Source organism: Hemiscyllium ocellatum, chromosome 39 (genome assembly GCF_020745735.1).
Source record: "Hemiscyllium ocellatum isolate sHemOce1 chromosome 39, sHemOce1.pat.X.cur, whole genome shotgun sequence".
Lineage (NCBI taxonomy): Eukaryota > Metazoa > Chordata > Chondrichthyes > Orectolobiformes > Hemiscylliidae > Hemiscyllium > Hemiscyllium ocellatum.
The window spans coordinates 11,779,431-11,901,326 of NC_083439.1; the positions used below are offsets into that span (position 1 = coordinate 11,779,431).

Genomic DNA, 121,896 nt, shown 5'->3' on the forward strand with positions numbered 1-121,896 from the left:
CATTCAAGGATGTAGGAGTACAGGTTATGCTGCAGCTATACAAAATCCTGGTTAGACTCCACTTGAGATGAGACCTGGGCACCACACTTTAGGAAGGATATATTGGCCTTGGAAAGAGTATAATATTGGTTTACGAGAATAATACCTGGACTTCAGGGGTAAGTTATGAGGAGAGACTGTACAAATTAGGTCTGTTTTCTTTAGTATTTAGAAGATTAAGGGGGTAATCTGATCGAAGTGTCCGAGGAAAAGAGGGGGTAGATGAAGAGAAACTATTTCCATTGGTTGGGGATTCAAGAACTAAGAGACATAGCCTGAGAATTAGGCCAGACTATTTAAGAGAGACATTAGGAAGCATTTCTACACACTAAGGGTGGTAAAAGTTTGGAAACCTCTTACACAAGCAGATACCAGATGGGTTGCTAGCTTTAAATGTAAAGTAGATAAATTATTATTGAGCAAAGGTATTAAGGGATAGGAGAAAGTGAGGACTGCAGATGCTGGAGATCAGAGCTGAAAATGTGTTGCTGGAAAAGCCCAGCAGGTCAGGCAGCATCCAAGGAACAGGAAATTCGATGTTTTGGGCATAAGCCCTTCATCAGGAATGAGGAAAGTGTGCCAAGCAGGCTAAGATAAAAGGTAGGGAGTAGGGACTTGGGGGAGGGGCGATGGAGATGTGGTAGGTGGAAGGAGGTCAAGGTGAAGGTGATAGGCCGGAGTGGGGTGGGGGCGGAGAGGTCGGGAAGAAGATTGCAGGTTAGGAAGGCGGTGCTGAGTTTGAGGGAATCGAATGAGACAAGTTGGGGGGAGGGGAAATGAGGAAACTGGAGAAATCTGAGTTCATCCCTTGTGGTTGGAGGGTTCCCAGGCGGAAGATGAGGCGCTATTAAGGGATAGGGCCAAATCCTGATATGGAGTTAGACCACAGTTCAGTCATTGTCTCATTGAATAATGGAATACATTCAAGAGGCTGAATAGCCTACTCCTGTCCCTATTTTCCTGTGTACCTCAGTTATAACTCCACTCCTCTGGTTCAGTAAGTTTTAGGATTGACCACCTTTTCTAGAGCCCTTAAGCTTGGCGTACACGAAGGTGCTATCCCAACGCAGAGTTGTGTTGCTGAGGATTTAAGATGTTTGGATGCTAAAATAAAGCCTTTATTGTTGATGAGCTAATTGAGTTTTCCATTTCTTAAAGTAATATTATAGGAGAGCAAGAAGTTTTTCTGATGTCAACATCCCTCACTCAACCATACCCACAATTCTCTCACTGCCGTTGCTGAGGCCTTGCTGCATTCTAAGGTGTGTTCTCAATAAATCATTATTCAAAGAAGCTCCAAATAATTCATTACTGTGCATTAATTATTTTTGCAATGTTTCTGAAGAATGACAAGATGCTTCTAAATTCTTTCTTTCGACTTGATGAATTTTTGCATATATCTGGCTAAACTCGATGAAATTTTACATATATCTGGCTAAACTCAAGGCCAAAGCACCAAGGTAAATGATAGCGAAGGCCATATTTTCCAAGCACTGCTGCTGGCCTATTTGAACTAAGTGGATTGCCCGCCAATAATTGGAACAACCCAGAATTAATGTAAGGCTGAGTGTATAAACTCTTTTGGATGATGGCCTCAACGACCATCTGGGAGAAGTGTGCGTCACACTACGTGTCTGTGCTGGAACTAGTTCCTGCTGCTCATGGTAGAACAGGGGTTGTATTTAACAGTAACACCACAGCATACTCATTTTTGGAGAAGAGTTTTGGTTTTCCAGTAATTCTATTGACAGAAAGCTCTTTGTATAATGTTCCATTCGGGAATGTACAAAAATGTTAACATTATCAAATGGGATTTATTTCACGTATTCAATGATGAATCCTTGTGTGTTGCAACATTTTAAGGAAATATTCTAGTTAATGAGTGCCTTGTCACAAGAAGTGGTGCATCAATTTTTCAGCCAGTCAATGCTATCTGATGCTTATATGAGCATATGCACATGGAAACATAAGGAGCAGGTGCAGGCCACTCTACCCCCCGAGCTAATTCTGCCATTCAGTAAGATCACTGCTGATATGATCGTCACCTCAATTCAGTGTATCTGCTTACCCCTGGTAACCTTTCATACCCCTGCTCGCAAGAATCCATCTACTACCACTTTCCAAATATTCAAGGACTCTTTCCACACCATCTCCAGAACAGTGCTCTAAAGGCTCACAACCCTCTGAGAGAAAATAATGTCTCTCTTCTGTTTAAATCAGCAACTCCTGAATTCTAAACAGTGGTCCTAGTTCTAGACTCTCCCATAAGTGGAAACATTCTCTCTCCTTATTCCGACAGGACCCCTCACAAGCTTGAATGTTTCAAGCAAGTCACCTCCTACTCTTCTCAACATCAGCATAGCCTGTCCAATATTTCTTCATAACACAACCCACCCAATCCAGGTCTTAGTCTAGCTCTTCACTGAATTACTTTGAAATCGTATACATCGTTAAATAAGGTGAGCAATACTGTGCCCAATACTGTAGAGGTATTCTCCACTATAACCATTAGGAACTAACCAGTGGCTTTTTTGCTCAGCTGGCCATGGACAGACTATTTGATAATGTAGAGAGACACTAAACCTATTCCTGCCTTTAGGCCTATACCAAAGGATGGCAAGCCTGGTGATTTTGTTTCCCCCAACCAGTAATGTAATAGGATAATTATATTTCCTTCTGAGGATGCTATTGCCAACAATAGCAAAAAGAGTAAAGAGATTATGTGCAAGATTGGGCAGTGTGTCTGCTGCTGAGCCGTCAAGTGAGCTTTTGTAAAAGGGATGACAGCTCTCCTCCATTTCATACTGCGATTGTTGATTGCCTCCCTATATCTATTAACTACTCGAAAGCAGAAGGACTCCAGGTCACTCAGTCATGTAAAAGTGCTGATTGATTTATATTGTGGCCTTATATCCACAAGCATCTGGACTGCCACAATCCAAACTTATTTTGTTTACAGCCTTCAAACCATCAGAGAGGAGGAGTGGGGAGACCTTCGTGAAAGTTGCTTGCAATGGGATCAAATCCCGGAATTAAAGTGAAAGCAATCCTTGTTTTTAAAGCGCACAGTGACACCATTTATTGGGATCATGCAAGTATCAAAATGGGAATTTGAAAACAAAATTAGGATAACAAACATGAAACACATTCTGTACACTCTGGCCTTGAGGAGAGAAACTGCAGTTAAAATGCGTCCTGTGAGTCAGGCTTGAACCTACATTTAATCTCTCCTAAAGGGGCTGGTGACAATGCATGGGTACCTGTTCACCTTCCAGTACCACACCAATGTAACTGTTCCTGTTGTGTGAATTTGAACAATGAATATCAGATGGTTGTCTCATCATGAGATATAAGAGGGGAAAGATATATAAAAGGTGTAAGGGGTAACTTTTTCACACAAAGGGTGGTACGTGTATGGAATGACTGCCAGAGGAAGTGGTGGAGGCTGGTACAATTGCAACATTTAAGAGGCATTTGGATGGGTATATGAACAGGAAGGGTTTAGAGGGATATAGGCCGGGAGCTGGCAGGTGGGACTAGATTGGGTTGGGATATCTGGTCGGCATGGACAGGTTGGACCGAAGGGTCTGTTTCCATGTTGTTCATCTCTATGATTCTATGACTCTATGAGGGAAGCTACACTGGACGATGAGGTTCCACAACAGACCACTGCACTATACTTGGAAACCCCAATTAATGCTCCTGCCTTCAGCCCAGCTGGAGGCCTAGAAAGTTCCAGACGAAATTGTGACACTTCATTATACCCCAGTTGATTTTAGAAGTTAGAATACTTAATGATTTAATGCTTTCAGGTACTGCACACAGAATGATGCCTTAATTAAATATCCAAATTATCTTGCACTGCAGCAATGTTAACTGGATTTGGTTCCAGTTACTCAATCCTTCTGTGTGAGTTTGATGCGCAAGACTTTTGCTATATTAGCTGTGATATTTTCAGAATTAATGTTCTCAAATAACATAAATTGGAGCCCAAGCAGAGATAGTGTATTTCACCAGAAAAAGATTATTTAAATAAAGATTTATATCATTGCGTAAAATTTCCAGTCCAGAATTTTTTTCTTTTTTGTTGGAATTTGCTCTTGAGGGATTTATAGATTTATGCATTTACTACTGTTTCAAACCAAATCCTTCCCTAATTCTCCCAGGACTGTTGAGAAGTAATAGCAATAAGGCTGAATGTGTTCACTGTTATAATTCCTTTCCAAACTGACTTTGTGGTTGAAAATAAGTTAATCTCCTTCATTACAGCTGAGTCAAAATCTATGAACTCCAGTTGGACGTTCACTACATGGACTGCAGAGATTCATGAAGATGGCTCACCTTTTCAAGGGCAATAAGAGATGGGCATTAAATGCCTTCAGTGCCACCCTTGGTGAATGAATAAAAGAAGTATTAATTTTGCGCTTCTCAAGCTGTGAAGTTATTGGTGCTGGGCTGTTGTGCTTTGTGTGTTCTAGCAGTGAGTGCACGTCAAAACTAATTGGTTTGTAAAAATGTTACCATTCTTGTTCGTCCGAGTGGAATTGTCATTTCACGTTGAATTAGGGGACAGTTTTGTGGCATAGGCCTTTGCTTAGCAACTGAGATTTCCAGATACATTGTGGACACAATCCTTTGCTTTCATTTTGGACAGTTTTGATGTACACATCAACATTAGATCACTATTATTACTGCGTAGTGGCTGTCCCCTAATATTAGTGCAGAAACCTAATGTCAGCACATCCTAAAATACCATGACTCCTTAAAACGTTATAAATGACTAACTGTAGAATCTGATTTGAATTCCACTGGTCAATTTAAATGATGCTGAAGGTAAGACAGATGAAAATAATTGAAATTTTCAGTTATGTATTGCTCTTTTGTTAATGTGGGGGTGACCTGTGCACTCAGATTGAGTCTTTTTTCCTGACTCCAACACATTGTCTCCTGACATGCAATGATCTTGAGCAACAACTTGCATTCATATAGCACCATTCATATCCTCATGTCTTGCTATGGTGCTTCCCATCCAACATAATTCTGTTGAAGTAAACACTTGTGAATCAACAACAAATTATTTTACAGTCCCTTCAACATAACAAGTTGGGGCATTTTATTACACAAGCATTACAAAATATGACCTCACCTAATATTTAGTAAGGTGACCAAAAGCTTGATAAGAAGGTAGGCATCTGAAGTGTCTTCCTGGAAGAAGGTTAGAGAGAGACAGAGAGAGAGAGAGAGAGAGAGAGAGAAGTGGAAAGGTGTAAATAACAAAGGAAATCTTGCAGCCAATTTGTACACGGCAAGTTCCTACAGTGAGATGAGGAACTGATAGCATAGTTCTTTTTTAAGTAACAATGACAAATATTGTCAGAAAACTGATGACTGAACTCCTTGCTCTTCTCTAACATTGTCCGAGAGTTCTTGTACTTGCTGATGGGAAAGATGAAGCTATAGCTTGATGTCTCACATGAAGATGGTACCACCAACAGTGCAGCATTCCCTGAGCCCTGTACTGAAGTGTCAACCTAGATTGTGTGCTTGAGACTCTGGAGGTGAGAATTAAATCTCCCATTTTCCCATTTGAGGTAACAATGCTATCCAGAGAGCTGCAGCCGATACCTAATTCTTCAATAGCTGTGCTGAATATGTTTAAACTGCAAACAGCAACTCGATGACTGAAAAGCAGGGCTTTACAAGCTGAAGATAACTGATAAACCAATCTCCAAGTGCCTCTTGCCATTAATGACCATCCAATATTAACATTGGATTAGGCCATTCAGCCCTTCAAGCCAGCTTCATCATTCAATATGATGATGGTTGATTATCCAGTTTAGGATCCTGTTCCCACTTTCTCTCTCTATCCTTTGATCCCTTGAGCACTAAGATATTGCTAGTGATTATTTGGAAATAAACTTCCTGCAATCTCTTCCAGAAGTAATTAGATCGTGATTAGAAGCAAAATAGAGCTAATTTTACCTGTTCATAACTGGTGGACACTCTCGTAAAGTATAGCATTCCTAATTCTCTCTTGTTTGAGATCAGCTAACTCAGTACCAACAAAGGAATGACCCAAAACATTTTCTTCAAGGGTTTTGCTTCTAACCTTTGTTGTCAATACCAATTTCCAGAACTCCTCAGGATGTGGGACATTAGAATGTGAAGAACAAAGGTTTGGAAAAGAAGGCATATAATAAAAAGGGTTTTGAAGAGCAGTCATTTGAAAGAATTAAAATACTGTAATAAACTTGATTTCCTTTGACATCTGCCCACACAGCACAACAAAAGGGATACTGTAGGTTTATAAATAGCCCCGTTATAATCTGCTGTTTCTTTTGGAGCTTGTCTGATGTATCAGCTTTGCTATCCAGGATCTGCAGTTTCCAGCGATATAACAAATTAAATTAATTCTGCAATCGGCAGCAGCAGAGTGAGTGAAAGAAAAAGCTGCCCTAATTATTGATCTGGCTATCACCTCACAGTTTACATTTACGATACGTGTCTAAGGCAAATCCCTCTGTATCACAGAAAGAAAGTTTCATAACATCAAGCCAAAGAGTTTGGCCTTTGATCCACTGCTGCCAAACCTACCTTCCCTCATTGTTTTCTATCTCGGTATTGCTATTCAATTCATGGTTCCTCTTTTTATTTTGGAGCTGTTCAATTCATCTTATGTCTTTCCATAGTTTTGTTTAGAACAGCCTTGAGTAATAGGCACCTTTTGCACCTAATCATTGACATATTTGAATTCCTAACCACAATGCTGAATTGGTCAATACCACCTCGGCCGGTCTAGTGCACATCTCCACTGGGCACTGGGAAGATCTGGCACAGGCTGCCCTATGGAAATAGATTTAAACAGGAGCAAATGTCACCTTACAAGACTCAATGTCTGGAGAAACTCTGGCTTCCAGTCATGAAGGGAAGCAAAGATGGAAATTACACCAAGTTTTTACCAAATGTCCTCTTAAAATTGCTGATATTAATTCTTAATTTGCCTTTCACTAGTTTCTATCTCTACCTCCTTGTCCTTGTGTCATCACTGACTTTGAAGTTGTTTCCTTGATATATTTCTTTAGATCATTTTGTTTTCTGTTTCTATGAAGTTCCCTTCAACAAATGAGTTGCACTCTGCTGATCAGACGCACGAATATTGTACCTTCTGGTATTGAATACTGGTAGCTTTTGCTACCCAGGTTTCAGACTGTCATCGCTCATGGTTTTTATATTTCTATACCAATGTCACGGAGCAATATTTGAAGACTTGGTTTTCGCTGGCACCCAACACAATGCCATTACTATATGAAGATACCATTTTGCTGGTTGGGTCTTTTTGGGCTCATATTTAATCTTTAATGCTTAGTCACAATAAATGGCTTTGTCACTGTTTTGATGGGTTTTTCATTCACAATATTCATTTGAATAAGAATGGATATTCAGCAATGACAGAGCTGACCATCTTGAACCAAGCACCAGCAAAATATTCAAACGATTGTCATTTTAGAGTTTCACTTTCATTCCCACACCTGAACATCTGTTCCAGTTTTATTTTTCCTTCAGTAAGGAATTAAAATATAAACAAGCAAGCACTGTAAAAAGAACAAATTAACCTCTGACTATACAATGACCTGTTTTATACTGTGACCAGACTCCAAATTGTTATCAATTCTTTCCAACCCTCTATAGATTGAGGGCAGGCAGAAACATAGAAATAAAGGAAATAGGAGCAGGAGGAAGCCATTTGGCCCTTCAAACCAGATCTGCCATTTGTTATGGTCATGGTTGGTCATATAGCTCAATAAGCCTGTTCCTGTTATTCCCCCATATCCTTTGATTCCTTTATCCCCAAGTGCTGTATCCAACTTCAAATTTAAATCATACAATAGAGTCACAGCGCTGTACAGAATGGAAACTTTGGTCCAAACCTCGGTCCAAACAAGAACTTCGGTCCAAACAGATATCCTAAATAAATCTAGTCCCATTTGCCAGCATTTGGCCCATATCCATCTAAACCCTTCCTAATCATGTACCCTTTAAATGATGTAATATTTTGACCTTGACTGGTTTCTGTGGTAGTTGAATTCTACCAGTTCACCATTCTCTGAGTGAAGAAATTTCTCCTCATCTCATTACTAAATGGATTACCCCGTATCCTTAAACAGTGAGCCCTGGTTCTGGATTCCCCACCATCAAGAACATCCTCCTCTCTCTATTCCTCATAGAGACATAGAGATGTGCAGCATAGAAACAGACCCTTCCGTCCAACTCATCCATGCCAACCAGATATCCCAAACCAATCTAGTCCCACCTGCCAGCACTCGGCCCAAATCTCTCCAAATCCTTTCTATTCATATAACCATCCAAATGCCTCTTAAATGTTGCAATTGAATCAGCCTCCACCACTTCCTCTGGCAGCTCATTCCATTACATATTCCACCCGTGTGAAAAAGTTGCCCCATATCTTTTATATCTTTTCCCTCTCAACATAAACCTATGCCCTCTAGTTCTGGACTCCCCAACGCCAGGGAAAAGACTTTGCCTATTTACCTGATCCATGCCCCTCATGATTTTATAAACCTCTATCAGGTCACTCCTCAGCCTCTGACGCTCCAGGGAAAACAGCCCCAGCCTGTTCAGCCTCTCCCTATAGCTCAAATCATCCAACCCTGGCAACATCCTTGTAAATCTTTCCTGAACCCTTTCAAGTTTCACAACATCTTTCCGATAGGAAGGAGACCAGAATTGCATGCAATATTCCAACAGTGGCCTAACCAATTCCTATACAGCCACAACATGACCTTCCAACTCCTGTACTCAATACTCTGACCAATAAAGGATTCCTGTTGGAATTTTGTGGGTTTCTAAGATATCTTTTATCATTCCTTCAAAATCCAGTGAATATAATCCTAACCAATTCCACCTCTCCTCTCAAGTCATCCCTATCATCCAGGATCAGTCTGGTAAACCTTCACTGCATTCCATCTACAGCAAGAATAGATGGAATATTGCTCAGATAAGGAGACTGAAACTGCACAGACCATATTCCAGGTGTGGTCTCAACAAGGCTCTGTGTACTTGCAGCAAGATGTTCCTGCTCCTATACTTGAATTCTCAAGCTCCAGGAAAGAAATAATGTATTCCTGTTTGAATGTTCTCATATTCTCGACTCTGCAGACTCACTGCTGGCCCCTCCCTGAGGTGTTTGGAGTTGGAACTGATATCAGTTCAAATGCACAAGGTGGAAGGAGATCCCAAAATAATTTGGCTCCACAAGAGAAAAATGAAGCGAACTGTGCAGCTCTCATGATGAGATAGTCTGCCACCACTCACTGTCTAGATAATGGCCATTAACTAGCCTGTACTATGTCATTGTTCCTCCACTCTGTTGTCTGTTATACCAGTGTTCAGCTTCCAGTCAGCCGAATCCTCCAACTCGAAAATTCAGCTCACCTTCATAATCCACATGAAATGACCTTTGCTTCATTCAGTCTCCTGACACCCATTCTGTAAGTCCTGACATGTACAATTAACTTCCTTTACTTTTTAGCTCTCTTTCAATATAAACTAACCAATTCAATCGCGTTACTTGCGAGCTCCTTTCATCCCATCTCACACCTGTTTCCTACAGCCAAGCTCCTTACTTCTTCCAGCTTTTATCTTGCACCTTCTGCTTTCTGGAACTAGTCCCTTCTTGCCATTCTGATATGTCACCTATTTCTACCATTGGTTCCTACTAATAGCTCTTGGGCACTCTCCAACAAAACTTTCTTCCTTCTATCCATCTAAGTGCAAGCATTTTATTTCTCATCAAAATGTGTTGGGGACCCTGCCCCAGTTTGCAACCCTGTGATTATTCAATGTCAATAATCCAAGCTCCCAGAGCTGACCTTCATTTATCTCTACTTTCCATCTGGCTTTTCTTTCATTCAAAGGTCCATAAACCATTACCTGGCTTCCCAGAAGAACGCCTTCAATTTTGTCATATTCTATTCATTGCAGACTGTACCTTCATCTTTGAGGTTTTTAATACTTTTTAAAATGATGATCTCTTAAAACTTCTCCTTGTTGATGTGACTAACTTCCTCTCCGATGACCTCCTGAACTTGAATAAGATTGTAACATTACTATATTCAGGTTGCATGAAGAATGGCCACTGGGGGAAATTAGCAGTGGCCAAAGGAATGGCACTCGGGTATGAAACGTCGAATTCTCTATTCCTGAGATGCTGCCTAACCTGCTGTGCTTTGACCAGCAACACATTTGCAGCTGTGATCTCCAGCATCTGCAGACCTCATTTTTTACTATGAATTAACATTGTCAGGAGTGTAAAGGAGAAATGAAGAGAACCGTTTGCTTTAGGGAATTAGGTGGGGCTCATTCTTCCTAGAACACAGGGAGTCAAATTTGTTTCGGTCATTGGTAGAAAATGGACAACTGGGATTGGGCCATCCATTACACAACTGATCCCACATAGTTTAACAGTAGGTATTCTTCTGGAAGTGATTGAAGTGTCTTTCTAAGCAATGGTGCACCATCTAATGCTCAACATCTGATTGGAGATGGGGCAACTGGGTAACCTCGAAGTTAAAAAGCAGAGAAAACATGAAGACTTGCTTTCAGCATTTTGAAGGATCAAGATTTGAGGAGGGATTTGAAATTATCGACAGCAGCAAAGATCAATATTAATACCCATTGAGTTTATTGATAAATCCTGAACACAATGGGAAAACTGAATAACTCATGGGGTCATCAGATTCATTAGTTACATAGGTTAATGTCACTCTATGGATGTTTTTCGCTTCTCGACTAATCAGTGGGCATATTACATTCCACAGTTAATGAGTCAAATGGAATATGTAACTGACAGGGCTGTTTCACCTTCAAAGGTGGAGAGGAATTTCAGGTGGCACGTTTGGAAAAAGTCATGCATCTGAGCTAAATATATAATTGGACACATTGGTATTAATGAAAGTAATAGTGGTACAGACTGACTAGGAGCTGGAGCCCTGCTTTTATAAATTGTAGCTCTATGCTTCATGGGTTTAGAACATTACATGTCAATATGAGTGATGACTTCAAGCAAGAAATTTCAGCATAAAAGCAAAAAAAAATTCACCTTCAGGCTTCACCCTCACAATGTTATATTCCTCATCCTTGAAAGTTCTTCCTCACTCCCACTCCCCCCAGTGATCCTATTTTCCTTCCTGCCATTATCTTCTTTCACTTCCTTTCCCTTGCTCACTTTCTACCGCCCTTGTTGTCTTAACATCTCACTTTCAACCCTACTTAGTCAGAGCTAATGACCCAGGATGTTTGCTGCCACTTGCTTTGAGGAACTACGGACACTTCCTATAATTTGCAGTGGTTCCAATTTTCTATTTCAAAGATTAAACAGCTGACATGCTAAGTAATTGCTTTCTAATGACCACTAAATCAGCTGCTGAATTTCTTCCTGGCCTGTAATTATAATGAATTATTGTACTTTCCCCTCGCCCGCTCCTAAACAATGAATCCTGTTGTGAAACCATCAATGAATGTGGTTTAGTTCCTTCAGTTGAGTGGGGGTGTTGAAGAAAGAGGAAGATCATTTCAAATACAATTGTAGTTAAGGTCATAGGCTGCCTGATTCAATATGTAATGATAGTGGGCGTTAGGACAGTCTCCTCCCTGCATTCAGAAGTCCACCCTGTCCTGGTAGCTGCCTCCAGCTACTCCATCCCTTCACCACCTTGTGTTCAGTTTGCTCCACCTCCAGTTTAGTGACAGCTGTCAACCCCTGGACCACAGCCTGAGACCTCCAGAGGCGGATCCACAAATTTGGTTGTATCCCAGCACTAGGGAGATACCCACAAGCTGGCAGGAGGAGCTGTGCATCAACTCTCGAGCTCTCCTCATTCTGTGGCTATTGACCTGGCTTGGAGAAGTCTGCGCTAGCTCTGTCTCTCTCTGCTCCTCTCAAGGATCCTGTCTATCAGGGCAAGGATAATTGACCAAGGCAACAGCAACAGGACAAGCAAAAGAAAACATACCAACACACAAAGGAAGAAGGAACGTGAAAAGAAACACCAGCATTGAAGATTTCACCCGAAGCGAGATTTTCCTGCAAGGTGTATGGTACATTCCACATTCCGAACAATTGCACTGAATTGTACAAGGTAATTAGCTTGTGAGAGAAAGAGAGGGTTTTCTTTAAAAAGAACAAGGCATTTCCCAGTGTCTGGGGAACTGCACAGATTTTGTGAAGCAGCAGCTAGCTCATGTGTTGGCTGCTGCCGAGAACATTGAATGTGTTTCCAATTCAAATATCAAGAGGAGAAAAGGTAGTAAAGATTTTTGTGCTTGAGAAAAGCAGATTAAAGCAGCTCTAAGTGATGCTGAATATTGTGCAGCACCTCGTAAAGAAAGCTAGATTTTACTGTTCTTTGGCTGTGGAAAACCTGAACTCCCAGTGGGTGACTAACTGCAGAATGTTTCAGGGCTACAGTGGGGCAGTTGCTAAATTAGATAGCTCAGGGAGGTTCATTTCTTTTTAAGATGCACATTTTAACGTTTGTAATGCGGTGGAGATAATGGGACATCACTTGACTGGTTTGATTATGTTTATTTGATAATGTTGGCTGATGAGTGGAATCTGAGTTTCTAAAGTAAACGATGATGTTTGCTGTTCTGTAGGTAGAGACTTGAAAGTCCGCATTTAGACAGATGTTCAAATATTGGAGATGAACCCAGTACAGTGTGTAGCTGTTTGATACGTCAATGTTATAATTTTAGCTTGAATTTCTCCGAATTAACATGAAACAGATGAAAAGAGGAGTGATCTTATTTAAAGTTGAACCGATAGATAAATGTACAACACTTACCTCCGGCGTCTAATCATTGCTAACGTCTTAACTATTTCTTAAAGCTGAAGGATTTCACTATTTCCTTAACGATTATTCTCTGATTTTTAAAATGAGAGGGGAAAGTGTGACTTGTTCAGTTCTCCAGCTGAATGATAATTTCTTAACTGCTCCTGAGGATATTACTTACCCGTTTGTCCCTCGACTACACAGCAGTTAGTGTGAACGACACAGCCGCCAGATGACGCCAGCTTTCCCTCTATAAACACTGGCTTCTATATGTAGCTGCAACAAGTCTCGGAGCAAGCAACAAAAGCAGTTTTCATGAAGCCAGGAAGGCGAACGTCAAGAAAAAGACGACTGTATGTTTAAAAAAAAACCCAACGCTGCCTCCAATGCAGAAACGGAAACCTAAAGTTTACTTTCTTTTTTGCAAAATATAGTCACTCCGTTTTTTTTAAAAAAACGCACCCCTTGCTACATAGTCTGTGTCTCTTTGCAAACTAACATTGACGCACCTAAAGGAACTTTTTGTTGGTTGAATAACTGGCCACATAGAAAGATGTCAGTCATGAATTTCCAACGTTGGAGCGCTGAGCATGTCCAGGTCACAGTAATGCAAATAAAATTAACCATGTGAAATTCACAGCATTTCATAACCGTCAAAAATAGTTGTGCTCTTGTGGAATTGGATGATACATATATTTAAAATGTGCTCACACTTTAACCTGGCAAGCAAGTAAGATCTTTTCTTGTCCCACCTCAGCACTTTGTTTTTGACCCTCTAGTTTTCAACCATGTTTTACCCCTTTTGAAGTGGGAGTGTCCCACACTGGCTCAGAGCTCAGAGCGTATCATTCCTCCTCCTGTAGCCAGTGGTTAGTCAGCACAGTGTGTCGGCTAGAATAAGCACAAGGGAATGCTCCAGTTTAGCTAGCCTGGCAGCATCCACAGGTAGCAGAGTTGGCGTTTTGAGTCTGCTATGACTCTACGTCCAAATAAGGTGTCGGTTCGGTTTTTCAAATACTTTATTACAGCCGAGTCTGACCGTGTTCCTGTCACTTGGACAGCGATCAGGAACACGCCCAACCACCGGCCACTCTTTCTTTATGAACACTGAATAACTTCTTTGAGGAGATTGGTACCCTGCCGGAGACCAGTGAACTCAATACTGTACACACCAATAAAGGTACCTGTGATCTCCTATCTGTCTGACTCAACCTCACAGAAAATATACCATCTGATACTCAATACAGTACTGCATTGAAGTGTCAGTTTAGATTAGATTACTTACAGTGTGGAAACAGGCCCTTCGGCCCAACAAGTCCACACCGACCCGCCGAAGCGCAACCCACCCATACCCCTACATTTACCCCTTACCTAACACTACGGGCAATTTAGCTTGGCCAATTCACCTGACCCGCACATCTTTGTGACTGTGGGAGGAAACCGGAGCACCCAGAGGAAACCCACGCAGACACGGGGAGAACGTGCAAACTCCACACAGTCAGTCGCCTGAGTCGGGAATTGAACCCGGGTCTACAGGCGCTGTGAGGCAGCAGTGCTAACCACTGTGCCACCGTGCCGCCCACCAGTCTTGGGCTTACTTTCTCAAGTTTATGGAATATATCTCCAAACTACAATCTTCCAACTCCCAGCCAAGAGCACCACATTGTGCAACTACAGCATCTACATTTCTCAAGGGTTTATTTTGCTGCCATTCCTAGCTTCATTATAATTACTTTAATCAGTCTGCTTGGACATGTTATGGCCCACTTCAGAGGCAGGTAGGACTCGAGGTCCCTGGCCCTGAGGTAGGTTCACCAATACTGCACCAGACGCCCTCCTGACCTCTTTATGGATGTTTTTATTCAACTTGTTGAGTGTTGTTATGACCAACATCTGGGGCTAATTTGAGATTTGAACCTAGACCTTCTGACCTGGAAGTAGGGACACTGTTACTACACAGCAAGGCACTCCCTAGAGCTTTACCATTTTAGTCCAACCGATAAATTGTCGAAAGGCAGGGTGAGATTGACTGACCTGAATATAAAGGTAAGCCTTTGTCCAAGCATGGCATTGAGGAATCTCAGTAAAACTGAGGTCAATTAGAAGTTGGGGCTGAACTCTTCACAAGATTGCTAATGAATCACTGGACAAGTCGTAAATTGCGCTTTCAACCATCATAGCCTTAGGCATAAAATTATTGTTTCAATAGGTAGAAGGTGTTGAAGATATCTCTGTTTCTAATTAACTGGTTTCAATCCAAAAAAAATCTTCCATTGTGGATCTGAGTAAATTATTTGTGAATATATTCTAACAGCAGTGATACATTGCCAGGGTTCAACTCCCCCTGGCACTTTAGTTTGTACTGTATATTTACTTAACAATGATTAAAGATCCAGTAAAACAAGCCACAAAAATTCCATTTAAATATTTTAATCAATGTGCTACCAAAGGATATGTGAGTTTTAGTTGCTTCAAATGTCATTACTATTTGTTTCCATATATCCTTGGCATAGCATTGGTTAAATTGTTTTCAAGGATTTATTTAATTGTTTTTGCAATTGAAAGGATGAGTATTCTCCATCAACTCCCTCCCATTTCTTGACAATTTTGTGGAAATATAATATGCCACAAAAGAAATCATTCCACAATGTATCATCATTGTGTTGGAGTGCCACAACACTACAAACCACAACAACATAAGGACAGAATGTCAACATTGGCCAATAAAAAAAAATTAAAGTGCTTGAAAATCATGTTACATTATGGAAGCAATGTCTAGGTACTCTACCTAAGTTAACAGTGTAGAGCCAATTCTCATCAGTAGATGAGATTTGATTTGATTATTTTTAAATTATAATTAATGAGAATTTATGTAATCACCTTGTGACTAAACCAGTTGCTCTAGCAATGGCTCCTAACTGGTTGTCAAGTTCAGATTTACCCTCACAAATAGCTGCTGTAATTAGTTGTAATTACATTAATAACCAAACCAATACCAATGCTCAATTCTGTTCTTCAGATCACAGTGCACTGAAGCTGATGATCTTGTTGTGAAAAATGGGAATTGGATCACACATCTAAAAGACTGTGCAACATTGTGTGGGATTGACAACCATCCCAGATTGTTCCTCAGAGATCTAAAGACTGATAACCATTGGACACTGCTTTGAACAACCCAAAAACTTTGCAAAAATTTGTGGATTCTTTAACCTTTTTAAAAATTAGATACATAATCTTTAGAAGTGGGGTAAAATGGCTATGCAACTTGTCTGGGCTGGTGGTAAGCAGGAAACTAAGTGGTTGAAGATCCAGAGATTTCCAGGGACATGTTAAGTTGGACTCTGCTGGGCACTGACCTTACACTTTTGAATATCTTTTCAAAACTTTCATACAGAGCAGACACATTATGAAAAAAGAGCATTAGATTGTTGAGTGATGCCAGACAATACCAAGAAGTTACATTTTTATCGTACTTTGAACATTGTTAGAAGTCCTAAAGCTGTTATTAGAACCATGATCAATTAAACAGTGATGCCAAGACACAGGTAGTAGATATTAGAACAGATGATCAGAAATTTAGTCAAAGAATTAGGTTTTATAAAGTATATTATGGAAAATAGTGGTGGTCAAACTCAGCAAATCTGACAGTAGCTGTGCAGAAAGAAACAAAGTTGACAAGTTGAATATGACTGCTTCGTAGTTGAAGAAGAAGAGACATACTTGACTCAAAGCATTACTTTTATTTCCCTCTCTTGCTGAGGCCTGCAGTGTTTCACCACGTTCTGCTTTCACATCTCTGTCTTTGATTAGGTTTTCTAATGTGTCTTAAAGCAGCAAAGAACAATGACGTGAAGTAGGAAGGAAATGCCAGAGTCAGACCCTAGTCAGCTGGAAGCGTGGCTGCCAATCAGAATGTGTTGCATTCTGGATCACTATTTTCTGGAAATTCTTATTATTGTCCTTTCCAAGCTGTTAGCCCATCACTTCTTCAATGGTGCCATAATTTATTATTCCTTCCTCTCTCCTTTCCTGACTCTTGCTGGGCAACTATTCCATGTAGATCACACTCTCCGAGGATTCCTAACATGAGAGCTGCAACAGAGAGAGGTGATGGGGAAATAAACTGGGGAAGGCATCATAGGTGTGCTGAGTCTTATCCTCACCCATTATACACACAGCAGGAAGGGTCTTGTGGTGATATCCCAAGCACTGGGCCAGGAAATCCAGGATTACGTACCACCTTCCTTGGATGCGTATCATTCTGTCTGAACAGGTTGATCAAAACAACTACACATCCAGCTGTAGCTCCTTTGATCATGGTCACGTTGGAAAGCCTTGCAGTATTTTTCTAAACCCCCCTCCCACCCTCTTATTTCCTTTCACAGCTTAATACCCAAAGTATGCAACCACTCACATTTATATAAAGCCTTGAACATGTTAAACATCCAAAGTCACCCTGCTGTCTTTTCAGGTAGTTTCAATTCATTCTACACAAAACGTGAGTCAAGCCTGGGCCAGTCGTGTCCTGTTCAGTTCTACACTATTTAATGCAATAATTATGTGGGTAGATCATCAGGGACCTTTCTCTCATTGGATCTTGTGATTTGATGCATAACCAAATAATTCTAGGAGTCATTTCCTGGAATTACATAGGACTCAAATAGAATGATTTCTTTTGATATTGTAATCTAAGAACTTAGAACGTCTGATGAATGTTGAAATCAAAGAGAGAAAATGGATAGGAATGCAAAAAAATCATTGACATTATATCTGCTGTCAATTTTAACCCAACCTCCCACTTGATATTCAGAATGGTTAACGCAGATGTGCCAGCAGCAGATGTCATTCTCTTGATTTTACGTTCCCTCCCAAGTTACGTTTTACCCCTTTTGCATCTTACAATAGAATTACAGGATAAAGTGACAGCAGGAATGTCATCTGACCTAGAATACATCGTGTATGAGGCAAGAAGCAAACCTCATTACCCCATTGTGATCGTAATGGATTGCCCTAATTTTGGCTGGTCAATGACACTTGGCCACAGATTTTGCTTGTCGGTTTTCTCTCAAAGGTTTTTATTTTCTCTTATTTTTTCTAAAATTGAAAACAAAGACCATAATTATTGTAATCTTCTATCTTTGTTGAAAGTGCTCTCAAGCCATCTATCGTACCTTCTTTTAACTCATTCCTTAGTAATGTTTCCAAATTGTGTAATACCTTACCTCCTCGGTCTTGTCTTCTAGCTATACAAGTTAAAAATCAGACAGGGGGTTCACGTAATCAATATCTTTTGATTAAACTTGCCTATTCTCCTGTCCTTTTGAATCTCTGTCAATGTTTACTCTATGACAGTTGGCCATTCACTCAGTCCAACTTGGATAAAAAAAGAATCTCTGGACTTATCAATGTTGTGTAAGATTGATTATGAAAGCAATTTGATACAATAAATGTTGCCAAGAGATATGCATTGTCCTTCCACATCAGTATTTGTGTGTGATGTTAATGCTACGGATGGAGGCATTTATCACTCAGTTGTGAGTGAGCCCACTGCACAGATGATGTTGTGTATGTTGTCATTGGTGTTGTAGGCATTATTGTAATGTTGATTGATCCCTTTGGCAACCTTTATTTATTTTAAAACCATACTTTATTCACAAAAGTATCTTTATATACATACATAGTCCCTAAAGCTGTTCGGTCCTGTGCAAGAACATATTAAAAAACAAACCTAATAGATAGATTAGATTAGATTCCATTCCCTACAGTGTGGAAACAGGCCCTTCGGCCTAACAAGTCCACATCGACCCTCCAAAGACTAACTCACCCAGACCCATTCCCCTCCCCTATATTTACTGTTGACTAATGCGCCTAACACTATGGGCAATTTAGCACGGCCAATTCATATCTTTGGATTATGGGAGGAAAACTGAGCAGCCAGAGAAAACCCACACAGACATGGGGAGAATGTACAAACTCCACACAAACAGTCATCTGCGGAGGGAAATGAACACAGGTCCCTGGTGCTGTGAGGCAGTAGTGCTAACCACTGAGCCACCATGCCGCATGGAGCTTGACTCCATCCAGCAAACAAACCAAAGGCATTTCTTACTTGTTCAAGACTATATTTACATATATTTGAGGATCCGATAACTGAATAGACCCCCATTTAACTACGGTAGGAGGACGTTAGACGGTGGTCTTTCCCCACTGTGCCTTGGCGGCAGCTGCTCTAAGCTTTAGTGTGTCCCTCAGCACATAGTCCTGGACCTTGGAATGGGCCAGTCTGCAACACTCAGTCAGGATCAACTGCTTGCTCTGGAAGACCAACAAGTTTCAGGCAGATCAAAGAGTTGATGAGACCAAAGAGTTCCTCCAGGTGCAGTCGATGTTTGTCTCGTTGTGCGACCCGGTCAACAGACCGTAGAGCACAGAGTCCCACGTCACGGAGCTGCTCGGGATGAACCTCAACAAAAACCATTGCATCTCTCTCCAAAATTCCTTTGCAAAGGCACATTCCAGCAGGAGATGTATGACAGTCTTTACCCACCGGCTGCCAATTCGAGGGCAGCGTGCGGTGGCACAGACTGACCGAGTGTACATGAAGGATATCACAGGTAGTGCCCTTCTCACTACCAGCCAAGTGACGCCTTGGTGCTTGTTGAAAAGTTCTGGTGATGAGGCATTCTGCTAAATGACTTTGACAACCCGATAGGATCCATCCTCTCCACAGGGTTTTGAGGATGCTATGTGCTGACCACTTCCTAATGGACCTGCACTGAAAGGTGTTTTTCTTTGTAAGTTTCTCCATGAAGGACAGGTGATACAGAACAGTCTGACTATTCGAGACATTCCACGGCAGCGAGGCCAGGCCCATCCTTCTCAACACCGGGGACAGGTGGAACCTCAATGCAAGTGTTTGCGAACCATGAGTCTGCGTACAGCTTGATGCAGCCACACACCAAGGTGGCTATCAGGATGAGTACGGTGTTGGATACACTCTTCCCCCTTTATCCAGAGATTTGTACATGGTGCCCCTGCAGACATGGTCCATCTTAGACTTCCAGATGAAGTGGAAGATGGCTCAGGTGACTGCAACAGTACAGGTTCGGGGAATGGGCCAAGCATTTTCTTTCAAATTTTCCAGGAAGATCATCTGAAAGAATCTGAGGAGAATGTTGTTAATCTGTGCTCCAGTATTGACTTTCAGCTTCAGAAATGTGCTCATTTCTTATCCACTTGCTGATTTGAATGGTTATTTATTTATTATCTTTGGAAATTGTCATATCCAACCACTTGATGTAAGTGTATGGTTCCTATGTCTATTATGTTCTCAAATGTGTCATGATCTTCCAAGGTGTATGTGTTCTGGTTTCTTTTCCTCCTCATTCACTCCGTTGATTGACCTCTGATAACTCCTTTACCATCTTCTTTCTTTGTTTTGCACAACTTTTTCCATAAATTCTGTGATTTGTTGAATGTGTACAGCATTTCCTTCTAGCTGTGAACTCACAGTCATCTACACTACCAGCACATCTTTCTCACTATCTGGTGTGTATGCTTTGTGTTGTTTAAACAGTGTCATAGAGTCATTGTGATTTACAGCATGGAAACACACTTCGGTCCAACTCATCCATGCCAACCAAATTCCTAAATTAATCTAGTCACATTTACCAGCATTTGGCATATCCTTCTAACTCTTCCTATTCATATACCCATCCAGATGCTTTTAAATGTTGTAATTGTAAAAGCCTCCACCACTTCCTCTGGGAGCTCATTCCATACATGCACTACCCCCTACGTGAAAAAGTTATCCTTTAGGTCCCTTTTAAATCTTTCTCTCCTGACTTCAAACCTATGCCCTCTAGTTTTAGAGTCCCTTACCTGGGGGAAAGACCTTGTCTATTCACCCTATCCATGCACCTCATGATTTTATAAACTTCTATAAGGTCACCCCTCCAACTCCAATGCTCCTGGGAAAATAACCCCAGCTTATTGAGCATCTCTGTATAGTTCAAATCGTCCTACCCTAGCTACATCTTGTAAATCTATCAGTTCTGTTGCCTTTCTCTTGACCTTAATTGAAGGTTAATCATTTGGGTAGCCATGATCTTCATCAGTCTGCATTTGGGCTCACGTGCTCTGACAATATCTAAAGGTTGTCATGTCGTGGGCCTCTACTTTGCAATTTAATCTTTGTATTCCATTGTGTGCAGAACCCCAAATGATCTGATCGATCAGTCCTTCATCTATTTCTTTGAATTTATCTTTTCTGCTTGCAGTTATCAATCATTTAAGAAGTTATCAATAGGTTCATCTAGTTCTGGCTTCAAGCTTTGAAATTCACCAGTGGATCCAATGATTTGACAATGGCGAGAGACGTGTGCTGAATTTTTCAAGTTATTTTATCTCAGTTTTTACTCATTTCTCTTCCAAGAATTAAACAATTATAAATCTTTCCCTTCTGGCCACAAAAGAATGCAACTGACCTTTCCCTCTTTGCAAGTGCCATTTTGTTTATGTGCAATTTACTACTTGTTCTTCCTCCGTGATTTATTAATTTTCGTTTCCTTTCAATCTAGTTCAGCTTGAAATCTATTTATAATATTGATACCTGCTGCCACCACTAGACCTCAGAAGTTCAAAATTATAACATTTTTAAACTCAATATGGAGTTTCAAGTGTATTCCATTCAGCTTTTCATGTGACTGATGGATTGATGCATTGTTGCTTGGCACCCCTCTGCAATGGGACAGTAAATGTGTCACCATGGATGGACATTCTCACAATAACCAGTTCCAACTTCCTTACAAATAACACACTATGACAGGTAACCAAAACGTGTGTGCTGGAAAAGCACAGTCAGTCAGGCAGCATCCAAGAAGCAGGAGAGTTGACCTTTTAGGCATAAATTCTTCATCTTTCCTGATGAAGAGCTTATGCTTGAAACGTCAACTCTCCTGTTCCTCAGATGCTGTGCTTTTCCAGCGCCACACATTTTGACTCTGATTCCAGCATCTGCAGTCCTCACGTTCTCCTAATATGACAGGTAGTGTCATTGCTAATCTACCAGGCCAGAGAATATTCAACAGATTCTGATATAAAACCAGACAGACAAAATTTTTGCAGAATATAGTGGGACAGCGCCCTGTGTGTACAAAAGACTAGTTTTATCCTTGCATGATGGTGGCATTGACCAGATGTGCACTATTGTCCTGCAATGCCAAGGCTCCTGAGCTGTAGTTTAGTACTTAACATCCAATCTGCAAAGTTTCTTGATCAAGCAGGAATTGTACCCCTGAATTACAGATGATATATTAAAGCAATGGATAATTTAAATGCTGCTTCATTTTTGCATCCAGATAATACGTTGCCCAATATTAAACAGCAGATTACCAGCTTAAGGAGCAATGTCCCAGAAAGCCACTTAACGTGCACATACATCTTTCATCCACCCTGTGGATGCTACATTTCAGATTTCAAACATGATAACTTGGACCAATTCAAACCAACTTTAAATAGGGGAAGCCAGTTAATGAATGAGTGCTGTTGGGTTAGCTGGGAGCCAAATATGACCAGTTACCTAAACCTAATCCCTTCCTCACTCTGCTGGAATGATAGCTTTAAAGGGAAGAAGTGGATCAGGTAGCCATCCTTTTTAATAGTTAATCGTCACAAATATATTCTCAACACTATGTAATAAGTAATTGCTGTCATGGGAAATAAGCTAATAGCGACATTGATGAATAAAGAATATTACCTAGGAAGGATAAAATTTCTTTTTGTCAATGCATTTAATTATAATATAAATCAGGATGGGAGAACCTCCATTCAGTTAGTTTAGCGAAATCGTTCCCTGTCAAAGTTTGATATGATGTTGTAATTCCCAAGAGCAAACCCAGCCGTGTTTCACTGGAATATGTGTGAGATTGTTCTGTATTGTTAAAAAATGTTTGTACATAATGATTCCCAATCTTATTTTTCTTGTTAACAGTAGAATTACAGTACAGATCATGGATGGTTGGTTCCAATGATTGCGGGACTAATTTGAACTGCAGATGTATCAGGATTAATTAAATATTATGGCACAGATGGATAGACACTCCACAGCACTAATAAAATGTCCTGCCTTATGGGGAACTGAGCTATTTGATCTACAGAGCGCCAATTCAATCCTTTATCAATGCTGAGTTAATTGATCTTAGATGGGGCAGCATCAAGGACAGCAGAATAGACCTAATCAAATCAAGGATAAGGAGTGGAATGATCAGTTCCTAGGATTCTGTTTCGAATCTGTGTGATCTGCAGGAAAGTGAGCAACATGAGGACAACAGAGGACAGCGGGTTCAATTTTGGTTATATGATGTGCCTCACAGGTAAAAATGCACACTAACTAGATTCTATGCATGATCTGTTAAATTTAAAACTGAAAAATTTAAAATGGTGATTTCTTAAAGGTTATAATATGGTTCTAAGTGGCTTTTGAGGTCCATTACCTTTGAAGATTTTACATGAAACATTTTTGTTTGAATGCAATTTGTGGGAAAGTATAACTATCAAGGTGAAAGTGATATGTGACTGCTTTCCCAAACAGAGTTTTCAGAAAGGTGCCATCCTTTTAGGAGATAGCTTGAGCAATGCCTAGAGTCCAGTGGTAACACATTTGACTTTGAGTAAGCCTGTAGACTGATATTTCATTGCAGTAGTGCTGTAGTGACTGTGAAAGAGAAACTAATTGCAGGGCCTATCTTCTTACTTTCGGTGCGTCCAGCTCACGTTAAGATGCCCCGGCTATATTTTCATGCAGTCGCCATATGAATGGATCGTTTCCTTTCGAGTTTTACTGTCGCTCGTCGACGCATGGATCCCCCTATCTAGCTAACCACAGCCAGGTTAAAATAATGTGGACCAGAATATCAACAAGGTGAGGAATGAGCTGAATTTTTCAACCGTTTGATTACGTTACCACTCATCATCTGTCATGTGTCGCATGCACTTTAATTCTTAACACCATGATTACCCACCACCAATTGCTATCTGACTTAAAATACTCTAATTTTTATTAATAAAATGTTAAAATTTTAAAAATCCTCGTTAAAATCAATACTATTTAAAATTAACCTAAACCCTTATTTAAAAACAATTAAAATTAAAAAGTTCTTAAATTATGTCAACTGGAGAATCCTAAGAGTCCATAAAAATCCTTAAAAGTTCGAGAGTCGAAGATAAAACAAGGTTTGCGATGTTCTGAGCAAAAGATTTAAATTTCTCAATCCCGAAGTCTTTCATTAGTTTATTGTTCTTTTGGAACTATTTTCCTCGGGATCCCATCACAAAACCATACAAGGATATTTTTGTTCCTTTTATAAGGTCCAATATTTCCTTTTCCAGATGTTTATATTTGGTTTTCTTTTCTTCCCAGGCCTGTTCGAGTGAGTTAATTTGTAGGTCTGTTCTAAATGTTACATCAATCACGATAATCTGATTTTCCTTTTTAAAAGTTAAGTCCGGTATCCATAATTTCTCGGTATTATCTTTAATACGTGATTCCATGTATATTATCCATCCTTTTTTCTTAATAAACTTTGTTAGTTCTTCCATTACCCTATGGTGTCTTTTTATCCTCATACTTTTAACATAGGGACACCATCCTGAGATATGCGCAATTGTTTCAGAATTATCATTACATCTCTGACAACTCTTGATATTAAACAGCTTTCCATACGCTAGCGACGCCCGTGTTGGATATAGGTTCATTCGTAATAAGATCGAATTTATTACTTTGGACATCTTCATGTGTTGTATTTTTGTCAACCAGTTATTAGAGATATTATCATTCTTAAAATAATGGGTACCAGCCCCTTGACAGGGCAAGGCCATCCATCTCTGAAGTTCCATAGATCTCTAGTTAGCATAGTTCTTATTGCTAAATTCTTCTATTCCATCACTCTCTTCCTCAATAATATCAGATTCTCCCAATTGTCAATTTATATTTGGATTCCAGATATTTTCTAATATTTTCAATTTGCTGAGCTTGTGCATTTTCGTGACGAGACTACCGCCTGCGAATGAAAACGAGGCATCCTCAGATTTGTACAGCATTTCGTATTTCCTCAAAATCACATTTGGAATAAATGTTGACAATCTATTCACCGCAAGGCCGCCATCCTGGGACTTTGTATATAATAGCCCATCCGTGATGGATTGTGGGAGATGTAATATTTCTTTGATTGCATTTTTAATTATGTTATCCAGTTTATTGAGATAGTTTAATGATACCTCTGATAAAATTAAATAATAATATAATCTAGGGATAAAATAAATTTTTAAAAGTTCCAATTTCTGAACAGGTTTTAAAAGGGATCTTTTAAGATTTTCAATCCATAGACCTAGTTGGTTTTCCCAATCCGATAGGCTTACAGCAATCCATGGGTCTACCTTTGCTCCTAAATATTTATCAGTATTTCCTGGATCTATGAATTGTATATTACCCTCGTTAAACTCCCAATTTGCCTTATCATTTTATATAAACATTTTGTTTTTATAAGTAAAGTAATACCCTTCTGTTTTCTTATATTGACCTCCATCCCTGTATTATTACAAAATTTCTCAACCAGTTTAAATTGTATGCTTATAGGATTGGCTAATCATAGGATTGGCTAATTAAAGCTATATCATCAGCAAATGCTCAAGTTGCACAATGATAGCTCTCTTTATCTTGACCTAAAAATAATCCTCTTTTTCTTTCTTCGATAGTGCTTATAAGGGGTCCATAACTATATTAAAAAGAATTGGTGATAACGCATCACCTTGTTTGACCCCTCTTAAAATTTTAATCTTATCAGTTTTACAACTAAAATCTTCAATCTGAGTAAAATTATTTTCATACAAATTTGTAATTAATTTAATAAATGTTGGGGGGAGCTGAATTCTTTTAAGGGCACTTATTATTAATTTATGTCCTACAGTATCAAAGGCTTTCTCCAGGTCTACGAATACCACTACTAAATCAATTTTATTCTTCTTGGCTCCATTTAAGATATTCTCCAGGATTTTAATATTTTCTTCACATCCTGCCACACCTGCCATAAAAGCTTTTAGCCTCTTATTTAAGTTTATAATTCTACTTAATCTATTGGCTATAATTTTTGTAAACAGCCGCATATTTGGACCTATTGTGATTGGTCTCCAGTTATTAATATCATTTAATCCGTCCTCATCACATACTTTGGGAATCAGCACTGTTATACTTATTTTAACTTTATCCGGGATTTTACCTGTTTTTACCCAAATGGTATATATTCCAGGAATTGTCATATTATCTTTGTTAAATATACTAATTATTTCTTTCAGCATCATCCGATCTGGTCCCGTCGCGGTTTTAACATCCATCGCCTTCACAGCCTGATTTACGTCTTCTACCATTATAGGACCAGTCAGTATGTCACATATTGATCCCTCAATCTGACCTTTGTATTTAACAAAACCCCTTAGATTACTTTTATCATTGGAATTAGATAGTCTCTCTTTAAAATATTCATCTAATTCCTCTTTGCTAAGCGGACATTCACACTTCGCCAGAGCCCCCATCAGGGTTCGAGCTAAATATTGCCTTTTAGTTTTATATAAAACCTGTACTTCTTTGAACTTTCCTTTTTTTCTACTGGATCTTCTCTTAGCGTTATTTACCTTCTTATTACCCTCTTGTCTACTATCCTTCTGCTTAATACCTACTTGATTTTCATATTTCAATTTCTTTGACTTATTATTCTCATTATTATTCTCTAATTTACCGACTATCATATCCATAATACTATCGTAGTCCTTCAGTATACCTTTACTCTTACTTATTTTATCCTCAATTATCTCTACTAATTCTGTAAGTGAGCTATCTTTATATCCTACACTCCCATTAATATTACTATTACCTTGATGACTATGCTCACCAGCTCCTATCTCCTCTATTACAGTATCTATATCCAGGTCACTTCTCTCACTTTCACTTTTATTATTATTACAAGATTTCGCTGCTCGTTGGATGCTGCCTGAACTGCTGTGCTCTTCCAGCACCACTGATCCAGAATCTGGTTTCCAGCATCTGCAATCATTGTTTTTACCTTATTATTACAAAGGACCACTTCCTGACTTAAGCCTGCAACTTTATCGCGACTTTTACTATGTTTATTTAACAATCTCCTTTTATCGGAAATCTGTTTTGCTGTTTTAGTTCCCAATTTTTCCGCAATAGGTTTATTGATATTTTTACAACCTCTAAATTCTAATTCTACTTGTTGCAATATTTTAATTTCAGAATTAGACCATATACCTCTTTTACCTTTCTCTCCTTTTTCCAAGTTATCTTTATTCTCTTTTTTCCTCTTATCGTTTCTCAGATTGGGTGCCTCTCGTTTTCCCAATCCTCTAGCTGTTGTAAATTTCAATGGGCACATTTCACATTGGTATGATTTCTCGTCTTCCCTCTCTTTAGTACTGCACTTAGAATAGTGACATGCGACTGCGTGATAGTTACCTCTCCAGCCACACTTGCTACATTTAATTCTTACCGCTTTAATTCCTTCACATAATTTTAAATGTTTCCTAAACAATCCCATAGTATTATAAATATTGTTACAAAATTTACACATAAAATTGTCTAACGGGTATTCTATTATTATCTCTAATTTTTCTTCCTCATTAATAACCGGATAAATAATCCTACTCTCACTCCTTTCCTTGTTGCTCTCTAGTTCTCCAATTTGACTAAAATCAAATGGCCATTTAAAATTTGAATTAAAAATTGTCTAGCTGTTAAATGAACCAGACTCTAGAGGGGCCTTCCCTAAGAGTCCTTCCATTCGAATTTGGTCCTGATTACTCTGGACTTTTTTATTGGCTTCCTCGTGCCTGCCAGAGGGCAGCCATGCTGGAGTAACTCTTAGGGTCTCTTCCCTTTGTGTTGAAATGGATTGTCTCGTCCATGTTTGGCTAACACACTGAGCACACGGTGCTGCCAATAACAACCGTGCGGAGCAGTTATTTTCCCGGTCTCCCACCCAACCGGAAATTTTGGAGTTAGACATAATCGCCACTGCCAAAACTAGGTTTCTATCATTGACCGAATGGTCACCAGCCGTCTCGTATCTTTTCTCTGGTTGTTATTAGCCGACCTGATCTGAGTAATGCTCTTACAACAGAAGGAAATGGGAAGAACTGTCAGTGGCATACAGCATATGTTAAATCCAAAGGTATAACCTTACAAATAACACAATATGACAGGTAACCAAAGCGTGTGGTGCTGGAAAAGCAGTAAGGTGTTTGACAAGGTTCCTCATGCAATACTGGTTAGCAAGATTAAATCATATAGAATACAGGGAGAACCAGCCATTTGGATACAGAACTAGCTCAAAGGTAGAAGACAGAAGGTGATGGTAGAGGGTTGTTTTCAGACTGGAAGCCTGTGACCAGTGGTGTGCCACAAGGATCAAGTGCTGGGTCTGCTGCTTTTTGTCATTTATATAAATGATTTGGATGTGAACCCATAGGAGATATAATTAGTAAGTTTGCAGATGACACCAAAATTGGAGGTGTAATGGACAGTGAAGAAGGTTACCTCAGAATACAATGGGATCTTGATTAGATGGGCCACTGGCCCAGGGAGTGACAGGTGTAATTTAATTTAGATAAATGTGAGGTGCTGCATTTTGGAAAGGCAAATCAGGGCTGGACTTATACACTTCATGGTAATGTCTTGGGGAGTGTTTCTGAACAAATGAGACCTTGGAGTGCAGTTCACATTTCCTTGAATATGGAGTCACAGGTAGGTAGGATAGTGAAATAGGCATTGGGTCAGTTTCCCTTTATTGGTCAATGCATTGAGTACAGGAGTTGGAAGGTCATGTTGCGGCTGTACAGGACATTGGTTAGGCCACTTTCGGAGTACTGCATGCAATCCTGGTCTCCCTGCTATCGGAAGGATGTAATGGATGGAACAAATGGCCTGTTTCTGTTCTGGAATCAATATAAATTTTACCAACTCTCTCCAAGTTCCCCTCTCAGCCACTCACCATCTCCGTCCCAACAAGCCAGAGATAATGGGACACTGTTTATTTTCGTTTTAAAGTCAGTTATTTTTATTGACTGGACCTAGTCATCCTTCATGCACTTAAAGTCAACCCAAACTTTGCTGCCCATGTCTAATTCACAACAGGGCATTCACTGGGGCCAGGTACAGAAGACATGAACTCCGGTGCTGTTGCAAGCCCAAGCCCCCATTCTCACCCCCTGACCCCAACCCAAGCACATTAGCTCTGTCCCTGACCTGAGCACAATTGTCCCCCCGCCCCAACCCCCCAGCACCCAAATTATTGGGTGTTGGAGTACGCCTCAGTCCAAGCCCTACCATTCACCCCTCTTCCCAGTGCACTTGCTCCCGTTTATGTAATACCTTGATTTAAACTTCTTAACCATAGTTTTTAAATCCCTCTATGGCCTTGCCCCTCTCATTCTTTGTCCTACCACCCTCCAAACTATCACCAGTCCTCCAATTCTGATGTCTCAGGCAATCCCAATTTTAATTATCTTTTATATTGGCTCATGTACTTTCCACTGTAAGGGCACTAAGCTGTGAAATTGTCTTGCTAAACTTCTCCAGATTTCGGTCTCTGTCACTTCATTTAAAATGCTCTTTTAAGAATGACCCACTCAACTGACATTTTCATCACTTGCCCAAACACCACCTGAAGTGTTCCATTCACCAAGATTTCTTATACAGCACCTGCCTTATCTTTCCATACCCTTCCTACTCATGACCAGTGTTGTCTGGAAACACATGGGTAGCAGATATATGGAAGCCTCCAGGTTCCCCTCTCAGCCACTCACCATCGTGGTTTGGAATGATATCACTATTTCTTCACTGTCGCTATGTCAGAATTCTAGAACTCCCTCTCTAACGGCGTTAAGGAACTGTCTACGCAAAGGGACTGCAGCGATTCAACCTGACAACTCACCACCAACTTCTCAAGAGCAACTAGAAATGGGCAATAAATACTGACCCAGCCAGTGATGTCCAAATCCCCTGAATTAGTGAGTGAAAATAAATCTATCTGAAGCATTAATTCAGTCACTGTAAAGCATCTCAGAAGATTGCACTTTGTTAAAGGTTTAGAATGCAGATTCTTATTATTATCTTAACAGCAACTTCAGCTAACATTGGAAGAGTGCCACCTACTGTATCATTTACTCGTTTTCCTTTCTTGGTCCCATTCTGATGGTTGTTGAGAGATCAGCTTTCCTTTGGCTTTATTCTAGTGACGAACAAACCAGGTGTGCTCATTGAGAACGCACAGCGAAAATCTAATTTAAATTTCCTTTTGATAAGCATTTACTTGCACACTGTTAGCATTATATTGATTCCAGAACAGAAACAGGCCACTTGTTCCATCCATTACATCCTTCCGATAGCAGGGAGACCAGGATTGCATGCAGTACTCCGAAAGTGACCTAACCAATGTCCTGTACAGCCACAACATGGCCTTCCAACTCCTGTACTCAATGCATTGACCAATAAAGGGAAACTGACCCAATGCCTATTTCACTATCCTACCTACCTGTGACTCCATATTCAAGGAAATGTGAACTGCACTCCAAGGTCTCTTTGTTCAGAAACACTCCCCAAGACATTACCATGAAGTGTATAAGTCCAGCCCTGATTTGCCTTTCCAAAATGCAGCACCTCACATTTATCTAAATTAAATTACACCTGTCACTCCCTGGGCCAATGGCCCATCTGATCAAAATCCCCTTGTAGTCTGAGGTAACCTTCTTCACTATCCATTACACCTCCAATTTTGGTGTCATCTGCAAACTTACTAATTATATCTCCTATGTTCACATCCAAATCATTTGTATAAATGACAAAAAGTAGCAGACCCAGCACCGATCCTTGTGGCACACCACTGGTCACAGGCTTCCAGTCTGAAAACAACCCTCTACCATCACCTTTTGTCTTCTACCTTTGAGCTAGTTCTGTATCCAAATGGCTAGTTCTCCCTGTATTCTATATGATCTAATCTTGCTAACCAGTATTGCATGAGGAACCTTGTCAAACACCTTACTGAAGTCCATATAGATCACATCTACTGCTCTGTCCAAATCAATCCTCTTTGTTATTTCTTCAAACGACTCAATCAAGTTAATGAGACTCGATTTTCCATGCACAAGGCCATGTTGACTATCCCATCTTGCCTTTTCAAATAAATCCCTCAGGATTTCCTCCAACGACTTGCCCATCACCGATGTCAGGCTCATCGGTCTGTAGTTCCCTAGCTTTTCCTTACCACTGTTCTTAAATAGTGACACTATGTCAGCCAACCTCCAGTCTTGCAGCACCTCACCTGTGACTATCGATGATGCAAATATCTCAGTAAGTGGCCCAGCAATCACTTCCCTCGCTTCCCACAGAGTTCTAGTGCACACCTGATCAGGTCCCAGGCATCTATCCACCTTTGTGCATTTTAAGATAGCCAGCACAACCTCCTCTGTAATACGGCCATTTTTCAAGATGCCACAATCTATTTCCCCACATTCTATATCTTCCATGTCCTTCTCCATAGTAAATACTGATGCAAATATTTGTTTAGTACCTCCCCTATCTCCTGCAGTTCCACACATGAGTGGCCTTGCTGATCCTTAAGGGGGCCTATTCTCTCCCCAGTTACATTTTTGTCCTCCATGTATTTGTAGAATCCCTTTGGATTCTCCTTAACCCTATTTGTCAATGCTATCTCATGCCCCCTTTTTGCCCTCCTGATTTCCCTCTTAAGTATACCTCTATTTCCTTGATAATCTTCTCGGGAATCATTTGACCTCTGCTCTCTATATCTGACTTATGCTTCCTTCTTATTCTTTTCCAAAACTTCAATTTTTCCAAACAATATCCCTGTTCTGATGGTGTCCCCAGTTGAACGTAGAAACTAGGATCAGGATCAGGCCATTTGGCCCATTGAGCCCAATTTCTCCAGTCATCCAGCATTCCCTGCAACTACCAACATTTCCCTTCACCCTAACAGGAACATACTGTCTCTGGACTCTCATTATCTCATCTTTGAAGGCTTCTGATTTCCAGCCATCCCGTAACCTGTGAACATCCACCCCCAACCAACTTTTGACTGTTCTTGCCCAATACCATCAAAATTGGCCTTCCTCAATTTAGAACTTTAACTTTTAGATCCAGTATATCTTTTTCCATAACAATTTTAAAATTAATAGCATTATGGCCACTGGTACCAAAGTGCTTCCCCACTGACACTTCAGTCACCTGTTCTACCTTATTCCCCAACAGTAAGTCAAGTTTTGTACTAGTCTACATCCACATACTGAATCGGAAAATTTTCTTGTACACACTTAACACATTCCGCTCCATCCAAACCCTTAACACAATGGCAGTCCCAATCTATTTGATGCTATCTTAATCATTTCAGGTGCTTCTGCACAAATTTGTTCATTTACATGATTTATTTAAAAAGTACGCAGTCTTCATTAAAGTCATTTTGATTTCAGAAAATGTCTTTTCTCGATTTCTGAGCCATTATGAGTTGAAATTTCAGCTTATTCTGTACCTACTGCAGATTAGAATGACTATAGTGTGACGTGAGTGATGAGCAACAGCTTGTGGGAAAATGTAAATGTAGAGACGCTATGAAGATGTGAGAGAGTTTAGTTACAAGTAACTGTGGAAATTTAATTTGACAGCGCGGATAGGTATAACGCAGTAGATGGAAATCCGCAAGAATCCATGTTTTCAAATTTAAGGAATAAACTAAATTACGAATAATAGATAATTAGCCAGCTGTCAAAAACCTTCCTGGAATTATCTGAGGAGTTTAATGAAGAACAGTACTCTGGTGGTATTCACATTTTGAGTTCAATATAATTTCTCTTCAAAACTGAAAATCACCAATGTGCCCAGTCATCTCTCCAATCGTTGTTTCTGCAGCTAGCCCTATTGAGATAAAGGATCAACCGTGATCATGTCAAATGTTAATGGGCCAGATGGCCTTATCCTAATCCTAGTTTCTATGTTCGACTGGGGACACCATCCGAACAGGGATATTGTTTGGGTACAGGTAAATAAATTGTATGGCCTTTGCCACCATTTGCATTCAGATCTGTTCTGAAGAAAAGTTACATTGGATACATGAATTCTCTGTCTCTCTCTCTCTCTCTCTTTCTATCTCTCGCTCTCTGTCGCTCTCTCTCTCTATACAGATGCTGCCAGACCTGCTGAGTTTCTTCAGCAGTTTCTGTGTTTGTTTCTGAACTCCAATTTTCATTGTATTTTAGATTCTTTTAGCACTCAGATATACTGACTAAGAAAAGAAATGTCAGTTCTTACTTTGGAGTGGAGAAACAAAAGGACACCAGCAGCTGAAACATTAACACAAAGTGTTTGTCACTAGTTCCTGTCCTACGTCCGCAGGATACAAACTAAAATTGGGTATTAAGAGGATGTGGTGCAAACAGGTAATAAAGAGACAAATTGTTCCATTATAACATCTGCCCAACCTACACTGTCTACATCATAGAGTTGGAACATGTTCCTTATAAATTACCAGTACAGAATTTTGTCGGAACTGCACATAAGCTCTAATTCACCAGAAATAAATGGAGTAAATTTCCAATGCATTTTCCCTTGTTACAGTGTTTGTCTGAGGAAATTGCCACAGCTTTCTTGGAGCTTCTTTTGAAAAGAACCCTTTTTGTAGTTCAATATTTTAGTTGAAGAATCAGTATGTCCGACAATGCAGTCCTCCTTCATCACTGCACATGAGCATCCATTGAGTCTATGCACTGAACTCATATGTTGGATTGAAGCCTTTGTACTCAGCAAGACCGTGACCAGTTTCTTTGGAAAATACTCCCCTTCTCTCAAAGTCTTTCATTCCTTTAATATTATTCTGGGCATCTTTAAATTCACACAACACCAGGTTATAGTCCAATAGGTGTAGTTGGAGTTACAAGCTTTTGGAGTGCTGCTCTTTCGCCAGGTAGATAAACCTGTTGGACTATAATGTTGTGTGACTTTTAACTTTGTCCACCCCAGTCCAACACCGGCACCTCCACATTCTGGGCACGAGAAGTTAAAGCGCAGCTCAATTTGCCCTCTTGAGCGAATACTTAACATCCCACGCTGCTATTTGAAAAAGAGCAGTGAGGATCTCCCCACTCCTTAACCAACAATCATCATCACAAAATCTGATTATCAGATTATTGTCCCATTGTTGTTTGTGGGAGTTTGATGGGTGAAATGTTGCTGCTGTATTTCTTACATTACAACAGGGCTGCACTTCTAAGGTGCTTTCTTGAATGTCAAGAATTTTGGAATGTTCTGATGTCTTCCCGGCACTACATAAATGCAGATTATTTTCTTCTAATGGCATGGATGGCATAACATGGAGTGTGTAAAACAATGGAATCTATTGTTCCTCTGAGCCTCGGCCTTTTTTATTTTTTCAATCCTAAAAATTTGCCCTGTGAGTATTCACCTTGTTTTTAATCGTTTTCTAGCATTAATGAAACTTGTTTAAAATGTCAGATACAATCCCATTGGAACTATGTGGCTATTAATCTTCATCATACATGATTTGCGCTCACCAGAATCACTGATAGTATCAAAATGAGGTGACTCTCGCACGGGATTAGGCCATTTGGCCCCTTAACCCTGCTGTACCATTCAATAGGATCATAGCTGGTCCTTTCATGAATTCAGCTCCACTCACCTGCCCATTCGCCATAATCCTTCATTCCTTTACTGTTCAAACATCTATTTATCTTTGGCTTAAAAACATTCAATGTGGTCATCTCAACTGCTTCACTGGTCAGGGAATTCCACAGATTCATAAGCTTTTGAGTGAAGGAGTTCCTCACCCCTAAATCTACTCCCCCTTATTTTGAGACAATGCCCTCTAGCTCTACTTTCAGTCAATGGTGGAAACAACCTCCCTGCTTCTATCTTATTTATTCCCTTTATATTTTTATGTCTTTTTTAAAGATTCCACCCCTCCCCCCTCCAATTCAGGAGAAGATGAAGGGAAAATGAGAGAAAGAAATTTTGGATGGGAGTTCATGTTGCAGCTATATGGGACATTGGTTGGACCACTTTTGGAATATTGCATGCAATTCTGGTCTCCTTCCAATTAGAAGGATGCTATGAAACTTGAAAGGGTTCAGAAAATATTTACAAGGATGTTGCCAGGGTTGGAGGATTTGAATTATAGGGAGAGGCTGAATAAGCTGGAGCTGTTTTCCCAGGAGTTCAGAGGCTGAGGGGTAACCTTATAGAAGTTTACAAAATCATGATGGGCATTTGTGGGATAAACAGATAGCATCTTTTCTCTGGGGTGGTGGAGTCCAGAACTACAGGGCAGAGGTTCAGGGTGAGAGGGACTTAAGGGACAACGTTTTTATGCAGAGACTGGTGTGTGTGAATGGAATGAGCTGCCAGAGAAAGTGGTGGAGGCTAGTACAATTACAGCACTTAAAGGCATCTGGATGAGTACATGAATAGGAAGGCTTTAGAGGGATATGGGCCAAGTGATGAAAAATGGGACTAGATTAGGTAAGGATATCTGGACGAGTTGACCGAATGGTCTGTTTCCATGCTGGATATCTCTATGATTCAATGTCTGTAGCTGGTTAAAAAAAATGCTGAAATGGCCATGAGAATATGGCATTATTTACAGAGCTGTCTAATTTATTTCTTGATGAATTCTCCAAATATATGGATTGACACAAATAATACAGAAGTATGCGATGTAAATAATATAAAAAGTTTGAAATACACAGCAGGGCCGACAGAATCCACGGAGGGAGCAACTTTTTCATGTTGAAGGTCAATTGACCTGATACAATAACTCGGTTTCTCAGTATCTGTCCAGATGCTGCACAACTTGCTGTGTATTTCCAACTTTTTCTGTTTTTATTTCAGATTTCCAGTCACAGTGTTTTGTTCTCGTACAGCCAAGTCGCAGTCTAGTGCATAAATTTAAATGGTCAACACGATTTTAATGAAATAACTTTGAATTATATGCAGTAGGATATGTATATAATGCACTCAGCGGATTTCCATGACCTTCCTATGAAAACCAGGTAAAATCAAATTGCCTGCACACAAGCAATGATGGTGTAGTATAAACTTGAGGCATTTACAGCTTTTGGACATAGACTCATAGAGATGTACAAATTGGAAACAGACCCTTCAGTCCAACTCATCCATGCCGACCAGATATCTGAAATTAATCTCATTTGCTGGTACTTGACCTGTTTCTTTCTAAACCCTTCATAGAACATAGAACAATACAGAGCAGAACAGGCCCTTCAGCCCACGATGTTGCGCCAACCTGTATGAACTAATGTAAGCCATTCCCCACCTCACCCCCCTTCACTATTATATCATCATCCATGTGCTTAACCAAGGATTGTTTAAATCTCCCTAATGTGGCTGAGTTAACTACATTGGCAGGGCATGCCCTGCCACTCTGAGTAAAGAACTTGCCTCTGACATCTGTCTTAAATCTATCACCACTTGATTTGTAGTTATGCCCCCTCGTACAAGCTGACGTCCCCATCCTTGGAAAAAGACTTTCACTGCCTGTCCTGTCTAATCCTCCGATCATCTTGATTTTATTCCTATTCATATACCCATCCAGATGCCTTTGTAAAGTTCCATTCAATCATGGTGGTGTATAGCTACAGATATGATGTGTGACTGGTGCCTTTGCAGTACCTAACACACTGAGAAAATGTTATATTTTGTTTTAAATTATACTACTTATTATAAATTTTATTGTGAAGAAACGTAGCTGAAAGTGCTTTAATATCTGCTATTGGATGAATGAATGTGCTGAAGCATAAATATATTAATTTAAATTTGTCTGTCTTCTGGTCTGTCAATAACATTGAAGCCCCTTCAGATAAATGGGATAATATGGCACTATCATCAAACTGTGGAACTCTCTTTGTAACTGTTTTATTAGTTATCTATTGCACAGCCTACTATCAAGGATGGTCATGGAGCAAATTGTCCATTAATGTTCATTTTAATTGGGGGTGCATTCAGGGAGGATTGCCATTTTATCAGATGCCAAACGATGTAGGATTACTTCATGGAGTGGCTGTGCCACCCATTATTATAGTCTGTAAGATTTTGTCATGTCAAGACAACATTTATAGCTTGTGAAAGGAGTGAACTTAAAATGTAACCACATGTGGCATTAGGTTGTCAAGGAACTAGCAGACAATTACAGGAGGCTACGAATAAACATGGCGCTTTTATGAGAGAAGCGCAAGTTATTTGTCACCTTTTTTAGTTCAGTGTTATAATGGAGGGTCTGCAACTGCAAAACTCAGAGCCATTCATTATTCCTTTCAGATCAATGTGGATATCACATTGATGTCAGCAGGCAAGGGTACAGAGAGAAAAAAAGAGGAGGTGAAATTGGGGGCCAGAAGTTTGTTTCAGTCTGTGGACCAGAAAGGATGACACCAGTGTATCCAACTAGATTGTAATGGTTAGGACATTTAACATAGAAATGAATTAGTTAAGTGTAAAAAGTTACAGTAATGTCTTTTTAAGCCAAAGAATAAAGTGCAAAGGAAAATTATTGAAACTGATATTATGGATTCAGGAAACAATTAGGAAGTTTCCTGAGAACAGAATGTAGGAATGAGGAGAAGCTGTTTCGAGTATGGGTTATGTTTAAAATGTGAAGAGATGTGATTTATCTAATAAAAAGGAGATTACTTCTTAAGAGTTAACTGAGGTTTCCTGTTTGTAAAATTAGCATTTGTTAATAAAATTGTTAAAAATGATCAGCAAATCAAAGTGATTCCTGGGCACAGATTTCAAACTCTAGCTGGATGCTGCGATTGCGGTGATTTTGTAATCGACGTTTGGGTGGAATGTCTGAAACCCTTTTCCTGCTGCCCCAATGGCGGCAGATCTGTGGGAGCTCATTGGGATTACACCAGTTATCTTGGGAAATCAGGAAAACCCAATTGGAATTCCAAGTGAACAAGATATTTTTGGCTTGCTTATTATGACTGATATGCGAAGGTCAGTATCCTATATCACACAATGATTCTTCTTAAGGGTTAACACCAAGTATGAATTGAGTGCATTCTGCTAAGGTTACTTAAGGTATATATTGTTCTAAAAAGTGAAGTCTGGACAGAACGTTTGCTGAACAAAAGCCTTTTTACAATCAGTAGCTGAAAACTCATTTTTCTTGTGACCTTGGTTGAATGTTTTTCTATTTCATTTGATTGAAAACAACCACATCTCTAACCTGTGGCTTTACTCAATAGAGGAACATAAGAAACAGGAGCAGGAAAACATCATAAGGTTGATCAAGTCTGCCACCCCATCCCACTCTCCCACCCTATTCCTGTCTCCCTTGATTCCTTAGTGTAGTGGTCAGGCAGGTGGGCCTCATAGAATATGAGATCCCTGATTGGGGCTGTTAACCCGGGTCCAATGAGGGAGCCTGGCTGACAGATATAAACAGGAGTGTAAGAGGTTATGTTCACTCTAGGAACTGGCTTTGAGCTAGCTGGGTCAGTGTCAAGTACTATGCACGTGTAAATAAAGGGTGATTTGGTGACAAGATACCAACCTTTGTGAGTTATTTCAGTTAGTGCCCAAAAATCTATTCATCCCAGTCCTGAATGTACTCATTGGCTGGACATCCATAATTCTTGGAGAGGGGGGCAGATTTCCAAAGCGTCTCAAACCCCAGAAAGGAGATATTCCTTATCATCTTTGTCCTGAATGGTAAAACCTTCACCCTTACCCCTGGTTCTAGACTCTCCAGCCAGGGAAAATAGCAGCTTGATATAAACCCATCGTTAAAAAAAATATCTGTTTCAATTAGCTCACCTCTCCCTTTTCTCAAGTTCAGAAAGAGTAGACCCATTCTATTCCTTCTTGTAGGAGAGCCTCTCATCCCAGGAATTAATCTGGTTAACTGGAATTGCATTAGCAGGTAATTTTAAATATCCATTTACAAATTAATTCTCAGGTTGTAGACTTTGCAAGAGTGAGCCAGGAACCTCTCAGTGTTAAGTAAGAGAAAGATCAATGAACTAGCTGGACTTTTACAAACAGTTGATAATGTTATAGCCACGTTCACCAATACAAGCCTCAAAGTTTTCAAACTTCTAGCCTGATGATTGAACTCATATGTTCTTTAGCGATTTTAGTTACCATAACATTGTTGTTCCAATGCAGAATGGACCAAGGAGACAAAGAGGAGTGTTTCTTTCCCCGTTGTAGTTGTTCTGTTCAGTACATTAAGTCATTTGAGGTTTCCGGTGAATTATTACGTACCATCAAAGTAAAGAATATGGCTAATTATCATATGTGACAATGTTGGTGGGAGATTTAACCATGGAGCGTAATAATCAAGCCTGGTCATGTCTTGAACACCCTTGCCTTCCAGGAGGTTCTGAATAATAAGGAGCAGGAGTAGGAATCGGGACTTACTTTTCAGCCCCATGTCCCCTCAAACCCAGGGATAACTGGGTACAATGTATTTCAACTGCAGTTGTGTAACACTTAATTCAACGGGTGGGTCTGTGTGCGTGTTCATGTCCATGTGCGTCTGTCCACATATGTGTCCATCTGTGTGCCTGTGTCTGTGTGTGTCTTTACATGTGTGTCTGTCCGTGTATGTGTGCGTGTGTGTGTCCATGTATGTTTGTGTCTGTCTGTTTGTGTTCGTGTGTGTCCTTGTTGTATGTCCATGTGTGTGTGCGTGTGTCTGTGTCTGTGTGTCAGTATCAGAACCATCCATCCTTCCATTCACCAGGAATCAAGTAGAAAGAAGAGAAACCCCAGACTTAATAAGAATAGAAGTAGACAGTGACCACAATCACGATTAGAGTGGTGCTGGAAAAGCACAGCAGGTCAGCCAATATCCAAGGAGCAGGAAAATCGACGTTTCGGGCAGGAGCCTTTCACCAGGAAAATCAGCATAGACCTGCAGAAAAGGAATTTTAACATGCAGGTTATTTGATTCATTTTTAGGCCATTGTTGGTAAGACCAGCCTTTATGAACCATCTCTTTTAAATATACAGCTGGTTAGGCTAATTCAGAAGGTAGTTAAGAATGAGCAGACAAATTGTTTGGACCTGGAGTCACATATAGGCCAGTCAAGGTAAGGATGGCAGATTTCCCCACCTAAGGGCATTGGTGAACCAGAGAGATATTTTTACAACAAATCACTAGTTACAAAGTCACCATTACTGATAATAGCTTTTTGTCCCATGTTTATTTAATTAATCAAGATAAATTCCCAAGCAGCAGTGGTGGGATTTCAACTTCAGTCTCTGGATCATTAATTCTGGCCTTAGGGTTATTAATCATTCGCATAACAACTATGCTACTGTCCCCTTAATAAATGAACACTGGTGAGTAACCCTGTGATATGAAGGTTTGCATTTGTGTAGCGCTTTATCTCGTTGTCCCAAAGTGCTTAATGGGCACTGAATAACCCTGAACTAAAACAGCTCTTTATTGTGTTATAGTCAAAAAGGGCAGTCAGTTCGTGTTTGTGAAAGGTCCAAACAGGAGTGAAACTGTCAATCAACAGTTAAGAACAGAACATTCCTTGAATATTTCTCAATATCCCCAAATGTTAATGGAGTAGTGATAAAAATCTGGAGAAAATGTCAAGACACCAATTAAAATGATTATTCCTTATCCTCACCATGAAAAAAAGTTATAGCACTAACAAATTACATTTATATTGTGCCTTAATTTATTTAGCTTCATTGAAGCATTATAAAATAAAATATTACATCAAGTTACATAAGGAGATATTAGATCCAAGGACCAAAGGGTTGGTTTTAAGGAATGCATTACAAAGTGAAAATGAGTGAAGACACAGAGAGGAATTGGGAGGAAGCTCCATGCATGAGGGTCAAAGTGACTGAAGTTATAGCTACCAATAGCACAGCTATTCATGGGTTTTTATAACAATTTATGACAAAGGACAAGCAGGGTAAGAGCTAGCCATTAGTTGGTGTACTGTCAGGAAACTGTACCACTCAAGTAACATCTTCTGTATATGTGATGGCAGAAGTGTAAGGTGTTGAATTCTTATGGGTTCAGGCTTATAGCTCTTCCTTGCCATAGTTTGGATGGTAGGTCCCAAGCCCTTCATTTGAACAAACAAAGGACCAGTCTTTCCTCTGACTGCCATTAAGAGCTGATCATATTCGATGTGTGCAGGCAGACTGTGAAAGCCACTCTGGGCTCCTCCAGTTTAGAGTACAGACATGCTCCAATACACTGGGTAATTGTCTCATGGATAATTAGGGCATGGATTTTGGAAATTAATATTTGAAATAAAAGTGGAAATTTAAATCACAAACCTTCAGGCTTCAGTGACATAGGAGTCTGTCTGTCCAGTCATCCCCAGAGAACAATGTATTTCCATGAACTCTTGGCAGAATGTTACATTCTTGGATTCACAAGAGGTTTTGAATAAACTAAAATATAAATAGTTCATACGTTTAGGAGCAAAACCCATTCAACCTCTGAACTACTCTCTATTATGCCGTCTGAGGGGCAAAAACTAATTTTTTGTCGAAACAGATAAAGCTCCAAATACTCAGCAGTTCTGTGGGAAGAGAAACAGAGTTCATGTCTTGTGTTAAATATGAATCATATTCAACTTGAAATGTTAACTCTGCGTCTTTCTCTCCATAGATGCTACCAGAGCTGCTGAGTATTTTCAGCATTTTCAGATTTCCAGTATCCGCAGTATTTTGCTTTTAATTCTTGTGGAACCTGGCTTCTTTACTGCCCCTTCTGGTTGAAGTGGATAACTGCATCCCTGGATACCAGATAGGGTTAGTTTCAGTTTCTGGTTCTCTTTGGTACCATCTTCCTCAAAAGCAAAAGATAGTCGTTTTGTAGAAGATTTCATAGTTACAACACAGTGGCTCAGCAGTCAGCACTGCTACCTCACAGTGCCAGGGACCTGGGTTCAATTCCAGTCTTGGCTGGCTGTGCGGAGTTTGCACATCCTCCTTGTGTCTGTATGGATTTCCACCAGGTGCTGTGGTTTCCTCCCACAGAATTCAGAATGCCTTGTAGTGTCCAGGGAGGTGAAGGTCAGGTGGATTAGCTAAGGTAAATGTGAGGTTACAGTGCTGGAGTGGGTCCAGGCAGGATAGTCTTTGGAGGTTCAATGCAGACTTGATGGGCCAAATGACCTCTTTCTACACTGTAGGAATTCTATTATGTTGCCCCAGGGGTCTGTGTGTGTGTGTGTGTGTGTGTGGGGGGGGGGGGGGGGGGGGGGGCAGGGGGAGGAATTGGCAGTATTGTGGAACATGTTACTTCTTTCATTGACCACGTATCAAAGCTGACAGACTCGTGCATCTGTTCTCTCTGTCTGTTGTTTCTTCTTCAATGAAATTTCTTGGATCTAGAATCGAAGGAGGGATGGCTACAGAATAGAAGTCATAACCTCTGCCAAAGATTTCAAATGGGATACATCCTACCGATCTCGGCCATGTAAATATTTCTGAATGGCTCTCATTGTTTCTTTTATACCTATACCCCCCTGATTACCCACAGCCCTTTTTCACACTCAGTCTCCTTTTACGTGGAAATCTCTCCTAGTCTCTCTCTCCCATTGTTTCTGTATTTCTTTTATATTCTCTGCAGACCCCTCTCCGATTCCCATTTCGGTATATTTCAACATTCTGGAAGTTCAATCCTTGGCCATAAGGGGAAAGGCTCACAATCATGAACTGCTGATGACTGTAGGTGGGGCTTCAATACCTGAAGTATAACGAGTAGCCATTCCCACAGTATTGTGATGCATAATGATCCTGTGTAATAGGTAGCCTTGTGCTGTATCCAATCATGGTGCACCAATCAAATGCAAGCAGTCATTTATCATGCTCCTAAATACAATTGAATTATAGTGTCAATTTCATAACCAGAAAGGAGCATAAATGTCCGTGTTCTAACATTTGTAGGGCTAGGAGGATTTTCTAGCAAGTCCAAAGTGGAAACAAAATCCCCTATTGTGCTCTCTGTCCTAGAACATTCCGTTTTCTTTGCAAGAGGTATCTCAGATAAACAGTTTCCCCAGAGATGGCCCAGGAGAAATATTCCAGCATTTTCAGTCCCTTGGCTACAAAATGCCAAATTCTATTGTCTGTTGGTTTGTGTCTTACTTTCAAATGTTGTTAATTTTTGTAGTGGAATCTTTACACAAGGTGTGGAGGCAATCTGGAACACCTTAAAAACATTGCAGATGTCAACTCAGTTAAAGTTTCCAAGACCATGAATTGATATCCTAAAGAGAAAATCTAGTAAAAAAAAGCTAGCGATACTTGGAAATGAATTTACTGGTCATACTGGAGTATACAAGACATGTTGAACCAGTATCTTTTTACAGAGTTTTCCTGATGAGAAGTTTTTTTTTGTTCACGATGGAAAGTATAGCTTTCTAAGCTTGGATGGTTAAATAAAGTTGAGACTATCTCTGAAAACGCTGGAGAAAATGCTAGAGAAACTCAGCTGGTCTGATATGAGTTACACTGGATTCGAAACATTAACTCTGTTTCTCTCTGTACTGATGCTGCCAGACCTGCTGAATCTCTCCAGCATTCTCTGTGTTTGTTTCAGATTTGTGGCATCTGCAGTATTTTATTTTCATGTGAGACTAACTCTGAACTAATTGGATGGTGGAATAGGATTAAGGAGATCCTGTTCCTGTCTTCCTAAATACAAGTTTTGCTATATGAATCCAAGTATGGCCAATTGTAGACATTAATTAGTGTTACTATAGCCATGGTTCCATTCTATTTATTTTTAATTCTTTCCCAGCCTCTGTATATCAATAATAAGTCCTAATTTGTCTTGTGAAGGAGAGTGGGGAAGGGTGTTAAGACATTTTCTTAAATCGCTGTAGTCCACATGGTGTAGGTACATGTTCGTGTACACACACACACAGAGGAGTGAGTTGCAGGCTTTTGACTCAGTGTCAGTGAAGGAACAGCAATACAGTTCCCAGCCAGGGTAGTGATCGACTCCGAGGGGAACCTGCAGGTCGTGGTGTTCTCTTGTATTTGCTTTTTTAAAGTGATGAGGACATCACAGGCTCGACAGCATTTACTGCCCAATGTTAATTGCCCAGACGGCAGTTAAGAGTCAACCACATTGCTGTGGGTCTGGAATCACATTTAGGATAGACCAGTTAATTTCCTTCTCTAAAGGGCATTAGTGATCCAGGTGGGTTTTACCCAACAAACAACAATGGATTCATGGTTATCTTTTAATTCCAGATTTTTTTTCTCTTATTAAAATTAAATTTCACCATCGGCCATGGCAGGACTTGGACCCAGGTCCCTAGGACACTATCTGGGTCTCTGGATTAACAGTCTAGTAATAATACTACTAGGCCATCGCCTCCCTCAGTTGCTGCTATTGTCCTTCCTCAAGGTAGAGCTTATGGTATCATCTTCATTTAATGATTGTTGCAAGAAAATCAATGGGAGAGTTTCATCCTGTAAGATCTGAAAATGTAATCAAATAAAGGATAAATCTGTTTGATAGTTCAAGGGTAAGTATTGCGGAAGTTCAAATGGTGTTGTAAGATCACAGGCAAATTAAGTGATGATGCTTTTCATTGCGTTCAATCAGTCATAATTATGTGGGATGCCAGGGCAGACCTCAATTGCCTGAATCGAACTCATAGAACATAGAATATAGAACAGTATAGCATAGTGCAGCATGGTACAGGTCCTTCGGCCCTCGATGTTCTGTCAACCTTTTATCTTACTCTAGGAGGTGAGAAACCAGGTGAAAACAAGTGAGCTGGTGTGGAAAACAAATCTGGCAATTTCCTCTCTGAGGCATCAAGCTGATCAAAACTACTCCAGGAGCTCAGTCTGGCCAGGAATTCAATCCAGTATCTACCTTTTGTAAATGCTGAGGAGTGATCCAGTCTGGAGCAAGCCTGACTTGCATTTAAAGGAATTTAGTAATGGGAGACTGTGTATGTGGAATTTGCACATTCTCCCCATGTCTGCATGGGTTTCCTCTAGGTACCCTGGTTTCCCCCGATGGTCCAAAGATGTGCAGGTTATGTGGATTGACCATTCTACATTGCCCATATGGATTGGCCATGCTAAATTGCCCATAGAGTTCAGGGATGTGCAGGCTAGTTGGATTAGCCATAGGATATGCAGGGTTACAGGGATAGAGTAGGGGGGTTGAGTATAGATGGGATGCTCTTCAGAGTATCAATGTGGATTCAATGGACTCAAATAGCCTGTTTCTACACTGCAGGGATTCTATGATTCTATGAAATGCCACCTACTGCATAAGACAGCATTTTCTTTCCACCCAGAAATGTTATGGTCTTTCGATGGGAAAAATGTCTCCTGGCAAAGACTCAGATTCAACTCCTGAATTGGTTACTGTCGGTCACTGTCTAACTTGGGCAGCTAATAATTTGCCTCAGTGTCCTTTGGGGAAGTGAGGAGCCTGTGGCAGGGCTAGGGGGAATAAAATGCTTCCAGTAATCCTACCCAGGATTCCCAGTCAGAGTCACCTGCTGGAGAGTACGGATGATTGCCGGACCCAACATTGGAAAAGTAGACTTCCTCAGTTGAATAGACTGTGGACAGTTGCCCATGAAGACACTTTGTTTGGGCAGGGAGTCACTGGAGCTATGCCTTGGAAGAAGCAGAAGACATGGGGAGAAAATTGGCTGCAAGTAAAAGAAAGAATGAGGGGGACTTTACATGCTCTGCATTAGGAAGATGAGGCATCAGTGAGTCAGTGTTAGATTTGACAAGGTTGAATGAACGATACTGTTTCCTTATTCCCTGTTAAATGCCATCCATTTACCATTAAACTCTTATTTTATGCTCCTGGCAGGAGCTTTGAACAATAAACAAATTGCATAAAGGGCCAGTATTTAGAATGAGGCAAAAACTGAATAAGGAGTCAGTGGAACTTTTCACCTAAAACAGCTGGAAAAACACACAGTACACAGAAGTATTTATTTCGATTTGAGCTGTGCCAAATTTTCCCTTGATCAACCCTGAGACTCCATTCCTGCCTTGCTGCACCGAGTCTCTAATTCAGGGCACCAAAGAGCGGAAATGGCACTGACAGTAGCTCCATCAAATATTTATTTTACAATCAGCACTGTCTAACTCATACGGCTTGGGCTCTGTATGTAAGGATTTCTTATGTGGATGTCAGATTCTAAAGAAAGTTGCAAGTTCACTTTAGGCAACTTTTCCTCTTCATTGGCGATAATGCATGTAGGTTTTTTTTAGTCCTTATAAGACCTATGAAGACTGCAATGCTCCAATTTTTATGAATCATTGGTGGGTTCGGTTTATCCTTGGATGAGTTGGTGGTGCAATGACAAAGTCACTTGAGAGAGGTCAAGGCTAATGTTTTGTGATCGTAGGTTGAAATCCTAATGCACGTTTTTAAAAAGTATTCATCCATGGGAGGTCTCTGGCTCGTCCTCCATTTATTGCCCATCCCTAATTGCCCAGAGATAGTTCTGGAATCACATGTAGACCAGACTGAGTATGGATGAAAGACTTCCTTCCCTAAAGGACATTAGTGAACCAGAAGGGTTTTTTCTGGCAATTAACAATGGTTTCATGGTCATCATTAGACCCTTAACCCTTAACTCCAAATCCTTCATTGAATTCATATTCTATCATCTGCTAAGGTGGGATTTGAACCAAGGTCTCTAGAACACTGTCGTCATACCACTAGGCCATTGTCTCCCCCAGTAGGATTCAAATTTAACTACCAAACCTGGAATTGAAGATTAATCTCAGTCTTGGAGATTAGTTCCACAACTATCATTAATTGTTGTAAAACCCATCTGGGTCACTAATGTCACCTTCGGAATGGATATCTGGTGTCCCTACCTGGTTTGGCTTACACATGATTCTAGGCCCACCACAATGCAGTTCACCCTTAGCTGTTATCAGTTCAGAGGAAATCAGGGATGGACAACAAATGATGTTACTGCCAGAATGACCACATCCCATGAAAGAAAAAAGAAAGTGTCATAAAGAATATTTTTCTTTGAAACTTTGTAGCCAATGAGACAGTTGCATGATCCATTCCTATCTACAGGATGTCAGCTATAGCACTCTCATCTCTGAGTCAGAAGATTATGGGTTCAAATCCCACTCCAGAGTCTTGGGTACCACATCCACGCTGACACTGCAATGCTGTATGCCAGAGGAGACTTTAAGCTGAAGTTCTCTCTAGACCTAAAGGATCCAGTCCCACAATTTCCATTAAGATCTGGCAAGATCTCCCTGGTGTCTTGGCCAATGTTTGCCTCTCAACCAGCACCACTAAACCCTGATTATCTCCTCAATCCCATTTCTGGGAACTTGCTGCATGCAAGTTGATTGCCGTCTTTCCAACTTTCAAATAATGATAATGATTGAAACCACCTTATTGGCTCCAACAACCTGGGAATTATGCCTCATGATTACAAGTCTTTTCAATATGCACCTGGGTTTCATTGAACAAGATGGATCCAGGATCACTCCTAATTCAGTGTTGAGATGATTGGTTTTGCTCAATGTGGCATTGCGAATGTTGTAATTGACCCTATTAACATAAGAAATAGGGACAGGAATGGGCCATTTGACCCCTCAGCCCTGTTCCGTTTTTCAATAAGATGATGGCTGATTATTTTTTTGCGGACTCAGCTCCACTTACCCACCCACTCACTGGTTTGCAGCACTGCCTCACAGCACAAGGGACCCAGGTTTGATTCTACCCTTGTTCAACTGCCTGTGTGGACTTTGAACATTCATGGTTGGCACGGTGGCTCAGTGGTTAGCGCTGCAACCTCACAGTGCCAGGAACCCAGGTTCAATTCCCACCTTGGGTGGCTGTCTGTGTGGAATTTGCACCTTCTCCCCGTGTCTGTGCGGGTTTGCTCTGGTTTCCTCCCACAATCTAAAGGTGTGCAGGTCAGGTGAATTGGATATGCTAACTAGCCTGTAGTGTGAGGTGCATTACTAAATGTAGGATGGAGGGGAGGGTTGGTGTGGACTTGTTGGGCCGAAGGGCTGCTTCCATACAGTCCGGAATCTAATCTAAACCCTTTAGTGTTCAAATTTCTATCCGTTTTCGCCTCAAAAACATTCAACGAGGCAGCCGCAACTGGGCAGGGAATTCCACAGATTCACAACCCTTTGGGTGAAGAAGTTCTTCCTCAACTCAGTCCAAAATCTGCTCCCCCTTATTTTGAGGCCATGCCCCCGAGTTCTAGTTTCACCTGTCACGAAGAACAAACTCCCTGCTTCTACCTTATCTGTTCCCTTCATAATTTTACAAAGATCCTCCCTTATTCTTCTAAATTCCAATGAGTACAGTCCAAGTCTACTTGATTTCTTCTCATAAGGAAAAATGCTTCAGGTTAGGTAAAAGGAAAGACGTCTTGCATGTGTGCATCATTTTTACATGTTCAGGAAACCTCAAAGTGTTTTACAGCTAATGAAATGTTTTTTTGAAGACTAGTCACTCCTGTAATTCAGGAAATAAGGAAGCCGCAAACTTCCATAAACAGGATTTTGATCATTTCCAGATAATCATGTTGATTAAGGGACAGACATTGGTTTGGATACCTGGGATAACCCACTGTTTTTCTCCAAAATAATGCCATGGGGTCTTTTACATCCATCACATGGAACCTTGGTTTGACATCTCATCTTAAAAGGTGGCATGGTGGCTCAGTGGTCAGCCCTGCTGCCTCACAGCAGCAGGGACTCAGGTTCAATTCCATCCTCAGGCGACTGTCCGTGTGGAGTTTGCATGGGTTTCTTCTGGATGCTCCGGTTTCCTCTCACAGTCTAAAGATGTGGAGGTTGGTTGGATTGGTCATGGTAAATTGCCCATAGTGTCCAGGGATGTGTAGCTAGATTAGCTATGTTGTTATAAGGATAGAGTAGGGAGTTGCGTCTGGGTGGCTTACTTTTCGGAGGGTCAGTGTGGACTTGCTGAGCTGAATGGTCTGTTTCCACACCCTAGGGATTCTATGGTTCCATGAAAAGAGGGCAACTCTGTTAATGCAGCATTGCATTGGAGTGTTAGGTTTGCATTCAAGCTCTGGAGAGGGACTTTATCTGAGAACTATAAAATGTTCAGAGGCAAGACTGCTGCAAAAAAGCCATGGTTGGCATAAGTAACATAAAAAATCAGCCTGGAATCTCATTCCTGATCATAAACCAGGTGACTCCAGGCTGGAGCACACATGTATCTGAAAGCTGAGTGAAAATTTATTTGGGCTCAGCTGGTAACCTCACACTTGGTTGAAGAACCTGTTCATTGAGTGTTGGCAAATTATCTTTGGACTGAATTCAAATCTACCCTGCAATCAACTTCCTCATAAGTAGAAGCTCAAAATACAGTGATATGTAGTTAGAATTTTTTTTTATTAATTCATAGGATGTGAGTGACACTGGCTGGCCAGCATTTACTGTCCATACCTAGCTGCCCTTGAGAAGATGGTGGTGAGCTGCCTTCTTGAATCACTGCAATCTCGGTGCCGTGGGTAGAATCAAAGTGCCATTAGGGAGGGTGTTCCACAACTTCGACCCAGTGATACCAGAGAGACAATAATATATTTCCAAATCAGGATGTTGAGTGACTTGAAAGGAACTTGCCAGTGCTGGATCTGTGCTGAAAATGTGTTGCTGGAAAAGCGCAGCAGGTCAGGCAGCATCCAAGGATCAGGAAATTCGATGTTTCGGGCATAGGCCCTTCATCAGGACTGAGGAAAGTGTGTCCAGCAGGCTAAGATAAAAGGTAGGGAGGAGGGACTTGGGGGAGGGGCGATGGAGATGAGATAGGTGGAAGGAGGTCAAGGTGAGGGTGATAGGCCGGAGTGGGGTGGGGGCGGAGAGGTCAGGAAGAAGATTGCAGGTTAGGAAGGCGGTGCTGAGTTTGAGGGATTCGACTGAGACGAGGTGGGGAGAGGGGAAATGAGGAAACTGGAGAAATCTGAGTTCATCCCTTGTGGTTGGAGGGTTCCCAGGCGGAAGATGAGGCGCTCTTCCTCCAACTGTCGCGTTGTTATGGGCTGGCGATGGAGGAATCCAAGGACCTGCATGTCCTTGGTGGAGTGGGAGGGGGAGTTAAAGTGTTGAGCCACGGGGTGGTTGGGTTGGTTGGTCCAGTGCCCCAGAGGTGTTCTCTGAAACGTTCCGCAAGTAGGCGACCTGTCTCCCCAATATAGAGGAGGCCACATCGGGTGCAGCAGATGCAATAGATGATGTGTGTGGAGGTGCAGGTGAATTTGTGGTGGATATGGAAGGATCCCTTGGGGCCTTGGAGAGAAGTAAGGGAGGAGGTGTGGGCGCAAGTTTTGCATTTCTTGCGGTTGCAGGAGAAGGTGCCGGGAGTGGAGGTTGGGTTGGTGGGGGGTGTGGACCTGACGAGGGAGTCACAGAGGGAGTGGTCTTTTTGGAACGCTGATAGGGGAGGGGAGGGAAATATATCCCTGATGGTGGGGTCCGTTTGGAGGTGGCGGGAATGACGGCGGATGATACGCTCTATATGGAGGTTGGTGGGGTGGTAGGTGAGAACCAGTGGGGTTCTGTCCTGGTGGTGGTTGGAGGGGCGGGGCTCAAGGGCGGAGGAGCGGGAAGTGGAGGAGATGCGGTGGACGACATCATCGATCACATCTGGGGGGAATCTGCAGTCCTTGAAGAAGGAGGCCATCTAGGCTGTACGGTATTGGAACTGGTCCTCCTGGGAGCAGATGCGGCGGAGACGAAGGAATTGGGAATATGGGATGGCGTTTTTACAGGGGGGCAGGGTGGGAGGAGGTGTAGTATAGGTAGCTGTGGGAGTCAGTCGGTTTATAGTAGATGTCTGTGTTGATTCAGTCGCCCGAGGTAGAAATGGAAAGGTCTAGGAAGGGGAGGGAAGAGTCTGAGATGGTCCAGGTGAATTTGAGGTCGGGGTGGAAGGTGTTGGTAAAGTGGATGAAATGTTCAACCTCCTCGTGGGAGCACGAGGCAGCGCCGATAGAGTCATCGATGTAGCGGAGGAAAAGGTGGGGTGTGGTGCCAGTGTAGTTGCGGAAGATGGACTGTTCCGCATATCCTACGAAGAGACAGGCATAGTTGGGGCCCATGCGGGTGCCCATGGCAACTCCTTTAGTTTGGAGGAAGTGGGAGGATTGGAAAGAGAAGTTGTTCAGGGTGAGGACCAGTTCAGTCAGTTGAAGGAGGGTGTCAGTGGAAGGGTACTGGTTGGTACGGCGGGAAAGGAAGAAGCGCAGGGCTTTGAGTTCTTCGTGTTGGGGGATGGAGGTGTACAGGGACTGGATATCCATCGTGAAGATAAGGCGTTGGGGACCGGGGAAGCAAAAATCATGGAGGAGGTGGAGGGCATGGGTGGTGTCCCGAACGTAGGTGGGGAGTTCTTGGACTAAGGGGGACAGGACCGTGTCAAGGTATGCGGAGTTGAGTTCGGTGGGGCAGGAGCAGGCTGAGACAATGGGTCGGCCGGGGCAGTCAGGTTTGTGGATTTTGTGTCTGCTACCCTTTTCCTTTCAGTTGGTGGTGGTTGTAGGTTTAGAGGAGCCTTGATGAATTTTTATAGGACATCCTACAGAAAACAGCAGTATGTACTGAGCATTGCTGGTGGATGGAGTGGATGTGGTGCCAGTCAAGCAGGCTGCTTTGGCCTGGTGTTGTCAAGCTTCTCGAGTGTTGTTGGAACTGCATTCATCCAGACAGCTGGCAAGTATTCTGTCACATCTCCTGACTTGTGCCAGCATTGACATTCTGAGCTCACTTGATTGTTAATACCAGGGCAATAGCATTCCAATTCGTACCTAACTAATTTCTGCACACCTTCCAGAAGGAAACACTGGAAATAGAGAGGAATAAGAAAGCTGGCTGTTACTTTCCTTTCAGTGATTTTGCCAGCTGAGGTCACCTCACTCAGCACAAAGTGAGAAATGAACCAGGTCATTCAGTGGCACACCAGTAGTGACAATACCAAATGAGTGCCAATGATAACTCTATCTCCAGTTCTTTCAGCTCCAACTACTGCAGTTAATGAGGTGACTCCAAAACAAATAGCGAGTCATAGAATCATAGAGATATACAACATGGAAACAGACCCTTCATTCCAACTCGTCCATGCTGATCAGACATCCTGAATTAATCTAGCTCCATTTTCTAGCTTTTGACCCACATCTCTATAAACCCTTCCTATTCATATACCCATCCAGATGCCTTTCAAATGTTGTATTTCTACCAGCCTCCATCACTTTCTTTGGGAGTTCATTCCATACACACACTACCCTCAGGATGATAGAGTTGCCCCTTAGGTCCCTTTTAAAACTTTCCCCTCTCACCTCAAACCTATGCCCTCTATTTATGGTCTCCCCTACCCAAGTGAAAAGACCTTAACTATTCACCCTATCCATGCTCCTCATGATTTTATAAACCTCTATAAAGTCACCCCTCAGCCTCTGACGCTCCAGAGAAATCAGCCCCAGTCTATTTAGCCTCTCCCTCTTGCTCAAACTCTCCAACCCTGGCAACATCCTTGTAAATCTTTTCTGAACCCTTTCAACTTTAACAACATCTTTCCTATAGCAGGGAGACCAGAATTGAATGCAGTATTCCAAAAGTGGCTTAACAATAATATCCTGTACAGCTGCAATGTGACCTCCCAACTTGTATACTCAACGCACTGACCAGTAAAGGCAAGCGTGGCAAACGCCATCTTCACTATCCTGTCTATCTACAGGGAACTACACTTTCAAGGAACTATGAACCAGCATCCAAGGTCCCTTTGTTCGGAAATACTCACCAGGTCCTTACCATTAAACGTAAAAGTCCTGCCTTGATTTGCCTTTCCAAAATATATCACCTCACATTATAGATTAAACTCTACCTCCCACTTCTCGGCCTATCAGCCTATCCAATCAAGGTCCCATTGTACTCTGAGGTAACTGTCTTCACTGTAAACTATACTTCAAATTTTTTGTGTCATCTGCAAATTTACTGACCACACTTCACATATTCCAGAGATTTTAGAGAGCTTTTTTTCAATAATATCCAAAATATACTTTACTCATTTAAAAAACTCTTATGTACATACAAAGTCACTAGACTGGCTTAGTTTTGTACAGTCTTAGCATACTGAGGACAAATAAATATTGAAGTTTGACTCTCCCAGCCGTTCCAACAACCCGAAAGCTTTTCTTACTTATGCAACATTTTATTTACATACATTTGAGGCACCGGGAGGTTCCAATAACTGAACAAATCCCCATTGTATTTTGGCGGAAATGCCTTAGATGGTGGTCTTTCACCACTGTGCCTTGGCAATAGCTGCTCCAAGCTTTAGTGTGTCCCTCAGCACGTACCCCTGGACCTTGGTGTGTGCCAGTCTGCAACATCCGGTCGGGGGTCTCCTCCTTGCCTCTGGAAGACCAACAAGTTTTGGGCAAACCAAAGCATCTTTCACTGAGTTGATGGTCCTCTCGGTGCAGTTGATGTTTGTCTCGGTCTTGGGAACAGCCCGTAGAGCATAGAGTTCCACGTCACCGAGCTGCGCGGGATGAACCTCGATAAAAACTAGTCTCTACCCACCAGCTGCCACTTCGAGACCAGCATACGGTGGGACAGACTGACCAGGATCTCCAAGGTAGTGCCCTCCTGAGCCAGCAGCCAAGGTCAGTTCAAAATGGTCGCAGCTGCTCATGCTTCTGTCCACTGATGGCGGATCTGAGCGGAGAGTGGCGACATAATCAATGTACAGGGAGGCTTTGACCTGCAGGTCTCCGCTGCCTGAAATAGTCACCCCTCTCAGGCTCATCCTTCCTGATGGACACATCAAAAGGCTCTATACAACACACAAACAAGACAGGAAGGAGAGGGCAGCCCTACCTGACTCCAGATCTGATTGGGAAGCTTTCTGACTCCCACACATTGATTAAGACTGAACTACTGATGGTGGTGTAGAGCAGTCAGACGTAATTGCAGAAGAGTTTTTAATGTCAAGAGTATACTTTATTCATAAAAATATCTTTACATACATGCATAAAGCAGTTCAGCTCTGTACAGTAGCATGTGAAGAAACAAACATTGGAGTTTGACTTTACCCAGCAACTAAACTAAAGAGTTCTCTCTCATGCAAGATTATATTTACATACATTTGAGGCACCAGGAGGGTACAATAATTGTGGAAGATTTTAGGGAGCCTATGCTACACTCAGGGCCACAAAAGGAATTCCAATTTTTGTTTTACAAATGTACTTGCATATGACAAGGTTTCTAGTAGAAAGTGAGGTCTGCAGATGCTGGAGATCAGAGCTGAAAATGTGTTGCTGGAAAAGCGCAGCAGGTCAGGCAGCATCCAAGGAGCAGGAGAGTCAACTAAAATTCTAGTTTTATGATTGTCTGTTCACTGAGAGATGAAGGGCTCATGCCTGGAACGTCGACTCTCCTGCTCCTTGGATGCTGCCTGACCTGCTGCGCTTTTCCAGCAACACATTTTCAGCTATGACAAGGTTTCAACTGGTTTGTGGCCAGTCAGTCAAGGTAATTGAGTTTTAAATTGTTTCTGAGTTCATTTAGGAGCCAGTGTTGATATTCACCAGCTTGGTTCTCTGGTCCCCAAATACTGAATATTGAACAGACCATGAAATGTGTGATTCCCAGCAATGTAAACTGAAGCAACAGGCTAAATACCCCAAGGGGTCAAACCAATAATGTTTCAAGGTTTCCCATAAAATGATATCTAAAGACTGTGATGACAATTCAGTGTTATTTTGCTAGGCATGGACATCATAGTAAATCAACAACAAATTTTCATTTATTTGGTACCTTATATAATGATTTCCCAAGGCAGAAGGTTTAATCCGACAAACAACTGGCACTGAGCCACATAAAGAGATATTCGGTCAAATGACCCAAAAATGGAGAGGTCAAGAGAATGAATTCCACAGACCAGAGTCTTGTCAGCTGTCCTGTCTCGAGTTTGATGACTGGGGTCTGGGTATCAAAGGCACATGGAATCACCTGATGGGCAAACCTTTCCAGGTGGATGTAAGAGAGCCCATGACACTATTTTGAAGAACAGGAAACTTTTCCCCAGTTACCTGGTCAACATTGCTGCCAATGGTGGACTGATGAAAATAAGGGATGCACAAGAGGTCAAAATTGAAGGAGCAGAGAGATTCCATAATGTTGCATAGCTGGAGGAGATTACATTGATAGGGAGGAGGAATACCAAGAAGGAATTTGAAAACAAGGATGGTAATTCGAAAGTTGAGACATTGGCTCCAGATCTAACAATGTAGGTCAGCAAGGATAGACATGCTGAGTGAATTAGACTTGATTCAAGATATGATAGAGTCAACACAACAATCTTGAATTGCAATATAACTAATATATTGTAAGATTCTATCAATGAAATTCTAGTTTTATGATTGTCTGTTCACTGAGAGATGACAAAATATCATCAGACCAACTCTCCATCTGAATTCTAACCAGTTCACTTCCTGTCTCGAGTTTGATGACTGGGGTCTGGGTATCAAAGGCACATGGAATCACCTGATGGGCAAACCTTTCCAGGTGAATGTAAGAGAGCCCATGACACTATTTTGAAGAACAGGAAACTTTTCCCCAGGTACCTGGTCAACATTGCTGATTGTGGGAGCCTGCTGTGTACAATTTCACTGGCACCTTTCCCACATTATAACAGCGACAGCATATCAATAAGTATTTCCCTCACTATGAAACACTCTTTTGGGATAACAGAGAGGCACAGTCAAAATAAGTTTGTTCTTTCTGGAGAGCATCGTAGAGATGATCCTTTGGAACTGAGGTGGGCAGGAATTTGTTCAGCCAGAGGGTGATGAGTTTGTGGAACCCTTTACCACAGAGGATATGGAGGCCAGGTCATTGAGTGCATGTAAGTCTTGATTGGTAATTGGATCTGGTCATTGAGTGTATTTAACATGAGAGAGGGACTGTTTGAATAATGTTAGTGTGAGAGAGTTGCTCTATGAGCAATCATGCAATGAAAAGTACAAAACTGATGTATGCTGTCCAGTCGTCCAAGTGAGTTAAGTGGTATCACCTCAATTAATAATGATTAATGTGTAGACAGCTAAGTTCTTGATTGTCAAGGAGATCAAAGGTTGTGGGGAGAAAGCGAGAAAATGGGGTTCAGAAACTCATCAGCCATGATTGAATGGTCCCTGCCTATCTACTATGATTGGATGGTAGAGTAGATTCAATGGGCTAAGGCCTAACTCCTACCCCTATGTCTTATCTTACAGTCTTAAGGGTTACAGAGAGAAGGCAAGGGAATGAGGTTGGGAAAATATCAGCCATGATGGATTGGTGGAGCAGACATCATGGACAGAATGGCCTAATTCTGCTCCTATAACTTGTGGTAGCCCTGGCTATGATCTAATCTGATTCTAATCATATTGTGGAAATTTGAAATAAAACCCTATCACAGGAAATGGACATATCAGATTGTCAACTTATTGGACTGATTTGCCCTCTTTATTCAAATGAATGAGTAGGAAAATCAACCATTCTGTTCAGACATCCATTTAACCCTATATCACTCATTCTACATCATCACAGAAAGCGAACATTACCTTCACAAATTTTCTAGCAGGGTCATTGCACAAGATTGAAAGCAGGAACTAGGCCAGATGATATTTCTTCCTGCATCCTAGCCCAGGATAATGAGGGATATTGTGGTAAAATTCCGACTGGCTTATCAGCTGAGAGTTGCCAAACCTGCATGGGAGGAAGCAAAGCTCAAACATAAATACTGAGCCATCGGAAGTCGGAGTGGGGGTTACAGCATGTAAGTCAGGAGCTCCAGAACTGACTTCAGACAGACTGAAAATTTAGTTTATGAAGGCAAAGATTATATAATAATATTTTAAATGCAAGGAACTGTGATGAGATGTTTTGAATAGGTATTGTTTCTTTCTTTCTCTCTCTTCCTTAAAATCCCTAATATATAGTGATTCAGTGTTGATTAGATTAGATTACTTACAGTGTGGAAACAGGCCCTTCGGCCCAACAAGTCCACACCGACCCGCCGAAGCGCAACCCACCCAGACCCATTCCCCTACATTTACCCCTTCACCTAACACTACAGGCAATTTATCATGGCCAATTCACCTAACCTGCACATCTTTGTAACTGTGGGAGTAAATCCACGCAGACACTGGGAGAATGTGCAAACTCCACACAGTCGCCTGAGGCGGGAATTGAACCTGGGTCTCTGGCGCTGTGAGGCAGCAGTGCTAACCACTGCGCCACCGTGCCACCCATAAATTGAGGGGTGATAGATTTAAGACAGATGTCAGAGGCAAGCTCTTTACTCAGAGAATGGTAAGGGTGTGGAATGCCCTACCTGCCAATGTAGTTAACTCAGCCACATTAGGGAGATTTAAACAATCCTTGGATAAACACATGGATGATGATGGGATAGTGTATGGGGATGGGCTTAGATGACTTCATAGGTTGGCACAACATCGAGGGCCAAAGACCCCATTCTGCGCTGTATTGTCCTATGTCCTATGTTCTATGTTTATGAATTTTATATAATAATTGCTTCTACTAAGCATTTTGGAATATTTTACAATGCTATAGGCTCTATATAAATAAACTTACTTGTTTGCATTGGTACCTTTAATGAATGCACTCAGTGGCTTCAGTCTAATGGTTGGATTAAACTGTATAAGTCCAAAAAAAATTGCAAATGTGGAAATAAAAACAGAAAGTTGTGGAAGTATGCAGCAGATCCATTGGTTTCTGAAAAGAGAAAAGTGTAATTAAAGTTTGGGTTTAGAATTTCTGTCAATGAGAAAGATGTCAAGCTCTTTCTATCAGGGTGTCTAAAATTAAAGGGAGGAGTGGAGAACACCAGGTTGAAATAAGAGGTCAAATATTGTGGACAGATCAGACACCCTCAAAACATTTTAAGAAAGTAGCCTGAACCCTAACTTTGCTCATTGTTTTAAGTAGGTGTAAAGTGGATATTCCAGGAGTGATGCAGCCGGCCTAACCACTTAGTTTTAAACAAAACAGAATTTATTTGCAAGATTACCCAATGAAACACAATCAAAAGAGAACAGAATATAGAATAACTTAACTAATCAGAACCCCAACAGACTATCCCAACTTAATGGTGCTGTTCCAAATACTTCAACAATCCCCATAAACACCCTTTTGCAAAAAAAAGGAAAAATCCAACACAGCTTATTGCAGGAGAGATGTCAGAGAAAGGAAGGATCAGCATGAACCTGTTTCTTGGAGTCCAGCATCTTCACACCTGACTGCTTGTTAAAACCAAATCAAGCCAGAGAAAAGCTGAGCTGGGAGAACTGGTCACTTACCTTTCATTGTACAAGTGTTCTTTTTTAAAACTTGAAAGCTTTTTGCCTGAGGCAGTGTCTGTTAGCAATAATCAAATTGGCCCCAAAACCCTCTGAGAGTCTCTGTGTTTACTACCCCTCTGAAAGAAAACTAAGGACATCATAACCTTGTTAAAGGAGCAGCAACATCATAATATGTCAAGGAACAATTGTTAATGTCTTAACAATGGAAATGATCGAGGTGTGAAACCTGCTGGATGATATTGAAACATTCCCTCAGTGAAAAGCAATAAATGTGACACAAAGAGGAATAAGAGGCTCTGAAACTGAGTTGTGAAGTGGAATCTGAGCAATGAAAGCACAAGCTGCAGATTGCCAATGTACCGTACTTCACACATGGGAGCACACCTGACATTTAATATTTATATATGTAGGTACATGTAAACATGCAATTGAAGAATGCCACCTTTTTCTATATCCAGTGAACAAATGGAGCTGATTTGAAACTGACAGAATCTGGCTTGCTAACACCATTGGTGGTATCATGGTAATGTCGCCTGCATAGTGAATGGAACAAGGTTGGCCAGGCTGATCTTGTTGAGTCAGAGGTACCTGAATGGGGATGTTAACCTGGGCCAATCAGGGAGCCCTGGCTGACAGATATAAATAGGAGTCTTTTGCCCTTTGATGTGAAGGGCACTGCTTGTCACTGGCCTCCTGGGTGTTTTCCTATCTTCCTGTTGGTGGAAATTGAATAAAGATTTGTGCACTTTGTGTCTCTCACTGTGTCTCAGACCTGCACACACACACCATGGGTGCTGCGGAAAAAATAAGCACTCCCACAGTTAGGCGGTAGCAAAAAGAAAGAAGAAAAAAAAAGGAATCTCAGAAAGCCTCCTCACTCTTGGAACTAGCTTTGAGCTGGCTGGTCAAAGTCCATATACTGTTCATGTATAAGTAAATGGTGTCTTGGTGACAGGATATTAACTTCTGTGCAGCTATTTCAATTGGACTGGTAATCCAGAGGCCCAGGCTAATGGCTCAGGGGGTGAGTTCAAATCTTACCATGGCAACTGGTGAAATGTGATGTGCTTAAAATAATCTAGTAAATAAAGCTGGTTTCAGTGATAGTCAACATGACACCTATAGCGTATTGTCGTAAAAACCTATAGGTTCACTAATGCCCTTTAGGGAGCAAATCTGCCATCTTTATCTGGTCTGACCTATGTGTGACTCCAGATTAATAGCAATATGGTTGACTCTTAACTGCCCACTGAAATAGTCTCAGTTCAAGAGTAAGGCGACTGTCTGTGTGAAGTTTGCACATTCTCCCCGTGTCTGTCTGGGTTTCCTCCGGGTGCTCCAGTTTCCTCCCACAGTCCAAAGATGCACAGGTTAGGTGAATTGGCCACGCTAAATTGTCCGTAGTGTTAGGTGAAGGAGTAAATGTAGGGGTATGGGTGGATTGCACTTCGGTGGGTCGGTGTGGACTTGTTGGACCAAAGGGCCTGTTTCCACCCTAAGTAATCTAATCTAATCTAATTAGGAACGGTTAACAAATGCTGGAATTGACAGAGAAACACATACATCTCATGAAAGAATAAAGAGTGAGAAGAAAAAAGTCAAAAATATAAAGGAATGCTTGGACCTTAAGCTACCCGTACTATTCAGATCTCTGAATTCAGTGAATTTGTCCCAGGTCAGAAATCCAGTCAAGGTCAGACCTGTTGCCAACCTCCGCCTGACATTTTAAGGACATATTTGAGGGATGCAGCCCCAGTCACAAGTTCTAGGAATAACAAGGCTGCTTTTCTCCCCCATTCCACGTTCAGAATTGCTCCAAGCGAGAGATGGTTTCCCTGCCATGAAAGACGTTATTGAACTTTTTTTTCTGGAAATTGTTAGACTTTGCTACACGTTTTGGAGAGAGTGAGACATGCCTTAGAGGGACAAACATCCTCCCGGATCCTGAAAGAATCTCCTGTGAAATACTGCACTGGCATATGCCAGCAATAATCCTATTTATCCCAGATGGATCGTGCTTTGAGTTGTTTTTCTGGAAAATGTACTAATATTTAAAATCATCCTTGCACCATTCAGCAGTTGCCTGTGTAACTCTATAGTCAAACTGATTGATGTGTCATTAATGTGAAAGTTGAGTCCAGAGTTCGCTGAGCTGAGCCACCCAGTAAAGATTTTGAATTCTCATTTCAAATTTGTAAAAATATTTTGGACAAAAATTAATTGGAGGCTTGTCACCTACAAAACCATCAACCGTGTGTTCTCAGTATACCCATTGATTTGGCTTGTTGGCAAAATGATCAGTACACCCGATTCCCAATGTAACTGATTGTCAGCATTGGCAAGTTCATCACATTGAGCAGGAAAATGTTCCTTAATAGTTGCTTGACCTTTCCTCATCAATCTGCTGCTGACGTTTTCCTTCCCAAACTGTTGCTCAGAACATTAGTGTTACAAATCTTTCTTTCAAATCTCCCATTTTATGTTTAAGTGATTCACAGTGAAACTGTAGTTAATTTGTTTTGTAGATGGAGAAGTGGAATGGTAAATATCTGCCATATTTTCCTTGCTACCCCAAAATTATTGTTGGGCATTTAGCTACACAGGCAGCCATCTGGTATCCTTGTCAGAATGGTAACTATTCATTTACACTGTTGCATTCAATTGTTCTGTGTCTGACTGCTGGAGTCTGCTAATAGATCTATGCTACTGTGTTTGAGTGTTTACGCTTGGGAGTAGTTACAAAGCAACAGACACCACAAAGTACTAGAAGCTGAGCTGCAAGCACGAGTGTTAAAATCTTTGATTATAGAGATATCTTAAAACTCTTGGGAATAAACCTGTTCCACACTTGGAAACTTCTACTATATCTGGATTACTCTAAAATATATAAAAATACATAACATGTCTATTTGGTCACAAGCTTCAGCAGGGTATTTGGGGGAAAGAGGGCATTGCAGCTGAACTGAACTGTGTCCAAGTATTAAAGCCCCATTCACCTGGATTAGAGCAATAAGCAAAAGCCTCTCTCGAGCCAAGAAGCCAGTCTTAGTACATCGATTCTATCCTGATTGTGATCAGTTAACTCAATATCAGCTTGTCAATGAGCTTGGGGGAGTTTTCAAATCTGAATAATTTGATTCTAAACAGGACAAGGTTTTGAACAGCTCAGGAAAAAGGAGATGACTGCTAAGTACGACGCATGAAAAACAATTCACATTGTCATTTCCCTCCATCTTCAGGGAGATCCTTAATGCTCACTTCAAAACAACGTTGTTACACAGCGGGTGGTGGATGCCTGGACTTTGCTGCCTAAGAGGTGATGGAGGGAGAGACCCTGAACTCTCTCAAAAAGTATCTGGATGTGGATCTTAAGTTCTGTATTTTATAGGATTATAGGCCATGTGCAGAAAAATGGGATTAGAGAGGGCATTTGGGCCAATATGGACAAGATGGGCCAAATGGCATCTTTCTGTCACGTATCATTCCTAAGGTTTTTTAGTTCCATTTCCAAATGGTGTCGTAAATCTCACTTGGTACTCTGTAGCAGTACTCAGGACATACTTTTTTGTTCAATGTTTAAAACATTCTACAATGAAAAGAACTCTACTTACATGTTAGCATGTGATAAACTGAGACTTCACAGCATTCACAAGCAGAGACTGTCTCACCAGTAAGCACCCCCCCATAATTCCCCATTGACCACCTTCTTTGACAGACATCTGTGTTTCTTCTGCAGCAATGGTGCTAACTCACCTTTCCCTCTTTTCTCTTTTACAGCTAAACCATGACCACTCTGCTTTTAGTGTTTGTGTGCTTGCGAGTCATCACAGCGGCTATTTCAGTCGAAGTTTCTGGTAAGCAACATTTCAAGATAAATTAGCAATGAACTCCTATAATATGAAACAGTCTTAACTCAATTTGAAGCACAAACACCAGGGGGGATCAGGTTTAAGTGGCATATGGATTCTCATTGATCATAAATGTGAGGTCCCACAAGACTCTCATTATTGATGGAATTGTGGATCTCAATGGCACTGGTTCTCCAAACGTTCATCCTTGTTTAACAGTCAAATTTAACTCCTGCTTAGATGTCCACTTGTGCGTCAGATTTCCATATTTTCTGACTTGAGAGCCAGACTATAATTAGGGTTTGCCAGAATCATGGCAATCTAAATAGAAGATTGTCTTCACCCAATTCCAACAGCATAATGGCAGTCTGAGTAACTTGTAATATCTGTACACAGTAATTTGAAAAGTTCTTGATGTAGGCAACAAATGGGATACAGGTAGTGCTTCTATAATGCGTTCTTGTGCAACCCCGCATTATAGAAAAATTGCACTTTAGAAACAGCGCATAAAGTGTTGGCATTAAAAGTTTGTGCTTTAGAAACCGTGTCCCAGTTCATCAATTGTGTTACAGTGAATTCACATGAGCAAAACACGTGCTGCAGCAGAACGACCTGTATTTGATTCTCCCACCAGGTCCGGCCCATTTACTAATGTAAGGAGACATTATTTTATTCTGTATAATAGATGACACAAAGGCCCTGAGTGTGAAGATTGCTGTGCAGTCACCAGTGAAGGCTGTCCTTGCGAGTTCTGTGAATATCCCCTGCTACTTCATCGACTCCACATCATTCTCACCGGACACTCCCTTGGCAACTTTGCTGGCCCCAAGAATCAAGTGGACAAAAATCAGCGAAGATGGGAAAGAGACAGTCATAGTGGTTGCCACCTCTGGAAAAGTTAAGATCAGTCAAGAGTACCAAGGTCGAGTCAAGCTTCCAAGTTACCACGAAATTCCAAATGACGCCACCTTGGAGTTGGATAAACTACAATCGAGTGATTCTGGAGTGTACCGATGTGAAGTGACGCATGGTATTGAGGACAGCCAAGACGTTATACAGTTGGTTGTTAAAGGTCAATATTATGTTTTATTTTAATTTTTCTGTTTTCTCCTTCTTTTTGGAAAGTTATTTTTGCCATTGTAGCCAGGAATAGTAAAAACTGAAAGAATTGTGGATGCTGTGAATCAGAAACAAAAACAGGTTACTGGAAAAGCTCAATAGGTCTGGCAGAACCTGTGAAGAAAAATCAAAGTTAACGTTTCAGGTCCAGTGACCCTTCCTTCGAACAGTTCTGAGGAAGGGTCACTGGACCTGAAAATTTAAATTTGATTTATTTTCACAGATGCTGCCAGACCTACTGAGCTTTTCCAGCAACTTCTGTTTTTTTGTATAGGTTTATGTAGTATGTTTGTTACAAGCAAAATACCTTTCCTTTTATCACTGGAGTTTCTTGGTACATTCCAATGCCAAACAAATTGACTCTCAATGAAACTTCTAAGTTTCATGGTTGCTAATTGGAATACTGAAAATTGGCAATCCTCCCTCTGCCAAAGCAAATTGGTGTTCTCAATTTGATTATGATTGAAGTCAAATTAATGCTACAAATGCTTCAAGTCCACCCTTGGGATATGAGTGTACAAAACTAAGAAAAAATATTGGAGTCCAGGTGGGGAGTTGAATGGCATCTTTTTCTGCCATTGTTTTTCTCCAGTTCGGCGGGACACGAGATCCAAGCCCATATATAAGCTGACCGAATGAAAGTGTTCGCAGTATTTGGTCAGCAATGACAATGGCAATGAAGAGAATGCAATAGCAAAGTCTTGTGAGATCTATGACATGCCCTGATTATAATCAGCCATCTAGACTTTGATAATATTTGTTGGGTTTAGTCAATAAAAATGCTCACCAAGCTACAAGAGCCTGAACTATAATTTACAATATGCCAAAGGTTGATTCTAGTCGATGTTTGATACCCACATTTTCCCTTCTGATTTCAGGTATTGTCTTCCATTATCGTGCAATCACCAGCAGATATACCCTCAACTTCTATAAAGCCCAGCAGGCTTGTGTTGACAACACTGCTATCATCGCAACACCAGAACAACTGCAGGCAGCTTACGATGATGGATTTGATCAGTGTGATGCAGGATGGTTGGCTGATCAAACCGTAAGGTCTGGACCAATTATACTTGTTACCCACAAATGTATGTGATCTATCATTTTGGGAGCATGGTACATCATGGTGGTAAAACTAATATAACAATGAAAGAAATCTTCCGAGGCAACCAAAAATTTCCAAACTATGCCAGCTTCAGTGAGGCCCATGAGTGATAAGGAGACTTGAACTCCCCCAATATGTACATGAGTTATATTGCAGAAGTATTTCTCAGTAGAAACGATTTTACATTGCAGCATACAAGAGATGATCGAGCATCTATTCAAGAAGACAATGTTTCCTATTTTCTCCTTCAGCTCCCAACAGTAATGATTAATTATTATATCTGAGTTTACCAACATCAATAACCCTATCAGACCACAATGAAGTAGAATTTCGATATGGATCTAGTGGGTGAATCATGGCAGAATGTTCATGAAACTAACAGTTAGTTCCTGTTTTGTCCATTTAACAATGTTTATAGCGGATCCCAATATTTACTGGGAACAAAAAAGGATGATGATTTTTTTGACAGTTATTTTTGAATTTATATTCTTAGGTATCCAATTCATAAACCTCGAGTAGGATGCTATGGTAACTTGGATGAATATCCAGGTGTCAGATCATATGGTGTCAGAGATACAAATGAAACTTATGATGTTTATTGCTTCGCAACAGAACTGCAAGGTAGGAAACATGGTTTTGCTCGGAGATAACACACATAGTGGTTCACAGTGAAGGATGCAAACTTGTAGCGAAACTAAGAAAAGTCATCAGGTCTGTTTGGCCAAATGGTGCCAATCTTCAGGCTCCTCCAGGGACTTCTCAATCTTAACTCCAATACGGGTCAGGAATCTACCTGCAGATTGCACTTGTGGCCATTGAGCATGAAAATGTATTGTTTGTAAACTCACACCATGAAGAACTGTAAATGAGTATAAATAAAGTCCTCAAGACCAGTGAAGTACAAGTACAATTAAGAGGAATGGTTGTAGAATACTTGGAGTATGCTTAACAATTTTTCAGTTACCAAAAACTTTCTGGTATTTCAGGAGATTGTCTCATAGCAAACCCCTATGTGTTAGTGTTTGTTGTTTTTTAGAACTGACTTTTCCAGCCCATTATTTACCTTATTTGCCAGACAGAGTGCATGTGTAAAGGCTACATTTAAGGGCACACTAGATTTCTCTAACGTATTAGATTAGACTAGATTAGACTTTAGATTAGATTAGACTTACAGTGTGGAAACAGGCCCTTCGGCCCAACAAGTCCACACCGACCCGCCGAAGCGCAACCCACCCATACCCCTACATTTACCCCTTACCTAACACTACGGGCAATTTAGCATGGCCAATTCACCTGACCCGCACATCTTTGGACAGTGGGAGGAAACCAGAGCACCCGGAGGAAACCCACGCAGACACGGGGAGAACGTGCAAACTCCACACAGTCAGTCGCCTGAGTCGGGAATTGAACCCGGGTCTCAGGCGCTGTGAGGCAGCAGTGCTAACCACTGTGCCACCGTGCTTCCCACAACCACTGTGCCACCGTGCCGCCCACTACCACTGTGCCACCGTGCCGCCCACAACCACTGTGCCACCGTGCCGCCCACTGTATTGTGACAAAGGAGAGAAGTCATGGCTAGAAAAATTAATTTTCCAGGATGTCTCAGATGCAACTGCACATGTGCAGATGGATCACTGAATCTCAGAATTTCAGAATCACAATTGTTACAGTGCAGAAGGAGGCCATTCAGCCCACTGTGCCTGCACTAGCTCTCCAAATACTTTGTGCCAAACTCCTGTCGAATATTTTCTCAATTAATTCCAACTCCAGCACACTTTAGCGCATTTTAAACTGGAGCACTCACTGTGTGGAAAAGCTTCTCCTCACCTTTCATTTACATCTTTTGTGAAACACTGTACGTTCTCATTCTTGATTGTTTTAGGAGTGGAAACAGAATTGCCCCATTTATATCCCCCCCTCGCTCATAATTATGAAAATCTCTTTTAAATCTTCCCTTAGCTTTCTTCTCTCCAAAGAAGACAGTCCCAAACTCTCCAATCTATCCTCTAAACAGCTGGTTCTCATCCCAGGAACCATTTTCAGAAACCCCTTCTGCATTCTTTCCAGCGAGTTCCCGTCGTTTTTACAGTGTGATGCTGAGAACTGTATGCAATGCTCCAGCTGAGTTTTCACCAGTGTCCTATATAGGTTCAGCATAACCTCCCCGCTGTAGTACTCCACACCTCTACTAAATTAGCTTATAACCCCTATGTTTTATTAACAGCTCTCTAATTGTCCTGCCACCAACATGAGAAGTGTCTGCAGGACACGATTTCCACTTGGCCAGGCTGCTCTGCCACACTTTCACTTATATATTAAACTATTTTACTTAATGTAACTTCAGTAACTTTAACTTACTTTAATGTTGTTCTTGTAATATTAACTAAAAACTGGTAATTAGCAGAAAACAGAAGTTCTTCAACCCTGTTCACAAATCAGGCCCTTCTCTTGAGTCAATAAGTTCTTACTTTCCCTGTATGAGTTTGGAAATTAACATTTTGCAAAGGTTTTAACATTGAAACATAGTGCCTAACAGCAGCTGCTGAGCAACCAATTAACTCACAGTGGTGCCCTGTCTCCTGCACTGGGGACACCCACAAGCCACATGAATGAATTTCACCCCACAAAACCGGAAGGGTTAGCACACAACTACAATCCTAGATGATAGTGCATCATCTAACATTGTTTTGTAGGAAGTCTATTCCAGAGGTACAGTAAAAGGAGCAGGTCCGATTAGAGAATATGTCTTATACAGAAGTAATATTATTAATGTATATGGAGAGAATTATCAGTAACTTATATACAATATGCAGTGCATAATTTAAAAACAGAAAGCTCTGTAAAAACTCAGCAGATATTGACACTATGATGGAAAAAGAAATAGGGTTGATGTTTCCAATTGAATATGACTTTTGTTTCTTATGTTTTATGATCGATGTTCACATTCAGTGAATTATTATAGTCATACCTTTGCTGAATCCAGGTCACTATAAGTGACAACAAGTGGACATGTCCTTTTCAATAGCAAATAGAGATGGACAACAAATGTTGGCCTTACCAGGGATTGATAACATTTTTTAAAGAGGACCATAGTTGTGATGAAGATTTCTGTCCTAAATGCAGGCTTCAAAGTTTTATCCGGTTAGGACCCAAGTAAATTTCTCTGTCGCATCTGTGTGGGATCCTACATTCAGGATCAGCAAATGGAATGCAAAATGTAGATTTCATTCCAGATCAATAGAATGCTCTACACCCAGAACACAGCAATGTGCAGAAGGTGAACTCAATGTGTTAGAAGTTTTCAAAAAGTAAACAAATAAGTGCTGGATACTCAAAATGTTTCATGGTCATTGCATTTTATAAACAAATAGCAATGGAACAAGACAGGTAAGGGGACGGTCAAGCCTGATAGAACAATCTCCTGCCTTATTCCTTACTCAATCCAAAAAGGGTACAGTTATATCCACCCAATAGTGAATGTAAAGGAACTTCATTTTGCACAACAGTTCATTCGAAGAGCAAGTTGAAAGTATTCTTCTATATTAAAGCATTATGGAGCATTATAACAGTAGGCATTACCAATCCTCTCTTCCCAGATGGGAAAAGCACAAGTTTATGTTTTACAGTATTTAACATACAATGTTGAACATTATTCAATATCAAGTTTCACAAGTGGTTTTAGCATAGATGATGTTACTACCAGCTTAGAAGCAAACCTGATTGTAAGTTTAAACTGGTGACTACCTCTGTGATTTCAGTTTAGAAGCCATGCATTTGAAATTAAGTAATTAAGAATGAGTGAAACATTGTCATACAATAGATAATACAGGTGGATGTGCATTAAGAGGCAATTAACTTTCTAACATGAAAGAAGAGATTATAAATGCAAGGTCATTGGTTGATCCATCTGAAAGGATTGGGTTTGCGTTGACGTTGAGCACTCTGTTGTGCTTTGGTTTATCACATACAACCTTTTATAGACACTATTTGCTGGAATTTGAGGTATATTTACATAACTCAATTGATCAACTTCATTTTTTCGCCTTTCCATCTCTAGGTAATGTATTCTACACAACCACCACTGGGAGATATGCCTTTAAGGAAGCAATGGAAGCTTGCCTTGACAAAGGTGCCCAGTTAGCCACCACAGGACAATTATACATGGCATGGAAAGATGGCATGGATCAGTGCAATACTGGTTGGCTTGCTGATGGCAGTGTCAGGTACCCTATCACAAAGCGAAGACCCAACTGTGGTGGCAACCTACTCGGCGTAAGAACTGTGTACCGGTACGCCAACCAAACTGGATACCCTGATCCAAGCACCCGCCATGATGCCTATTGCTTCAGTGGTAAGAGATTATGAATTTCTGGCTGATTTGGTTATTATCATGAAGGCGTTCAAAGCTGAGACAAATAAATTGCTTACTCCAAGAGTGAGAAAGAAACCAAGAGAAATGTTCAAACCCTATAAGTACTAAGATGCAGAGAAGATAAAGTTATAAAATAATAGATTAATCTGTTAACAGAACAGTCTGAGAGGTGTGGTGGGCATAACTCTCCTATGGGGCTTAACAGCATTGGTGACTAAAGCTTACTTCAATTGAAAAAAATTGGTTATTTTTGGACATTGCACAATACCGAAAAGTGATTATAATCACTTTCACAATGCAGTAATTTAAATATTAGGATGATATGAGAAACAGATTCTTTTGCCAAAATTTTGCTGTGTTTTGTTGCGCTATCAATTTCACTTCAGGGAATCTGGGTTTGAAACTAACCAAACGAGGCAGTCCTCTCATTCCGAATGTGGTCTGTGTGTCTGTCTTAATCTATAGGGAATGAGTTCGGTTAAAAATAAAGGCACAATGAGGGAAAGTGTGAATAGTCAAGGTCTTTTTCCCAGGGTAGGGGAAACTAGAGGGCATAGGTTTAAGGTGAGGGGGAAACATATAAAAGGGATCTGAGGGGCATATTCTTCACGCAGAGGAGGTGGAGGCTAGTACAATTACAACATTTCAAAAGGCACCTGGATGGGTTTAGAGGGATATGGGCCAAATTCTGGTGAATGGGACTAGATTGATTTAGGATATGTGGTCAGCATGGATGAGTTGGACTGAAGGGTCTGTTTCTGTGCTGCACAACTCTATTACTCTACCTTTGATTATCAGTCACAAGGCTAAATGTTGACAAATGCCGGAGCATATATAACGCCCATCCCTTTACATAGTGTCTTCATGTACAGATGTATGGGCTCCAGTATCTGTTTCATTATCACTGCATTAAATTGGTAAGCCATGGCTGAGAGTTGCTCTGCCTGGGTTTCTATAACAGGTGCTGCAGCCATTAGTGAGTACGGTTAAAGTAATGTAATGCCCGCAGGGCACATGGATGAGGTTTGCTCAGTGCGACAGCAAGTATCAGACCTTCCAATCAGCTCCATGTGCAACATCCATTATTATTACCTAAAAATGTGCCAAACATAGTTTTTATCCCTAGCGCTTGGTGCTAACAATCATCCTCCATTGAACCAAAATGGACCATGACATGTATTCTAATGAATTTTGTTCAGCCTGCATTTCAATCACGTAATTAGAGAAGCTAAGATTACATTGGTATAAGAACTTCAGACTGTTAGGACTCTGATGTATAATTCAATTTGATGTTAATCTTTGCAATATTTAATGCAATGAGGATCCTTCCTTTAATCTTCCCTTTGCTGCTAATCTCTTCAACATGTTTCTTTTCTGACAGGAAAGGTTGATATTGAAGCAATAACAGAAACTCCACTTATCTATCCAGCAACAGAGCCAGAGGAATTATTTACAGATGAAGGAAGTGCCTTTACCATTCAAACTATTACTGAAAGGGTAGAGAAATTCTTCACACAACCAATTGTAGACAAAGAAGCAATAGGAGATATTATTACGCTTAGTCCCTTTACTCCAGAGACTCTTCCATTCACTGAGGAAGTAACTGAGGTGACCAGAGTCCCTGAGATTCTCACTCCAGGGACCGGCAGCATTCCACCTTCTGAGGAACCCGTTCCATCTGTTAGTGAGGGAATTACTGTTGCTGAAATTACACACCTACCTGAAAACCTAACAATTAGCGAAGATTTAACCACTCCTGAAATTGTATCAGCAGTAACTGAGGTGGTCACCCTTTCAGAAGTCACCTTTTCTGAGGTAGCAACTGCTGAGGTGTCTACACCTGCTGAAGAGCTGACAGCAACTGCAAGACTTGAAGAAGTCACAGTGACTCCAGGGGAGAGTCTAGCCACTATTGAGGAGGTTGTTGCTGTGGCAACAGCTGCTCCAGAAGTCCTTGCAACCGTGCCTGAGGAGCTAACAACTCTTCCAGAAGAGACTGGCACCCCAGTCACTGAGCTCATCACCCAAACATTAATGATCGAGGAAGGGAGTGCAACATTAGAACCAATATTTCCTATCAGCCCAGTTTCTACAACCGGTGAGTTATTGGCTTGATGGATACAACAACAAATTTGCCATCATTTGGTGATATTTCAGAGACTGTAGAGGAAGGTGTGGTGGCCTAGTGGCTGTGGTACATGACTGGCAAATCTCAGGTTATGATTCCTAGCCCTGCTACGGCAAGTCACGAAAATGAATTTAAAAAAGTAAGGATACCTTAACGGTGCAGGTGCATAGTTCCTTGAAAGTGGAGTGACAGGTAGATTGAGTGATGAAGAAGGCATTTGGCATGCTTGCTTTCATTGGTCTTAACATTAAGTTTTAGAGTTGGGAGGTCATGTTGTGGCTGTGCGGGACATTGGTGAGGCCACTTTTCGAATACCACATATAATTCTGGTCACCCTTCAATACGAAGAATGTTGTTAAACTTGAAATGGTGCAGAAAAGATTTACAAGGATGTTGCTGGGACTCGAGAGTTTGAACGATAGAGAGAGCCTGGATAGGCTAGAACTACTTTCCCTGGATGCCGGAGACTCAGGAGGGAGCTTTTGTGTTCATAAAACCATGAGGAGCATGGATAGGCTGAACAGCCAAAGTCTTTACCCCAGGGTAGATGAGTCCAAAACTAAAGGGGATGGGGAAAGATTAGACAGGAACCTGAGGGATAACCTTTTTTTAGAAGGTGGTGCTTGTATGCAATGAGCTGCCAGAGAAAATGGTGGGGGTGGATATAATTACAACATCTAAAAGACATGGGTATGTGAATAAGAAGAGTTCAGAGGGATATAGACCAAATGCTGGCAAAAGGACTAAGTCAGACTGCGATGTCTGGTTGGCATGAACAACTTGAACTAAAGGGTTTGTTTCCATGTTGCATGATTCTATGACTACATGTTTATTTGTAGTTTGCATCAGGAAATACACAGTGGATAGGAAATCAGTTAGGGAAAGGAAACTTCTACCTCAAACTGCGAACACCAGCCCCATACAAAATAGTACACTTTCCACAGCCTTTGGAATTTGGCAGCCTACAGCCTGGAGGATGTAACATTGAGTTCTCCAATTCCAAGTAACCTCCCTTACTATCCCCCGACTCCCTTCCAAGCCCCTCCCCCTCCCTCCCTCCCACTCCTTCCTCTCACCAACCGGATTTATCCCTCCCATTGACCAACCAGATCATACCCTCTACCTGTCTTCACCTACCCCCACTTCACCACCCTGCCCCTGCCACCCCCTTCATCTGCAGCTCCCCCTCCACCCACCCCAGTCCTGAAGAAGAACCGCCTGATGAAAGAGCAGTGCTCCAAAAGCTATTGCTTCCAAATAAACCTGTTAGATTATAACCTGGTGTTGTGTGATTTTTAATTTTGTACACTGCAATCCAACACCAGCACCTTCAAATCATCGATAAATAACAAACTGGCCTTTAAACTTGCTAGTCAATCATTCAAATATCACTAAACATGTTCATGTCTAGGATCCCACCCCACCCCTGTGCCTTGTTGGACAAAATGTGAATGATAACAAACTTTACTGTTTAATAGTACAATAGTAAGACTTCATCTCTGCTACTGTGTGTGATGAGGCTTGGAAGAGGAAAACATTTTGAGAGGTTGCTGGAATCGAATATTGTTTATTCAATATTTTATAAACTATAGACTTAGCAAACGTAACATCTCCTTTTAGAATCTTTCCAGCTTATTATCTCATACGTCAGTATTGAAGTAGCTTATGGTTCACATAATTGAGGAGTAGGCTTTTACTCAACAACATTCACTGTATGTGGCTGGTTTTATGTGGTGCAACTCAATCACCTGCATATATGTTCCTCAACAGGGGTTGTTTTCCATTACCGTGCTATTTCAAGCAGGTACTCTCTGAACTTCACCCAGGCCCAAATTGCCTGCTTGGAAAATAATGCTGTCATCGCCTCACCTGAGCAGCTTCAAGCAGCCTATAAACAGGGATACAACCAGTGTGATGCAGGCTGGCTCTCTGACCAGACTGTCAGGTAAAACATACACTAAGTCTCTTCGTTCCAAACAAACTGTCATCTACAAAGCATTGAAAGCACAGAAGAAGGCCTAATGGTTCCATACTGGTGTTTATGTTCTACATAAGCACACTCCTACCCCTTTCCATTTAACCTGATAAGAATATCCTTTTATTTCTTGTCCCTCATCTGCTTATTTGGTTTCCCATGTTATTTATATCCACTACTCTTGTGGAAGCACATTCTACCAAGCTCTTAGTATTCAAGTTTCTCCTGAATTCCCTAATAGATTTATCAATCACTATCTTATATTTATGGCCCCTAATTATGGTCTTACGAGAAAATGGAGATATCTCAAAATTATAAGCTTTATAGCGATCATAGTTTGATTTGATTTGATTTAAGCTTTATTGTCACTTGTACTCAAATACAGGAGTACAGTGAAACGTGTATAATATCGCCACACACACACCATCTTAGGTACGAAGGGACCTAGGTCCAAAACTTAGGTAAAAGTAGTAACATAGAGAAACAAAGTTAAAAGTAAAGCATAACCATTGTTCTTAGTATAAATAAAGAAATAAAGTTAACAGTTAATTGTATGACATTTAAACATTACTTTAATGGTGATATTAATACAACTGCCAAAGCCATCATTAAACAACACCAAATAGTGTTCAATAGTTCCAGTAATTAATATAGTATAATATTATCAACAGGAGGTGATCCTCCAGTTCCATATTTCTGCTCAGTAAATTAATTAATTTGTAGTTGCTTTGTATATCTGTGGTAGCTTTTCACTGAATCCCTCAATACTTTGACTTACAGAAATCTCTCAGTCCCGTCACTCACTCAGTTTCCACAACCTTCTATGAGAGTTCCATATTTCACCACTCTTTGTGTGAAAATGGGGCTCCTGATTCAACTCCTGAATTCATGGAATAGAAAAGAAACTGATTCCAAAGCCTTTAACGTCTCTGTGGGAGCCTGTCCCATTTCACCAACTCTCAGAGAAGATGCTAACCTGAGGCCTTAGTTGCCCTTTCCAGTGGATGTAAAAGATCCTTTGGCATAATTTTTTAATAAAAAAGCAGGGGCTTTCTCCAATATTTAGCCTTCGACCAGTAACACTAAAAAGAATAGATTATCTGGACTATCAGACAACAACTTGTAGGAGCTTGTTCTGTACAAATTGGCTGCCACATGCACCACATCACAAAGCATTGAATTGGCTGCAATGTGCTTTGATGTAGCCTAAAGTTGTGAAAGGCTCAGTGTAAGTTCTTTCCTTTCTAAGAATGCTGATCCTAAGCAAAAATTAGATTCGCTAAGCCTCAGCACTTTTACCTCAGAGGAAGTTAATTGCATACATAAACCTCTGAAAAAAATCAGAGCACCAATCTTGCAGGGTATCAATTCTGAAATTGATATTCTGTGGAAACACACTGGCAATTGATTTTAATAATAAAGAGCAGCAAAAAAACAAGTATTTTTGTCTTTGGCTCATAAAAAAAACTTGGATATAAAGCATCTTTTCATTTTTTAATATCCTTCCCTGAAAATAATGACATATTTTCTGGGCATTTTTCAAGCAAGCAAAAGCATTTTTTGAGGTAAAATGTGAAAGAGTACAAACATTCATTTTTATGGACTTTTCATATCGGAAACTTCTGTTTGTTTAGGTACCCTATGGTGAACCCCAGAGAACGCTGTTTTGGTGACAAAGATGGCTTCCCTGGTGTAAGAAGCTATGGTGTCCGCAAGCCTGAGGAAACCTATGACGTTTACTGCTACATTGACTGTCTAAATGGTACAATATTTAAATCTGGACAGGGGCCAATTTTTTTTCCCCTGAGTCTCTTGCAATGATCTCAGCTGTTGTTATTATTGGACCAGTCTGGTTCCAGACTGAAATTATATCTGATCGTATTTTATATTATTTTGGTTGGAATGAGGTGATCTCTAACTGAAACATCAGGACACAATCCTACAGGTTTGGATTTAACAATAAAACAGAAGTTTCTTATGCAAAAGAAATAAACATAAAATAGAATAAACCAAGCTATTTCCATATCATGCACAGTTAAAGATTTTGAAACACATATTAAAAATATAATCCCATCATTTCCAAAAAGCACCCTTTTACAGTACTCACCCCAGAGAGAATGCCCTTTTCTATGCCACATAGAGTTCTGCGTAGCTGTGGTTCCAATTCCCAGTCATAAGAATCAGAAGTGTCTTCCTCAAGTTTTCATAGAACTAAGCTTAAATTTTCTCAGCTTCAAATAACCCCTTTCACCCTTTTACCCAAACACTTCTGCTCTGAAACTTTAACTAAAGTCCTTACATTAAGGCAACATGTTTTTTTTAATTCTAAACTATCTTCCCCATTTCCCAAGAGCAACTGTATTATGTATCCAGCTTCAGGTTCAACCACGACCGTAAAAAAACTTCCCAAACGGTATCTGAAAATAGACATTTTTTTTCAAACCATGGGTATTTCCTTTTAGCCCAAAAACCCAAATCCAGAAATGTCTATCTAAAAGTTTTATGCAAGACAAAGTTTATTTTATTCACTCATAAATTCCCACCAACCTTTGAAACTATCATTTTGACAGTTCTTTTAAAAGATATCACCCAGACTGCAAAAATATTTATATGTTAATCATTAAACCCCTTCAGCACATAGAAAACTCTCATTCCATTAGTTCAAATTCAGAAATCCAAACTCAAAACTAAATAATATTAACATATATATATATATAAATTGCTTGCCATACATCATTATTTATCTCTCTAACTCACTCTCTCTACCTTTGAGTCAATCTTTAAAATGTACCTATGTTTGCCTTAATATCTCCTTACATGTCTTGAGCTCCAATTTTGTTCACTTTTACAGGCCGCAGAGTCAGGAGAAATCATGGTGCCATGAACACATCCTTCAAAAATGACACACTTCAAATTCCTGAACAGTGGTGTTTGGGGGTATAGGGAACAGGTTGCGAGCTGGTTTGGTAGTCAGGCCAGGGATCTGGGAAGTGTCTAATTATCAAGGCAATTGTCAATGTTCTCTGAGGGGGGTCAGCTGTGATTGGACAAGTAGGAACTTTCCTTTCAAGTCTTTGGTTTCCATGTTTTTGCACGCTCGGAAGTAAAATGAAGGGTGATAGTGCAAGAAATCTCAAAAGTAGGAAAAAAAAATGAAGACATTTAAAAAAAAAATCCAATTACACCAGGATTAATTTTGAGAAAAAAGCAACAGATTGTAAGAGCTAAGGAAGATGAGGAGATAATGTTTCAAACCTTTTAAGGTCGATGGAGGATAAGTTTGAGTAGAAGGTTATCAATAAGTCTTGATTTCAACTCTCAATGAAGAAGAAGACTATTGTAAGATTGCAGATTTAGAATTTAAAGGATGTAGTACAGGGACATTGGTAATGCTAGTGCTTTTGTCACTAACTGGAGATAATGAAGGTTGTAATAGAAATGGTGGGGTAGAGGCTATTGATGAGAAACTGGCGGGAAGCATCATTGTATCTTAAATAGCTGCTTTCCTTCTTCACACACAAGGCAAAGTTATGTTTCCTGCACCCTTGGATGCTGTTAATTGTAAACTTGTTTTGGAAGGTCAAGTATTTCTGCAGTGGTTGACCTAAAACCAGCAACTGGGTGACTAGAAATGTATGACAGGGTCAGTTAACAATAATTGAGCAAAGATGGCAAAATTTGTTGAAGTTCCAAAATGTGAAGAATTGCATTGAAGGTATAAATGAAAGAAGTTATATAAAAGTTGGTCAAGAATTAGGGTTAATGATATTGGGGAAAAACACAGATAAAACTGTAATTTTCCATAACTAATAAACATTGAAAAGTGTGCCTGAATTCCTTACACCTACTGTTCATTAGTATGTAACAATTTTCAAAAATGAGGAAACATGTCCACAATGTACATAACATTACGAAGTTTTGTTCATTTTGTTTCTTTTCTATACTATTACAGGGAAGGTATTCCATGCAACTGTGGCCGACAAGTTTACCTATGATGAGGCAGTTGATTATTGCCTAAGTCACAATGCTAAGATAGCCACTACTGGCCAATTGTATGCAGCCTGGAAGCAGGGTATGGACAAGTGTCGAGCAGGCTGGTTATCAGATGGCAGTGTTAGATACCCTATCCAAAGTCCTAGACCATCCTGTGGCAGTGGACGAGCTGGAGTGAGAACAGTGTACATGAACGTGGATCAAACTGGGTACCCTGATCCTGAGTCACGCTATGATGTTTATTGCTTTAGAGGTAAGAAAGGTTTTTCCTATTCGTTTTGATATTTCCCTCATACAGAACAGGGCCGGCGAGTGAGGGAATGGGTGACAGAAATGGAATGAGTTTGTACATCTGTATCCTCTCTGAACTAATTGTTTCTTTATTATTCACTGATGAGATGTGGGTAGTGCTGGGTGGTCAACATTCATTGCCCATCCTCAGCTGCCCTTGAACTGAGTGGCTTGCTAGACCATTTCAGAGGGCAGTTGAGAGTCAACCATATTGCTTTCATAATATTAATATTGCTTTCAGTCTGAAGCCATGTAGACCAGACCAGGTGAGGATGGCAGATTTTCTTCTCTGATGGACATTATCTAATGATCTAAATGGATTTTTCCAAAAGTCTGTAACCGTTTCATGGTCATCACTGGATCCTTTGTTCCAGATTTTTCTTTTATTGAATTCAAATTCCACCATCTGCCATGGGGAGTGAGGGTGGGGGGGGGTAAGGGATTTAAATTCAAGTCCACCAGAACATTAGCTGAGTTTTTGGATTAATACTGATAACACCAGTAGGCCTCCCTTTGAATTAATAAAACCTGTCCTTTCAGAAACAAACACAGAAATTGCAGGAAAAGCTCAGTAGGTCTGGTGTCCACTGTGAAGAGAAATCAGAATTAATGTTTTGGGTCAGGTGAACTTTCCTCGAAACTGTCCTCTGTCTTCTATCTTGCATGCTCCATCACAAGATTCATTCAATGGTATGCACCCATTGTCTACTAGACATCATTGCATAAAATAAAGTTGCTTTCAGATGGGAAGTGGTAGTACAATTTCAGAGAATATTATTTTTAATCCCAGTTCAGGAACTCAACATCTGGATGATTTCTGATTCTGGACTCTGCACTTAATGAACTTAATGCCCAATGAGTGACATTGGGCAAGGCATGAAGGCAGGTACAGTTTCCTGGGTGTGTTGCTCCAAGGTAGAAAACAGCCATGATAAGGCTTGCAGAATAGAGCAGGCAAGAGACAAGAAAACAAATGCCTAAATGATCAGTTGGAAGATTCTTGACATTCTGTCTTTGAATCACTTTATTTTTCATTGGCTACCCCCAACATGTAACAGCGCCTCACATTGCTCCCAAAAGCTGAACATTTATCAAACCCAAGCCAAATGGGAGGTGCTGACGTAGCTGTAGCACCAGTGGCTTAGTAATCCAGAGCGTCAGGCTATTGTTCTGGAGATATGGGTTCAAAATCTATCACGGCAGATAATGAACTTTGAATTTAATAAATATCTGGAATAACGAAAGGCAACCATATAGCTGCTGTTCGTAGTTTCCTTTTAAGAAAGGAAATCTGCCAGACTTACCTGGTTTGGCCTGCATGTGACTTCAGACCCACAGTATCATGGTTGACTTTTAACCACTCTTTAGGGAATTAGCAATGGGTAATAATTGCTTCTCGCAAAAGAATAACATAAAAAGTCTCTTTTCCCAGTCTCGTGACCCTCTCAACCTGTTGTTAAGCTCTTCTGTGGGAAGTATATCAGGGCATTAATTGAGGGCAAGAGCAGTATTGGCTCCTTCACCTACAAGCCACCATTCTTGATTGGAAAGCTGTGCATCCAGAGATTTCGGAGGATTGGCATATCATCCATGTGGGTTACTAATAATGTACTCCCACACCCAGCCTCATCATTCCATCCATCCCCACCTCCAAAGACAAACAAAAATCAATCCCAAAGAATCATTAAGCATGGTTCCCATGGAAACTGGAAAACTAGAACAATGGTATGCTGGGGAGTGAAGACAACAGCATTGTAACTATGGTCGACAGAATAACAGGACCCTCTCATGTGCCACATCTTCTCTCTTCCAGCTTCCCCGCACAATAATGATTAACATTTAAAATTTTGACTAAAAGCAAAAAACTGCAGATGTTGGAAATCTGCATGTCGCTGGTATTTTAAAACAAAAACAGAAACTCAGCAGGTCAGGCAGCATCTGTCGAGAGAGAAACTGAATGAATATCTCAAGTTATAGAATTATCGAGTTATACAAAGTAGAAACAGACCCTTCAGTCCAACTAGTCCATGCTAATCATAATCCCAAAATAAACTAGTCCCACTTGCCTGTACTTAAATCCCTCCAAACATTTTTTATTCATGTAATTATCAAAATGTTTTTTAAATGTTGTCACTGTGCCTGCATCCACCACTTCCTCTAGAAGTTCATTCCACACACAAACCACTCTCTGTGTAAAAGAATTGTCCCTCATGTCTTTCTTATATTTTTCTCCTCTCACCTTAAAAATGTAAGACAACCTGGAATTCCAAAGAAGTCATATCCCAAGGGTTAATTTCTACCATAAAAGCTTGTTCCTACAGGAACTAAACAATGTCTGATCAATATATTCCAATGTTACAATACAAGTTGGAAATGCTAAGATCAAAGTGACTAACTGAAGGATGTACTTGCTCCTCAGTTGAGCTGAGACTATATTGTACATGGGGGAGATTTTGTCATATATACCAATTTTAAATAAATGTTCTAGAAATTTCCATTTTTTCCACGATCTTAAACTTTGGTGGAAGAATGGTTTCAGCAGTCATTGATATCCATTTCCAGAGACACCACTGAAATTGCAGTGTACATTTAGAAAAAACCCTTGCAACCTCTCCACTGTAACCTCTAACATCTTAATGCAAAGTCCTAAGGATGTGACACTCATTGACAAATCCCAAGGGGTACTTTTAATGTTACCATTAAATGCAGTTTGGATTCTTGGTGCTCACTATCTTTTTCTTTCTTCCCCTTTTCCTTTTAGAGGCGATTGTTCCTGTGGTTACTGAAGAGCCAAAGATTCAGAAACTGACCGTACCTGTGATCCTACTGGACAGGGTTTCAGAAACTCCTGAAGTTGTGGTAGAAACAACAGTGAGACCAGAAGAAGCTGAAGAAGGCAGGACTGAGACCTTTGTTGTGGACACTACAGGGCAGCCCACTATAACATTTGGTTTGACTGAGGAGACTATAGCGACCCAAGTGGTGCCAAAGGTGGCAGTATTGCCAACTGAATGGGCTACAATATCCCTGATGTCTGAGCCTACCACTGAAGCCATCCCAGATACGTATCTCACAACTGAAGAGGCTGAGAAATTCCTTGAGACAGTTACACCCACAGCAGAGCCTGGTGAGTACTGCAGTTAATAATATGGGAACAAGAAGATACTATTGGATACTAATTCATGCTCTATATTAATGGAATCTAACCTTGCCTCATTGAGAAGTCTTTACAAGATATATTACAAACCCCTCATTGCTAAAGGAGTTAGTTTGTACTACACTAATAATGCTGGTGGTAAGCTATTTGTTCTTTTGTCTGGAGGACAGTTGTTCATTACTGAGTTGACACAGTGACAGGAGGAGCAGAATTAGTGGTGAAATTGGCCTTAGACTTTAGCATCAACCCAATTAATAAACTGTTCACTTTATGAACTGCCTTCATAGGACCACAGAAAGGTTACAGTACATAAATAGACCATTCAGTCCATCATGATTGCACCAGCTGAACAAACTATCCTACCCTTCTAATCTCACTCTCCAGCATCCACTCCGTGGCCTGGTAGGTTCCAGCACTGCAGCTGCAGATCCAGGTTCCTTTGAAAAGAGTTGAGGATTTCCAACTTAACCACCAAACTGGGCAGTGAATTCCAGACACCCTCTGCCCTCTGAATGTGAAAGATCTCCCTCATGTCCCCTCTGTTCCATCTACCAATCATTTTAAATCTGTGTCTCCTGGGAATGAGACAGGGAAAGCAGGTCTTTCATGTCCATTTTATCCTTATCCCCTTGTTATTTTATACACCTCAATAGGTCAACCCTCAGCATCCTCTGTTCTCAGGAATACTGTACAACTATAGCCTATTTGATTTCTCCTCCAGTCTGTAGCTTTGAAACCCTGGCAATGTTTCTCTAAATCTCCTCTGAACTCTCTCTAGAGCAATTATGTCCTTCCTGTAATAAGTGAATATAACTGTACCCAAACCTCCAGTCAAGGAATACCTCCAATTGACTTCAAGAAAAATTAATGAAGGGGTCCAACATGGGCAGTATGGTGGCTCAGCGGTTAGCAGCTTCAATTCCCACCTCAGGTGACTGTGTGAAGTTTGCACATTCTCCCTGTGTCAGTGTGGGTTTCCTCTGGTTTCCTCCCACAGTCCAGGGTTATGCAAGTTAGCTGGATTGGCCATGCTAAACTGCCCCATGTTTGAAATGCACAGTTACAGAGATGGGGGTGAATCTGGGTAGGATGCTGTTTGGAGGGGTGATACAGACTGAATGGGCGCTTCCACACTGTAGAGATTTTATGGATTTGGACTGTCTAGTTAATAAAGCCAATTTCAGCTTTTGGGAGGGGAATTTCACAATTTTGTGAACTCCTACCCTAAGTTGTGTGTTGCAAATGTCCAGTCATTGGCATATTTTTGGTTTGATGATCCTGAACAATTAAATATACGTGATTCCACGTTTTCTTGAACAAGTTATTGGACCAGAATATTCTTGAAGAGGGCAAAGTTGAAGTACATGGCCAGGAAAAGTGGGCTGCATGCATCATATTTTCTATTTTAAAACAAAAGTAATCTTCTCAAAGGCATGATTTGGAGGTGTCAGTGTTGGACTGGGGTGGACAAAGTTAAAAATCACACAACACCAGATTATAGTCCAAAGGGTTTATTTGGAAGCACTAGCTTTCCGAGCGCTGTTCCTTCATCAAGTGGTTGTGGAACATGACCATACGACACAGAATTCATAACCAAAGCCGTTACAGTGCCATCAAGTTGCAAAGATATATTAAACTACTTCAGTTAAAAAAATTACACAACACCAGGTTATAGTTCTTTATCAAATTTAGATTAAGTCTTTCGTCTTTTAGAATGGGTTAATGTGATTTAGGTTTTTTAATATGTAAATCCCAGAATTACATTCTCAACATAGCGTCAGCTTATTTAATAATAGGTGTCATCTCAGCTCAGACAATGCATTAAATGTGTGAATGTAAAGTCTGTACCATGTTGAGTCAATTCTATTCCTGAAGTGGGGCTTACAGAATCTTGCATGGATTCCTGCAGTTTTTGAGCAAAATAAAATGTAATTCTGCAAGTACAAATTCACCCATAAACTTATATGTGTGGGCGTGCAGGAGAGACTGTGTGTGTGTGTAAGCTTGGTCAAGTCGATGCATGAGAGTGATGGGGTATAACCCTATGAGAGGGTGTGTGCATGGTGGTGAGTGCAGGGGGTGCGTGTGTGTGCATATGAGAGAGAGCCTGTGTATGAGAGAGGTCAGCATGAGTATGTGAGTATGTAAATGTGTGTGTGTGTGTGCGCGTATATATAGTGCAATGCGGGTCACCTGTAATGTGAAATGAACCCAAGGTCCCGGTTTTTTTTTTAGATTAGACTACTTACAGTGTGGAAACAGGTCCTTCGGCCCAACAAGTCCACACCGACCCGCCGAAGCGCAATCCACCCATACCCCTACATTTACCCCTTACCTGACACTATGGGCAATTTAGCATGGCCAATACACCTGACCCGCACATCTTTGGACTGTGGGAGGAAACCGGAGCACCCGGAGGAAACCCACACAGACACGGGGAGAACGTGCAAACTCCACACAGTCAGTCACCTGAGTCGGGAATTGAACCCAGGTCCCTGGCGCTGTGAGGCAGCAGTGCTAACCACTGTGCCACCGTGCCGCCCTAAAGGTTGAGGCCTTCCCCATGGGTATCCAACTTGGCTATCAACCTCTGCTTGGTCACTTTGTATTGTTGCTTGACCCGAAATCCATCTTGGAGGATGGTCACCCGGAGATCCGAGGCCGAGTATTCTAGACCACTGAAGTGTTGGGAAGGGAACAGCCCTGTCTGGTGATCATTGCGTGGAGTCCATTCACCACTTCCCATAGCGTTTGTTTCTGTCTCGCCAACGTATCAAGCCTCAGGGCAACTCTGCCTGCAGGTTATGAGATAGACAACATTTGCGAGTCACATGAGTACCTGCCACATATATTGTGGGAGGTGTCCCCGTGTGTAATGGTGGTATCCGTGTCGACACTTTGACACATCTTGCAATAACTGCTGTGACAGGGTTGTACGGTGTTGTGGTCAATGTTGTCCTAAAGGCTGGGCAGTTTGCTGCGATCAATGATCTGTTTAAGGTTTGGTGGTTGTTTAAAGGCGAGAAGTAGAGGTGTAGGGAAGGTATTGGCAAGGTGCTCTTCCTCATCGATAATGTGTTGCAGGCTGCGAAGAACATGGCGTAGCCTTTTGGCTCCCGGGAAGTACTGATGCCACCTTTAGAATGTAATTCTGGGATTTACATATTAAAGAACCTAAACCACCATATCCCATTCTAAAAGATGAAAGACTTAATCTAAATTTGTTTAAGAACTATAACCTGGTGTTGTGTGATTTTTGAATAAAGTTGTTTAATATATCATTACAACTGCATGATTGTGTAACCTTTTGCTATAAATTCTGAGTTGTATGGTCATGTTCCACAACCACCTGATGAAGAGGCAGCACCTCGAAAGCTAGTGCTTCCAAATAAACCTGTTGGACTATAACCTGGTGTTGTGTAACTTTTAACTTTGTCAAAGGCAGTAAGAGCAAGGAAGCACAACGCCTGAGGTGAAAATCCTCAAAGTATTTTCCAGTGAAACAGTGTTCGGGTATTGTCTTTTTGAACAAAATTAGTTCATGAGATGTGGGCATCATTGTCTCGGCCAGCTTTTAGCACCCATCACTAATTCCTCAGAATGCAGTTAAGACTCAACCATATTGCTGCAGGTCTGGAATAACATGTAGGCAAGGCTGGGTAAAGATGGCAATTTCCTTCCCTATAGAATATTAATATAACGGATGCATTTTTACAACAATTGATGCTGGTCACATGGTTACAATTAGGTTAGCTTTTCATTGTATTTTTTTTTAATGAATTCACATCATATTGTCTGTTATGGTCGAATTTGAACCTATATCTCGAGAAATACTAGCCTAGGGTTCTGGATTACTCGTTAACATTGCCACTAGATTATGAACGCCTTTTGAATGTATGCAGTAAATACTACTCTTTTTTTCCATGATTTCAAACAGTTGTTTGTATCTTTTTCAGAGTTTACTGAAGTAACGCCTCTACCAGATATTGAAATAAGTGGAGAGCCGTCTGGAGTCCCTTCTGGGGAACCTTTTATCAGTGGAGAACCTTCCGGAGAACCCTTTATTAGTGGAGAACCTTCCGGAGAACCTTTTATCAGTGGAGAACCTTCCGGAGAACCCTTTATTAGTGGAGAACCTTCCGGAGAACCCTTTATTAGTGGAGAACCTTCCGGAGAACCTTTTATCAGTGGAGAACCTTCCGGAGAACCTTTTATCAGTGGAGAACCTTCCGGAGAACCCTTTATTAGTGGAGAACCTTCCGGAGAACCTTTTATCAGTGGAGAACCTTCCGGAGAACCCTTTATTAGTGGAGAACCTTCCGGAGAACCCTTTATTAGTGGAGAACCTTCCGGAGAACCTCTTATTAGTGGAGAACCATCTGGAGAACCCTTTATTAGTGGAGAACCTTCCGGAGAACCTCTTATTAGTGGAGAACCTTCCGGAGAACCTTTTATCAGTGGAGAACCTTCCGGAGAACGCTTTGTTAGTGGAGAACCATCTGGAGAACCCTTTGTTAGTGGAGAACCATCTGGAGAACCCTTTGTTAGTGGAGAACTGCCTGGAGAACCCTTTGTCAGTGGAGAACCTTCCGGAGAACCTTTCGTCAGTGGAGAATCTTCTGGAGAACCCTTTGTTAGTGGAGAACCTTCTGGAATACCAGACATTAGTGGATTGCCATCTGGAACATCAGAGATCAGTGGCGAACCATCCGAAATACAGGTAATCCTAATCCCTCCAGAAGATAAAGAATATCCAACAATTCCATCTATATTTGTAGAAGCAGGGGAAGGACCAATTGAAGAACAAATTTCAGGGATTCCAGTTTCAAGTGGGGATTTGGATGCCAATGGCAAACTATATGACATTAGTGGCCAACCTTCTGGAGTTCCTGATGGTAGCGGGGAACCTTCTGGAATTCCCCAAATTGTTATTGCATCTTCCAGAATTATTGACATAAGTAAGGAACCTTCTGGCATTCCTGAAGGTAGTGGAGAACCATCGGGAGTTCCAGAAGTCACTGAAGGACCTTCAGGAGTTGATGAAGTTAGCGGAGATCTTTCAGGCGTGCATCAAATTAGCAAAGAACCATCTGTTGTTCCTGACATTAGTGGTGAACTTCCTGTCATGCTTCTACCTCTAATTCCTAACATTTCTGGAGATGGTTCACTACCTGATGTGGTAGTGAGCACTGGTCCAACAGACCTTGAACTAACCTGGGTGAAAAGAAAGATTCCAGAAGAAGCTGGAGGTGAAGGGGATAAGGTTTCTTCAGTGTCCGTAGACAGTGCGACATCCGGCGTCACAGAAATGTCAGTTGGGTCCGAGACTGTAGGGGTGCTAAAGGTTACTCCTGCTGCTCCAATAACACTTTCAACTGTTCCACCTCAAATCTCGCCAGAAGTTGTGACAATTGTGGCTGAGCCGGTGATAGCAGAAGGTACTAAATGTTTTGATTCAAATTATCTTCCTCACTTGGAGTAGATTCTGTATTAAGTGGTGTTCCAGCAGCATAATGGAAAACTGTAGCCAAAAACCACTGGAATTGTGTATTTTCTCATTTACTAGCGGATCACCCTTGGCGGTGTTCACGGTAAGTCAGATGGAATGCTGTTTTATAATGACGGGAATGTTATGCGATCTAACATACTATTCCACACCGAAATGGAGATATGTTTAAGATAGGCTGTGCTTTTAAGGCTGCAAGATCTGACTGATGTAAGTAAATATACCTTCAGGTCAGTCAGAGTGTAATTGTTTCTCCCTGAGGAGAAATGGTTCCTTTACCCGTCTCCTGGTCAGAAAACACGAGAGATGATAATTACTCACAGTGTATGACCTCAGTTATCTTCATTCAACCTATTGTTCATCCTGACTGAAGATAGATCAACCTCGAAAGAGAGAGAGGAATGTACCTTATTGCTGAGGGTGGTTAACTTGTCTACATGACTTGGGGAGTACAGTCATTCATGTAGCAACCTGTCTGATTCTTATGCTAACAAACTGGAATTTAACAAGATCACTTTCCCAGCTGGGCCAAGTAAGCCATCTACTGAATTAAATGCTGAATTTTCATCATGGGGTAAGAAGATTGAACCTGATCTGTTGTGAGGTCAGAAATTCACCTCCAATGAGATAATGTTCTGATTTTCCTGGGTATAAGCATTGATATGAAGCTTGCCCTTCTGTTCCTGCCACAGTTAATGCCAACCCATTCATAGCTCAAGCACTTGTCAACCAGGTAGCATTATGGCACACCCTATACTGAGCACATCTTCCTGCTTTGTCACCCTTGTCCTCTTATAGGGTGGTGCCCTAAGGCAGCTGGGCTGGTTCACAAATCTGTACCCACTTGCATTTAGATTAGCTGGCCCTGAAGCCACAGATATTCTGCCCAACGTTTGAAAATTAGAAGCGCAATTCATTAAAAGCTCTTAACTAATTTTTTAATTAATTGACCTTGATAGAAAATCACTTCTAATATGCATTTATCAACTAAGGCGACGAATGGAAAACTTGAAACTGAAAGGAAAATTCACACATGCTGGTGCTTGGAGCTATTGATTATTAGTCCCTCACAACAGGGAGAAAGATCTTCATCACATTGTGCATTGAGATTCTAATTCTGGAATTTATGTTGGAGGAGGGATGGGCACTGGAGAGCGTGTAGAGGAGATTTATCAAGATGTTGCCTGAGCTGTTGAACTTTAGTTACGAAGAGAAGTGATGTAGACTAAAGCAGAGGAAACTGAGGGGAGATAAGTTTGAGATGGATGAAATGATGATGGTATAGATAGGGCACACAGGAAGAAATCTTTCCCCTTGGTGGAGGGATCAGTGACCAGGAAGCATGGATTTAAAGTAAGGGCCAGGAGGTTGAGAAGGGAATGTGAGGAAAAATGTCTTCATCTAGATGCTGAGATGAATCTGGAACTCGCTGCCTGAAAGGATGATAGAGACAGAATCCCTCAACAAGTTTAGGAATTATTAAATATGCACTTGTGATGCCAAGGCATACAGGGTAATGGGCCAAATGCTGGAAAATTGGACTAGAATAGTTAAGTGATTGTTTTGACTGACACAGGCTCAATGGACAGGAGGATCTTTTTCTGTGTAATAGATCTCTATGACTATCCCCTCAATATAAATTGGATGCTATGTCATACACTACGAGGGAAAGAAGATTTTCTTAACCTATCCAGGTCTGCTGTGACAAACATTGGAACATTAACTACACTTCCAGCACTATATTTTACAGGGAGTACAGGAGGATAGGTAGCTGAATGATAATCAACACTTTAAGGATATATTCAAAACATTCAAAAGCATCTCAATATTTCCCTAATGCATTACATTGCAGGCAGTGATGAGCTCTAATCCTATAATGCCAAAGATAACTCAGTGTCCAAGGTCATTTCCCCACACATCCCTTCCTTCCCATCTCTAGCACCAGCAAGAAAAGTCTATTCATCTGTTTTTGAAAAAAATCAATGTTCACCAGGACAAGAGTCATGATTAGGTTACTAACCAAAATATCCAGAGTGTGAAAGATTAAATTCAGCCATATTTGACCGTTTTAATTCAGTTTCAGGGAAATAAATTGTAATATCAATAAAAGCAATGTTATCAGAGTGATGGTAAAGATCCAGCTGGTTCTGCTATCCTGCTATCCCTACCGAGCCTAACTTACAGCCTGGACTTCAAATAATTGGAGCAGGTTCAGCTCTCTGGCCAGTGAACTACTGGGCAAGTGTCTGGTTCTTCTGAGGAGGAGGTCCAGCTGCAGTAAGTGCTAGGTAAGCTGCATTCATGCACCTAATCTCTGAGCTACCACCCCACTCCATCAGCAGCTGAGGGATAGCTGTCAGACATTTGTCCCGATTCTAAGTCTCTTTGACAACCCAGACCATGTAGGTTTGTTTCCCCTGTGGGCTGAACCTTAACTCCAGTTTAATCGCAGGTGGGTTTTCACATCAATAGGCGACTGATGCGCATCCTCTCCCATGATTCAATTGGGCTAATGGTCATGGTTCCTCTGGTAGATGTCAGAAATATTAGCCCAGTTGGTGAATTCAGTCAACTGGCCTTGAAGTGGCCAAGCAAGCCAATCAATTGCTCCATCACTTTCTCGTGGCGATTGGGGATGGGCTACAAATCTTGCCAGAGTTGTCAACATCCTGAAAATGAAATTAAACATTTTGTTTTTAAATTCATTCATAGGATATGGACATTGCTGGTTGGACCAGCATTTATTGCCCATCCCTAGTTGCCCTTGAGAAGGTGGTGGTGAACTGCCTTCTTGAACAGCTGCAGCCCATGAATAGATAGAGCCACAATGTGTACAGTTCTAGTTGCCCTGTTATAGGAAGGATATTATTAATTTGGAGAGGGTTCAGAAAAGATTTACCTCAAGATGTTGCTAGGAATGGAGACTTTGAGCTATAAGGAGAGGCTGGATAGGCTGTGACTTCTATCACTGGTGCATAGGAGGTTGAGTGGTGACCTTATAGAGGTTTATACAATTATGAGGATTATAGATAAAGTGAATACCAAGGCTCTTTTTCCTTGAGTGGGAGAGTTCAAAACTAGGAGGCATATTTTTAAAGTGACAGGGGAAAGTTTTAAAAAAGGACACAAGGGACAACTTTTTCCACAGGAAGTAATTCATGTGTGGAATGAACTGTCAGAGGAAGTGGTGGATACAGGTACAGTTACAATATTTAAAATACATTTGAATAAGTACATGAAGATGAAAGGTTTGGAAGAATATGAGCTAAACTCAGGCAAATGGGACTAGTTTAGTTTGAGGACATGGTTGGTGTAGATTTGTTGGACTGAGCAGTCTGTTTCCATGCTGTGTGACTCTATGACTCTCAGAGATGGAATTCTAAGACGTTGACCCACTGACCACTGAAGGAGTGGCAATATGTTTCCAAATCAGGATGGAGACTGGCTTGGAGGGGACCTGGCTGCTGGTGGTGTTCCATGTATCTGCTGGAAAAAGCACAGCAGGTGAAGAAACATCAGAGGAACAGGAGAGTTGACGTTTCAGGTTAGGACCCTCCCAACCTGAACCATCAACACCTCCCATGACCCACCGCTCCTCTGATGCTGCTTGACCTGCTGTGCTTTTTCCAGCTCCAAACTTTGGTGACTCTGACTTTCCAGTATCTGCAGTCCTCACTATCTCCATGTATCTGCTGCCTTTGCCCATCTAAGTGGTAGGAGTTGAGAGTTTTGAAGGTGCTGACTAAGGAGCCTTAATGTAATTTCTGCAGGGCATGTTGTAAATGTCACACACTATTGCAGCTGACCATTATTGATGGAGAGAGTGGATGTTTGTGGATGACATTTGACAATTGACATTTGTGTACATTTTCAAGCTGGCTCCTATGCGAACACCTAAACCATTTGTGCCAAGGTCTTCTATTGGTAATCTTTCCTTTTTTTTAGAAAAATGGCACTAAAATGCCAGCAGAGAAATTTAACATAAATGTTGCATCTGATGATAAAGTCTATCCCAGTGACGTAACAGGTATTGTGTCTTTGTGCACCTAATCAGTCAATGGCCCAATCCCTGAATCTTGGTTAGACCACTGAGAGTACCAAATACAGTGCTGCCCGTCATATTTTAAAATGCACACAGAGGCATGAGAGAAGGTGTGACCTGGATTTAAACAATGATAAAATAAATTCATGGGTACAGAAATCAGGAAAGAAATGACAGGCCAGGATTTTTTCTGTTGCGAAATGTTTAAAGGGCGATCAAATAGTCTTTGAAGTGTTTGAAGTATTTGATAAGGCAATGTTTCTGAAAGGGTCAGTGTTGAAGACCAAATTGAGCTCCACCCAACCTATGACATCCATATCCTAAGAGTCAGCACATCTTAGGATCTCGATGGGGACAGACCTGTTATCCAAGATCTCCCAAAAGTTTTATTAACACTATTTTCATACTAATGGAACTTACACATGATTGCTATCATGCTGTAAAACACAGCTTCTGTAAGACAGAAGCCCCTTCTTGTTAGATCACCTTGTGGTTTTCCTCTATCCCTTTAGACCTACTAGGCCCTGTAGACTTAGTTAGAGAAGGAAGGCATTGGCAACTGTCCAGCCATCCACTTGTTGGCAGTGGTTGACATCACATGCTCATACAACAGAAAGGTTTTGATCAATGGATACAAAGAGATTGGTTTGGCTTGTGATCCAGGGGCTATCAGGATAAAACAGTCATAAGGAATCAGACAACACCAGGTGAGAGTCCAACAGGTTTAGATGGAAGTACAAGCTTTCTGAATGCTGCTCCTTCATCAGGGAGTTAGTGGGACAGGAACATTGGACACAGAATTTATAGTAAAATGTTAAAGTGACATCAACTGATGCAATGTCCACCCCAGTCCAACACTGGAACCTCCACATCATCAAGAAATCAAATAGAGAACTCAGGAAGAACATCTTTTTCCTAAAGTAATGCAAATTTGGATTTTTTTTGCCACTGGGAGTAGTTGAAGAAAATCATATAGATCCATTTAAGAAGAATGGAAGCATGCCTGGGAGAAGCGAGCAGAAGCCTGTCATAGATTTTGATGACAAAAGAGGAATAACACTTGAGTGGTGCATAAATTCCACCATGTTACTGTTCATTCAGGAACAGGATGAATGGTCTGTTACTGTGCCATCTATTTGATGTAATCCTGTGTAATGCATTTTTTGAGGGAATGAACTGTAGAACCAGCCCTGCAAGTTGTATATTCCAGTTATGTTTTCAGAGCAATGCTCAAATGCTTTGTAATGATGACAATTCAAACATGTGCATGAGTTTAAAAGGATTCTTTTTTAAGGTTACAGAAACTTACCAATTTGGGCCGAGAGGCTGATTTAGCCATCATCAGTAGATTGCTGTAGAAAAACTGTTTAAACCATATTCAATAACGGATGTAGGCACAGTTATGTTTAAATTGGACTAATTCTCAGTCCATTAAGTGCCTCACTTTAACTGAGTCAAACATCAAGTAACTGCATCACTCTGTGATCTTCCTGGTTTTTCCATAGTTGTACCTGTTCTATGTCAAGACAACCTCTGTGGTAAGGGAACATGTGTACTGAGAGAAGGCAGCTTTGTTTGTGAATGCCCGCCTGGATTCGCAGGACGACATTGCGAAATTGGTACGTGAGTCAATTATTATGTTACGTAGCCAGCTCGCAGCCTTTCCAATACAGTGAAAGGTAACACTACGATGATCGGGTGAGCATTACCTTTGAGTTTTGCCCAATTGCAGCATCACGGTCGGTATTGAAATTGCAGCTAAGCACTAGGACCACCTGAGTGTTTGGCTTCAGCTTCAAGGCAGAATGCTGATACTGTGTGCTTCACACATCGACAACACGGGTAGGGCACAATTAGGATCTGGTTCCAGTCACCAATGCACTACTTTGGAGGAGCTTCTGATTCCTAATCTCAGAGGACCAACTTTGAAGAAACCCAGAATCATGGAATTGTTACGGTGCTGAAGGAGGCCATTCAGATCTGCAATGATTCTCTGAGCATTCTGATTTACTACCAATCTCCTGCTTTCTCCTCATGTTCTTCATGCTGTTTCTACTTGAAGCACCATCCAACGCCCTCTTGGGTGGTTCATTTGAACCTGCCTCCACCATGTTTCCAGGCAATGCATTTCATACCCAAACTATTCACTCTGAGAAAAGGTTTTTTTTTCGCTGCTCATGTTAGGCCCATAGAAAAAGCTAGATTTTTAACCATTGAGAGGAAGCAACAAGGAAGTGATCATACTAAGAGAAATGCAACAGAAGCAGTGTTAAAATGGTAAACTCAGAATATAACTAAATCATGACAATGTGACAGGGAGAGTCAACTGCAAATTCAGGGTTGACCCAGGATTTTCTCCTGTACACAGTGAGCAGAGTGGCAAGAACTTAGAGATCACTTTTAGGAAACAGTTGAAGTTGACATTCTCCCTGGAGCTGGAAAAACCTCCAACCTGACATTTATTTTACAAATAGATTGACATTCTGACCTCAGTTTGTTTGGAAAATTACTGTCAGTTCCTCTCTTAACCACAAGATGGTGACGCAGTACCATCCATGATCATTCAACACCAAGGAACTCCCGTCTGTTGCATGATCTTTCCCATTTGGCAGTTGTTCCAAATTCCGTAGTGTCTCCCACTAGAGATGGATTCTCCTTTGAAAATTTTGGCATATTCCTGTGGAATTCTCGGGTGTCAAATACTAGCACACGCCTAGGGATCCCACACAGTCACTGGCATATTCCTGACACACTCCTTACAATGTCCATAAACACTGTAAGAAAGCCTTAAAAAATACTGACCCATCCCTCTTCTGTTATTTTATAAACCAGAAACAGCCACCACTATCTCGGAGAAAACAATATTATCATTGAAGAGCATTGGTTTCTCTCCAAAAATACAAAGCTCATAAATCAACAAACACTGGAACTGTAGATGGAATAGAGAATACTTGAGGTGCTGTGTTTGTTTTCTGAGCTGTGCATAGATGGCCACAAGTGAGCAGACCCCAAGCATAATGTCTCAACTTCTGGTTTAGTTCTTGGCATCATTTTGTGTTGCAAATGTAGAGTGAGGGTGTTAAGACAGTCAGAAATAAAATGATCACTAGCAAATAAAAGTGATAATAAAATAAACATGACCATAATATTTTTGGATTTGTGCACTTTGTTTATCTTCCCAAAAGAAAAATTTTGACTGATGTGTGTAAGAATGCATCAAATGTGATTCGATTGGTTTCTATCGAGATAGATTTAAAGGGACACTATTGTCATAAATAAATATTTACCAATGTCTTACCATGATGACCTTCACATTACGTAAAGAGCGAGGGATGAGATAATTTGTCATTTAGAGCTCCTGTTCATATCCTGAAACTGGATTCAAAAGGTGTTATGCCCCTGGGATTCTGTGGAAAGGCCCCATTCACATCACAATGTCAATGTTACAGCATTGGTGAGTAGTTGGCGTTGCTCTTTATCCCCCAGCCCCACTCCCTACCTTCTCATTGGTTGCTGAAGATACCAGAGGGACCACTGGATAAAAACAACTTGGCTGACTACATACTAGGCCACACATTCTATCAGCAGCCACACAACATAGCAAATTCTGGTTCTGCTTGACCAACTGCAGTAGAGTATTGTTGGTTACGGTATACACTCATTGAGTCTAAGGTGTAGCTTCTGTATGAGTTGATGAAGGTGCAGGAAAATCCTGAGGATGGTGCATCTCAAATAAATTGCAGCAAATCCGTGGCCTAAGTTAATTGAAAACCATCATCCTACATCAATGCTGAAAGCATTCAGTCACACCAGACACCAACGGTTCCCCTGTGGGACAGACATAATGAACAAAAGGGTTTTGTTTTTGGAGCCTGTCATTGTTCAACAGCAATCAAATGCTTGCTCAAGTTTCTGCTTTAGTTGTGTCATCATCACAGATTAATATCCAGATTCTGCCATGGGTGTACAGAACAACCTCGGTTATTCAAACATCTATTATCCAAATTTTGGATAATCCAAACAAGATCTCAATGTCCCAATGCTTGGGTAAACTGTGGTATCCGAACATTCAATTACCCAAACAAAATACTCCCCGCCCGTGTTGTTCGGTTAATCAAGGTTGCCCTGTATTTATATTGGGTAGAGGGGCAAAGTGCAACTTAAACCAGAAATGGAGCCAGGCAGTTGCAATAACGACATGGAGGCCAGTATTGCAGCACCAAGCCACCCTTTGTTTACTTGTGCACAGTACACAGCCTGTGGCTAGCCAGCTCAGAGTCAGCCACCTGAACTGAGGAAATTCTAATCTCCTGGTTATACTTCTATTTTAGCCAGTATGGTACCATTATTCCAGAACAGTGTAGGAATAAACCAGGGAACTACAGCCAAATAAGTCTAACTTCAGTGAAGGGAAACTGTTGGAAAAATTCTGAGAGACAGAGTGAATCTCTACTTGGAAAAGAAAGGATTAATCAAGGTAGTGAAATAATAACACAGAGGTCAGCATCCCATTACCAAGCTAACCTTTGTTTACTAGTGTACAATACAATGGCTGTGCCCCCAGCCAGCTCACAGTCAGCCCTCAATTGAGGAAGTTCTAAACTCTTGGTTATATATATATATTTTTTCTTTCCTCCAAAAGCACAAAAAAACAAACAAAAAGGCATTGTCTCAGATCAAGAGAACTTTTCCACACAGTAACACTGGCTGTAGCCAGTCAGCTCAGAGTCAGTCCTCAACTGAGGAGATTCTCCAGTTTACTTTTAAACCATGTCACATTTTATTTGCTTGTGCATGGTGCACTGGTTGTAGCCAGCCTGCTTGGAGTCAATCCCCAAACTGAGGAGATTCTAATCTCCTGGTTATACATTATTTTTAAAAAGTGTGAGGAAAGAATATGCAAACATGTTTATAACTGAAATGACAGCACAGAAGCTGGTACCCCATCACCAAGTCACCCTTTATTTATGAGTGCACAATATACTGGCTGTAGTCAGCCAGCTCAGAGTCAATTCTCTGAACGGAGGAGATTCTAATCTCCTGGTTATACTTATTTTTCTTATCAACCTGTTCAGAGTTGTTATTACACATCCCTAAAGCAGATGAAACTTGAACCCAGGCCTCCTACTCCAGTGTAGAGACACTACGCTGCACCACAAGAGGGCCCTTTCTAAATGAGGGCTCATCTGGGATACAAACACCGGGTCTCTCACATCCGTACACTGTGGAAGGCCCTGAGCAAAAATCATACCGTTAGACCAATGAGCCACAGGGTCCTCCTGGTTCTATTGGTCAGCCATGGTTTTTCTGATTGGCCCAGGTTGACAACTAAAACAACAACCTCATAATCAATCCCTACAGCACTTGTTCCAATCCCTACATCACTGTTTGTTCCTGTGGCTTCTACAGGATTCCATTTATCCAATAATTAAATTTTGGATGCAAATTGTGGAGCAGGGATTGTGGGTGAGGTGGTTACCTTCCAAGTTTCTCTAGTTACTGGTCCCGCAACCAATCAGCACAGTTTCTTCCAGGAAGAATTAAAAGCTTCATTAAAGTACTTCCAAGTTATGGGCGTGAGTCATTAGGAACTGGGTTAATTGATTGGCAGAGCACCAACATAGTGATCTCAGATTGTAAAGGTTCCATTCTTGGTTTGAATTTTATAACTGAATTACAAGGAGATCGATCATGAATAGGAGACTACCTGGATTTGCCAATAGACTTGTGGAGCCATTGGCATTGTGTTATGTTTCAAACTCTAGACTTCCAGGTCCTGAGTTCAAATCCCACATGAAAGTGTGTCATGACTTGTTTGAACAGGTTGAACAGCAGCACACAACAGGCCCGAAATGTTGGAAGTACATCCTGCAATTAGGTTGGAAATGCAGGAAAGTGGCTACCTCTCTGCTGGTTGAACTACAAATTAAAACCTGGTTTGAAAAATCTAACATCAGCAATTTCATTCTGTTGTATTTGCAAGTTATTTGCAGCCATGAAATACAAGAAGGAAGTCAATCAAACTGAGGACATTTTATCCTAAAGCGGAAATAATCTGAATTATTCCAGTTTTTGTGGTATCACTGCTTACTGGTAGCCGTTACATTGTACAATGTTTCAATTACATCATTCTGGTTAAATCCACCTAAAATTCAGGGAGATTGATAGAATTTGAGTGTGAATCTTGCAGACTTAAAATTATTTTGCAAAATTGCTACTGCAAATTGATATGCTAACTCACCCATCAGTAGAAATATTCATGGAATGATCAACATTGAAGATCTTAATGTCAACTCACCTTTACCGTGGGCATGGATACCAGGAGCATAAATAATTTTGGAATTTCTTTGAGTTATTCAACAGGTGCTAAAGAGAAACAAGATTGATTCATGAACTCTCGACTGCAAAGGATGGGCAATTTTCTGTTTTGACACGATGGACTGAATGGCCTTCCTCTGTGCTCTAACCAGTCTATAATTCTCTGTTTTAGAGAAGGAGGGAACAAAAAAAAGACAGTCCATCATTTTCCATCTTGATGAGGCACACACAAGCAACATAATGTGCAAACAGACTGTTGTGTTTGCTCCTGCATCTGTACAACAAAAGTACTTAATTGGCTGTAATAGGCTTTGGGATATTCCGTGGTCTGAAATGATACTGTCTAAATGCAAGTCTCATGTTCTTTTGTCGAACCCTTTGTTTCATGAAGGTTTTTATGCAGATTAATACGTCAGCTTTGGAAAAGCATGGTTAAATACATTCATTCTCGAATCTGGGTTGGAAATTGGAGCTGTAACTTCTTCCTGATTGTTTTCAGATAAAATTGGGCCACTTATTTTATAATGAGTTTACTTACATTTTGTTATGACTAATGTCTTGCACCTCAAGAGTTGGTTTACAGGAACAGTCACAAAGGTTTTGACTGAGATGAAAATACAGCTTCAGACTGTGACTATGTACAATAACATAGTGTTCATTGATGCCACCAACATAATGTAATATGGTGAAGAGAACTCCCCTGTTACAGATGTGTTCCAGGTAGAACAATTTGACTCTTCACCTGGTTCAGTTTGTGAAGAAGAATACACTGTGGTGATATTCATGATGCCTAAAACGTAACTGTTTCACTTGTTACAATCAATTGCCTAACCAACTGCTGCAATAGCATTTTTACAAAGCCTTCAGTGTGTTGGTGAATTGAATTGATACTATGCTACAGGCTAAAGTGAGCTGCTGCATTTCACCCTCTGTGCCATCAACTTTAAAGACTGGGCAATGTACTTGCCATTCTGATTGCTAAATATGCTCTTGGCTCAATTTTCTTTATTTCTAAACTCTCTTGCAAAACAATAACAGTCTGCTTTTAGTAGATACTAATGAAAGGGGAACACTCGTATGCTTTTCTGCTGGCCTCCATCTTGAATCGTGTGTTATGATGCTACTGAAGAGATGCATGTTGGGTTAGTTTAGACACAGTGAGATCCAAAAGTTAGTTAGTTCCCAGGTTAGACTTGGCAGTGGATCCATGTTCATCATTCATCTGACTAATCCTGATTACTTTCATCATTTTGCCTCATCCTATTGCTTTTGACTTTTTGTTTTCATTCCCGTCAGTCTGATTTGTGTAAGAGTGGGGAATGGGTCACATGCCACAAATCTCTGATACCTTTTCGCAATGGATTTGGGTAGTTAATGCCAGCATTTGATATCAGAGTTCTTCAAAAAGGCCCAAAATTTACAAGTTCTCATTTTAAAGGCTAGACCTTTCAAAAAGACAAGTTTTTAAAAACTCTGTTCAATATTTGCATTAATTGTGAGGAAACTACCTGTAGACTAAAGAGCTGAGTTAACAGAAAGGGTGAGACTGCAGGTAATGATCATTGCTTAAACTAAATTTAGCCAACGCAGCATAATTCGTCATAAGTTTCGTTTGCGCTGACACCAATTAAAGTGATTAGGATGGGTTTTTTGCCCAAGATTCATCATCCAGTCACTCGTGTAGTCTGAAATGCTGCTCAGGTCAGCAACTGATCTCCAATAGTTTATCCAATTCATTGTTGATATTAAAATTTTAAAAACCTATCGGGGTTTTTGTTGTGCAGCGGTAATGTCCCTTCTCCTGGACTAAGAGGTCTGGCTTCATCACATCTGCTCAAGGGCTGTGTACTAATGCCTCTGACTAATTAGAAACTATCAAAATTCAAAAACATTAACAGAGTAAGAACAAAATAAACTCAAAAGATGCTTATTAGCCTTTATTCCTGATGTTAAGGCTGCATCGTTAATCCACTATTATACAAGATCCAGCATGCTCAGACTGATGGACTGAACATTGCCCTTCTCTCCTGGGCAGTGCATGGGCAATCCCATTCAGATAGAGTGCTAGTTGATTCGGATGAACGAAAACATCAAACTGTTATCGAGATATTCCTCTGCAAGTAATGGAAGGTACATTTTTAAGGCCCCATCAAAGAAATTTGATTATGTATCTGTCAAACCTACAACCAATAAAGTAGTGTTTAATGCTGATGCTGCCTGCCTAGTACAGAATTAAACAGCAAGATAGGAGGCTATTTAGCCCTCTGTATCTGTGCTGGCTCTCTCAGAGCTACCATTTTGTCCCACTCCCCATGTATTCCATTACTCGACATAGCTTTTATATTGATCAATTGAAAAATTGAATTATATTTTGAAATAGAGATATAATGTTTTCAGCTTACAATCTAATTTGGTCAAATTGTTCGAATTGATCGGTGTTCAAGCTGACAGAATTAATGATCATTTGAGCAATTAGTTGTTAGATTAGCAGAAGGGAACCTAATCAGGAAACTAGAATCGAAAAGTGTGGCGCTGGAAAAGCACAGCAGGTCAGGCAGCAACTGAGGAGCACGAGAGTCAATGTTTCACGTTTATGCCCGAAATGTTGACTTTCCTGGTCCTCAGTTGCTGTCTGACCTGCTGTGTTTTTCCAGCGCTACACTTTTCGATTCAGACCCTCCAGCGTCTGCATTCCTCATGTTCTCTTAATCAAAAAACTAGGTCAAGCCAGCTGAGTTAAATTTAACTCTTGGTGGAATCTGGTCTTGTTTGCTCATGGTTGGTCTCATGGGCAAGGCTTTCCATTTCTAACCAATTGGCAACGGTGGTCACGGGTGAGTCTGTACCTGCTGTCTAAACTATTTCCCAAGGAAAAGAAAGTGTGTAGTTATGACAGGACTGAGGATAAGATATTAAAGATTTTGAGGAACCGTTAGATCAAGTAAAGGAAGATCAAGGGAAAAATTGAATTACAACTGAAAGTAAAAGTCAGCCTAGTCAAGGGTTCCCTCTGTCAAGTTACTGACATTAGTTTTCAATTGCTCAACATGATTCTTGTAGGTAACTACAGCTATATAATCAAAACACAGTAGCAAATGGATGCCTTCAGAATAAGCACAGAGAGAATCCCCCTTTCTCTCATTCCCCACCCTATCATATCATTCCCTGCTTGAAATCCTAACGGCAGAACTTGATTTCTTGCAGACATTGACGAGTGCCACTCGAGCCCTTGTCTGAATGGAGCTACCTGTATCGATGGCATCGACTCTTTCAAATGCTTGTGCCTACCCAGCTATGGAGGGGACCTCTGTGAAGTTGGTACGAGAAAGTGGCTTCAGCTAATTTTACTAACAGCTTACAAAGACTAGCCCAGCTTAGGGTGGGCAACTTGTTCTGGGTTTGACTTACATTGTATTTCTTGCCCTAACTAATCTTCTCTTTTATTCTTAGGGATTCCATTTTCTTTTCCTGATAGTTTGTGCACAACAGTGGTAATATTTACTGCTCTTGCAGGATCAGTTGTTGTGTGGAAGCAATCCACTCTGTCGTCAAGACCCTGCCCTGGCAAAAGTACAGCCCAATAACTAAGCTATCCTACAGTGAAACTCTATTCTACTCAACTGTGAAATGTTACTCCATTCATTGTCACTGGTAAAGCTCAAACTACTCCACACAGTAAAAATTATAGGCATGCACCCAGTATGAACATAGGGATGCTGCTGTTCTACCTACAGCAAAAGCTTCTTTGGTCCTTTTTACACAACAAAGCCATAAACAGTCTCATGTATATCCTAAAGCTCATCGAACTGTCTACTGGATACCCATTTTTCAACAGGTCCTAACTCAAATAGCTGCGATTGCTTACAGGTTACTGGTAGCATATGACATTTTACGTTGGTCTTTCTTCAGTTCAGAGAGATTGTTGTCTAATCATCACTTCCATTACTGAGCCAGATTTCTCCTCCTTTTTGAATAATTAAGTCTTAAATATGATTTGGAGATGCCGGTGTTGGACTGGGGTGGACAAAGTTAAAATCCACACAACACCAAATTATAGTCCAACAGGTTTATTTGGAGGCACTAGCTTTCAGAGCACTGCTCCCTCATCAGATTCCCCAACCACCTGATGAAGAGGCAGTGTCTCGAAAGCTAGTGCTTCCAAATAAACCTGTTGGACCTATAACCTGGGGATGTGTTGAAAAGTAATTGTGATCACTGATTTATCCAGTTATTCCTGCAATAAAACCAGTTTGAATGCAGAGAGTAATGGGGCAATTACTGTTTGATAAGTAGATTCTGTTTATTTATTTGAAAGGAATGGTTTCCTTCACATTTTCCTCATTCAACTTGTTAGGGCCATCTCAGATCAGAAAAGGTGAGTCATGTGATCCCATGACAGCTACACTGAGTGATGGTTCATGGTTAGTAAATGAAAGTTGTCTACACAGTGGCTGGTCATTGGTTTATCAACTGACCTTTAAGTTTGCATTGAACATAGAGCCATAGAGATGTACAGCACAGAAACAGAACCTTCGGTCCAACTTGTCCATGCCGACCAGATATCCTTACCTAATCTAGTCCCATTTGCCAGCACTTGGCCCATATCCCTCTAAACCCTTCCTATTCATATACCCCCATCGAGATGCTCTTTAAATGAGCATTTTACCAGCCTCCACCATGTCCTCTGGCATATCTCATCTAGCTTTCAATAAACTTGCAGGAGTTGCAATACTAGTTGAAAAGGGGAGAATTAATGTTTTGCTGAGACTTACTGGCTCCGGTTATGGACTATTTACTAGATTATGACAGAGACAAGCTGAGTCTCATCTCCAAGTACCAAGTAAGTGCGGCATTTGACCTCCAAAATCTCTTCTTAAGAAGTGAAAAATCTCCTACCATTTCTACTCTCAGCACTAAGGCCCTATATTGAAGAATGTTATGATGAGTGAGGACAGAATTGGATTTAACTTTAATGACCTCTTATTCAAATAGCCTATTTATGCTCAGATGAAGAAGAGTAGGCATGAATCAATTACTATGAACATGGATAGGACAGAAAAGAAAGATAGGATGGTAGAAATGAACCAATGAATTTTGATGTAATACTTGTATCTAACACCATGTTCATTGTCATCCTTGATATTCCAAAATATTCTGTCTTTGTACATAGGAATATGTAGAAATTGTAAGATGAGATTTCTTCCTGCCAATACCCCTTTAATTCAATTCAGAATGTTTATACACATAGTGTAAGATTGAATGCTTCGTTGTCCTCAATTGAGCCAATAGTGAATGCTGCAGTAGCTCAGAGATTCTAACATCTGGTTCAATACCTGAATAATAAAAAGGAACGGTTAAGGGCGTTTTGACAGCAACAACCATAAGACCTACAAAGGGTGATGCTGGCTTAAGGTTTAAATTCTCTTTCCTCATCCAACACCATCAATTCAAATTGATACCACCTTCAACAAAAAACGGTGTTGTGAACAAACTATTGCAGATCACCACAATCTTTATAAAATACTCAAAAGTCAAACCTTTAACAATTTTCTCCTTTTCCTTTTCATATCCTTTATATAGCTGTGTGGCAAAATTTTCACCATGATCTGATGGCACTAAAATGGTTTTTCACCATTGTTAATGTCATTTTTAGACCAACACTGCTGCATTCTCCTCCAGGAGAGATCTAGGTAAACTCTCAAAGTGGACCATAAGGCTGCTCTCTCATAAGAGAGACAGTTGGGTGGTTGTTTAACCGTGTCTCAAGCGAGGCAAGATTTTGAGAAGGAGAGTCCTTCACGGTAACCTCAGCCAGTGTAGGAACGGAAACCACACCATCGGCATTAGACCATCTGTACTGGCTGTCCAGCCAACTGAGCTAACTGTTCCCTTACGGAACTAAGTAATGTTTTCACTTTCATCGTAACGGATATTCTGAGATCCTGGGCACTCCTGCAGATAGAATCAAGGTTGTCAGATCTGTGATTTAGTTCCAGGAGATTTTGTACTATCTCCCGAACTTTTACCCAAATAAGCCAAAATGCTTTTTTTGACTAACCCCAGCTGTAGTTGATGTTATGAAGGTGGAATGTTATCATTTTGCTTCTGAATAAGTTAATCTACAGCAACCCTGAATCTTGGTGATCAGGAGTTTATCTTCCAATGTCCCACTTTGCCACCAATTCTACCCTGCTTATCAGCATTTACATTCTAATAACTTGATCTCTATTCAACTATCTAACTCCAAGTGACAGAAACTCCAACAGGCTTAGTCTCCCATAATTAGATACATCGGTAGGACTTCAAGATCATGGCTTTGCCATTTCCCACAACCATTCCTGATGCTATCCAGCTACTGTCACTTTTTCTGTTTAGGCCTATACAGCATCACACTCATGCACTATTACTTTCCACATGGTCTAAATGGTAATAAAGAAAGCATTCGGGCAGTGATTATTTTCAAATATCGGGTTATGATGCTGGTGGATTGGAGAAGAAAAGACCAAGGTGATCTCTTTATCCCAATTATGTTTGAACAGTGACCATGTCAAGGTGAAAATTCTGCCTCTAACCTTAACAATATATGCAGAATTGCCTGAAGATTATAATTGTTCATTTGTAGTAAGGTAACTGAGTGCTAATATACCTTTATGCATGTTTGATTTTTTTTCTCCAACTTTTGAAATAGGTTCCATCACTGATTCATTTTTTTTCAGTCCTTTGCTGGTGATGTTCTGGTTTAATTAAATGTTGGTTTGTACACTAACAATTACATGCATATTGTCTGGTGGAAAAGGGCAGCATTGTCAAGCACTGAACACCTGTATTGCTTCTGTGTTGCTGTTTTTCACTGTATGAGTTGGCATTGCAATGGTGGGAAAGAAATCATTTTCTACAGTTTAGGGAAGTGAATGAAAATTCACCAAAGCTCAACGTAGTGAGACCTAAGTCATAACTTCGGTTGGAAATGGGATTGGCCAGTGCAAGTTATGCAGTCACAATGTAATTAAGTTAATGGACACTACAGAAGTGAAATATTGTAGAAAAGGATCTTCATCATTGTTCACTGCAATTTGTACATTTTTCACTGCTGATGGGGTTTGAGATGGTGCCTTTTTAGAGATCGTGCATGTCTTTTTAAAATAAATTGGAATCTTTTGGTTATGAATATGAGGTATTGAGCTGAATTTCCATACAGTGATTTTGCAGAGAGATGCTGAGCTCCAGAAACAAAATATTACAATGCAATCTCTAATGGTTCAAATGTCTTTGCCATAGATGTGGAAAAGTGCGAAGTTGGTTGGGTTAAGTTCCAGGGTCACTGCTACAAGCACTTTGTGGACCGACAGACATGGGAAGCTGCAGAACACCAGTGCAGGAAACACAAAGCTCACCTGGCCAGCATTGTCACCCCAGAGGAACAAGAGTTTGTTAACAGTGAGTACCGGAGGTCATAGCAACAACCATTTTTCATATCATTTACCAGTTATGTTATTTCATCTTTCATGGCTGCACTCATTAGTCAACTTCATCCATTGGCATTCATGCCTGACTGTCAGATCTGACCTCAAACCTAATGTTCACATTTTCTTTATCATGAAATATTGTTCCAGGGAACTCAAGTTTCTTTTTCATATAAATTACTTAATTACATCAACAATCTAAGGGAGATGGTAGTGTAATCATAATAACCACTGGGCTAATACTCTAGTTGCCAAGGCTAATGCTCTACAGATAAAGCTTCAAATCCAGTCAGAGTGGAATTTAAGTTCAATTAGTACCATTTAGATTTGCAAACTAGTCATGGTCATAGTTTTTAAAAACCCAACTGGCTCACTAATGTTCTTTTTTTGTAAATAAAAAGCTGCCATCCTTACCTGCTTTTACATGACTCCAGGCTCATTGCAATGTAGTCAACTCTTGACTGTTCCTTGAATTGGCCGAGCAAATTATTTATTTCAAAGGCAACAAATTCTGGCCTTGCAAGGGCTACACATGCCACAAGGATAAAGAAATATTAATTCCCTCTGTTGAACTATAACAGTCAGGAGAGAATCTCCTGTTCTTATTCCTGGACAAGATACAATTGAAAAATAAAAACTCACCTCCTTCAATCTCCTTCTTGTCTATACTACTGTCATTTTGTCTCTGAGTTTATTAACATTATGCTGTTAGTTTTCCTCTTCAGAAGAGTAACATGTTTGAAATAAATGGGTGACTTCGATATTTACCCTCATGCATTTCCAAACAACTTCCTCCAGTTCACCTTTTAGACCCTAAAATCTATTCTATTCCAATATGGGATCTTAAACTTTGACTGATTTTTTATCCTTTCCCAACTCAGTATTGAATCTTATTGCGTTATGATAGTTATTTTCCAAATGTTCCCCCATTCTGACATTCTCCACCTGGCCTGCCTTATTTCCTAGGATCAGATCTAGCACAGCTCCCTCCCTGGTAAAACTGTTGATGTACTGTTCCAGAAAGTCCTCCTGTGTACATAGCAAGAATTTCTCCCTTTCCATGCCCCACACTCTACCTTTTGTCCAGCATACCCTATGATTATTGAAGTCCCCATCTATCACCACCCTGTTTTTCCTGCAGTTTTCCATACTCTGCCTACAATTGCACTCTCCTACTTCCTCCACACCATTCAAAAATCGATAATAAATACCCATCAAGGTCACTGCTCCCTTCCTGTTTCTCACCTCTAAACATATGGACTCTGATTCAACATCTGTACCTCATTAATAGACCATGATATTATCTTTGACAAGGATTGTTACACCTTCTCCGTTTTTACCTTCCCTGTTTCTACTGAAAGACTTAGAGCCAGGAGGTTCAGTATCAAATCCTGTTCTAGCGTGAACCATGTTTCTGTCAATATTCTATCAATATCCCCCAAGAGCAATTTGTGCTTCCAGTTCCCCAATTTTGTTCACTATTCAGCCTGTACTTACATACTTACAATTTAACCCTGCTTTTAGCTCTTTCTTGACCATTGGGAATAAAAAGTGAGGTCTGCAGATGCTGGAGATCAGAGCTGAAAATGTGTTGCTGGTTAAAGCGCAGCAGGTCAGGCAGCATCCAAGGAACAGGAAATTCGACGTTTCGGGCACAAGCCCTTCATCAGGAATCATCGGGCTTGTGCCCGAAACGTCGAATTTCCTGTTCCTTGGCTGCTGCCTGACCTACTGCACCTTGACGATTGGGAGACGAGCATTTCTTCACTCACTGTCAACACTCAAGCCATTCCTCGCTTCCTTTTCTGTTTCCCATCTTCTCACTTTTGCCCTCTCTGTTACTTCCAAAACTAGACCAATTAGTCAACCTACTCCCCTGCCTTACCAGTTTAAATCCACCCCCACTGCACTATTTATTCTCTCAGCCGAGAGATTAGTTCCATTTTGACTCAGGTGAAATCCATCTCTTCTGATCAGCCTTCTCCTTACCCAAAAGTGATCCTAATGTCCCAAAAATCTGAACCCCTCCCTTCTAGCCAACCCCTCCCCCTGACAACACATATTTATCTTCCTTATCTGCCTTAGCCTAAATGGTGAAGCTCATGGCATTGGTAGTATTTCTAAGATCACTACCCTAAAGGTTCTACATTTCAACCTTCTCTCAAACTCCTGAAACTCATCCTGCAACTGCTCTCAGCCATCCGACCCAATGTTGTTCGTTCCCACCTGAACCACAGCACTGGGTTGAACACCCTTTCTTTGCAAGAGTTTATCCAGCCATTCCGTTATGGCCTGAAACCCATCCACCCAGGAGGCAACAGATCATACAGGTCTCGGGATCTCGGCTACAAACTAGACTGTTTATCTCTCAAACTACTGAGTCACCCACTACTACCACCTTTCTAATCTGCCTCCCAGCCTCTCTCTCTCTTTTCTAAATCTAGCCCTGGGCACCATTGTATTGTGGTTTTGCCTGCACGCAAGCCACCCCAACTCAACCCTTTTGCTCACTAAATAGGCATCTCAAATCTCACATCAGTCTGATGGCTCCTAGGAGCCCTGTGTTTTCTGCTGTCTCTTATTCTTTCCCCCACTCTCCCTGCATCTCTCCACTCCTCCTTGGATGCCAGTCACAATGTGGGGTGACTGGTACAACTCATCCAGAAATCTCTCTCCTCCTTGTATGGCGTGTAGTGAGGAGAGTCACTGCTCCAAGTCAGCCACATGTTGTTCAAGGACTGTTACCTTTGGGCACTTTGCACAGATATGACTGTCCTGGATATCTTGTAGATACAGAACCTTCCACACACATCACAACGTTTCCCAGAGTGTCCGCCATCTTCACTGGTCACCACTGAGGTCCTGCTGTTTCTAAGCCACAATCAAATTTTTGAATAGCTCTCCCTTTCTCTTTTGTTGGTTTAGGAAGGAGGGATGTAGGGAAACACTGCAGTAGTGTAATGTAATTTAGAGCTCTTGGATTTTCCAGCTATGGCTGTGTCAGAGTCAAAATCCTGTCTCTACAGTTGTCATGAACTATCAGTGCATGACCTACTTCAGTGGACAATGAAAATGAATTAGGAGAAAGTGAGGACTGCAGATGCTGGAGATCAGAGCTGAAAATGTGTTGCTGGAAAAGCGCAGCAGGTAAGGCAGCATCCAAGGAGCAGGAGAATCGATGTTTCGGGCATGAGCCCTTCTTCAGGAATGAGGAGAGTGTGCTTCCTCATTCCTGAAGAAGAGCTCATGCCCGAAACGTCGATTCTCCTGCTCCTTGGATGCTGCCTGACCTGCTGCGCTTTTCCAGCAACACATTTTCAGCAATGAAATTGAATTCACAATTACCCTCCTGTCAGACTCTGAATTTGATATTGTTGCTGTATTTGTGCAGATCATGCCCAGGACTATCAATGGATTGGACTGAATGACAAGACAATAGAAGGTGACTTCCATTGGTCTGATGACAGTCCAATGGTGAGTATTCACCCCAGATTTCCTATCTATACCTCTTTCTCTTTACAGCAATTACTGGTCTTTTCTGAAGCAAGCGTCATGCTTCTAAAATACGTCAGCACAGAAGGATACAAAATAAATGGGGAAAAAAATAATAAGACTTTGCTTGGAATATAATCAGTTCATTTACCCACTTAGTGGTAAACACCAAGACAGGAGACTGTCTACAACGAGATCAAACCATTTTCCCCACTCTCTACCATTCCTTTTGGCATCAGCATTTGTACCATGGTTTGTAGTGCAGGTTGTCAGCTGATATTCCAATTGGAATACAGAGTTTTGCAATCGTATTTCAAATGCATACTTTAAAATGCAGGAGATTGGAAGGGCTTCTGGTCCAAGTGCTGCATCCAGATAAATAAATTAAGAACATTTATGATATTTGTCCCCTCTAGCCTGCTCAGCAATTTAACAAAATCATGGCTGATCAATTGTGGCCTCAAACCAAATATTTGCCTAGATCCCCAAGAACATTAGACTCCCTTGTCAATCATCTATCTCTGTCTCAAAAGCATTGTTTGACCTTGACCCTGCTGCACTTTGAAGAGAACAAATTCTTGCTTTTGAGAAAGTAGCTTTATTATGCCTTAAGGATCGGTGCTGGGTCCACTGTTTTTTATCATTTATATAAAATGTAGGAGGTATGGTTAGTAAGTTTGCATATGATTAATAAGTTGGTGGTGTAGTGGGCAGTGAAGAAGGTTATCTCAGAGTACAAAGCAACCTTGATCATTTGGGCCAATGGACTATGGAGTAGCGCATAGTGATTAATCTAGATAAATGTGAGGTGCTGCATTATGGAAAGACAAATCCAGAGCAGGACTTATGCACTTAACGGTAAGGACCGTGGGGGTGTTTGTGAACAAAGAGACCTTGGAGCACAGGTTCATAGTTCCTTGAAGGTGGAGTCGCAGTAGACAGGGTAGCGAAGAAGGTGTTTGGTACATTTGCCTTCAGCAGTCAGTGCATAGAGTATAGGAGTAGTGATGACACTTTGCGGCTGTACAGGACATTAATTAGAACACTTTTGGAATACTGCATTTATTTCTGGTCTCCCTGCTGTATGAAAGATGTTGTGAAACTTGAAATAATGCAGAAAAGATTTACAAGAATGTTGCCGGGGATGGTCTCCGTCTGAACCTGAGGGGCACCAGCATCCTTCGGGGGAGGTTTGCTAGTGCTCTTTGGGAGGGTTTAAACTAATTCTGCAGGGGCATGGGAATCTGGACTGTAGCTTTAGGGTACCGGACCTTGAGTGTAGGGAGGTTAGGAACAAGGCATCGATCTCGAAGGAGGGTGCCGGTAAACAGGAAGGTGGCTTGAAGTGTGTATACTTCAATGCCAGAAGTATAAGAAATAAGGTAGGTGAACTTGCAGTGTGGGTTGGTACCTGGGACTTCGATGTTGTGGCCATTACAGAGACATGGGTAGAACAGGGACAGGAATGGCTATTGCAGGTTCCAGGGTTTAAATGTTTTAGTAGGGTCAGAGGTGGGGGTAAAAGAGGGGGAGGTGTGGCATTGCTTGTCAAGGATAGTATTACAGCGGTGGAAAGGACGATGGAGGAAGACTTGCCATCTGAGGTAGTTTGGGCTGAGGTTAGAAATAGGAAAGGTGAGGTCACCCTGTTAGGAGTTTTCTACAGGCCTCATAATAGTTCGAGAGATGTAGAGGAAAGTATTGCAAGGATGGTTCAGGAGAAGAGTGAAAGTAGCAGGGTGGTTGTTATGGGGGACTTTAATTTCCCAGATATTGACTGGGAAAGCTATAGCTCGAGTTCGTTAGATGGGTCGGTGTTTGTCCAATGTGTGCAGGAGGGTTTCCTGACACAATATGTAGACAGGCCAACAAGAGGTGAGGCCATACTGGATTTGGTTCTAGGTAATGAACCAGGCCAGGTGTTAGACTTGGAGGTAGGTGAGCACTTCGGGGACAACGACCACAACTCGGTGACTTATACTCTAGTGATGGAGAGGGATAAGTGTGCACTGCAGGGCAGGAGTTAAAGCTGGTGGCAGGGAAATTATGATGCGGTGAGGCATGACTTAGGATGCGTGGATTGGAAAAATAGGCTTCAAGGGAAGGACACAAATGATATGTGGAGCTTGTTCAAGGAGCAGCTATTGAGTGTCCTTGATAAGTATGTACCAGTCAGGCAGGGAGGAAAGGATCTTGTGACGATGCCGTGGTTTAATAAGGAATTGGAATCCCTTGTAAAAGGGAAGAGGGCGGCCTATGTAAAGATGAGGCGTGAAGGTTCAATTGGGGCGATTGAGCGTTATAAGGCAGCCAGGAAGAATCTAAAGAGAGAGCTAAGAGCAGCGAGAAGGGGACATGTAAAGTCCTTGGTTGGTAGGATTAGGGAAAACCCAAAGGCTTTCTATAGGTATGTCAGGAATAAAAGGATGACTAGGATAGGTATCGGTCCAGTCAAGGATAGTAGTGGGAAGTTGTGCGTGGAGGCAGAGGAGATTGGAGAGACACTAAATCAATACTTTTCGTCAGTATTCACTCAGGAACAGGACATTGTTGCTGATGTGAATATTGAGTCACAAGTGATTAGAATGGATGGCTTTGAGGTATGTAGGGAGGAGGTACGGGAAATACTGGAAAGGGTGAAAATAGATAAGTGCCCTGGGCCTGATGGCATTTATCTTAGGATCCTCTGGGAAGCTAGGGAGGAGATAGCGGAGCCATTGGCCTTGATTTTTATGTCGTTGTTGTCTACAGGAATAGTGCCAGAAGACTGGAGGATAGCGAATGTGGTCCCCTTGTTCAAAAAGGGGAGTAGGGACAGCCCTAGTAACTATAGGCCAGTGAGTCTCACTTCTGTTGTGGGCAAAGTCTTAGAGAGAATTGTAAGGGATAGGATTTATGAACATCTGGATAGGAATAATGTGATCAAGGATAGTCAGCATGGTTTTGTTAAGGGCAGGTCGTGCCTCACAAACCTTATTGAGTTCTTTGAGAAGGTGACCAAGGAAGTGGACGAGGGTAAAGCAGTAGATGTGGTGTATATGGATTTTAGCAAGGTGTTCGATAAGGTTCCCCACGGTAGGCTACTGCAAAAATTACGGAGGTATGGCATTGAGGGTGCATTAGAGGTTTGGATTAGGAATTGGCTGGCTGGAAGGAGACAGAGGGTAGTAGTTGATGGTAAAGGTTCATCTTGGAGTCCAGTTACTAGCGGTGTTCCACAAGGATCTGTTTTGGGACCATTGCTGTTTGTCATTTTTATAAATGACCTGGAAGAGGGGCTTGAAGGCTGGGTGAGCAAGTTTGCGGATGATACGAAAGTCGGTGGAGTGGTGGACAGTGAAGAAGGATGTGGCGGATTACAGCGGGATATAGATAAGTTGCAGAGTTGGGCAGAAAGGTGGCAAATGGAGTTCAATGTAGTTAAGTGTGAAGTCATTCACTTTGGTAGGAGTAACAAGAAGATGGATTACTGGGCTAATGGTAGGCTACTTGGTAGTGTGGATGAGCAGAGGGATCTTGGTGTCCATGTACACAGATCTCTGAAAGTTGCCACCCAGGTAAATAGTGCTGTGACGAAGGCATATGGCGTACTGGGCTTTATTCGTAGAGGAATTGAGTTCCGGAGTCCTGAGGTCATGTTGCAGTTGAATAAGACTCTGGTGCAGCCGCATCTGGAGTATTGTGTGCAGTTTTGGTCACCATACTATAGGAAGGATGTGGAAGCACTGGAACGGGTGCAGAGGAGGTTTACCAGGATGTTGCCGCCTGGCATGGTAGGAAGATCGTATGAGGAAAGGCTGAGGCACTTGGGGCTGTTCTCATTGGAGAAAAGAAGGTTTAGGGGAGATTTGATAGAGGTGTACAAGATGATCAGGGGTTTAGATAGGGTTGACAGTGAGAACCTTTTTCCGCGTATGGAGTCAGCTGTTACTAGGGGACACAGCTTTAGATTAAGGGGAGGTTGGTATAGGACAGATGTTAGGGGTAGATTCTTTACTCAGCGGGTTGTGAGTTCATGGAATGCCCTGCCAATATCAGTGGTGGACTCTCCCTCTTTATGGTCATTCAAGCGGGCATTGGATAAGCATATGGAGGTTATTGGGCTAGTGTAGGTGAGGTAGGCTTTGGTCGGCGCAACATCGAGGGCCGAAGGGCCTGTACTGCGCTGTATTTTTCTATGTTCTATGTTCTATGTTCTATGTTGGAGGGTTTGAGCTATAGGGAGAGGCTGAACAGGCTGGGACTGGGGCCATTGGAGGTCTATAAAATCATGAGGGATGTGGATAGGGTGAATAGCCAAGGAATTTTTCCCTTTATTTCTATGGATTAGTGCTGTCACTGGATGATTGATTGCTACCTTGGTCTCTCACATCAGTAAATAAAGTGTTTCCTAAAGAAGATTCACAGACAGTATTGCAGCTTCAAACTAGCCTGTCATTTCCCTGATTATAGTTTGATTTCCTGAGGTTAGTGCTGTTGTGACCCAAAAGTTTGTTAGAAACTGAGCTCCCCCTTTCATTAAGGAGATGAACTAGGATGCAGAGAGTTGCTCCCCATCAGTAACATCACGAAAGGAGACAGAGAGAGGTTTAATTAAGGGTATCTAGGCTGATAATCAAACTAATGTTTCTGAAAGGAATCGGCTATACAAGAAATATTATTAAAATGTTGTCGGTGGAATAGCGGCCTGTACTTCCAGCATGTTGTCTTTCTCATTCAGATTTCCAACATTGAGAGATTTTTTTTAAATCTCTTGCACTGAGGAACAGGCAAGGTGGTGTGGGGTTAACCGTTCTCAAGATGGCTCATACTTTTTCTTTCTCCTAGTTGTACGAGAATTGGCGACCCAATCAACCAGACAGCTTCTTCAACACTGGCGAAGATTGTGTTGTCATGATATGGCACGAAAACGGCCAATGGAATGATGTCCCATGTAACTACCACCTGCCTTACACATGCAAGAAGGGGACAGGTAAGCTGGGATACTCCTGTGCAGCGCCACCTGTATTCCAGGGCATGCCATTAAAACAAACCATTAATGTCGCATCCCATTAATGGACTCAACCTAAAAGTATGTTTAGCTAAACAAAAGATTCTAATTGGTCTATATATTTAAGGGGAGCCGGTTGGACATGTGTTTAAACTTGTCATTGAAATAATCCACAAGAACAGGAGAATTTGAAGTGGAGATGGCCATTCAGCCCTTTGAGTTGTTACAATATTTGTTAAGATCTTTGCTGAACTGATTATGGCTTCAAATCCACTTATAAGCTCAAACCTTGAACCCTTGAATCATTTGTTGATCAAAAATCTGTTGAACAGGCTGGATAACACTGCCTGCACTGAAAGTGAGCTGAGAAAAAGAATCATAGAATCTATACAGTGTGGAAGCAGGCCATTTGATCCATCAAGTCTACATCAACCCCCAAAGAGCATTCCACTTAGTCCCAGTTCCCCACCCTATCCACATAACCTTGCATTGCCCATGGCCACTCCACCCTATTCTGCATATTGTTGGACTATGGGAGGAAACTGGAGCACCCAGAGGAAGCCGACACATGGTAGATTTGGGGAGAATGTGAATCAAACCTGGTTCCCTGGTGCTGCAAGGCAGCAATGCTAACCACGAAGACAACGTGTCCAAAGATTCACAGATAAAAGCATACAACATCACAATGACAAAGCCTTGAGTTGGAGGGTGTAAGAACAGGAGTTAGATCACTGCCTGGGCTTATATTAATTAAGTCTACGTGGTACAATTTAAAGACTCCATTAGTATAGTAGTCTTATTGAAACATTTTTGTTTCTGCAACACATTATTCCACAAAAAGAGCTGCCACATGTACTGAATTATTTTAAAACACAACTAGGTTAGCACAATCATTTTGTTCACAACAAGATTCCAAAATTGTCAGTGAGGGATTGATGACTTGATCATAATATGTTATTAATTGATGGAAGAGACACCAAGACAGCTCCTTTCTCTCTGAATGGAGTATGACATCTTTACCCTTCAGCTGGTTCACCACCTCTATTTGGCTCCTGAACTTATTACAACCTTAATCCAAACATGGACAAAAGTCTGAACACGAGGAGGTGAGGTGAGAGGGGCTGCCTTGACAACAAGTCATTATTTGACCAAGCATCATGGAGCCCATGCAAAACTTGAGTCAAGGGCAATCAGTTGGAAAGCTCTCTGCTAGTTGGAGTAATACATAGCACAAAGAATGATGGCTGTTGGAGGCTAATTGTCTCAGCTCTGCAGAAATTCCTCAGGGCAGTGTCCTAGGCAGAACCATCTTCAGTTGCTTCATTGATGATATTTCCTCCAACATAAGGTCAGAAGTGGGGATGGTCACTGATGATGTTCACTTCCCAAAGCCTATCCATTATCCACAAGGCACAATCAAGCACATGATAAAATTCTCTCCACCACTGATGCTCATGGATTCATACAAAATGCACGCTAAAAATTCACCAAACATCCTCAGACAGCACCTTTCAAACCCACAACCACTTTCATCTGGAAGGACAAGGGCAAGTTCCCTTGCAAGCCACTCACCATCCTGACTTAGAAATATATCACCATTGCTTTATTGTCATTGGGTCAAAATTCTGGAATTCTCTCCTGAAGGGCATTGTCGGTCTACCTATAGCACATGGACTGCAAGCAGTTCAAGAAGGCAGCTCACTACCAGCTTCTTAAGAGGCATCTAGAAATGGCAATAAATTCTGGCTCAGCCAGTGATGCCCACATCCCACGAATGAATAAAGAAAACATTCCACCACCTCAGAAACTGAAGCAGTCCATTTCTATATGCAGTAAGACATGGACCAATTCAGGCATGGGCTCATAGGTGGCAACTAAGATTTGTGTCACATAAGTGGTAGACAGTGATCATCTCCAACAAGAGAGAATCTAACCCTCACCCCTTCACATTCAATAGTATTGCCATCACTGAAACCACCAATATCAACATCCTTGGGTTACCATTAATCAGACACTGACCTGAACAGGCCATATAAATACTGCAGCTACAAAAGCAGGTTGATGGTTAAGAATTAAATGTGTGTAACGTATCTGATGTCTCCACATAGCCTGTCCACCATTTACAAGGCACAAGTCAAGAGGGTGATGGGATTCTCTCCACGGGCCTGGATGGATGCAACTCCATTCAACAACACTCAAGGAACTTGGCACCATCTGGGACAAAGCAGCCCTCTTAATTGCCACCTCATCCACCATCTTAAACATTAACTCTCTGCACTAATGACATTCAGCAATAGCAGTGTGAACCATCTATAAGATGCATTGTAGTAACTTACCAAGGTTCCTCCACCAACATCCTCCATATGTGTGACCTCTACTAGCTAGAGGGACATGGGAAAGAGTTGCATGGCAATGCCATTACCTTCAATATCCCCACCAAGTCACACACCATCCTGAGATGAAACCATATTGTGGTTCCATCACTGTCACTGGGTCAAATTCCTGGAAATTGCTTGCCAACAGCACTGCAGGTCCCCTTACACCCCAAGGACTGCAGTTGGTCAAGAAAACAGTTCACCACAACCTTTTCTAGTGATACCTACACTCATAAATGAATAAAAAGCAATGAATAATTTTCTCAATAATGTACAAGAATGTTCCCAGAAGCGGGTGTGATACACAAATTCCACTGATGTTGTACCATTTGTCCTCTAAACAATAGTTTACTTTGTTCTTTCCTTCAGTTGCTTGTGGTCAGCCACCAACAGTAGAACATGCCAAAACCTTTGGGAAAAAGAGAGAACGTTTTGAAATTAACTCCTTGGTGCGTTATCAGTGTAAACACGGCTACTTACAGCGCCATTTTCCCAACATCAAATGTAAGCCAGATGGGCAGTGGGAGCAGCCAAGAATAATGTGCATAGACAGTAAGTAGAAACTCACTCTGCTCTTTCCATTTTAAGTGTGTTTTGACATCTCTTCCCAAACACCCTACTTCCAAATTTTTTGTTGCCCATCACAAGAAACATGTCAAATTCAGTCCTCTAGTAGGATGCAGAGATTGATGTTTGTGAATGCTGAGTCAGAAGGGAATGAAGGTCTGAAACAAGCACAGAGAACTGCTGGAGAGATGCAGCAGATCTAGCAGCATCTGTAGAGAGAGAATCGGAGTTAATGGCTCAAGTCCACTCTGACTCTTCTTCAAGGCTCGAAACACTCCACAGGCATTGCTCGACCTTATAAGATCATAGAATCCCTACAGTCCCTTCAGTCCACACCAACCCTCCAAAGAGTAATCCATCCTATCCTATATTTTACCCCTGACTAATGCATTTAACCTACACATCCCTGAACACTATAGGCAAGTTGGCATGACCAATTCACCTAACCTGCACATCTTTGGACCTGCTGAGTTTCTCCAGCTTTCTCTGTGTCTGTTTCAGATTTCCAGCATCCACAGTAATTTGCTTTCATTGGACTGAAGGATCTTCTTCATCTGACCTGATTTAATATTCCTGAGAACCACCTTAATCAACAAGGAGAGAAAATGGTCACTGTATTCCACTTCTACTGATCATTAGGTGACAGAAGGTTGTATATTTCAGGAGTTATATAAAATCACTCAGGTTAACAAATCTGGCCTACATTTTGCAATAACTTGGATACGTACTTCTTGTGATGTAAGCCTTCCAAGCTATTTAATTGTCAGAATGAAGTGGACAATCATGGGAAAATATCTGATAAATCCTTCCTTTCCAAAAAAAAACAGGCGGGATTCTCCAGCAGTTTAGTCACAAATAGAATTTCATCACCCTTACTTCAGTGAAGCTGGAAGAGCAGCCAAATTCAGGCAGTGTCGTGGGTTAAAGACTTGTGAATGATAGAGAGAAATTAGGACTATTATTTGAAAATAATTAAAATGATAAATCATCTATTTATAACCTGGCAGTTCTCCTTTTGAAAATAATCCTAATATTGAAGTAATATCTAAGGCATAAATCAAGCACTTTTATCAAATATTTTACTCGAATTTGGTCTTGCTAATTCTGTCACAATATGTTAGAAGTTAAAAACAAAAATATATCTCAAAAGACACATTACAACTTAACTCATAACTTCTAAATCTTGCTGAATTTATGTAAGGAAGGAAGCTTCTCAATCAATGCTAACACAAGCGCGCGAACTGGACTTTGCAGCTTTTTGAATGAAACAGATGGCCAAGTCTTGGTAAAGATCCATCATGTTTAAAATAAATACATTATAATTTTAGCTCATAATTTGAAATTATCATTCCCTGCTAAATGAGAAGTTTAACAATTGCTGGACAAATATTTGGCTATGGACTGATTGTTTTACCCTAAATAATACTTTTTTAAAAAATGTTTCTCTGCCAGTTGTGAAGGCGTGGGATGTAATCAGTCACCTGAAACAAAGTATTTTGTTAGTCTGTATTCATTACAATACTTTATCTAGATACCAGAAGGCTCATGCCCAAAACGTCGATTCTCCTGCTCTTTGGATGCTGCCTGACCTGCTGCGCTTTTCCTGCAACACATTTTCAGCAAATGGAAATGACTCCAACAATGTAGACAACTGGCTGTTTTCTGAAACACAATGCCAAAAATAGAGACAGCTAGGTAAATAATCCAAAACTCATCAGCCAAGTATTTCTGCTTTGGAAGCAAGAAACGATCTGGATGCAAAACACCCCCAAGAGATTTAAGAAGTATTCCTTTCTCACAAGGTTCTGCTCAAGTTAATTTGCAGATCACCAACATGCAATTAGCACAAGTGGGCATCATTTTGAAAATAAACCTCTAAAAATAAAACTTTTAGCTTGAAAATATACTCCTTGGCAACCTGATGCATTATTGTTAATACAAGCTGAACATAAGTTGATCACTAAGTCTTTTTAATCACCTGTAAGTAACCCAATTTTAAATCATTGAAAAGTATCCTAAAGCTATACAGCACTAGCTGCTCTGATATACACTCACAATCTGGCTGCAGATTCAAACTGGTAGGGATAAATCCTGCCACAAAAGCCACCCAAGTGGTAAATTTTGGCTGTTGTTTGACCATTGCTCAAACATTGGCATTTGATACCAACCTAAGGTGAGTATCCAGAGCTAGAGGACCAGTGAGGTACCCAAGGCTGTACTTCAAGGATTCTTGTAACCATGATGTGAAGGCCCTAAACATTTAATTTCACATGTGGGATAAATTAGCAATGGAGGAAACAAGTAGCATTACTTCAAGGTTGCATGAACCATTTTGGTAATCGGTTGCTCAGTAAATGAAAAATAAACCTAAAAGTTTCTTTTTAAAAATATACCTATTTATCACCTTATGCCTGGGTTGGAGACATAATTTCTTGAAGCCCCTAAAATGGATGCAATTAGCAGAAGCTTCAATAGCAACTAATTCAGTCTGGCAGAATGACGAGTTTTGTACACCTAGGCCAACTTCCACCATGCTGTTTTAGAGGATCATGGAAACTTCATTTGCTTCAGACATGCTTGCGATTAAAATTCCTTGACATTTCTTTGGCACTGATTTAAGGTGAATTGCACACCTCCTGGAAATTCCTTACGTCTCTTGAATAATTCCAAGCGCACAAAGCATATCCATATGTCAGTGCTGCATTTGTTTGAACTTAATAAGCCCTTACAGTAGATCTATACTGATTTTCTATTTTCTTCTACAGCTGCCACATATAACCGCAGGCCTCAGACGAGAGTTGACACAAGTAGGCCGCATCCTGAATCGAGTGCTTCATACAGCTCTGACCCTTAAATGAAAGTAAAAGGATATAATTCTATTCCAGAACATTTATATTAAGAATTATTTTATCAGCCAAAAGAGTTGTTTTCCAAGCCAATATATAAAGCACCAAAGCAGCCCTAGATCCAATGTCCTTTTTTTCCCTCGATTTGAAGTCAAGCATTATCACTTAGGATGAACTCTTCGGGCCATCACCATGCCTTTGGGAGAAGACCCGAAGATTTTATTTTCAGACAACTAAACTTCGTAAGGAATATTAGATCAACTTAGTATCGGAAAATATGCAGCAGCATTAAAACAATGTTGGAATCAATAATGCAAAACAGAATTATTCACAAATACAATACATGCACAGATTCTTTTACAACCGAGGGAGGAAGTAAAACAATGTTTCCTTTCTGTGAACATAAAAGCAACAAAATAATAGCCCTGATGCTCTATATTCAACTGGCACCATGCAGTGCATGGTTTATTGGATGTCATTTATTTGTTGAGGTATATAGTAGAAATTGGAGTGCTAACCCATTCATAGTGCAGCAGCCACCTCCCAGGCTTCTGTTGCAAGACAATCCTGAGTTGTATAACTGTTGACCTTGAAAACAAGTGAAAAAAAGGATTTGATTTGTTTTCCAAAAAGAAATGTGTGTGGAGGGAAAAATTACTTTGACAAAATATCTCCTTGAAAATTTAAAATAAAGTACAAACTGTTAGGTTTTATCCTGAGTAAATGAAAAACAGTAAGGTCTTTAAGAATATTTCAGATAATTGAGTGTGTGTTGTGTGTGTGTGTGTGTACATGAGTGTGTGTGTGTGTGTGTGTGTTCGATTTAATGAAACTGTGAATGGTTGAGAGATAAAACTGTGTGCACAGGTAGCAGAAAAGTTACAAGAAAGGAAGCTTTGCTTTTGTTAAATTTTAGTTAAATATACAGCGAGGACTGGAAAATGTCAACATATTTTAAAATTTATGGAAACCAATGATACACGTGACATTCTTTTTCTACATCAAACAATGTAACTTACTTAAGAATTTTAAACTCACAGAGAATTTCTTTTGTTTTAAAGGGAAATATCCTCTATTTGCAGCTGTGAAACTGTGGGTTTCCCTGTTTTATTTTAAAAGTTTAATCTTTCCTTTAAGGTTCAGAACGTTTATTGCGTTTTTTTGTGCAGTGAGACATTTCCCTTTTAGTTGTTTCATCTGTTTTTGAATCCCAACACTATTTAATGGGAATAATGTCTCAATGCCCTAGCCAGCTTCAGATGCCCGGAATAAAATATTTTTGGTAAGAAGCCCTAATCCAGTCCCTGTCACGACAAACCCAGCAGTGCCAGCACGGGCTGTAATTTTCTACCTGCAAGAGGTTATGAGATAGCTGCTGTGAGAACCAGACTAATGCAATCAGAAACTCAACTCCGAGCTAAAGTGACAATGGTGGGGCAGTGTAGAAGTAGCAGGCTGGTTTATATACCTGATGGGTGAGTGCTTGATACTGGCACAGAATGACTCAAATCAAAAAGACAGGATTGCAAATCATAACACTGATGTTCATTTTTCTAATCATCACATAAGGATACAAAATAAGTGGACCTTAATATAAGTACATGGCCTACACTGAAAGCATAGCTTCCTTCACACAGTAAACTCTACACCAATCTGAAGCAGTTTAACTGTAACTAATCTTTTGCTTACAAGATTGATGATACATCTGCATTGTCAGTGCAAAGTGGTTTAGCTTCAGACTAGCACAAAACAAAGAGTTAAAGAGAGTGTTTCCCCACCCAAAGGGTCTCACTGCAGATTTACCCCAGATGTATATACAACTTCCTTGCATTGTTGTAGATTGCAAGCCCTTTGTATTGACAGCCAACTTGTAATGTAGTCTACCAAGTCATTGGCAAGAAATGTATCTTGCTTCATATTATACTAGGACCTCAAGATGACTTTGTCTTTGGAAGCCCCATAATGCTGTGAGCAGTTGCTGGATCAACTTGTCACACAGCAGGTATTCTCTCCTCCCTGGTACAGACAAGCCTAAACTAAAATTTGATACAAAATGAAGGACAGTGAAGAGACTGTCGGCTTGTCACTACTCATTTCTGACAAAGTTAATGCCTTGAGGAGGGGAGAGCAAGAGATAACATGGAGAAGACTGAAAAATAAAACAGTACATTATTACAATCGCAGGGTGATGCGCACTTATTGCTCTGTAGTTTTGCTTTCCAGGTTATTTTTAAGACTAACGCATCTGCATTGGCACCTCATGTTGTAAAGAATAACATTATCCAAATCCCTTTCCATCCCTGATAATTGCCTACAGCTTTTAGTCACCTATCTATCACTAATATGAGTGATGCTGAGATTCTGCTTCAGTCTCAATTCAGCTGCAACTTGTGAAGTCTCAGACATCACCTCAAACACTGGAGAAAAAAACAATAAAACCATCACAGAGATGTAGTCGAGTCTATTCTGCTGATTATTGAAACTGGTACCACATTCCTCAGGCCTCATTAGGAATGCGATTGGCAGCATATCTGACTCCTTGTTCAGGCTGTCATCAGGCATGGTAGAGATGTAGCCTGGATGGCAGACAAAACAGAAAGATATTTCCTCTTCGCAGTTATTTCATCCTTATAAGGTCCACTTAAAACAGCATTCTATGTCAATCACCATTCTAAGAAATACATTGGCAATTTTTTGAGTAGGAACCATCGAAGTTACCAAACACCAGCCTCTACTCAATTTTTTCAAGGCCATTATTTTGGGTCAGGTAGATGTATTAAGTTTGAACAAAAGTCCTTATCTAATACTGTGCTAGGGGTTCCATCCATTTATTTTATATTTTAAATTTTGTGGGAAAGGAGGGAGCTGCATTTAAGCAATCTTACAAATATTACTTAAAGGGAATTCACATCAATTTCAAGTTCATAAAAATTGCTTTCAGAATGACAAATGGTGTGAGGGAAATGGGGATGTGCAGATTATTATAAATTGTTTCTGTAAACTCTAAGCAAGTAAGGATTGAGCGCTTCTAAGTCTTTGTAGTTGGAATGTTGTATTTGCTGGTAAGAGGAACTGATTGTAACCTTGCATGAGAGGATTTGTACTAAACTCTGTATGTGTTTTGCCATTTTGTAACTTTTTTTTAAAAGAAACTTAAATCCAGAAATGTAGGTGTTAATTCAAGCACGGCTATGTATTAAGATGAGGAAACCAATCTATTTCTGCATAAATTAAATTGTATACAATAAACTGTATCCCATGTTACACATGTTCTTAACTAACCTGGTGACTTCACAAAGTTTTTAGAGCTTGGCTGGAGAGAAACAGAGAGAATGTATATGTTTTGAGCATGTGTTTTGTGTCTGACTCAACACAATCCATTCAGTAACTGTTCAGTTGGCTGGTTTGCGATGCAGAGTGACATCAATAGCATGGGTTTAATTCCCACACCAGCTCTGGTTACCACAAAGGTCTTGTCTTCTGAAGCTTTGCCATTGCCAGAGGCATGGTGACCCTTGTCTTAAAAACTGCCACTAGCTCTCTCTATCTCTCTATCTCTCTCTCTCTCTCTCTCTCTCTCTCAAGAGTCCCATGAGACTATGGCAACTCCACCAAACTATTTTGTCTGTTGTACTTCAAAACAGTGAAAAGTTGTTTCTATTGAGTCCTGTGTGTTTAAGTAAATGATTTTCAACTAGTCAGACATAAGAGTAGTGAGAACACAGCCATAGAGGTTCTGATTTTTTTATATCTGCACCTTTTGTTAATTTAAACTTTGTGAAACTAATGACCCTTTTTTGAATTGTATAAAATATCTTGGACCTGAGTCATCGAACATATGGGTTAGCACAAAACAAAATGTCTGATCATAAGTCTCATTGAATTATTACACTGTCTTCACATCCTCATTGAATTTCATACTTTGCAAAATGA

At 40.9% G+C, this 121,896-nt stretch overlaps 1 protein-coding gene across 1 annotated transcript; it reads left to right on the plus strand.

Moving 5' to 3' along the window:
- The first annotated feature begins 12,141 nt into the window (after positions 1–12,141).
- LOC132834273 (aggrecan core protein-like) lies at positions 12,142–121,215 on the plus strand. The gene is made up of 13 exons (XM_060852983.1): positions 12,142–12,197; positions 62,157–62,233; positions 62,913–63,299; positions 64,225–64,399; positions 64,942–65,069; positions 68,506–68,796; positions 91,418–91,531; positions 99,435–99,548; positions 103,509–103,667; positions 107,085–107,167; positions 112,013–112,157; positions 114,920–115,102; positions 117,883–121,215. Exons 2-13 carry the CDS (start codon positions 62,164–62,166, stop codon positions 117,969–117,971), a joined length of 1,938 nt encoding a protein of 645 aa, XP_060708966.1. The 5' UTR covers positions 12,142–12,197; positions 62,157–62,163; the 3' UTR covers positions 117,972–121,215.
- The last annotated feature ends 681 nt before the right edge of the window (positions 121,216–121,896 follow it).

What these genes read in the sequence shown, in the direction of transcription:
- LOC132834273 (XM_060852983.1), top strand. Translation starts at nt 62,164, where the DNA reads ATGACCACTCTGCTTTTAGTGTTTGTGTGCTTGCGAGTCATCACAGCG. An exon ending in TATTTCAGTCGAAGTTTCTG is followed by an intron (nt 62,234 to 62,912) that starts GTAAGCAACATT and finishes TCTGTATAATAG; the next exon opens with ATGACACAAAGGCCCTGAGT. An exon ending in CCATGATGCCTATTGCTTCA is followed by an intron (nt 68,797 to 91,417) that starts GTGGTAAGAGAT and finishes GTTTTTCCATAG; the next exon opens with TTGTACCTGTTCTATGTCAA.